The following is a 124176-nucleotide window of genomic DNA, read 5'->3' as shown; positions in this document are numbered from 1 at the left end:
TGGTCCCTGTTTAGGGGGTGAAACTATGCGGTTCCCAGAGGCGTCAGTCCTGCTCCCTGCCAGCTGGGTCATGTTATTGCCAGTTGGGTGGTAGAAATTCCTGATGGATAAAGTGACAGACCATTTTCTGAGCTGCTGGATAGTCTTGAAATGGGCTGCAGAATCTTTGTCTCATGATTTATTTTAACAATTGCCTATTGTGTCTGAAAACAATTGCTCTGTTCTTCATCTTATCCATGGCAAATTACACTACTTCTTTTCTTCCTTGTGTGTATTTTTTTGGTTTGGGTTTGTTTTTCTGCATTGTTGAGTCTTAAATTTGGTGGAAGTTGGTAGTCCTGCCTCCCCTTCTGGTGTTGTGATCCTGCACTTGCAGATGCAATTGGGTTTGGGAAAAGTAGTGGCATGGGTTACCATCGATCCGTCTGGGAGGTTGGGTGATGAGGCAGTGAAGGTGCAATGGGATGCAATGAGCATGCTTGCCCACTCACTCAAGATCCAGCAAACTCTACTGGCAGGGGATGACACCGAGCCTTTGTGCACCTTAACTTGTGCTTGCTGGAGTTTGCACGTACTTGTAGATAGCTTTTGAAATTGGAGGGTGATGCTGCTGTGGGATACAACACACAAATACAGCATCCTGAGCTCAGTCAGTTCGGGTAGTAGCAGTTCTATGCTGCTGCAGAGTTTCTTTCGTGGAGGTCTAAGCATTTCTTCTATTGTTTCAGCCTAAATTTGCAGGGAAATGGGGGTTTTAAATATGCTGCAAGTACCACCAGTGTCCCGTGAAGCTGTTTAATAATTGATATTTATGAGCACAATTGTGACGGTAAGTGCAGTTGATCTTCAGTTAATCAGTGTGCCTTTGGCAAGCCCTGGAAGCCCACATGTGGAGCGAGTGATGGTGGGAATTAAAATCCCGCTTCCAAAGGCAGGTGGGGATACAAAGGTGCAGCTGGGTGGTTAGGTAGAGCTCTGCCTGGTTTCTGAGCCACTGGAGCTGCCAGAGGATTGCCACCCCTGTTAAAAAATCCAAATGAAAATAAATGTTTGTTTTGGTTTGATTCTTAATTCCCTATATTTTTCATTACAGCTGGTGATTGTGGGTTTTTGCCCAACAAGAGTTAGGAAAACAAGTGTCTCACTGGCTCTCTCTTTTCCCATTCTGCCTCATTGTGCTTCACTGTTTGCGTTACAAACATCCTAGGATGATGTTTAAATCCAAATAAACAGAGTTGTCATGGCAATTAAAAGAAAATTGGGGAAGTGCTTTTGTAGTTCTTGTATAATGCCTTGTGCAATGCCATGTTCATAGAAACTTCAATTATGGGTGGGATAATATGATTTTATTTTTTTTTTAGAAGGAATAATGAAATACGAATTTGGTTGATAACCGCCCAGTGGTGATGGGGTAGAATCTGTGCACCTCATACTTGAAGCCTTTTGGTACCTTGCAGCAACCAAGAGCTCTGGCTGCACCGTGTAAGGCAAGGAGGCTCTGAGGTTTCCTTGTACATTTGTTTGTTTTTCCCTTTCATTCAGATTGTCACTCGATGTGTGATCTGTGGTGGGTTGCTTCTAATCCTTCTGATTGCCTCTCAGTAAATGAGCAGTCACTTGTTTTCTTCTCCTGACAGCACCATGGCTGTCACCAGCTGACAGATGCTTGTGAAGTTAGGTCATTGGTGCTCCATTGGCAGATGATTTTAGTTAGAAATATATTTATAACGCATTCTTTTTTTTTTTTTTTTGCATTATTATTCTTTGGGTATTGATTGATTGACTTTTAGCTGAAGCCAGTACAATTTTTTTTTTGGACAGATGAAGAACAGATTTTTTTGTGAGAATTCTTGTGTCTGTTTGCTTTAAGAATGTTTTTAATACTTGGCTCAAAGGAATCCAACCTTTTTTTTTGTTTTTCAGATGATGATCATCTTAGAGCATGTTGTACATTAAAGCTAACACAGGTATTCAAAATGTATGAAAGATTTATTTGAATATATGTTTTTAAGACAAAAATACCTTGCATGCCAACAATGCCAATGGATCATTCTCTCCCTTTACTTTGTTCTCAGATCGTTTCAGTTCTTTAATCTTTTGCAGATGTACTTCCTTAAAAGTGGGATTGTAAGTCTGTGTTTTGTATTATAGTTCTATTTCTTGAACAAATCTTATCTCAGCACAAGCACATTAAATATAAACTGGGCAAGTGTAAAGTGTAAGAAGTAATTAACAACTGGTTGAGTGCAGGCATCATAGAAATAAGGTATGTATTTTAGAACATCTGTAATTTGAACATGGGTTAATTGATGAAAATATTTGGCACAATTTGAATATGAAGGAGAGAAATACTAAATATGCAGCTAAATTGGAGAAAATGCAAAATAGAAGAAGGTGTGTTTATCTTAATCTGTTTGCAACAATACTCCATGAAGATTGTCAAGGGCTCAATGCAGAAGTCAGTTGATGAAGTTTGTCTTGTGGTAGGCAAAAGGTCAGACTATATAATTGCAGTGGTCTCTTCTGGCCTTAAAAACTATGAATTGGGTAGCATCAGACATGTTTCCAGCAGTATAGGACATGAAATGTGGAAAGTCCTTACTCTGAAGAGTTTGCAATCCAAACAAGATAGATACAGAATAAACAGGATGCGTTGGAGAACTCCAGAGAGGAAATGACTGGGATGTGGTTGTTTGTGAAAATGTAGTCTTTGAGAGACTGTAGATTTATAACCTCTGGTCATTGTGTAAGAAATGAGCAGAGAGAAGGACTTTAAATGAGTGGACTAATGCATAGAAGTAAAAATTATGAAGGGCATTTTATACACTGGGAGATGACAGGAATGGAAAAAGACCAGAAGGATGGGCCAGTCAGTGTCCTCACTAGTGAAGGGGACAAAAATGAACAAAGGCTGCTTGGTCCTTAAATAGGGCTGCCTTGATGTGGGCTTTCAAGGCAAGGCTGTTGAGTGAGTTATTTGCACCTGAAGGTGTCTATGTTCCCATGGTGTCTGGTACCCAGCCTGGGTTCTTCATTCAACCCATCTCCTGCAGTCAGGTTCAGACCCTTCAGGGTCTCCTGTTAGCAAGGAGAAAAGATGGAAGGGGTAACAATGTGCCCTGAGAATGGAAGTGAGTTAAGGACTGGGTTTTTAGTTGTTGTGAGCCTGAGCATCTGTGGCCCCAAGCCTTAGCTGTGGCAACCAATTCTGGGAATCCTCATTCAAAACAGCTATGTCTCAGTCCATTTTATGTTAAGGATGTAAGGTAAGGGGGAAAATACATGGCCTCATCTAAGTAATTATCTATTACGAAAGCTGCTAGGTGTGAGCATTGCATTTAATGCTGGCATGCTTTTTGTCTCTGGCCATCAAGTGCTGTTGCAGGTATGTGTGAGTAGATACCTGCTTTGTAGATGTAGGCATGGGTTTGTGTGCAAAGACCAGATCCATATGCATGACCAGTTGTGAGCTTGACAGGGATCACTTCCCTCACTGGGAATTCTGGACAGAATTACTGTCTGAATAATAAAGACCATTACAGTCTATATTGTTCTGTTTAAAATATCTTTTAAATGGCACAGATTCCACATGATAGATTATTTTTTCCATGTGCATTGAAAGCATTTTAAAACCTGTTTAAAATAACATCCATATTAATTTAACTGTATGGATGCATTTAAAAAATGTACTGAGAGCAGAGAAAGGAGACTTTGGGAGCATGCCATTTGCTGCCTCCCATCAAGTGCCAAAATTTGTTAGCAGATGAGGCATTTGGATATCTTCTCAGTGGTCAGGGAGTTCAGAGCTGTTTCTGCCTTACGACGCAGGATGTGAGATTCCTTTGGGTGCTGTAAATCTTTTATATTTGCAGAGGGATGGATTTCTTTAACTGGAAGAGATGAATGGTAACACAGGCATGCCTTCCCCCTCCCTCTCTTCTCCCGGTCCTGCTTCCCCCCCCCCCCCCCCCATTTCTTCTCAGAGCATTGAAGACCTGCATGCTGTCAGTGACTTACAACAATGGAAGAAAGTGCAGGGGTGGATGTCCAGGAGTGGGTAGGCATGATTGTGATGGGAGGCTGATGGCCAGAAGATAATTTTCAGACACCATAATAGTGAGGATGTTCAGCCACTTGTGAGAAACCACACAAAAAACGTACATGTGTGTATGCAGGAAGAGGAGGCTTAGGTAAATGGTAAATGCCTACTAAGGGTGGTCTATGAGGTCTGCCTTGCGTCTCCAGTAACAGTTTGAATCACTGGGATCAAAAATCTGTGCTGTGATTTTTTTCACTGTCCTCTTTTGCTGCGTCTTGTCCAAAGAAGAGCAACAGAAGTGGTGAAGGGTCTGGAGAACAAATCTTAGGAGAAGCAGCTGAGGAAACTGGGGGTGTTTAGCCTGGTGAAAAGGAGGCTCAGGAGTGACCTTATTGCTTTCTACAACTACCTGGAATGAAGTTGCAGTAAGGGGGGGATCAGTCTCTTTTCCTGAGTAACAAGTGATAGGACAAGAGGGAACAGCCTCAAGCTGCACCAGGGGAGATTTAGACTGGATATTAGGACAATTTCTTAATGGAAAGATCTGTCAAGCATTGAACAGGCTGCCCAGGGCACAGAGAAGTCACCGTTGCTAGAGGTATTTAAAAGATATGTAGGTGAACACATCTTATGCATTTAGAGACAAGGTTTAGTGGCGGGTTAATTGTTGGACTCTGATCTTAAAGGTCTTTCTTAACTTACACAGTTCTATGTTTCTGAGTGGCACCATGAGAGAGACCCTATCCACATGGTGGTTGTCCTGTACCAAATTGGATTAAATTCCAGCCTTTATTGGCCATAAGTACTAAATTATTTTCTGATACCTTTTTTTTTTTTTTTTTCACCCATTCAAAGAAATTAAATACTCTTACTATTCATGTCGGTTTTTTTTTTCCTCTGACTGCAATGGACGATATGGTTACCTAGTATCTGCTGATCTTCTAAAAGTCCTGCACTCTGGAAGACCTCACCACTGAAGTGCTAGCTTGGTCTTAATCTAGAATCTTAGATCAATGTCCCATTGTGTTGCTTCCTTATGCACAGGAGGAAGCTGTGTTTATGTGGGGCCTGGTCTGAATAGATGGCATGGATATCACTGACAGCAGGAACAACGGGGATTATTTGGCTGCCAACTGCTTGGCAGAAGAAGCAGAAGTCAAGAAGTTACCTAAAGCAGGACCTAAATTGTCTTCAAGGTACCAGGGAAGGCCATCATCATGGTGATGGTTCTAACTAAAGGGAGAGCGTTTGTTTTTCACAAGGCAAAAGTACCATGAAACTGGTCAGATCCATCCATCTGCTTTTTGCTAGAAAGGCAAAATTCAAATGAGACTCGTTATCTGCATGGTTTGTATATTTAGGAGTTGCTTTAATTATCCTCATTAGCTTCGTTTCTTGAAAGAAATGCTCTTGATCTTACCCCTTGTGCCAGAAATATAGTCTGGAAGGAGTCTGTGAAAATAAATAACACATTCATGAGGTTCATGCAACAGCTTCTGAGTAATCTAGTTCAGCAGCATCTGTTACCATGGCCATTCCTGTGTCGCCTTGTTGGGACCCATCAGATTGCCTGATGTGGACTTCAGCTGGTTGAAGCTACCATTTAACACAGCAGTCCACATGGTTAGGAGATACTGCTCTCTCTGACAATATTCAGTGCAGCTTACACTTGTCAGACACTGGAATCTATTTACTGAATTCTTTTCAGACAAGTCGTTTTTGGCACTTTGCAAAGTTTCCTTCCATGTGTCCTCACTGCCGGAATGCTAATTTATTCAGAAAGGCTCAGCTCCAAATACACGAGACAGTATTTTCAGTGTTTCCTACTGTCTGGACAGCACTGTGTTTGGAGAATTCATGCCTACTCTCTCCTCTATGCCCTTAATTTCCTTCGGTAAATATGTGATGATGTTACACAAACTATCTATACTAACATTGTACAAATGACATTGTATTGTAATGGGAAAATTGATCTCCATTGATAGCCTCTCCATTGGAGAAACACCCAATAAGCTTATTGTATGAATACAATAAATACAAAGTGCCTTTCACAAATGACATCTCTGAATTCTCTAGTCCTTAGTGAATCCTCTAGCCCAGAAGCTACAATGAATTAGCTGATCTAAGCTGAACTGTCCGAAATATCCTGGTTATTTCTGGTCTCTGAACCGGCAGCAGAAACAGAGGAAAATTGTAAAGAGAAAGGGATAGAAATTATAGGGTAGGCAGAAAGAGAGATTATCAGGTCTTGAAGGGCAGTTGTTTCTATTTACTCTGACCTTGCGTATAAAAAGGCACTGTAGACCTTCTTGAATAACATTTGAAACATGTAATCACTTAGCCCAAGCTTTTAGGTGAGATCTTGTTCTCCCTCCGTTCAAACGCCATAGGGAGCTCAGATACACATCTGTGTGGTTCTCAGCATCACAGTACCTGATTGTTCACATTGGATTAATGAGGTGTAGAAATTAAACTTGGGAAGTGCTTTTGATTTTCTTTGCAATCTAGGAAATAAAGCACAGTGTCCCGTGCTCTTCTACCCATGGAAACTGTTTAGTTTGAGCAAGAGTCACATTAAAGCATGTGTAAGCGCCAAAAACTGTTCATGTGCTCTGCCAGCACAGAGCTCTTACGTGTCCTAGCACCAGGAATGCCTTCAGTGTAAGTCACCCATGTAGCCTGGATTTGGTCTGTGTTTTCTAGGACATCTCAGCAGCTTTGCAGCACGTGCTCAATGCCAGTGTGCCTGTGGTTGGGTCGGGAAGCTCAGTGCTGATCTCGTGCCTGGACCTGCTGTTGTAAGTCATGAACTGCATGTTCTTAGACCTAATTCCCTGCAGGTCTGATCAGTGAGGTGATAGCTGGGTGTGCCATCAGTCATGCACGTATGCACAAGAGGGACTGTGTGCAGGTGAGCTCTTGTGGCCAGTCTTTAATTAAAAATAAAAGGGGAAAAAGATGGTTAGAAGAGGTCACACCTGGCTTTCTGTGGCTGGGGCACTTGCTCATGGACAACTGCATTATTAAAGCCTGAATCTAAATGTTTTCTTTTTTGTAATATAAACTTGGCTTTTTTTTTTATGAGAGGAAAGCTAGGTGCATCCTATTAATTAGCTGATGTTCCTTTGTTGCATCTAATCTGACTCATGCCTCTTCAGCCCACATTGAGACCTCTGGCAATAAAGGTTTCCTTGTCAAAGATGTTACTTCTTGTGAATGGGGTCATTTCAGTTAGTTAGGAACACGAGCAGACTAATGCTTTTGAATATAAGGAACTTCTCCAGAGTTGTCTTGTTTTTCAATGGGTAATGTTTCAGCTAGGTAACAAGTGTTACTAAATCTGTCTTTCGGGTTTGGTAATCCTCGTGAGATCCTACTAGTCAACCAGGTTTGAGTTTGAAGAAAAACAGGCTATTAAGTGGGGAGGCATTGGTTTCATCTGTGTACCGTGAAGAGGCAGGTGATGTCCTCCCAGTAAATTACAGCTTGTAGGAGACAGTGATTCATCTTTGCAAGCACAAGTGGAAGAACACTCACTTGGCGAAAGCAGTACTGGGGCCTGTGTGCACACTTAACTATTTTCCTGTAGAAACTCAGGAATGGATTAGCACACAGTGTTTCTGTTGAAGCCTTTCAGAGGGAAACAGGAATGTCTTGTTCCTCCTCCCTTTCCCATGGTTGTGGCCATGCTTTCTCATGCTGCCCTTGTGCTGCTGACACTGCTTGTGTGGGAACATGGTCAAACAGGTCAAGGATAGCACACTGCTGAAAACATCCTCTGTGCTGCATCCCCAGCTTGTGTTTTTTTTTTATGGAATAGCTCAGCCTGGAAGAGACCTTGAAAGATCCCCTGGTCCAGCATTTCATAGGGAGGGGAGCCGAAATGAGATTATTTAAGCACCCTGCCCAACCATGTTTTGAGAACCTCCAGGGATGGGGTCTCTCCAACATCCCTGGGGAGGCTGTAATTTTTAATTGCATGACTTCCCTGGTTTGCTGATGAAGAGGCTGCATGCACTCTTATCCTGGAACATGGTTGGAAATGTAAAAGCATATAGGCACAGCACCATGGTGGCATTGACTGAGGCTGTCCTAATCCTTCTTCTGCTCTCAGCTCTGCCATGGTTTTGCTGCATGGGCTTTGGTAGTCACTGTAATCCCACCTTGGGTTTCTCCATGGCACAACAGGGGTAATGCTGGTGAACTGTATGAAGCACAGGGACGCATCAAGTTTTAGGTAATCCAGTTTAATATATGGATTAAGAAGGGATGAAAGCCAAGCCCAGTTTGTTGGCAAATTACTTGTTTGCTTCTCATCAACTCATAGCTCCGGGGCCACTGGGGTGCCCACTTCTGTGTGGGGCATGCACTTCCCATCACTTCCCTGAGGTGTGTGCACCGGTGAGAATGACATCATGGAAACCCTAATGACTGTGAAAGTAAGTGTGGCTGTTGTGAAAATAGCCACAAGAAACTGAATTAAACTTAAGAGGAAAGTACTCTTATTCACTGCTGAGTGATGAGCAAAGGGAATTTCAGCCTGTGAATATCAGGATGTGATTTATTACTAATCGCTTCCATAGTGTTTCTCATCTATAGATCTCAAGTGGCAATTAGTATAAAGGCAAGAAGGTATTATTCTTATTTTATTGAGGCACAAAAACATCAAATGACCTGCTGCAGGGCGTTTTGTGAGTCAGTGGTAGGGTTGGGCATAATTCTGGCTTTAAGGAGGGTAGGTTCTATATGATTAGTTGATTTGCTGGTGCCAGTTCTATATGTGATTTGGTTAATAATTGTGAACGTGACTTGAAGTTTTATGGAGCTGTTCACTGATGGTGGGTCGGAGTGTTGCCAGGACTTGCTGACAGTAGAGGCTAATTCATGCTAATCTGTAGACCTTGTATAATTTAATCCAATTCATCTCAAGCAACATGTTTCTCCTTTTAAATTCCAGTGCCCACTGCTGTATTTAATGAATAGATACCTGCATGATTTAATGCGAAATACGAGAAACCCTTCAACCCTTAATGAATCTGTAGGTGTCCTAGCTGTTGCTAAAGTAGTCTGCTGCCTTCTTGAAGCTGAAGTTGGTTTTCCTCCTTGTCCAATTAAGACAGATAATTAAATCTCCCTTTTTAGTCACAGCCTAAGTTTTTAATCCTGTAACTGAGCTTGGCCTGCCAGAAGAAGTTCTCTGTATTTCTCAACACAGCAGTTCCCTAGTAAACATGGCATTAAATCCAATCCCATGCTGCTTCTCTGTGTTCATCTCTTTTTTCCTTGACCTGGTACTTTTATGCTGGGTGTTTCCTGTGCTAATGGTTATTTTATTTAAATGCCAGATGCACTGTGATTATACTTTTAGCTTAAAGTGTAGGGAGGGCTTTGTTAAGTGTTAGATTTAGTTATGTGTGCTTGATATTTAGAGTACAAGCACAAAGATGTTTTGACTGAAGCTGCCTAGACCCAATTTGACAATCAAATAAAAAGCTGGAGGTTTCAGGTGTGAAATGGCAACACCTCTTCAGCAATACTAATCGCTTCCTCGCTTCTGTATTCATTGCAGATCCTTTGTTTGATGGTGGAAGCTTTTAAATCAGTCATTGCTTCTTACCTCAAGGATGTTTTGCAGTTGCTGAGTGTCGGCATAGGGAATGAGGTGACAAGGAGCAAAGCTGAAGAACGTGCAGCCCTGTGGCACTTTGCATGGTGATGCTTGATAACTTTGGCATACCAAACAAAATCTGAAGTCGCTACAAATAATGCTTCACTTTATGGGTAAAGAAATTGCAGATGTCTCTTCCCATTTGAAAGTTCACCTTGAACTCTGATACAGAAACAGGGAGGAGTGAACTGTTTCCTTCCCCTTACCTGTAGCATCTCTTTATGGAGGCTGCTTTTGGAATTAGATTCAAATAGGTCTTTACTGGTTTAATTTTCAGCTGAATTTGCTGTGTGAGAGGGGTGAAGCTGTACCCAAGAGACTACTTAACCTGAGATGTGCAAAAACCCCCATGCAATATTTGGATTGCTTTCTAACACTTGAAAATAAAGACTCAGATTCCTCAGTTCTTACTTGAGCTCTTTGCTGAGGTCAAACTGAGGCCATGAATAAATGATGTTGGTGGGATTTTTCCATGTCTATGTGGAAGAGACAGTGCTGTTAGGAGAGCACGTTTTTGAGTAGCAGTGGTTTAGTGTCCTGGATTGGATTGTTAGGCGCCTTTTCTCGAGCATCTGGAGACCTCATCTAGAGTTACTGTTATTTGTCCTGTGAAAATGCTTTGGTAAATATGTGATTCCTCACATTAAGGCTGTGGGAGATCTGTCTGTGGCCAGGTATTGATGATCCAGTAATAATGGATCTAGGTTTTCCTGAATCACCTTGCACTTCCAATTTGATGCAGATCTGCCATGGACATTTGTTAGACTAGCCAGTGTACATAATTTACGTTGTACATAAATTGCGTTGTACATAAAGACATAAAGGTGTACATAATATCATATGCACAAGAACAGATGATACCTGATGTCGTGGCCTTATGTCTCTCTGTATATAGCTAACTCTTCAGCTTATTTGTTTATTTATGGGTGGGATATGTTTGCCTGGCAAGAGCTGCAGTAGCTTGGCCCTTTGCATCATGTGGTTGGGACAATTTTAACCCAGCTTCATGGCATTAAATTTCTTTTCTTGCTAAACCATGGCCTGAAGAGCAGAGTAAATTGTGCTGTGGGTAAGTCCATACACTTGTGGTTGGAGTGTACAAAGCCAGCTTGGACACTTCAGCCTGCAGCATAGGTGTATCTGAGGTCTCTCTATCATAACGTTCCCAGCTCCCATTTGTATGACCAGGAGCCCTTTTGCCACGTCATTGTGACAATGGCTGTGACATACAAGGTTTGTATATGTTCATTAGGTCTCATTGATTACTGTCTGTTCTGAAGACAGATTATTAATTAGCACAGTGAATTGCTGGGGGGTGTGTGTGTAGAGAGTGGTGCTGGTACTTGCTGCTGGAACATCTGGAAGAGATTCAGCAAGGGATGCAGCTGTCTGCTATGTAGTTAAGAATGAGATCAGGTAAGCAGTGCAAAATGAGACTTCTTGTCTACCAAAGGAAACAGAGTTTAGAGCGAGAAATAAGGAAGCCAAATAATCCTCCAGTTTTTAGTATGTTGTTCCAAATGGGCAGTACTGCTAAAGTGAGAGTTGGCTCCCGTGTTATGTGTTTTGGGAGAGAGCTTTCAAATGATTGTGTCAGTATCTCATGTGCTTCCTTTCCAGATTTTTTTTTTTTTTTTTTTTTTTAAGGAATGCTATCTTCTCCCTCCACTTATTAACTCTTCTCTGTGAGGAAAAACCTCAGTACAAATCAGTAGCTAAAAAAAAAAAAAAAAAATAAAATATATAAATCTTTGCAAAGCTGTAACTTTAAGGGATTGCATGCTGGGAATTAGTGTTTGCTTCTCACCTATGGTGATTTCAGGTGTTTTGCAGGTTGGGGGTTACAGTTTGGAGAAACTGTGGCCCTTCAGTCATGGGAAGCCCTGACGCCTGGCTGTTCAAGGATGCAGGGAGAAAGGCCCGTGAGAAAGCCTTTTCTTGTACATGTGCCACTGCAGTTGTGGAGCACAGCTGTGCCAGGTGCTGCCTAGAAATGACACTGCAGTGATGAAGGATTATTTGGGTTATGGAAATGAAAATATCTGGGACTGGACTGTACTGTGGAGGAGGTTGAAGACATGAAATTCCACAGGGGCTTTTTTCCACCTTGTGTTTTCTGCAAGAGAAAGGCAGGCTCGGAGCATAGCTGGGACTAATGGGATCCTGAGCTGAACTTTGCAGCTTTCCCCTACGTCTGGCAGCAGGCTGACCAAAGCCCTGCTCTTGGAGCTGCCTGATTTCAGGGTGTGTCATTGATTTGTTCTGGATGGTGGCAGTTCCTCTGACTTCATTGCAGTTTTTATAAGGGGGGGGGGGGGGGAGATAATTTTTCATCTGTTGCAGAATTGTATTGACTGCATCGTCACTGAATTATCCTTCCCTGATTCTTGTTGAGAAGGAAGCTAATCTGACTTTTCTACGATTCAGGCATTGGTAACTTGCTCTCTTTTTACTCCTCCCCAAGTAAATTCTTGAGGTCTGATTCTACAGAATTAGAGCTAAAATTCTAATTTGCAGAGCTGAAATTCCACCAGTTTAGTTGCACAGGCACTGTTCATGTCATGCTACAAAGAAAATGCAAGAATTTGAGTGCGTCCTTGTAGTTACTAAGCGTTTGCAGTCATGGATAAAATTGGAGGGAGGAGAAAATGCCAGTCTGAGCCAGAGGATGATCAAAAGTCCAAAATGTCTCAGGAGCCTGTGCCTGGGAGAGTTTGAAAATGGGACACTGATGTCAAAGTCACTTTTGTGCCTTCAGATGTGCTGTCCCCAGAGTTCAAAGGAACCCGGAGCAACAGACGAAGCAGGCTGAACCTGGGAATGGCATGGGTTGGGATCAGTTTATAACTGCAAATTGTCTCTTAATTTTCTTGTTGTTATTGTCATGCAATTAAAGTCATGGCCATTGAGCTAAAAGATGAGGGTGTTTAAATGGATTTCGGGGTCTGTAATCGCTTCTGTGATGTTGCTGCCTAGAGGCAGGGACTTGCAAACTGATCTTTCCAATTGAAGGATTATAGCTGAGAAGGGAGTACTGGATTTAAAGAAATAAAAGTTTAAAGCTGTCATATAGTGGTTTCCACTCAGATAAAAAAGCAGAGGATTATAAAGCTTTTGTAAAAAATAATATGGAAAAAAAAAAAGCATTGTTAAAAGACTGACAATAGAAAAGCCACTCTCGGGTAGGAGGGAAAAAGCTCTTGGGACTTGTGTTGTGAAAGGTTCCCCACAAGTATGGGGTGAAGTGAGCTCCCAAAAGGCATGGCAGGCAGCTCTCTGGGCTGTGCATCTCTGAATTTTGCTGCTGAGAGATGTTTTTTCAGCTAAACTAGTTGCTGAGTTGCTGTGTATGGGGCTGCTCTCGGCATCCTCTGCAGCAGCGTAGCCTCTCTAGGCTCAATCTGAGTCTGGAGACTTTATATGCACTCTGTCAGTTGATTTTACTTTTCTTGTTGTCATTAGCTGTGTTTTAGCCCCTCATACTTTAAACAGAAAAGATTCTCCTTATATTTGTGTTGAGGCTTGGAGGTGTTTTTTCCAGCTGGAGGGGAGGCCAGGCTGCCTTGAGGTGGGTGCTGTGGACAAGGGACTTATGACTGAGGTGTAGAAGCGAGAAAATGAGACGGAGAATATGAAAACTTGGAGGCATTTGAAGAAAGGGGAAGTAACATCCTGCTCTCCATGTTTGCCTGATGCTGCCTCAGTCCATGGGGTTGGGAAGAGACTTGGATGATCTTTTCAGACCCTTCCTGTGCTCCTGTGCATTGAACTTGGTGTGCTGTAAGGTGCGAGCCAAGTAGTAGGCCACTCAGGTGAGACAGGGAAACCCAGATTTGTTTCCCTGTCCTTTTGTATGATTCACCCAGGATCAGCTGGGGCCTGACTTTCTAAAAATCAATGGTATTGAGGCATCTGAAGGTTTTTCGCTGTTAGGTTTCTTTGAGTCTCCCTGGGTGAGTAGCCCGTGTTTGACTTGGATCAAAACACAAAGTAGTGTCACAGTCTCCATTACTCCCTGATAAGGGCTGGTGTATGTATTCATGGTAACTGCAAAACATCTGAATTTTGTGATTAAACTTGTTTTCCATTTATGGTAGGATTTTAACATACCACCTCTGTGAAAACAGCTTATTTCACGAATGCGTTGGGACATAAGGATTTAAGGGTGCCTGTAGAGCATTGTGAACTGGAAAGGTAATGGCTCTAAGTATTAATTGTTACAGAAGGAAATGTTTTTTCACTAATTAGCAGAAATGGGTTTAATGAGATAAAGCTGGGTCAGACTGCTGCACAGCATATTCAAGGCTGAGTGATAACCCTCAGTATAAAACACATGCACCTGCACATCTAATTTTGAGATGCAAAAATAGAAGTTGATGCTTTGCTGTGGTTTTCTCCCAATGCTAACTGAATTACTGGGCATTGTGAAAACCTGTGGAAAGGCTATGTGGAAAGAATGCAGCATGGCTCAAAGACCTAAGCCAGCTAGCATCACCAGGGGTTGGTATTTCTGAGGAAGTTGGAATCACTGGGAGTTTGTGGAGGCTGTGCTGAACTAGGGACCATGCATTGTAGGAGACCTGCATGGCCAACATCTGCAGCACCTGCAAGATGCTTCCTGCGTTCACATGAACAGTGTGGATTGCCAAAATCCTTGAGGATATAGCAGCAGTTCAGTCAATATCTGTCTTCATGCTGCTGGCACGGGAGCAGCAGCATTGACCCAAGCAAACCCAAATCCTGTGCTTTGCTTCAGGCCAGAGATCACGGCTGCACAGCCAGCTGTGGAACCTTTTTCTTTGTATTTGGCTTTTAAAATTCAAATGTTTTGGACAGAAACACTGTAGTGCAAGCCTATCTCCACGGACATTAGTCTGCGGAGACATTTGGCAGGAGTGCAGAATATCTGAATGTGGAGTAACTTTTTCAATTTATAAACCCTTATGTAAACACATTGTTTGGATCTTTGAGAATCGATTGTTTAACTTTTCTCTCTATGGTTTGAAAAACAAGAGGGGAAAAAAAAAGCCCTAAGGAAAAAGAAATAAAATACTGCTTATTTTCCTGATGTGTCCCTATAACGCTTTCCAAATGTAAAAGCCTCTTAAGATCTCAAAAAGCAGCCATAGTATTTATACTGCCTTTATGAAAAGACTGATCAAAGGAACACAACTGTGCTTGGCTTTATTTAGCATTGATGACTGCATTAATGTCAGGGCACTTACTATTTTATTGAACTCAAAAGTTTTGGGTTCTGAAAAGCGTAAAGCCATCCAAGGCTTTGGTGTGTGCTCGATTTATATCATATTATGTGCCGTGCTATCACAACATGGTTTGTGCTATGATGGCTGCATTTCTTTGTCAGTCATTTGGAAAGTCTTTGGGGTTTTTCAGTCTTTTTCTTCCTTTTTCTTTTCCCTCGTTTTTGTGTTTTGTTTTGTTTGGGTTTGTTTTGGCTTGTTTTTTTTGGTTTTTGGCTGTTTTTTTTTTTTTCCTTAACCCTGCCAGAAGGGTGTTGAGAATCGGGAAAGTTTGACCTTGCTGGGAATGCCTGAGTTTTCCCTCCATGGGGGAGAGCTGATCCCAGCTGCATTCAGCCAAGCAGCCAATACTCCCTGCACACAGGTGGAAAGAGGTTAAAAGACATTCATGTGCCCTGACTCATCTTGCCCAGCTGCTATGGTCAGGCAGCTTTCTTGGCCACTAAAAAGGCTGTGAAGAGGCCAAGTGAAAACAGACACATGGAAAATCCTCAACAGATGAGCTGAGGGCAGTTTCTGCTGATTCCCACACAGGTATGATACCTTATACCTAAGGGTTTTGATGTTGTGCATGCATATGGGGCAGGAAGGTCGGGTCAGCACCCCTTTGCCTGGGGGTCAGGGTAGAGGAGGGTGCCGCAAGCATGCTTGGGTGAAGAATTTAAAGGGTTATAATACTAAAATGATAGTATGCCAACAAACTGCACAGCTGGTTAAAGCCTGACTTTAAGGGGCGGATCGGATCAGATCAGAAATCTCACTAAAAGGCTTTACATGGGTTTTTATGAGTGCTATTGTCTCATGGATGTGCCTGTGTATGGGAATGGGCAGCATGGTCCAGCTCTGAATATCACTGGCGTGGGATAGCAGCCCTTTGGCATGGCATAGTTCAGCATTTTGTTGTTGAGATTTCTCCTTTTGTAACTGCTGGTCACGTTGGTGGTGAAAGCAGTTCTGCTTTTAAAGCAGACAAAAGCAATTCTTATGTGCTAGGCAAGTTTGAAATAGTTGGGTTTTCCCACATTCTCTGGACTTTAGAGATTGGCTGTGATTTCCCTCCCCCCCAGATGGTCACATTTCTCACTTTATGAATCAGGTATTGTTTTTATTACTTTTTTTTTTCTTTCCTCTAACTGCCTTTTGCCTAGTCATAGTTTGACCTTACCATCTGCTTGGAAGTAAAGTTGATGTGTGAGCCTGAAAATAAAAGGTGACTGATTCTTTGCTAGTCCACTCTTGTACAGGCAGGTTTAGGTAGCAGTGGCTGTGGTGGGTCTCCTGGCTGCAGTTAATGTTGGCTGCTTTGCAGAGTTCTGCTGGTGCTGGTACTGGCTTTGGTAAAGGCAGGGGCAGGATGATCCCCAGCCTAACTACAGGAGCCCTGGTCAGGGGATACGGAGATCACAGAATCACTGGCTGGTTTTGGTTAGAAGGGACCTTAAAGCTCATCCAGTTCCAACCCCTGCCATGGGCATGGACACCTTCCACTAGAGCAGGTTGCTCCAAGCCCCTGTGTCCGACCTGGCCTTGAACACTGCCAGGGATGGGGCAGCCACAGCTTCTCTGGGCACCCTGTGCCAGGGCCTCAGCACCCTCACAGGGAAGAATTCTGAGCAGATAATTCCGGTAACACTCCATGTAGCATGCAGGATCTGGGGATTTTTCCCATTTCTCCCCTGGGAGCAGAGTTGGTGGTCAGGACTTCAGTGGAGCTGCAGCTGTCCCTGCATTTTTTGTGTCTCACCTCTGCAGTGGGTTATTGAGACCAGAGCTCTTTGCAGTGCCATACTTGCAATTTGCAAGGCACTGTGAGGGGACCAAAGGGCAGCCCTGTGTGCTGGGTGCTGTGTGTCCTGCTCCTGGTGCTCCACAGGTGGTGTGAAAGCTGCAAAGGGGAGCTGAATTTCAGGAATGCAGATTGTGCACAGTCCTGGCTGCTGCAGAGTGGAGCATATCCAAAAGCTGGGATTGCCCTCAGTGTCTGCAATGGAGGACTCAGGAGCAAGTGCCCAGAGAGGCTCTGGTTTTCCAACTGTATCCTCCTTGTGCTGCTTTGGCAAGAGATTAATTCACTGCCAATACTGTGAGGTTGTGATTTGGATTAATTTATTCACATTGAACTCATTAAGTGCTATTTGTCATGCATATTTTTGACCAGCAATGAGAAACCTCTGTGATGTAGGTGCCAAAAATGTGCTAACTGACACTGAACAGTGTGCAACAGGGTACAGTGGGATGAGAGGGGAGATCTTTGCTGGCTTCTGACTTACACGGAGTTTCCATTGCAGGCTTCAGCACTCATCTGGGCATGAATTGCAAGGTCTAGCATATGAGTCTGCAGTAGTAGACCCCTTCTGGAGGTGTCATCAGTGATAGGAGAGCAAGTGTTGAACTTCAGTCTTCATTTCTAAAGGTTAAGGACCTCCTTTTGAAATCCTTTGTGACAGGGTCAGTAAATATACTAAAGAAATTAGTAAAATGAGTAATTTTAAGTCAGTAAGTTTATCAATGTGGCATCCCTTCACTGAGTTTGAGTATTGATGATTATATATGAGTTTCAACTGCTGCGTTTGGACTTCAAGCCAGACTGCTACTTCAGGCCTCATGTCCTGGCTTTTAGCTTCTGGTCCAGATCCAGTACATTAGGATTAATATATATATATAGTGGCTAGGGTAAATAGACTTTAAAATATGGTAGATATTAGTGAGATACTGGCATGTTCTGTTAACAGCTCTGTTTCACATATATGCTTAGAGGTCTTGATTTTTAGATAAAATTTAATAAACCATGGGAGGTGACAAGCTTTTATGTGCAGCAGATGGCTTTGTGGCCCATTTCAGAGCTAGCTGGAAGTTTATGCTGGTGGCTACTGGGCAGTAGAGCTGAGGCCCCCATCTCTGCCTTCCTATCCAAAGAGCTGGCTTTAGTTTACAGAGGGAAAGTAAGAATAATGTCCTAAGTAAGTTGAAACTGTGACAACTGCAAATGAAAGTGCAAGTGAAACATGAAATGGTGCAAAATACATCAGTAGGTTTGGTGTGATGGATATGTTCTTTATAGATATTCACCTACTAGGTAAGTCAGCCTACTGTTGCTTTGCTGAAGACAAGTTTCTCTAGGTGGTAAATTCATCCTCAGTCCTTCCAGGGTCTGTGTCTTTTTTATTTCTCAGATGGTGAAAGTAATCCCTGTTCCAAACTTTATTTTGCCTGTGGCAACTGTTCTAAGGCATCGGCTTTGAGCATGGTCCAAAGCTAATTAAATCAAAGGGTATTGATCAAATAGTTGGCTTCATGCTTTGGCTTTGTGCTCTCCCCACTTGAACAAGGAGCTGTATAGCTTCCCTGTTGTCTGCTTACATATTTAGGAGAGATAGAGAAGGAAAGAATAACTTGTATCTCTTTTCCCTTGCAAAAAAAAAAAGGGAAAATGCTAGGGGAGGGTTGCGAACGAAACATTTGGAGAGGAAGCATAACCTCTAAACTGGAAGATACATTAAGATTTTCAAGGGGCAGGAACATGTGGAGTGCTGACAACATCTTTCTCTATTTGCCAATTCATTTCTATAGGGTCCTTGCCAAAAACTTCTCCAAAGTAAGGGGCTTTAGTCAGAGTCACTACAAGGAGGACTTTGTGAGGAAAATGCTGCCCCTTGTCCCCTCTTGCATTCTGGTAACAGAGGCAGCTTAGGCCAGCTCTGTTTTCAGGAACATGTAGTGTCTTGCATGAAAAATGCAGTAACTGCATTATTGGGGTGATTCTACTTGGTCAAATGAAGCATGAGTTTGCAAACAACATGATGAAATGACAAGTCTGGCACTGGCTTGGTGCCATCGAAGTGATAAAAGGCTTCACATTTTACTGCATTGAATATACGTGTTTTATGTATGTAAAGGATAGGTGCAAAATCCAGTAAGGTACAATTTAATCAAACTGTGGGTGTTTGATAACCATTTTGTTAGATTTTTAACTATCCTATAACTTTTATTAATATCTATATTGTTGTCCTGAATTAAATGCCAAGTCTTACATCCTCTTCTGTCTTAGATTTAACAGCTATTCTGTTAAGCATCTCCAGACCCCAGACTTTAACATGGCATCCAAACTGATAGGTAACCAAAACCAGTCCCCCAGCACGCTGCAGAATTTTGTCCATTAATATTATATAGCGTTTGCTTCTAATATATGTTGCATATGTTTGGGCACTGTAGTATCTCAGTCATGTTTATGACTTCATCCCTGTCTGATGCATAAAACATATGGTACTTGTATGGCATCCATATGAGGAGAGTTTATGCACTGTATCTGTATGTGTGTATGTTTCTATATTTGACTGGTGTGAGATCAAATAACCCAGCCAAAGAAAAATTGTCCATGGGAGAGTAAGTGCTACCATATTTCAGAGCGAAAGGCTGTATAACAGGCTAATTTTAAGGTTTTGCATATAACAGACAAAGCTGTTAATAGTCCCTTGGCATCAAGATAGCACCAAATAAAAAGGAGAGGATCAACAGGTGCTTGTCCTGTGGTTTTTGGTATTTTTCTGGTTCTGTTTTTAATACTTTGGTCCTAATGCATAATGGGGGGAGGGGGATCATTGTCATGGAAACAGGGCACAATGGTGATTAAGATGAATGTGGGTCTTTTGTTTCTGGGGTGCATGCAGCTGCTGAAGTGTCTGTTATTATTGTATCTGCTGTGATTTGTTGAGATTATCTTCTGCATGTGACTTCCATGAGCACAGCAAATGGAGACCATGTGTTTTGATACTTCTCATCTGAATAAATGCCAGCAAATAGGAGTCACAGATTTGCTTTAGGGTTGGGGATAGGGGGTTATTTCCATCTTCAAGAAAGTTGTTATGCCAAATTGCTTTAATTCTTTTTTTTGGGGGGGGGTTGAAATTTACTGAGAATTAAGTGGAAGCTGGAAGTCCCTGGGGCAGTTGTTGCTGTGATGGGTGTTGAGGGTGAGGGCTCTGTTATGGCTGGCAGCGAGGACAGTCTTGTGTCTCTTGGTGAATGGCAGCACGTGTCTGAAAAAGATCTGTGCTCTTCTTGGCAAAGCCTTCTGAAGGGCTGTGATGGAGCAGCCGTGGCTCTGAGCCATCACTGCACTCTGGGAAGGAAATCCCATTCTTGTGGGGCAGATGGCAAAGTGCCCGTTGATATTCTGGGGAGGGTGAGGGGTTGTTAAGGTTCTGCTGCTGGAGATTTTGGTATACTGGGACAGCCTTAGGGCTGCTGTAGGGTTGTAATGGCTGTTTGGGAAGATTCACAATAGCACTGAATTAAAGTGCCCATGGCAGAGTTGCTTGGCATACACATATACAGCTTGTATTTCTCTGGCATTGCATGTGGGCCGTCTAATGCCCTTCTGTGTTGCTAGAGGAGCAGAAATGTCCTGCCACAGGGATGCGATCCAGCCCCCTGCTTGTCCAACAAAGAAATTCTTGTCACTAAACAAAAGGCCTTCTTAAGGAATATATAGATGGCCAGAGATCGAATTTGTGCTTCTGTCCATGGAATGAGTCACTGCACTGTTTTTTAATAGAGCCCCTCTGGATTTATGTGGATGCCGCTCAGATTAAACTGATCCAGCGCATGAAATAAGATTCAGTAGTAGTTGTGCCCTGCTGCTGTTCTGCTGCTTGCAGGCAGTTGCTAGTGACAGTCTATTGCTGGCTTTTTCCATGCAGATAGCAGTTGCAAAATATGCTGTGGAGCATCCTCCTTTCAGGTTATGCTGCCTGCCTGTGCGTGTTGCTACTTGTTGTTTTTAAGCAGGCATTCAATACCTGCTATCTTGTTGGTTGTGTTTCATTTAACTGAATTCAGTCTTACGTGAGAACATACTGACAAGTCCAATCAATACTTTCAGTTAAAGTTTAGCAAGGGGAGGGGAAGGAAATTAGCTATGTGACATGTTATAAGCTAATAATGAAGTAGCTGTAATGATTTGTAATGGGAAAGTTTAGTTTCTCCCCTATGTCAGGACTTGCATCTCTTTTCCTGCAGCCACTGCCAGGTTCTGCTCTGAAGTTCAGAAATGTGATTTCCAACACCTTTGGAGCAGGAGATGGCAATTCCCTTGGGGAGGAAAATGAGCTGAAGAGCTGGGGTGCTGTGGGTGGGGCAGGCGATGGAGGAGGAGAAGAGGAAGAGGGAGCTGGTTTGGAGGGAGTGGGAGGGGCGCTGAGTGCTCGGATGCATGCCTGCTGGTCTCCACTGTAAGTAAACCTGCGCGTAAAGCAGATGAATGAAAGTCAAAAGGGGAAAGGAAATTTCTTTTCCTGTGATGCTGTTGCCTTTGATTTCTTTTCTTCTTTTTGTAAGTAGCAAAGGCTTATCTGCCAAATAAACCCATGCTGTAAGAAGCAGAGATGGGCAGAAACTCTTGGAATTAAGGTGCTTTGAGCCTTGCTGTCTGCTTCTCCAGGCTTTGCATGTCTTGTGGGAGTTTGTTAACTTTGTTTTGCTTGACAGCCTATCTGCGTCTAAAAGGGAGGGTTTGCCTCTGGCTGGTGTGCCCTTTGCATTAAATTAAGCAAACCCTCCCCACCCTGTCCTGTAAAAGTTGATCTGGAACAGCTGTATGGTTCATCAGTAGTACAGCAAGTATTTGTTTTACCTCCTTTATTATCTTAACTTCAGAATCATAGAATCAACTAGGCTGGAAAAGACCTTTAAGGCCATCAAGTCCAACCATTACCTTCTTTTTTAAGAAAAAAAAAATCAATTAATTTTCTTTCTTATAAAGATACTTACATTGTTCAGGCACCAACACTCTAATGCCTGTACATAATAATCTGCCAGGGCTGGGAACAGGAAGAGGTATGTCTCACCTGATTTGCATAGTAATAGTCTTGATCTGGTCTGTACTAATTATTTTTTGTTGTCTTTCTTTCTGTATATACCTTTCTACTGGCTTTGGCAGATCTTTGATAGCTCTCTAAAGGCAAGTCAGGTGTACCTTTTCAGTTCTCTCTTCTTCTCAGATACAGACATGTATTTGGAAGAATATAAAGTTCTGCTTCGATAGCATGCATTTATCAATATTTCATGTAGTGTTTTGGGGCCTGAATTTTTTTCCATTTCCTTAAGGAGCGGTAACTAAGGAGTGTTAGAAATCACAGAATCAATTTATATAAATATAAATAATCTTCTTCTACTGCAGCACTTTCAGTGTCTTCTCTTGTTTGTCTGTCTTCCATCCCCTTGCCCTATCTCTCAGTGTTGAATATTCAAACTCTTGATCTGCACATGGACTAAAAATTATTATTGCTTTGAACTTACAAACGAATTAAGTGAATCCCCACATCCACTGAAGGAAAGGAAAATACTCAGTCTGAAATATAATTTGGAGCCTATAGGAAAATGCATCTGATGAAATTTGTGCTAATTCTATAGCTCTGGTACCAAAGCACCAGCTCTGTTATTGTCAGGAGTATTGCATGTAAGCTCTGTATTTTAATAGTAACTCAGTGTGGCTAATTAGTTTGAAGGCTCTTTGAAGAGCTGATGTACTGACTAAATAAGCTCTTATTTTTCAAAGCAACAAAAAGCACACTTAATTCACAGAGCTGATAGTTGTAAAACTGCCTTTGGTTTGCATGCTAGGAGCCAGTGTGAAGCCCAAGCGTGCTTGCAGTCAAGTTTGCTCCAACACTGTCTGCTAGGATTGGTGTTAGTGTGCTTGAGGGAGGTTTCTGTATCTTTGGCCCAGTAGCACAGCATAAATTTGTGCCACTGGGGTTGATGTGTCCGGGAGGAGGATGTCGTGTAATGAATGCTCCCACACCATTGAAATCAGTGGCAGTATTATCCATCTCTCCTCTGTTTGCAGGCAGGTTCAATCCAATAATGAAGAGCAGCTTTGGGTTTCTAACTAGATGACATGGCTAATCCTGAAGCATGTATAAAGCGGCCATAGTTATTAGGAGATTTGTGGCTTTGAAAGTTCGGATTCCCTTAGTGCAGTTTGTTAATGGCAAGGATTTGCGGTAAGTGAATAATAGATGAAAGTCATCAAAAGGCTTACAGGGGATTTCTTGTGACGTGGTGCTGCTCTGTCTGATGCCAGAGCTGGAATGGGGGTGGGGGGGAAATAGGACAGTGATTTAATATTTTGTGTTGCTCTGTGAAACTGAGATTGTGTGACGTATTGGGAACTACAGCCACAGTGCAGAGCCATGTAGAGTTAATTCTGTTCGATGTGGCATATCTCTGTATGCTCCCAGGGTTATTTTAACCTTCAGAACCTTTCCTGTGAGCTAGGCTGCAACCCCAATGTGGTCTATAATAATGTGTTATGGGGTGGGATCCTTTCCCAGCGTGCATCTTGGGCAGGACCTTGGTAGGAGGGTGCCCCTGTTTGTGCTTCTGTGTTAATAGATTCAGTCCTATCACTGGGCTTGGGTACCCACGGTCACCTTGTGAATGGCAGCATCAATCTTGTCTTGGAGGCTGGGACAGGGCTGTGGGAAGCTTCTTCCTGAGCCTACAAGGAAAAGAAAGCAATGAATAACCCCTCTTGTCACAGTGCAAGGGAGGTGTGAGGGGTCTCAGGGACACCTTTAGGAAGAAAAATCGTGGGGTGGTATCCTGACATGGCTGATGGACAGTGACAGCTTACAGTCTCTTTTATTTTTTTAATAAAAAAAAGGTATATATTTTTAACTCTGCTGCCATGTCCTAGGTAGGATTACACCTATGTTACCTTTGGCAGCGTCTAATGAAGCTGCAACTTGGGCCAAATCCTGATGAATTTGGCTTGAGGGGGGTGATTTGTGCTGGGAAAAGCCGGTTATGTGCATAGATGCAGAAGGCAGAGTCCCATTCACTCTCCCCACTGTGAAAATAATGTTTGCTTTTGGGGATGCTGCTGGGGCCTGACCTCCCCAATGAAGACAGTGTCTGGGGTTGCAGCCCCTGTTGTGGCTTGCCAGAGGGGTGCTCATATCTTTTGTAGCTAGCAGAGTGGTTGCTGCAGGCTGCAAAACCTGTGTTAAGTCCAGCAATTCTGTGTGTGCAGTGCATTTGTTGGGAAGTTGAAATCATCTTCAAACACTAATCCACTGGCCCTCTGAGGAGGGCATCTCTGTCTTGTGTTGCAAAACCAAGTGAAAGTTAGGAAATGATTATTGTTGCTGCCATGTGAGTTTGTTAATTCTTCTCCCTTTTGGCCTCTCTGTGTTAAAAACAGAAAGGGGGGATGTAATTAGAAGCTGGTTTTATACTGTGAGCATCAGAGGAAAGAGGTGAACGTACTACAGACAGGCACATGTAAACCCGGCGTTGCCCAGCTCCTGCCTTTGCACACTCTTTTGTTGCACTCTTCTGGCTGTAGTTCCTAAATTTACTTGAGTGATGGAGTCTGGGGGCATGTGATGTTGATGGGGGTATCACCCTGTGAATGGTTGTCACCCAGGTGGGGAGGATTTTCTCTGCCTGGGTTGGTGCCAGCTTCTGCGTGTTGATAGTTGCCCTTGTTTTGCTGGTGATCTGCATCTACCTGGGCATCCTGAGTGTCCGTGAGTGAAGCGCTTGGATGCAAAGCAATGCACTTGCCTGGGCAAAAATAACCCCAGCCCCATAATGCCAGCCCAGGAGCTCGAATGGGAAATGTTTGTGCTCATGGAGAACTGTAAAACTGAATGAGTATGGGCATGGTTTGCTTTTTTTAGAGAGGGCGAGTCCTTTATTCTGCCAAATGTCAGGAATATCAAAGATGTATTTAGGCAGTGGGAGAGGAAGGATTCAGTGTGACTGACAGAAAGTGTTGAGCAAGAGAGGCTGTGCTTTGTGCCGGGTTATTATGGTTTGAAACCTGTCGCAGCATGCAGAGGAAGCACGGTTCAGCAAGCCCATAGTTAGAGCCGAAAGCAGTTCATCCCTGGGATTTACTGTATGCACAGCCTGTCGTCATGGCCAAGAGCAAAGTAGGGATGTTAAATAAACCTCCTGTCCCCACAGGCAGTGGTCCTCAAAAGACAAAAATATCCTTTGCGAGGGTGGCTGTGAGTGAAACGAAGGCCTGGCTGGGAGGAACAGGGGGCTGGAGGGAGATTGGCTTGGTCTTGAGCCCTCAGTGAACATGGCAATGGGTAATAGCATTGTTCGGGGAGCACTGAGGGCCTTGCTGCTGTGAGCACACTTGTGGAAAATTCACTCCTTTTCCCTTCTTCCCCAGGCCTCCTGCAGCCTGAAATCTGTCCTAATGTCACAAAAAATAGCATGTATCTGTGTGTGTTTGTGTGTCTGAGTTACGGCTCTTTTTTTCCCATTATTAGGGTTTTTTTTTTAATAGTGTTGTCAAATTGAACTTTCAGACTTTTCCACTGCTCCAGTGGAGGATTAAGGGTTCTGGTTTTTTACTGTTAGTAGAATTTCTGGCTTTGTAAGCTTCATGGTCATATCACAAGCTCTGAGGGTGCTGTATGGCTGGCATTGCCCCCCCTTGGTAAGGAGGGAGCAGCTGATGAATTAGCTAAAGAATTAGTTTTCAGTATTAGAAAGAATCCTGGAAAATAGTGAAAATCAAGCAATCTTTTGAAGGCAGATAGCCCTTGCTTCTAAAATTGGACCTCTCAAATAAATTGAAGCAGTGAATTTGTTCGTTCCCTCTCTGCCCCCCAGCAGCTGTGGGGTTATTAGAAGCCTGGCCTCTTCCTGTTAATAGGGCTCCTCTCAGGAGCTCAAGCAAGCTTGCAAAAGCATTGGAAATAAGTCTCTTCTAACCCAGCACACCGCTTCCTGCTGTAAAATAGACTTGATTAAATTTTCTGGCTCTCATTTTCATTGCTTGCAGACATCCAAAACCTTCACTTTGCGGTGGAAAGCGGTACTTTGGGAATTAGAACTAATGTTAAAACCTAAAGAATGTGATTTGCCAGAACAATGTTGCAGAGATGTGTGTATGTATAATATATATGCTGGTTGGTTGTTTTTTTTTTTTTTTCCATTTAAAATACCATTGTAAAACTTTGCTTCTTAAATAAAATCAATGGGATGTGTTTTTTCTCCTCTCTTTTGGGCATTTGTGATAATTTATGAATAGGGAAAAATAGGAAGTTTTATCCCAAAGGGGTGATTTCGCCCATTACATTGCAGCTGCAAGAAGCATGAAGGAACTGAGTTTGTCTAGCCTTTCTCTGATCTGGCACTGCCCAACGCTGCTGTACCAGCTCTGGCTGGGGGCACAGGCCGTCCCTTGTGTGCTCACAGACCTCCCACCAGCGAGCTTTGTGCCACGGGGTTGTCACATTCACCCATGGAATTTTTTTGTGGGTGGATGTGACAACACATTGTGATGATAGCACACCTATCTGGGTGCTGCGTCTGTGCAAAAGTCCTGAGTTATGATGGAGGATAGCTCCCATGCTTAGCTTCCCATTCAGTTCTGAGTACAAACTGTTTCTCTCAGGTGAATACTTCTGTCTGTCACTGCTACCTGATATCATTGGAAACTGAAGGCAGAATTAAGTAATAGATTTGCAGGGAGGAAGAGGTCAGGATGTGAGCTGGATGCTTAGAAAGAACTTGTTTAGAGTGGTGGTCCTACGATGGCCTGGATAGAAGGTGGAGAGCCCTGGAAATAAGGTAGTGAGGTGTTAAACACAGTGACAAGATTTAGGCACTCAGAGTGAGGCGTGAGAGGCATTACATGCTGTATATTCTTTTTACGTCGGTCAGACGTGGGTGACTTTTGACCCTTTCCTTTTCAATTCACGTGAAGCCAATGTGCTTTCCAGTTGGGTGATTTATTTCATGTTTTGCAAATGTGATCTTGCTTGGGCTTTTGGGTATGAAGAGAGTCTTACAGCTTGGTAGGAACAGCACGGTTGCTACTTCGTCAAGGCTGAAAATTTACAAACAAATAGTACTTATTGCAAATCAATCTGAAATAAAGTAATATCTTTATTTTGACGTAGTCTCTCAGTTTGAATGTCAAAGCTCCAGTGCCTCTTAATTCACATTTCTGTGATTTGTTGTCTAATTCAGAAGCATTGTTTATAAAAATGCCCAACATCTGAACTAATGGTAACAAGCTGTACCTCTGCAATTGACATCATCGGTGAAGACACTTTGAGGGCTAACTTACAGCAACTTCTTCAAAAAGTAAACAGGAATTCTGTTTGTATTCCAGTGTGTGTGCTGGGCGTTCCTGTGAGCAAGTCTTGTCTTTCTGAGTCCTTGCACTTCTTGTGAAGCAGAATGTCATGCATGGACCTAATAGGTGACAGCCCTGGCCTTTTCAAACTTCCTTCAGAGGAATACATTGGAGAATACTTTTGTTAGGGGCATGGAGCAATTACCCCATGTCTACATCAGGCAGTAGTGTAGCCCAAAAGGGAGGGGTCTGCATTATGAAGCTGTTGAGCTGAGACCTGACCTCCACACTATGGTTATTTTGGGGCTTACTTTGGATTAGTTCTGGTGTGTGGTCCTGTGGACCAAATGCTGATGGACATTCAGCTGCAACGCATAGCACAGCAATCAGAGTGAGCTGACAGTGCTCCTGGCACACATCTTTCTCTTGAATTTCGTTTGAGAAGAACCTGGTGGAAGCTTGCACTGGCATAGGAAGCAAAGCACAGTCGTAGGGAAGATGAAATCTGCTTCAGAACCACTCTTGATTTGTACTGAACTGGTACAATAGACCCTGCTGATGGCAGCCATTATCCTGGGGGTATTGGGAGGGACAGTGGCTAGCAGGCATTCTGAAGAGTGAATATCCCCTTCCATGTGCAGGTTTTTTTTCCCTTCTCTCCATGCTGCAGTAACAAGGCTTTAGATTAACTGCCCCATGCTATGTTAAGAGTCCAGTAAAACCTTGCCTGAAGAGGGCAGGTACGTTTTGGAAAACAGTATTTGGTAAAAATGGACTACGGAGAGTTTCTCCATTGTTGACAGTGGTGATGGTTGGATGTGGATTTAGTGACACGAATGTACTCATTCACACCTATGTAGCAGCTGCATTACCAAGAGGCATGAGGCAACTGAGTTTGTCTAGCCATTCCATGTCCCCCAGGGGAGGGCACGTCCAGCCCTGGGGCCAAGAGGAGGAAGGATTGATGCCTTCTTTGGCAATAGCATAGGAGAGGTGTAAAATTTGACCTGTCTCCAAGTCCTCAAGAAGAGAGGAAGTGCATAAAGGGTGATTGGGAATTAAGAATTGATTGCACAGGGTGCCAAACCAAAAGATTGTGCTTGTAATGTCTGGAGCTTCAGGAGCATGTCTTCAGAACGGCAGGAAATTTTCATGGTGGGAAAGACTGCATCTGAACAGCAGTAACACAGCATGGATCGAGTTGTAATTGCAGGTGCTAATGCCCAGTTGTAACTTCATCGTTTTGGCCTGTTGCAGAGAAGGTAGAAAGCTAGTAGTTATAATTTTTAAACTGGCAATTATTCATCTTAAATTGCTCACTTTTGTAACTGGAAATGACACTTGTGAGCATGGCCACATAGCCAGCTAAATGTCTGTTTGCAGCAGAGCTATGTACTAACAAATTGGAGCATTCAGTGCCGTGCTGGTTTGACTGGATTAGGCCAGTTCTGTTTGTACACTCTGCCGCTAACCAAGGAAAAAATAGAATTTGTCTCTTTAGTACCCATTAGTGTGTTTCTAGGACCCAGATCCCAAAAGGACTATGTCTGTGTCTCAGGACTTTTAGGTGCTGTTGTGAGAGATATGTGTTTAGAAGGATCGGGTCCTTTGTAAAGCTTGAGTACAAAATCTCTGCAGTCTAAATGCAATGTCACTGCTCTATTCACAGCTGATAAATCAACAAATCCCAAAGGATTTTAAGATAACTGCAGTTGTGTAATCTGTTAGATTTAGGATGTCAGAGTTTGGAGGGTTCCTTAGTTGTGGAGAGTCTGTGCAGCTCCTCAGATCATCCTCTTCAAGTATTTGTTCTGGGAGGGTGTCACAAAATGAAAGGGTTAGGGTCACTCAAAGAAGAGAGGAGAGTGCTCAGTGTGGCTGTTGACATCCTTCACCCATTTTCTGAGTGTTTTGGAGGTCCCTGCTCTGCTTGTCACTCTCCGCAAGCCCTGGGCATACTTCTGAGGTATCTCTATAACATGCATGGCAGGAATGTGGGGTTTATGCTGTGCCAGCATAATTACAAGGATCTAGCATGTTTCCTTTCCACACCTGCAATGGGGATGTGATTCAGCTGGGCTCTGTTATCTGCATCAAGGGTGTCTGCCCTTTTGGTTTCTGAAGCAGGAGGTATGCATGCCATCCCACTAAAGCCAGCCAGTGCTTCTGTCTGCACCAAGTAGGCAACTCCCTTCCCTGGGGCTGCAGCCCCAGGACTTGGGGCTGTTGGTGACACGCTGTAGGTAGGTGGGAGCTGCTGGTGGGAACGGAAGTGTTGTCCCTTGCCACTGCTGCCCTCCTCTTCTGTCCCTGCCTCTGCACTCCTGTGGCCAGATCAGAGCACTGGGCTGGGCTTAGACTCCCCATCTTGAGGTCTGAGTGTTTGAATTCAGTTTGCTTTGGCTGGCTTAATTTGAAGCTGGATCAGTTCCCTCACTGTTGCTCAAATGACTGTGCCAGCACCTGAGCAGGGTATGGGGTGGGAGGAAAGCCATGGTGATGTTTGGTCTTGGCTGATCCCACAAGTTAAGGGGGTTGTGAAACTGTAATACTTAAAGGCTTCACCAATGGCTTCACCACCTTAGACCTTGCAGCAACTCTGTGAGACAAAACATGTTGTTGGCACTGGAAGGAGTTGCCTGAGGTGCTGCAAGGAAACTGTAGCACAGCAAAGGAAAAGGAATTAATTTCTCCCAAACTCAAAGCCATATCATTGCATCAATACCAGGTAGAATGAGGTGTCTCACCAGGCTTTAGTCATGGTCCTGTGTCATAAGGCTCTATCTTATCTTCCAGCAAAAGACGCAAGCAGGCAGTGAGCCCACAAAAACACAGCAGCAATCCTCCCTCCGCTCCCTTTCCTGAGAGTTTGGGATTTCATGGTGGGCAAAGAGGTCTTGTCTGAGACCTCTTGCTTAGCCTTAACAAAGGTGTGTTTGCCCAGAGGCTGTTCAGCACTTGACTCTTTGTTCCTGTTGGTCTTAAATTCTTGGTGTTTTGGTTTCTCTGATGAACAGTGTTCCTTCCCATCTGTTTGCCTTTCCATGATGTTGCTGTGGTGTTGTATTGTACACATACCAGCAGCCAGCCTGCAAGCAGCTTGAGCATCGCCACGGTGAGCACAAACAGTGTGATGCTCAAAACTACAGGCAGTTTTAATCTAGCGGTGGGCGACTGGGTCTAATCAGTACCAAACATGCATGTATGGACTTACAAAACACCACAGAAATATACATTGAAATTTAACTTCTGAATTCATTTTTCCTCCAAGATTTCAGTAGGTCTAGTTGCATTCCTTGCTGCAAATTTAGCAGTGAAAAATATACCACAGACAAAAAAAAAAAAAAATGGATTCAGAGATTTGTTCTCTAGAGAGACACCAATTTGGGTATTGTGGTGTAGAAACCCACAGCCTCAGTGAGACTTGGGGAGGTGCTGCTTAACCTTGGCCAGAAGATGAGGGTTGCTCCTCATCCTCAAAAGGGAGCTGGGAGCCCTTTGCATACCCTGGGCTGTTTGAATATGCTCCCTGAGTGTTATTAGCCTCTCTGCTCCATGACTGACTTTTCCTTTGCTCTTTTCTGCCTTTGCTGGTGTTTATTAAGGGAGGCAGAGAACACTGTGTCCCTTGCATGTGCCATCGCCCACAGAGCCGGGGGCAGGAAAGGGCTTGTCAATGATGAGATGCTGGGTAGAGCTTGTTGCTGATGTGCTGTAGCTCTGTGCCTGTAAGAGTATGTTGAAGTAGCAGCAGGTTTACCAACACCTTTGGATTCTGCTGAGGTAAGTTGTGATTGGAGAGCTTGGTTCCTGTGGTAGATGGAGTGCCATGGGGTGTCCCTGTAGCCCCAAGGAGGGGAAACCTCTTGCAAGCTTGGCACTAGGAAGGTTTGCCCAAGACTTTGTAGCTTGGTGTTTGCCTTTGCCTGAATGCAACTAAGGGAGTCTTGGTTCCTGCCCTAAGACATGGCAATGTGTGAAAACTACCCCGTGGTGCTTGCCAGAATCTGTCCTCAGTGGTCTGGGTGTTCTTGCACAGTGAGGGCAGCAAGGTTTGTTTCTTGAGGAGCCATGTGCCCTTCCATCAGTCACTATCTGTTAGTCATTAATTGACCCTGCCTTACCTGAGAAGCAAGTTAGCTCGTTTGCTGGTGTCATGGAGAGATAGTTTGTTAAGTTTAGCTTTTAAAATCCCCTTTGGGGCTCAGTTCTGCAAGGATTTGTGCTGCCCTTCATCTTTCCAGCCTGAAGAAGATTGAGTTTCAAGACATTTTACTATGCCAGAATCTTTCAGAGGAAAGCCTAAGAATTAGTGGTCTGTCTGTCCTGCTAAGGACATTACAGGTCCCAGAGGAGGAGTGGGGGGGACTCTGCAAGCAGTCCTCTTGGCTGAGGTTTCTTCTTTGTGCCCTGGTGAGCTGCACAATGGGCTGGCTGGTGAGATGTCAGTGATGCTCTGTGTGTATCGTTCCCAAAGCACTTTCTGATCTATCAGGATGAAAGGTTCTGGAGAAATGCTAAATAGTACTATTAGTGTAACATAAACATACTTCTTCAATATTTCGGATCCTAAAGTGGATCCAGATGCTTTTCTAATGGCTGCTGAATCTGCTTTGGTTTTTCTGTAGTGTAGTGTGGTTGTCTGCATTAGTTCAAGTGAGATTGGATGTGACAGAGGGCTTGTTGCAGCATGCTCTTGTCAAGTCTGCAAGCCTTTATACATGCACACACACAGATATATATATATATATAGATAGATAGATAGATAGATATAGATATATAAATGATAAAACAAATGGCTTACTCCAAGATAGGATTTCCAAGTCTGACACTTCACACGCATGCCGATGAACTTGGAATAAACTCAGTGAGTTTATCAGTTTTTATGATCACAGCAATCATTTCAGCTGTGTAGGGGAGAAGTGTATTTGGCTGTGTAAGTTGAAGTCATCTCCAAAAGAAGTGGAAGAGTCCACCTCTTGGTAGCTCTGATAACAAAAAGAGTATTAAATGCCCCCTTGATACAAGCCACCAGTTGCATTTTCCATCCTGTCGTTGAGTTCTGTAAGAGGTAACTTTCCAGCTCTTTTTCAAGTGTAGTTTTCCTTTGGTTTTAAGGTTTATTAACATTTTCATGGTTTCGCTCCTACAGAGAACAAGTCTGCCCCACTGCTTAAGGTGGTGTTTTATACGGGCTGGGGTTTTACCACTGCTGGTGCCAGGGTGAGATCAAAACAGCAGGAGCAGCTGGGTGGTCCTTCCTTCTGAGCATCCCAGTGGGAGGTGGTTCCAAGCTGATGTTTCAGTGATGTTTAGGCCCTGCCTGGGGAGATGCTGCTGCAGCATTAGGGGACTCCAAGCTGTGCTGAGGAGACATGACACTACCTTGCAAAGAATGGCAAATGCAGAAAGTGTGGATGGGTGTTTTGCTGGTAAAATGTTATGATTTAGTGATTAATACTAACAGATGTATGATCAGCTAGTGAAATCTCTTGCATTCGTAAAATCAGTGATGGTAGAATTTCTTATGTGTTGTCATCTGCTGGCTCTAGGAGTAACTGCCCAAGGCTTCTTAGCTGGTGTATAAGATCCAGGGCTTTCACTAAATCCTACTCTATCCCCTTCAAACCAAAATGGAGAAAAGTAAGTTTTAGAGTTTCAGTTTTCATTAAATTTGGATCAATCAAAGCTGCATTAGGGACATTTTTGCTCCATGCACCTTCTCAATCCAAGCTGGAGACCGTGTTCAAACTAAGAGACAGCGTGGAGGTTGCAGCTGATTCCCCACATCTGTGCTAAGAGCCGTGTGTACTCATCAGCTCTAATCATGCCTGAGACACGTTTGGTGTATTGATTGCTAAAATCTCTGTGAGCGCTCTACAGGGACCAAATCTAAAAAAAGAGTTGTCTGCATCGTGCATATGAAACCTTCTGAGACATGGGATTTGGGGTGCTGTATAGCTTTTGCAGTTTTATTCAGTCTAGAGGCTGTATAATTACATTTTATTGAATCCATCCCGTTACTCCCTTCTGGCGTGGGATGCTCCTGGACTGATAGAAAGTAATTAAAAATCTGAAGGTTCTCGCTCCTTTAATACAACTTTTCCCATCTTTCATCCAGTGTTGAGAGGGTGCTATGCTTTCCTGAGGTTTTTTTTTTGGCTTCCTACTTCAACAGGGGAAGAAATGTCAAAGGAAAAGAAAGTAGGCAGCACGTACTTAGCAGAACTTAAAGGTGGCTCAGGCTCCTTGGTTAACCTCCTTTTCTTAGAATGACCACAAGTTCTTGGAATATTAAGTTTCCTATCTTGTTGTATGAGTTTGGTATTATAGCAGCGCTGATTTTCCAGTATAAGATGTCTGGTCTTCGGTTCAAAACAGACTCTGAGATACTGATGCCCCTTACTGCATCACTGGTACTAGCTGGATTTACCCTGTCTAGAAATACCTGACTTCATCTGATGCATGCAGTCACTTGCTGCCATGCAAGGGTAATGGCTCGCTGACCCATGGAAGGCTTCTCTTTTTTTCTTTTTTTTTTTTTTCATGGAAACTTATTGTGTGCTTTGAACTGCTAAGAAGTACTCAAGAAGACATAAACCATGAGTTACTACAGGCTGCACGCCTGGAACATGCAGGCCACCTCAACATATGGAGTAAATCAGTACGCCTCCGCTGACTTCAGTGCAGCTGCATCTATTACAGCTCACACTAACCCTGCTCCAGACTGTAGGGATGTTCATGATCTGTGAACAGTGAATATTAAAAAACCTCCCTTCTTTCTCTCCTTTTCATAGCTTTACACTTGATGAACTGTATAAATGTGCTACGAGTGGAGGTGAAATAATAAATTATTTTTGCCTGTATTCAGATTACTTTATTTGGACATGCTCTAAGTTCTTTCTCATTCCCCGTAGTTCCTAAATCAAGTAGTTGATTAATGCAAGCACTTGGTTACTGGCACTCAAAAATACATCAGTGATTAGTTCAGAGGTAGAGATTGGTGTTTAAAAAAACTCCAAACACCATATATGCACCTGCACGAAAACAAGTCAGGCAGAACTGACTCTGCATAAAAACAGGGTGGGCAGCACCCTTGTAAGCCACAGGACTGTGGAAGAGGAGCTGCTTTTCTGTTTACGTGTGCCAGGAGAAGCAGTGCTATCAGGCTTATGGGTGATGGATCAGAGTGCAGTGGTATTGCTGCAAGCAAAAGTCATGAATTTTAATCAACTTTACTGGCTGCCTTGAAATTTGAGTTGAAAGATAAATGTGAAAAACAGGCAGCCCATATTGTTTCTGGAACAAAACTGCCCCTTTCCTGTTGATTAAAAGATTTTTTTTTTTCTTTTAACTTGATAATCAGAAATACTTCTATGTTAGTTCTGGGTGGGTTTTGTTTTGTTTTTTTTTTTTAGGCTAACCCTTTAGGTCTTCCTAGCTCTGGGTGCATCCCTGAGCCACCCAAATGGCTGACCGTGGCTCCAGAGACTTTCCAACCAGTGGGGCTTGATGGCTGTCTGCGTTCAGATGTTTGAAAGAAGATTGTCTTAGGGTGTTATTTAAATATTCTTAATGTTTAAGGAAAAAGAAAAAAAAAAAGTGTGAGGGGAGAAGACTTGCCTGGTGAAAACTGCTGGGTGGACCATCCAGGGAGTAGGAGTCTGGTTTATATTCACTGGGGAAATTTGGCACAGCCAACATACTCATCCTCCTCCTCTGTTGCTCCAGGGCTGCTTCTGAAGCTATGTAGTTGCCATATTCATCTGGGCATTGGTCTTCCTAATTAAATACAAGTGATTTGAATGCTGGTGGTGTCTGCAGGGAGCATCTAAGCTTTGGGAAGCGGACTGAAACTTGTAGCTCATGTCCTTAGAGAGGAATACACACACACGATGTCATTTCCAGCCACTGCCAGGCTGGTCCAGATTACTTTGACTAATTGAGAGGGCTTTCCTTACTCCTCTGTCCAGAAGTTTGCTTCAGGGGTTATCATAGCCGCTTTTCCTGTTTTGCCATTAAGTCACCTCTTTGTGGAAATAAGTTTGAAGGGTTCTGTTAAAGGCCAAACAACTTTTAAGAAAGGAAAGGGGAAAACCAGCCTACAAGCCACCAGGGAAAAAGAAAAAGTTGTTGGAGTATGCCTGAGTCACACTGCTCTTCTGTCTGCCTCAAGTGCTGTGTTGTTTTCTCTTATGATCTTCTGTGGTCTAACTCCACACCTAGTTTCTCATCTCCCTGATAACTGCAGGTTCAGCAACTGCTCTGTATTAATGAAGAGCTCATTTCAGCTGCAGCAGAGGCTTATTCAATCCTCTAGGAAATCCTTGCTGCTTTCACTAGTGAGAAAAACAGTATGTTTTGGGGCCTAAATGAGTGTGAAAGGGCACATACAAACCTGCAAAGTACAAATTCCAGCTTGTTTGTACTCTTGAGTTGGTTACACCCTTGGCTCAGAACCCAAATATTTCAAGAATTTGGGTTGAGGTGTATCCTTTCCCAAAAGAGGCATGAAGTTAGAGTCCCCTTTTGCATCAATGGGTGCAGTTTCTGTAAGGTCACTGAGTATTTGCTTGAAGCAGGATGTTAATTCTTGTAAGGCATGTCCAGAGCCTTGGGGAGGGGAGGTGATACTTTGCTCCACTATAAGAACTTGGTGGCCGCTTCTCGCACAGTTGAGGTGACTCGGCTCTTGCTTTGATATGTGTGCTGTAAAGGAAACCCACCTTATTTCCAGGTCCCTTTACGGGAGCTGGGATGCCTTATAGTGCCATGCTTTGCTGTAAGTGCTATGCCTGCTTACCCCAGTGACTGATTTATTAATGTTTTTCTCCCTGAGGCCTTCAAAGCATGTACGTACACTGAAGCAGAAGATGAGTTTCACCAAGGAGGCTCATTTCAGATGCAAATGCTCTATGGGCTGCTGCACAAATGAAGCCTGCCTGATTTTATAATATTGTTTTAAATTGTTTATTTATTTTAATGTCCCATTGTAACTACTCTCTGCTTTGCTTTTTTTACTCCACCTTTCTATGTTGCCGTGCTGCTGGTCTGGGGGTTGAGTGGTGGGAACAGGTTTGGTGGCATTTACCAGTTGTCCTATTATGCTGTGGTGGGATCAGCATGGATGACTGGTAGGGCTGTTATTATTCCCGATATTATTACTGGTACTATTTCCCTATGATACTGAAGGGAAGAGAGAATTTGCTGGTGCCTCAAGGTGTCCTAATGTGTCCACACACTGGGTAGTCAGCTGCCTGGGAAGGTGCATGAACAAGGTGCGTGGTGTGTTGGGGTGCTGGGGCAGGATGCGGACACTATGGGGTGGTGAGTAGTCAGTAATCCTGCACATCCCTTTCCTTGCAGTTACCTGGCCGAGCAGTGCTGGAATGGCGGCTTCGTCTACCTGATCATGTTGCGCCGCATCAAGCGCAAAGCCCCTCTTCCTCCCTCCAACGGCAACAACAGCAACAGCTGTGACCCCAAAGCCAAGGCCAGCCCAGAACCCAGCGACAGGGCTGCTCAGAATGGGAAAAGGACCAGAAAGTTTGGGGTCATCACCAGAACACCGGGCAGCAAGGACAGCAAAGAAAAGCCAGCCCCGGAGCACGGGAACGGGCACTGCACCCCAATGGAGGTGGAGGTTACTCAACCAGAGACCTTGGAAGCAGAAAGCAACGGGGAAGAGCAGATTCAGGGCACTGGGGGACAGTACCGTTGCCGGCTGTCAGATGGTGGTGTGCCAGACATAGGTGACCAGTCTGCCCAGGTACGTTTGCATTGGGGTTTTCTAGAGAAGGAAGCAGCAGGTGTGCAGGTGAATTAAGGAAATGTCTCAAGCGTTTTCCCTGGTTTCAGTACTCCATCCTCAGGCTGAGCCTCTCTGAGTGACAAACCATGCTGTCAAGGCACCGAACGGTGGGATGGGGTCCAAAAAAGGGAGGCAGGATGATTAGAATGTTAAATAATAATGGTGAGAAACCTCTGTCATACTCCATCTGTGATGCAGGGCAAGGTACTTATATGTCTGACCTGTCAGTGCCAGCCTCAGGATTTCTTTTGTTGAGACAGCTGATGACCTTACACCATCAGGGCAGGATGTGTCAGTGGAACATTGTCACTTTGTCCTTTGGGGCTTCATTTTGTCAAAGCTTAATGGCACCTTAAAGCTCATGTTAACGTTGGAATTGAAGCCTCCCTTTTTGATGCACCAGACCACAGTGTTACAAAACTTGCTTGGCCAGTGTTTGGGAACCACATGGAAGTTACTGTGAGTTTTTCTCTTGAGTTGATGAGATGGATGATTTGTTAATGTTTGGGATGACAGTGGGATTGGGGCTTTCATTGCTTCTCTCTTCTTCCTAATGGAGATCTTGGGGGTTTGTTGCCTGGCTAGAATTGCAGTATTGCTGAATGGAGAAAAACATCCCAAGCCTTGATCAGGTTTCAGTATGCATCTATCACCAGAAGAGCTGTCTGCCAATCTTTCCAGAGACACTGATAGTATAAACAGATGAACACTGCTTTGCTGGGCTTGGAGCTTGCTGCAGCAGCTGGTTTTGGTTTTAAGACTTCAAAGCTGATAATAGAGCAGTACGAGAGGACGTCTCATCACTACATTCTGTAGAGAAAAGCAGGAGTTTAAACGTGTCCTCTGAATTAGTGCCCCCCAATACTACTGCAGGGTGGTGGTGATGGTGGTTGTGAACTTACACAAATTTAATGTAAAGTACATCAGAGGGGCTAAAACCAATTTTAAAAAATGCTAGTCCTAAAGAAAGGTAATTGAGAACAAACTGCTGTTCCCAGCGGGGAGACATGTTGGATTTTGTGGAACAGAAAGGGGCGTTTGTGTACTGTTCTGCAAGCCTTGTAACTGCAGTCTCTCTGAAAGAAAACATCACAAGTTTAAATAAAGAAATCCTGCAGTATTTTGAAAGCTCTGGTCCATATAAAATTTTTTGAATCTCTTCTGAAGGCACCTAATTAAACAAGTGTTATAAATGAAGATGATCAGAGTTTGTTTTGAGCAAGTGAAAAGCCAACATACATATATATATATATATACACGTGCATATGAAAAAGAAACTCTTGATCCAGAGCCATCTCATGCTAGAGGTACCTTGATGTTTTTTTTGGTCTGAAGTAAATTGTTAAATTCAGGACATGTATGTATCAATGTGAGCAATAAATACATTTTTAATGCAAAGCACATACAAGGTGGCTTCTTGAAATGTAAAAGCATAGTTGAGTTGCTGGAAATTTAAGAGCTATAATCTGTTCAGTTGTGGTGTATCTGTCATGGGGTCTGTTGGGAGGCACAGCCATTTAGTAAAATTGCTTCTCTCTCTTTCTTTTCATTCTCCCTGCCCCCTCTTAATATTTTATTTGGAAATATGACCTCTGTTTGTCAGTACATTTTCCTGACATCTGAATGAGGAGAAATACGAATAGCTGGAGTCTGAACAGCATGCCTTTATCATCCTTTGCTTTTAAAGATGAGGGGACCTTTACAAACCCGTCACTTCAAGATCCATGGGATGGCTGCTATCAGAGTAATGAGTGGGTTAATTCAGTTTCTTAGTATTGAATAGCGACACTGAAGAAAGTTTTCAAAATTGAGTCTTGGGTTTTTGTTGTTTTGGTCTTTTTTTTTTTTTTTTTAATAAGGCAGCAATAAATACACTTGGGAGCCTCAAATCTCACTTCCAGCTCCATTTTCAAAGCGTGACCTGGCACTCAGGCATGTGAGATCCAGTCGTGTCAGGAGTCTTTTGAAAACAGCATCCAGGATGTCGTGTCAGAAGTTGCAGCCTCCTTCCAGACTTCAAAGCCTGAGCCAAACATCTCATAGCCACAGGATGAGTTATCTCCTCCTGAGCAGGGATGAGGTACATTGGCAGGGCACCATCTCCATGGGGAAAGCAGCTCCATCCCCACTGCCCGCCCCATGCTCACCATCTCCTCCACATATTGGCTAATTGAATATCCAGGGCTGTCAGCCCAGTGCCTTTGGGGAGCACTATATTTGCTTTGAGAGGATGAGAGCCAGCCCCCAGTGGAGCTGGAAATGGCCAGTTTCAGGTGGGAGGAGAGGCTTGGAGAAGCTGCTCAGTGACCGGCACAGGACTTTGCTGTCCTCCCCACTGCTCCTTCCTCCTCCTCTGCCCCAGGACACAGAGTGGAGAATTACTGAAATTGGAACATGGAGTCCAAGAAAATACCTTTTTTCTTTTATTTTTTTTTCCTCCCTGTAGAAGTTTAGTTTGAAGTTGTAACCAAAACAGGTGAGAGGAGTTTGGACTGGGTATGTGTATTTTCAGACAGTGCTGTACTGAACCCAGCAGCCAGCTCGCAGCTAATGCTTTGGGGATGTTGGGAGTGCTTTTGAGGCATCCCTGTGTCTTCAGTGTAATTTGCTTTCAGGGTTCCTCCTCTCCCGTGAATTGGAGAAACAGTTGTTCCCCTGTTTTCTCTCTGTGTGCTGCTAATAACAGCAACGCTGAGTTGTGAAACGAGAGGCGGTTGTGAACCTGGCAGGTTCACTGTTTGTCAAGTGAACCTGCCAGGAGATTCCTGTGTTACTGGTTTGTGTGCATGTATCAGTACCCTTATTCAGGCTTGCTTTCATCTCCCATATCTTGGTCTGTGCGCTTGGCATTGCTATCGCTATGTATAAACAAATCTGCCAGGCTGTTTGCTGGTATGTAACCCTCAGTAAATATTGTACCTGTCAATTAGCAGGCAGCATTTAATGTTTACAGGTGGTTAAGTTATGCTGCAATATTTTTAGGATGAACCTAAACGCCCTCTAAAATGTGGGGATTCAAAGCACAAGGTTGTATCTGCCTGGCAGGAATATCTCAAAGTTCTGGAAGACTGCCCTTGCAGAGGACCCAGGCTGGCTGCAGTGGGAGTTATGGGCAGTGATTTAAGACCGGGCAACCCTGAGCTGGAGTAATGGTCCATCACATCCTGGGAAGATAAGCTCAAATACAGAAATCAAAATTTACTTCTATTCAGTCGTCTGAGACAGCATATTTTTGAAGGCTGGTAATTATAAAAGCACAGATGAAAGAGCAATATGGGGAGGGGCTGCTGGAGTCAGCCAAAAACTGATGCAGAAAAACTGAGGTTTCTTTGCAGTGTGTCAGTTTTGTGATTTCTCTGTGTTTATCAGTAGGACAGAATCCCTTGGTTTAGTTCTCAGTGTCTCTACTGTGGTGGTTTTGGAAGAGCTGTGGACTGCTTCCTTAGCTCTTCAGCCCCTAAGAAGTGCCCAGAGGTAGCCAGACACCTCTGGCAACAGGCAGGGATCATAAATAGGACTGTGAGGGTTGCGAGGACTAGGGTTACAAGTGTGAGGGATGGGAGTGTAGTATTCAAAGGGGACTTGAATTGATCCAGATCTGGCTGGTGTGACAAGAGGCTTTCATTGATGAAGCTAGAAGAAGTTTGTCTGGAGATGAAGTGTACCTGAGCAGACCAGCCACCTTTGCTTTCTCCAGTCCCAGCAGGATGCTCTGAAGAGTCCTCAAAACACCAACCATTAAAAGCAAAACCAAGGCACCTCTTGCTTCTGTATAAGCATCTGGATTACTAAGAGGTTGAAATCCAGATCCAAATTCAAGCAGTCACCAGTGGGAAACTGTAAAGGAGATTGGGCAGAGCGAAGGTTTTAGTACTGAAGGGAAGTAGGTGAGAGAGGCTGGGGCTCTGTATTTGGGCATTCTCCATTGGGTGAAATACATGGCATGGGAGAAGTGCAGGGTATGCAGCAGGTCTCCTGGGGTGGTAGAAGCACTGCAATGTGGGGATGTGGTGGGATGCCTTTCCAGGATGGAAACCAGTCTGCATCTGGTGGCACCATGAGGTGTGTCTGCTGTTTCTCTGCAGTTGGTGTACCATCTATTAAAAGAAGAGAGCAGGCAAGGCAAGGGGATATTAATGCCTAGCTAGCATTCCTAGCCAGCTTTGCTATCATACAGACCAGCTAAACCCAGCTTACATAGACCACAACCCTCTCCAGGCTCATGAGTGTATACACAAGTGCATATACACATGCATGTATGTAAAAGATTGGCCAGCACTTGCTTTTGTATTGCTGAAACTGCATGGCATTTGGTTTCATTTTTATCAGGGACTTCCTTCCTTTTTTGGGTCCATTATTGCTTTCTTATTAAGATGGCACATCTTGGGAAAGGATGAGCACTTTTGAATTGCATTTTCTTTGTAGTTAGGAAAACCATTGGTAAATGCCAGCCTTAACTAGTTTTTTGGTTAATGGAAAATACTCCTTATCTTGCCAAGTGGCATCTTAGAGTCACAAACTGGTTTAGGTTGGAAGGGACCTTAAAGCTCATCCAGCTCCTAACCCCTGCCATGGGACACCTTCCACTAGAGCAGGTTGCTCCAAGCCCCGTCCAACCTGGTCTTGAACATTGTCAGGGATAGGTAACCTGTACCTAACCAGGGCCTCACCACCATCATGGTGAAGAACTTCTTCCTAATATCTAACCTAAATCTCTCCTCTTTCAGTTTAAAGCCATTCCCCCTTATTCTGTCACTACTTGCTTTTATAAAAAGCTCCTCCAGCTTTCCTGTAGGCCCCTTTAGGTACTAGAAGGCTCCTCTAAGGTGAGGAAGGCTAATGGCAGGTTACAGGAATCAAAACATGAGACTTGAAATAATGTACTGGCTTTAAGCATTTTACTGTTTTTTTTAAACATGAAAAAAAAAAAAAGATTTCATCCACTTCCAGTACCAAAATGAAAACCTTGCTCTGAGCAAGGTACTCCACTGAAGGTACTGAAGCTAAGTTGCTTTGCATCAACTTTTTTTGGCAACCTAAGCGGTAATTACTGTTTCATCAAGGCTTTTATGGGACTTTTTTATGATACATGTTCTAGGCATAAATATCTCTATTTTAGTTTTTAATGTAGACACCTCTAGTCATGTAAAGGTCTTCCTCAGAATCTCTTTCTGTTCTTAATGTCTTTTTATCTGTTGTGTTTGCTTCCAGATTTCATTAGCGTGAATCCTGAGGCTATCTACTGTCTTGAAGTTTTAATGTGCATGGTGATAAGCACGTCTTCCCCTTTGCTTGCCTGTTTCGGGTTGTAAACTCTCTTAGGGACAAGGGCTGTCTTTTAATTGTAGCTGTACGACGCTGACAAAACTTGGCCTTGCTGGCTTGCTTAGGAAATGCTTTGATGTAACTGGTAGTGAAATTACAGTTAATTTTTTTTTTTTGCTGCGAGTTATGTTCCACCTTGCCATAAAACAGCCATCATCACAACTGACTTTCTGGGGTTAAGTATCATTCACTGCCAGATTTTTTTCACTGAGTGAAGGTTTTGCCTTTCTTTGCTGTGATTTAAGCGATAGCTACAGCTGTGGCAGCTGTAGATTTTAATTTTGAATAGCAATCTGTCCTTTTATTCTGTCTTTAGATTAAATATTTCAAGGGTGCAGCAAAGGGTTGGGCATAGAGTTGCAAATTGTAATTAGTTGGTTTTAATGTGTCATCTTGAAATGGTGTCCTCACTCTTGGAAATGAGCTATCCCCAAAGGCAGCTCAGATACACACATGGTTGTGTTACAGGAGGTCTCAGCCATGCTCACAAAGCATAGGTGAGGGCACCAGTATAAACTTATTTCCCACTTACACAAAGTGTTTTCTTCATTTTTGCATTTGGTATTAAAGGTACAGCAAGCCTGTACCTTTAATACCATAAAACTGGAATGCAGAGGACTGACTGTAGCTGAAATGTAAGTTCACACAGTTTTGTGTTTAATCATTAAGTGCAAATGTTTGAAACCAAGTGGACATGCCTAAAAATAGAGTATGCTGTTTGCTTAGTGCTGTAATATTTCAGGTATAGTTGTGACTGTCAAGCTACATATACTCAACTTTTGAGGCAAGGTGCTGAAACCTCTGAGAAAACCCAAAGGATTCGTGTCACCAACAGATGTAATAACAGTCCTCACAAGAGACCCTTCTTTAGCGTGGACTTACTCTAGGATGGGCTTTAACCTACTATAGGCAGCAAGGCTGTCTTCTGAGAAACTTCAAACTAACCAATCAGCCATTCCCAATACCCCATCAAGAGAATAAGACTGGGCATGATACTCGAGGGAATGCAGGCATCTTGTAACCCTTGAAAGACTAATTTCCCCAGGGGCAGTTGCTGGCTGAAGCCCTCCAGGGTCAGGGATAACTGAGAAATCCTTTGGCTAATCTTGCTATAAAGCTTCAGTTGACAGCAAGAGTGGAGCAGCCCGGAGAGGTGCAATCCAGATGGTGATGGCTCAGGATGACAAATGACTCCAGCAGATTTTTGTAAGGGGTGATGATGTAGTTCAGGTGCTTGCAGTGGCTGATAAAATGTTTAAAGCCCTTGCCAAGGAAGTGATGTCAACAAGCAGTCTGTCTCGGGAGATGGATCCCTGGGGGACAGTCTGCTGTAAGTCACCAAATTTTCATCCACTCTGCTGTGATGCCTGTTTTGTGTATTTTAATTATGTGTTTGTGTTTGGGGGAGGGTGTGATTTTGCTTCTGACTGCTCCCCTGGCTTTATTCCCCTAGGATGCTTCTCTTTCCATGGGGAAAGTACTCACATTTCAGTGAAAGCATGCCAAGTGTCTGGCGGCTGTTTGTCCAAACAAGGGGGCTTGTTAGATCAGCAGTGGACACTTGAATGCAATTGCAGTTGTGTCTGTGCTACTGGCTCCTATTTATTTTAAGGACATGGAAAGTTCATATGGTCAACACTGTGTAATTCATATTAAGGGCTACTTGGGTTTTGGGGGCTTCCCCCCTCCACTTCTTTTCAAGTGGTGTAGGAGACACCCACTGCATGACTTGCATCATGCAGAGGTGGAATCCAAAGGCTTCAGTGGCTCAGAGCCAAGAAACTTTCATAAGCAGTAGGGATGGATGAAGAACTCCCGCCATGGAATAATTTATTGATAAAGGAATTCAGATTCTTCCCTCCTCTCCCCCCTCTGGTTTGTCTTGGAGCTGTTTATCTTGCTTGTACTACAATGAAAACAAAACCTGAGGTAGCAGATGAAAGCAGGAGTCCTGCTGTCAGATCAGCCTTAAAAATAACCTACTTAAGATCAGATGAAAAATATCCACTAATGAAATAATTGCTTCGTTAAGAATCTGCAAAAATCAGATGTTGGCATGATTTCCTGGTACTGAGTCATTCATGCTAATAACTTGTGATGTGAAGAGTGATGATGACTTTTGACTGTATCCTGAGATTGACGCATTGGGCTACTCACGTGGTATGTGCAGGTTAATTCACCAGCTACCGACCTGTCTCTCCCACTGTCCTGCTGGGGAATGGGAATACTGGGAGGAGGCATGATTTGCCTCAAAGTGGGGCTGGCATCTAGGGGCAGTGCTTTTAATTTATCCCACATTAGTGAAGGGTGCTCAGGAGCAGTGTGCTGGTGTGGCCACCCCAGTGTACTCCCTGGTGCCATGGAGGAGGACACTGCACTATTTGCTGCTTGAAGGCAATTGCTTATATAGTGCAATCTGCATTCTGTTTGGGGTAGTTTGTGCTGGTTTTCAGTCGTGTGTGATCAGCACATTGGCAGCCAGCTCCTGCGAAGCCTATTGAAATTATTTCAATACATGCAGTTTATAACATTTCCGAAGCAGCTTTGTGGTCAGTGAGGAAGAGTTTGCTCTTTGCTTCTTCTGCTGCTACAGGGAAGATGTGAAGTTTGTAAGTGGGAACCAATCCCTGCAGTAAAAATCCAAGTTTAAATGCAGAGGGAAGGAAACAACCTATGGGCTGTGTTAGGGCAGCCAGTGTGTGTGCATACAGACCTAGTGTGGCCATTGGTATTCTCATCAGGACTTGCCTCTGTTGTTATTTAAAAATTATTACGTATTTACACCCGGTTCAGCTGAATTGCTGCTGTGACAGAAAGTGCTTTTTTTTTTTTTCTTGTAGACAACTATTTTACATTTTCCATTTTACTGTCTGGCTTTGTAACTACTTACTACATTTCTGTTTTCCATTTGTTTACACCTTGTTCCTGCCAAGCTTTCCTTTAATATGAGATTTCAAAGCAATTTTTCCTTTGTATATATAGATTTGCAGCTTCTTGAACACAGCACAGCCAAAATCAGTCAAACCCCTTTTTACTCCCCTGCAATTAGCTTGGTGAAAGAAAAGGGGAAAAGAACGGCTCCAATCTATCTATCAATTTATTTATTTATTTATTCATTTATTTTATTTATTTATTTTTCTCTGCACTCCGAGCAAAAAAACCGTTCCTTTTTGTTTTATTAATGATGTGCTTATGAAATGGAGCGTTTGATGGTATGCACTTGGAGCAGGCAGAAGGCGAGCTTCCCCACGTCGCGCTGGCAGTGTGTTTCCTTTCTGATCTGCACCACGCTAGTTTATTCCAGATGTGGGCTCGCTCTGAACAGAGGCTGCCTGATGCACAATGGCTTCACGGTGGAGAAGGATGGCCTGTGGGGACCCACTTGAAGCTGCCAACTGTATTCTCTGTTCTCAGTTGCGGTCTGTTACATAAGATGGCCCATTTTTTTTCCCCCGCTTGCGATTAATCCAAGTAGAATATTCATACTGTCTTTAAAAAAAATAAAATAAAAAAAAAATTAATTATTTGTAGCTCAGGCACTTTGAAGTTGATCAGCTTCAAGTGGAAAAATTTGGTCCAAAGGGCTGCCTGTGCAAAACAGCCAAGTTAAGAGGAAAGTTGAATCGCCTAAAGGTGATGCAACTGCAGCGAACAAAAATCAGCCATTAGCTTAGCTGTAGCCTGACCTAGCCATTTGTGTTTCTGCTTGATATGTGAGGGAAGTTAAAAAATGGAGGTCTGGAAGGGACTTCAAGAGATGACATGGTCTCATTTTCACCTCTGAGACCATCTTTGACAAATGTTGGTCCATTGTGTCCATAAAACCCTTCTATTGAGAGGAATCCACAGCCCTTCTGCATTGGCAGGTTTGCTGCTGCTGCTCTGGGTTAACAAGCAAAGTCCTTGTGGTGATCTGAGCAGGGTTAACATTTGCTCCCAGGAAATGGGAAACATATCTAGAGGGAAATTTGGCTTCTTACTCATTTGTCACTCTGAAAACAAGCAGGGGTGTCTTTCTGTTTGTCCATCTTGGCTGAATCCCAAATGAATTCAATGGAATTTTCTGGATTATCATATACAGGTATTCAGCCTATGTTATCTAGTGAGCCCTTTCCGCTTGGGCTCTCAAGTGTTGATGCTTGTTATTATGACCTGCCTTTAGTTAAGGGGTATAGGTTGATCTCCTTCTTCCTGTGAGTGACCTGGGTATGGCCTAGTCCCTGGCTGCAACTGATGCTAGTAGTGCCTCTCTCTCTCTGTCCTTGCTGAGGATGTCTGGAGTTGAAGATACCTGACTGGACTGGTATTAGCATATCTCTGTGCTTGAAATGTTTTTGCACTTAGAGATGTAGGTGCACATGTGAAGATTTATTGTGTTGCTTATGAACAAAACCGGGGGGATTATTCTAAGTCATATATAAATGAAGCTGTGAGAATTAATTCTGAGAGTGTGGAAAAGTTCAGATGTTAATAGGAATATGCAACTGGCAACAGTCAAGCAGCAACCAGAATTGTGAAACTCATCAGAGGAGACTGGTCAGCAGTTAAACTCATCCTCCTCTGTGCAGGGATTATGCAGGCTCTGAGGACAGTGACATCAGACCTGCAAACTGCCAAATCTAACTGCACTTGGAGTTTCCCTTGGGTATGTTAAGTTGTGAGCTTCTAGCCTCTTTGTTTACGAAGAAAAGCTTGAAAATATGAGCCTTTAAAAATTTCAGAATTAAAGACATGCATCACTCTGCCTTTTTTTTTTTTTTAAATCATTTTTTTTCCTTCCTTTTTTTTAACATTTAGGCTTTGTATTGTTGAACCTGGGAATCTCCAATAACTCAAGAAAATTGTTTTTAAATAAAATTTAAATGCACTTACAAATCCTTGGAATTGGCACAGAGCTTTACTATTAAGGCTTTCCTGCAATGGAGTGACATAAGATGCACGTTCAAAATAGCAGCATTTTGTAGCTGGCTATGAAGTATCCTCTGCTACTCTCTGCAAAGGAGATAGCAGCTTTATAGGGAAAAGAAGGGGTTTCTGATTTCTCCCAGAGGTCTCAAGCAAAGGCTAGCATTCTACTTTTTAATACTTAAGCTTTCAAAATCTTGCAGTGACGTAGCTCAAAGGTACTTGTGTATTTATGGGGGGCCTTTGCTTTGTAGAATGTCGTTAAATATAAAGCTATGAATGTTTTATGAAGTAGAGGGAAAGAACAGTGAAGGGATCTGATTTCTAGTCAGCACCGAATTGTTTATCCCGGTGAAATGCATGCAGCTGACTGGTGGGGACTCAAGGGACAGCCTTTTCATATACGGGAGATGGTGACCATGTCATTTGAAAACAAGTAAAAAAGAGATACGTGTTTGGGTGTGTGCCAGATGGTTTCCTTGTCTTCATTGTGGCTGCACTCTGTCATCCACATTCGGACCAACTAATCCTTTACTTTGCAAGTGCTTTTGATTCCAGTGGGAGTTCAAGGGGAATAAGATGGTGTTTGTGTCAAGAGCAGCAGAGTCTTGCCATGTGCTGCTGTTGAGTGCTTTGCTATGTAAACGAATATTTGAGAGTGGGTCAGTTAAGAATAAAGTTTGGGTTTTTTAATAATAAGATGTAGGATAGTGAGGAGTGCTGAGGAATGCAAACTAGGCACTGCTCATCATGGGCTTTTGCATAACTTGCATTCCAGAAAGCTTTTGCAAATCATTAAACACAATTTTATGACCACATTGTTAAACTTTGTTGGAGGGTCTGCTTCCAAACTGGATTCAACAACGGGACACTCGAAGTGGCATCTTGCTGGGGGAGTAGATGGTCATCATTACAGCCTCGACTAGACTGGGGAGGCAGAGAGATTGTGTTTCGCTGTTACACTCTTTTCATTATGAGTGCAAGGTACTTTATAGCAAGAAAGCCTCTCTGGAGTATTTTTGTGCTGTAGCTCAGTTCTGGTTTTTAAGTACATAAATATAGTTGACTCTTGCCCCTGCATTTAACACGATGTCTCATGTATCATTCTAGTTTATCTCTAAGTATTCTCTGTCCTGGCATGTCCTGTTATTCAGCAGGAGACAGGGCTCTTTTATTGATGCACTGAGGATCCCAGTTAAACATGTTGGAATATTGCCCACATGCATGACTTTCAAATTAACAAATTACCCACAGGTTTATATGTTTTCAGCCTCAATCTTTTGGGTTACCTCTTAAGACACCTGGTTTGTTTTTCCCTGTTTCTCCTACCTGTGTTCTAGGGGACATAATATAGGGGACAAATAATAATGTTATTATTTTTCACTTTGTTCTTAAGATATCAGTGTAGATACTGACCCCTTTGTTCTTGTATCTGCAAAACTGCATTTTTTGTTGCAGTTAAAAAGTTTCAGCATAGGGTCCCAGTGATCAGGTAAAAACAAAAACGTATTTTCTTCATTTAATAAAGGCTCTGATAAACCTAAAATCTGCAGGTTGCTGCCACAGCCCTTGGGTTTGCTGATATATTTAGCAGTTTCACTTCTCAGAAACAGGCAGCAATTGTACATGCTCTTCACAGTTTGGCATGAAATTTTAATCATCTTTGCTACTTAGCTGTTTGCGTACTGTGAGAACGTTACTTGTGTGCATAACAGACCCAGTTGGAAATAGCCGACCTGGTACCCGGTGGCTACAACACATGGCCTAAAAATTGCCTCCAAATTGCGCATTTTGCTGTCTTGCAAGCTTGAAAACTTCCTAGGGTTTCTCGTAATTCTGTTATTCTGGTCATTCCCTTCTCTGAGAGAGTCCTGGCAATTGTCTTACATGTCTTGCTTGCTTGCTTGGTTTTCTCTTTCCTTTCTTCCTCTGCTGATACCTGCCGCACTTGTGTTTCCTTGTGCCCTATCCTGCTGGTAGCACTCATGGGAACTAGCCTTTGCATTTGTATTACTCTGGAGTTTGTAAAGCTCTTTTGGATAAATACTTAGGATCATTTAAAAAAAACTAATAAAGATGTCATAAACATGGCTTATTAACTTGTTTAAACGGAAAAGTTATTCTCTGTGGTGGGTAAATCTATTACTTACAGTCTGTAACACAGCTGTCCAATAAGAAATATTTGATTGGCAGCTGATAATTTGAAGCTGGTATTTTCTTTCCTATATGTCAAATTCTGCAAACTCCCCTGGAGGGGAAAATGCTGCAGTGTGATGCCGGTCTGGTCCCTGCTGTAATAGCAGCAGCACTACTGGGTCTTCAGGGTCCCACTTGAACAAAGTCTTGCTTCTCTGCAACCCTGGACCGCTCATCCTTAAGTTTTGGTGATGGGTTTTGGGACTGCTAGTTGCTTCAGGAAGGATCAGGGCACGGAGAGCAGGACCTCTGCGTGGCTCAGAAAAGCTGCAAACAGACCTGCAAGGAAATCTCTACATACTGATCCTTCTCTGTGCTGCCTTCTCCTTTCTGCCTCCTTCGCTTGGACCTCAGCTAACACAGCAAAGCTCAGCAAAACCACCCATATAGCTTGAGCTATACAGATACGTGGTGATGGGCAGCAAGATGCTAAATAGCTCCCTACTGTACCCTCCCAGACCTCTCTCAGTGTCCAAATCCAAATTCAAGGACTCTCTGCACATTTTCTCTCAGCGAGAAGGTTGCCGCATATGGAAGATGCACATCCTGAAGGGTACGGACGGGCTGGGAATCCAGATAACGGGAGGCAGAGGGTCAAAGCGATCCCCTCACAGCATCATTGTCACCCATGTGGAGGACGGAGGCTCTGCACACAGGTGAGGCAATGGTGGTGGATGTGGGGGTGGGTGTCATGTGGCATCTGTGGCCATCAGTGTTAGCCAGGCTCATGAGACACATGGGGTTTTGACCTCCCTTTGTGTGAGGGTGAGAATATGGCAGTTTAAGCGTAAAAACTTGTTTTTGTAATTGGTCACTGAAACTTCTTCCAGCATGTTTAGTCCAAATTATAGACTGCTCAAACACTTGCTCAGTGATGTAGCATAAATCAAGGAGCCTGATGGCTGATGGGGCTTTTTCACCAAGTCTCTTTTTGGAAGATGGGCCTTCCCATCGGATTGGCAATGGATGAGTGTGGGTTGTGCAACCCCGACTGCTCACTGCCAGCCCTGGCCCTTTTCCTGACAGGGTGGAGACAGGGTTCACTTCTCCTCCCTGACTCTCTCCAGGGGGCACAGAGAAGGTTTGATGGGTCTCAGCCCTGCAGAGAGGGTGGAATGGCTCTTCTTATAACAATAATTTCCTTGGGCAGCTTTTTAAGCCACTTTTTTGGAGCAAAACCCATAGTACCAATTGATGCAAGCTTAGCATCAGCCAGATCATTTTGTCCATGCCTTCATGTCCCACTGCATGTAGCCTGGCCTCAGGGAAGGACCACGCTGCAGCTCCATGTTCATGCTTTGTTTCACAGGGATGGCAGGCTGACGGCGGGTGATGAGCTCCTCATGATCAACGGGCAGTCGCTGGTTGGGCTCTCCCACCAGGATGCTGTGGCTCTTCTTCGGTCAGCTGCTGGCCTGGTGCAGCTGGTGGTCGCTAGCAAGGTAAAGTCCTCTCCTTGATGATCTCCAGAGTATATATCCATAAGGGTTTGTGAAGTGCTGAGTGGAAAGAGCTTAGTTTTGATGGGGAATTGCACGTACATGCTTGTTCCCCTAAATTTAACACACAGCTATGGGAAATAGATCAGTAGCTGCATAAATCTGTGGCAAATCAGCAGGGTATAGATCAATTTAATGATTTGCTTGTATTCTCACTGTCATTCAGTGTGCAAATGAGTCTGTATTTATTCATGGAGACATTACTTAAGTTTTGGCTAAAGCCATTTTGTTAAAAATATATGCTAAATAAAGCAGGCTGTTCTCAGCCTCTCCTGCTTCCTGCCTGTGTAGCATTCATAGCTCTCAACTCTTGTCCTGTCTGTGTGCCTGAGGTCTCTCAATGATGATCTCTTGGCTCGAGTTCTTTATTTTGTCCTTGGTAATAGCTTGGAGTGGAGCTCTTGAAGATAAAGGAGTGTGAAATTTCAGGGAAATGAGAGTGGAACTCATTTATCAGTTGGGCTCTTCGTTCTGCTTTCATCGCAGGAGAGGTTGAGAGGATATTACACAATATTTTTCCTTTGTTTAAGAAAATCCTGCCCACCCCTGTTTGCTCCCTTCTGTGGACTACAGCCAGCTATAGCCTTGCTTGGGTTGATGTAGGTGTTTAATGGGTGGCCAGCCAGGTCCCAAAAGTGCCTGGGGTCACAAAGAAGGACCTGCCTGCAGGTGGGCCTTTGGGATGGTAGCAGAAACATCTTGGGACAAAGGGACCACTGATAAACCTGCATTTCCAGGTGGAGGATGAAGTTTCAGCAAGCCACTGTATCAGTGTCTTTTAACTTTTTATTGGATTCATCTTTACATTGCCCCAGCCAACCTGATGTAGATTTCTGCAGGTTTAATGCCTGGGTTTGGGCTAACCAGCATGCTTTATGCACATGTTTTTGGAGAAGAGGTTCTATCTCACCATATTCAAAGAGAAGAGCCTATAAATTCTCTTAACGTTTCAGTTAGACAGTGAAGTTCATTGAAGACCTTCTGTAGGCTCACAGCCTGGTATTAACCCCACTGGTGTTTATTCTGGAAACAGCATGCTTTGACCTGAAGTAGGTACATTTTGTATTTCCTTTAGACAGTTGGACTCTCTGCCAAAATGCAAGGCAGTAGACTGCATAAATTTCTCCTTAAAGTTATTTGCTTGTTCGTGTGATGATTGCATCAAAATGATAATCGTGAGTAAGTGAACAGCATAAAACTTCACATTCGTGATCAGGCTGTGAATCTGTCTGGCCTGTGCTCTGTGCACTTGGGCAGTGTTCTGTCCCTGGGAGGAAGACTTGGAAAGGCAAGCAGTGGGAAATCCAACCTCTGCCATGTTGCAGGCAGTCTCAGAAAGGGTGTAAGTAGGTGAAGTATTCCACAGCAGCTCCCTCTCGGCATTATTTGTTGGTATGGGAAAGCAGCCTTGCAGTTTGGTTTGGTGAGCATTCTTTAACGCAGTATTTGTTCTGAAAGCAATAAAATGAGAATCTTGTCTGGCCACTGCTTTCAGTTGATACACGTGTTTGCCTCCTGGAAAAGGTGCCAAAGACTGGAAACAGATCCTGAAGCATCAGGACTTGAGTTGGTAGAGGATCGGTTGGGTTCAGTTTTCATTTTGTTCTCCTAAGTAGGGTTGTCTGTCTATTATTGTGCATGTAGATAGATAAACATGTGGAGGGAACATCCACAGGGAGAGAGCAGGAGTGCAGAGTGTGATTTGGGATGCAATGAAATGAGTAATGAGGTTTGTAAACTCCTAATCTGCTTGCAGTGACATTTAATAAAACCAAAACAGGGAGGAGCAGGCTGCTGGAGAAGCACATATTTTAAATTCTCCTGTATGAAATCTACATGTTTTAGGTGTGCATTGGCCTATGTTTACTGTATGTGCACTTTGAAATGGGGCCTGCTTTTTATAACTGAACCAATGAAGTTTGAGCACATGTAATGAGGGGAGGATTACGAGAGAGGTCTCCTGGGCAGTTTCACCATGGTTTTGATGGCTTTCTGCACTTGAAGTAACATATTTTGTTGTCTCTCGGGTAGGAATCTGCTGAAGGGGATTTTCTGAAGTACCCATCTACCAGTTTGCCAGACTTGCTTAGCACTTGCTCAGTCCAAGACTCTGTCTCTTGCACTGACAATAAGGAAAACGAGGAGCCAGAAGAAGATGTGAAAGAAGTGAATGCATCTCCTGAAAAACCAGTCATTGTAAGTGTGGCTTTGGTGTGATGTTCACTCTCTCCCTTGGTGCCCTTTTGCATCTGTCACATTCTTCTACAGCCTGACATAAAGCAGGTCTTCGAGACAGGGCAATCCCACCCAGCCCTTCTTTTCATGGGACGTGGGTGACAAGCTGCAATGGGGGTGGCATCTACCACAGCATCTGCCATCTCTGCTACTGCGCTGCAGCAAAGCACCAGCACAGAGAGCTGGAGCTCTCGTGTCCTCCAAGCTTTGTGGCAATCATGGTTTTGTTTTTCTCTCTGCTGCTGGATTGTTTTCCACTACTTCCACTGCTTTTGTTGGATCTGATGCAAAGTCTCTCTCAGTGCTTACGTAGTAACATGCTCTGCTTTCCCCTCCTTTTGTAACTGAACTTCTTTAACAGTTTCTGATCCAAGTCTTCAAGTTTTTATTTGCTCTGTGGAAGCCAACAGACACTTTTAGGGGAGAGATTTGAATTTCTGGCTGTGAACTGCAACTGAAGTTCTGCTGAATAAATGCTGCCAGTTAATAATCTCACTTGCATTCCCTTCAGGGCTGCATTAAGTAGAGATTAAGTGGATCATTGTTATTTGTTTGTAATGTAGCAACTCTCTGAAACTTCACTGCTGTTCTGAGTTTCTGATGTATTGTATAGACAAAGAATAAAATTATGTTTGCTACTCTAAAGAGTTTGCAGGCTGGTTTCTAGCAAGGGGAAGCAGGTGGATTCACTTGAAGCTCTTAACCTTATTTTCTGTCCTTGTCTTTTTTATCCCTCTTTCCTGCAGCAATTGTAATAAATCTCTCAAACCTTTGGATGGCTCTGATGTGATACTGATTTGGTGACTTGTTTTGATTTTATACTCTTATACTTTCCCATTTCTGGGCAAAAATACTGCTTCCCAGGACAAGTCTAACTGATGCTGATGCTCAATTCTTTAGCTTTCTTTGACTCTATGCTTACAACAGTCCTCATGATTGCACAATTCTTTACTGTGACAAGTTTTGGTATTTCTGCACTGTCTTCTCTTCCATGTCCCAGACTGTCTTCTGTTCCATGTGCTTCTTTTGGGGTGAAGGAAAGGAAAAATAAATAAATCAAGGATGCTTTGCATGCTGATTATGGTGTAGTGTTTGTGTGCTAACTTGAGTGGGCATTCTTTTGGCCATCAAAATACTTTAAATTCCTTTATATATCATGTTTCAAATTCTGATAATTTTTCATAAGGCTGTGGCTCAGCAACGCTTAAACATAAAAATCAATTCTGTCAAAACTTAAATTATGTGTGGCTTCAGGATGCAGGTCCTGGCATCCCAGTAACTCTTTTGGTATATTCTGGATGCTATTTGTCACTTGTTTTGTTCCTGATTCTAGAGCAATGCTCTGCCTGGTTTTCAGCAGTGGCTTTGTTATTGGGTGTTTCTTTTCCAGTGAACATAATGCTAGGGCAAGCTTGAGGTAGCTAAGGCGCTTGTGACCATGAAGACCCAGCTGCAGGAGCCTGCCCAGAGCCCTTCAGCATGGACATGAGTTTGGAGCCTGCCCTCATGTTTGTCTCAGTTCTGCTGCAGCTGGCAATGGTGGTAGCCCAGTTCTGAGCCAGTTTGCTTGCCTGCCATTCTGGCACTCTAACCCCTAATAGCAGTAGCTCTGTACTTTCATAATGCAGCACTGGGGAATGGAGGGGAAATTGCAGAAATCTGGGTGCAATAAACACATTAGAAGAATAGCAGCAAGATTTATTTTTCTTCTTTGTTTCCATTAGTTCTTTTTTGTTGGTGGGGATGTAATTCAAAGGGATGTAATTAGTTATTAGTGACTCTCAGAACATCATCTCTTTTTTTTTTTTGGCTTGAGCTGCACATGAAGTCCTTTTTCTTCTAATCCAAAGCACAGGATGCCTTTGCATTCCCCTTGTAATTGCTGTCTCAGAGTTGGGAGTGCAGACAGGGCTCTCTGCAGCCCATGGTGGATAGTCTGTACAGTGTAGACCCCTTCACTCTACGCACAGCCTGGTCTATCCTTATCACATCACAGCAGCCTGAGCTGAGCAAATCCTGTGTGCCACCAGGCAGGATGCAGGAAGGTAAATGTATGGAAAAGATAAAATTCAAACGTCTTCTTTTTCCACCTGACAAGATAGGAAGAGTTTTTCATAGCAAAGCTTAGAAGCAGATTTCAAGGTCAGGATGAACATGGTGTATCACCTGATTTTATTTTACACACGTGTATATATATATATATATATAGTCATACAGATTATTTCAAAATTGCTTTGGAAATTACTGTTCTTTGCTGTTCCCATTCTCTTGATGATACATCTTCTCTTTCATATATATTCCATTATATTTGCACTGTAGGTAAGGATGACGGTGTGAGTGATGATTAAAGCAGGAACTAAGACACACCATTTTTAATCAGTTAATTGGGTCAGTGTAGGTGAGTGGGTGGTACTCAAGGTCTATACCAGGTGGCTGGAGCTGTGGTCTTAGTTTAAGTGTTAGACCTCTCAGATTTGAAACCAGTTCTCAACCCAGCTCTGACGAGGAGTTACCTTCCTTACCATCATTTTCTCACCTCTGATGAGAGGTTAATTAGTTTTCTTGTTTACTGTGCAGGGCTTTGTAGAGGCTCAAAAGGATGCTGTTGGGTTCTGGGTGCGTAGGTAACAAGAAGTAACTCAGAGTGATTTATTATTAGAGGAGGTTTCATTGTCCCTTTTCTGACCAACACGGTGCTTATCTAATTCCATACTGATACTGTCTTCTGATAGTACAAAATTTGCAGGAACTCTTAGGGTTGCTGTTAACTTCACTATGAATGTAATTCAGTGCTGAGAATTCAGAACCATAATTTGACTTGCTGTTAATGCCTTAGCACCTGATTGCTTAAAAAGCTGAGCAAAGCAGAAAAAAATAATCACTTGAACTGAGGATTCTGTGATTCTATGATACGTGCAGATTTTCATCCTTGTAGTTATGTAGAACTCCACTGGATCAGGCCCTGAGGAACCTAACCTAAGTTGTCTCTGCTTTGAGGTAGAGAATGGACCAGGAACCCCGAAAGGTTCCTTCCAACCTGTCTTACTCTCCAATCTCATTTCTAGGGGCTAAAGTTTTCTCTGTGAGCAGGTTCTTTAAAACTCTTTAAGTTCTGCTCCAGTGTTTCCAGGGAGGGAAATATAATCTCAGCTGGTCAGCTTCCCCAGGATGCCACAAAAGAGTTTAGTGGCACCTGAAAACTAATTTAAGAGAAACAATCACTTTTAAGTCTTACTTGAAAGTCCACTTGTTGTGCTCCGTTAATTAAAGTTTCATAGTACAAATGTAATTGGAGCTCTGTTGTTACACAGTCTCCTTATGTAAAGCCCTGTTTAACAGGAAACATCCCTTAAAGTTCTAACTTCAATAAAACTTGTGCTGCCAGGCAGAAAAAGGGTTCTGTTAATATCCTTGAAGTGCATTTCTTTTAGAGCTAGTTTAGCCAAAATGTGTCTTAACTTCAGATACGAAATACTAGGCCACAGAGTTGTGTTATGCTAAATTCTCCCGAGGCACTTTGGGGATTTAAACCCTTCCTCCCCACATCCCACAGTCCATATTTTGCCTTGAGCTGTTGACGTTGGTATTTTAAAATGTCATTATTTATGTCTGAGTGAAATAGGATGATATGATAGTATTTGCCTTTGATTTATTTTCAATTCTAATTCAGTTTTCCGAGTATTTCTGTTGCCTGAAATTGAGTCTGTCATTGTATTGCTGGCTTGCAGAGCATCCTGGGAAAGGAACTCTAAAGAGAAAGCAGGTCTGCCAAGAATTTGCCAAGTGTCTGATGAATTTAGGGCATTTTGGGTCTCCAGACAGAGGCATGTGCCATCCTTAATTGCTTCAAAAGTGTTTTGCTTTTGTTTCTGGTAGTGCTCTGTTGTTCAGTATATGATGATCCAAGTACTTTATTTTTCAGGTGTTCACCTTCAGTAACCAGCTTCATATTAATGGCTTGAAGTTGCAGAAAGTTACTAAATACAAGAGGGTGTCTGCCTCAGTACTTAATATTGTTCTCTCCCGTTGGTATCTGCCACTTGTAACACTGGAGGCAGCACCCTGAGATGAGTCTATTCTGAAAAGATTGGAATTTACAAGAGAGAAATTTCTTCTTTGGGAAAGGAGGTCATAGTTACCCCTACGTGTCTGGGAGGGAAGCTGGGAAGAGAGGCAGTTTGCCTCCCTATGCCCAAGCTCACCATGCAGACACAGCCTCTGGCAGCATCCTCAGCTGCATGACCCCTCTGCTGTGGAGTGGCAAGCCCCTTTAGCTCATGTTTAATCATGTTGCATTGACCTGAAGTGTTTGATGTGTACCTTCACACAAGCGGTGGGCTGTGTTGCATGCAGAGACAGCCATGACCCAGCAAGGTCTTGGTTCTAATACAAGTAATAGAAACAGGATGTCTCCAGTTAAAGGTTTCTTGCATGAGTGGGATTTCCTTATCCCTGCCAAAACGCACTTGTGTTTTTTTTTTTGCAAGACATGTAGCTGAAAATGGATAAATAAACCTGTTCTGTGAATATAAAGCAATGCTTTTGTATAACTCCCCTTGCTCCCCGTTTTTATTTTTCATCTGAGCTGTAGGACTGGTTAGGTATTTTCTGTCATGAGCATTTCTGTCTTACCAGGGGATCCATGTGTAATTACCTGTAGCTGTGCAAGCATAATAAGGAAGAGGATAACAATGCTGTAAGTTTAAAAACAGTCTTGGGGTCAAAAGTTCTTCTGGAAACACTAGGAGAGAATTTCAGAAAAAGCATTAGCATTGAGAAGGAACAGGAAGCATAACTCAACAATTAAATGTGTGCAAAGCGCGGGGAGGGGCCCTCATTACTTGGAGGAGTTGAGCATTCCCATTAGGGCACTACAGTCTCAAAAGAGGTTGCTCACTCCTCAAACTGCACCAAAAGGCTGGAAAAAAAGGCAAGAAAGACCTTTTGCTGGCAGAAATCTGCCTTGCAATGAAATATTTTGCTTGATGGTGGTGGGGAGAAGATGAAGAGCTGGTATGAGATTTGGCTGTGGCCAGCCCTGGTCCTGGAGGAGGGTTTAGTAACTCCTTTCCTTTTCATGGTGAGGGCTAGCAGTGTTTGCAGATCCTGCCTTGTGTCACATCGCCCTTGTAGGGGCAGGCATGGGCAGGTCCAGCTATACCTTAGCAATGCTTGGAGCTGCTGCTCAGCTGTAAATGCTGTATTTGGCAGCACTGTACCTTTCTGAGGTAGTCTTGTCCAGCATACCTGTGAGCCTGTGCCCATGCAGTGCCCTTCACTCATGCTGTAGCTGAGCAGACATAGTGGGTCCTACGGTGACTCCAAGTATAAGCTTTTAGTGTACAAGTAGTTAGGAATTTGGGGAAGAAAAATTACAAAATATTTGGGACAATATTATATCTTATCTTGTTTCCAGAAGGCGTATCACATGAAAATAAGCAATTGCAGTTTGCCTTATTGCCAGTGGGTTGTTCAGTGATGGGCTGATGGTGGTGGAGCAGGGATGGCAAGAGCTTGGGGAAGGTGTGGGCACACATCACATGAGTTCAGGGAGGAGGAAGAGTGGTGAAAGGCCCCCAGGGAGGCAGTGCAATTGAATTACTGGTTTTCACACGTTCTAAAATTGACCTGTCAAGGAGACATTAATGTGAATGTGTTCCTCAGGTCAGGAGGGAGTAATTCAGCAGCAATCGCATCCTTCCGTGTGCTTGGCTCCCAGCCCTTCTGGGCCACTTGCTACTGCCTCTGTGTTAAAGGCAAGCCCAGAGAGAACTGTTTCACCCAGAGGCCAGTATTCTGAAGGGTTCCCTGTAGATATGATGCAGCCTGCAAGCTGTGGAGTATCTCCTGTTGCTTGGGCTAGTGGAAGATAACCTTTTTGAGATGACCGTAAGTATCAGTGCACACAATGCCCAGAGTTACAATTTTTGTTCTTCCTGTGTGATATGTTTGAAAGCCAAATCAGCAGAGTAATAGAAACACGTTTATCTACAGTACAGGTTCTGCATGGTCTTTGTTTTTGTGAATGAGGGCTTTTCCCATAAAGCAACAGATACAGTACAGACTGTCTCTCCTTTGGCTGTTTGGATAGCTTCCCAGTTTTGAAGGAGATGAACAAGCTAAAAATAACCCCCTCATGGCACTGGAACAAGAGAGATGCTGTCACAGCCATGCGGTTCACATAAGGATGATTAACAGAAGGATGATAAAGACTGTAGGATTTCAGAGTTAGCGTGAATGTCATTATCATCACATCTGCAGTGTGTGTATCTGCATATTCTTGAGCACGTATACAGTCCAGCCTTGGTTGGGCTTTGTTAAAACTCATTTGAGATGTGCTGTTTTTAAATAAATGTGGCCTGTATAATATATGAGGCTTCAAATCCTCGATTCAGGTATGAAAGACACTTAATGCATACATACTCTGTATTCTTGTGTATTTAGGATGATACAAAACATGATTTTGGAGCTGAAATCCAACGCTCTCCAACAGCTGTGTCATGGGGATGCTTTCTGGAGCTGTGGGTTGACATGGGTATTAGGAAGGTCTTGCTTTGTTCTCAGGAGAGGTTTTTATTCTGAGGTCTGTTTATTGCTTGCTTTGTCCCTGACCATGAGTGAAAAGGTTGTCATTTTAAAAAGAAAGAAAACAAAAAAACAGCAGAAGCAATCTATTGTTTGTCTTGCTTCGCATGATACATAAGCTCTGGATTTGTGCTAAGCCATGAATTGAGTGTTTATTAAAGAAAATAATGGAGGAGCTGAACCAGCTTTCACACAACTTGAGTTCCATGTTTGTCGCCCCTGTTTACCAGGACCCATTTTCTGGTACCTGTCTGCAGCACATGGAGACATCTCGTGGACACCGACTAAACTGCATGCAAATGTGTTGATTTTGGGGGAATAAAGGATAAACCGCGCAAAAACCCCCCAACCAAACAAAAAGAAAACCCCACAAACAACCAACCAAAAAAAACAAACCCAACCAAAACCCAGCAGTGATATGCTTGCTCACCATCTCAGAAATGTGTGCATTTGATTTCCTTTAGCTAATCTGTTTCTAATGAAAACTCTTCTTCTCCAATCTATTATGATTATCTGGTCCAAAAAAGATTGGTAACTGTTTAGCTGGGAACATCTTGCTATTTCCAAGGAATGTTTTGTCTGTGATATCTGTTTCTTGGAGAGCTTAGCTGCATTAGCCATTTCCTGCATTTCTTCATATTTAAAAAGGATATTTTTAAAGTTTTGTCTCTTAGAAATATTATCATTAATTTTAGCGACTGTTTGGAAACCTGAAAAGGAAGTGTGCTTTGCTTAACTGCAGCCCTGACCAAAAATACATTGCACCAGTGAATCTTAGGAGCCAGCCCAGCTGGGATCCTGCTACGTCAAGAACCAACTGGCGTCCTCTGGACCATGATCAGCACACTGGGGCTCCTGGTATCAAACACATTGGAGAAGGTTTTGGAGCGTCTGATACAAAATATATAAATAACTCTTTATTTTTTATATATAAGTATATATACAAAATGAGAGCATTTTTGAAGATGAGAGAAACTCAGCTCTGCCATAGTGCTTTGCCAAAGGTGCATGAACAGATACTGCTGCTAGCTTTGTGGTGGTGAGTGCCAGGTTATGTTTCATATGCAGGTTTGTGTGTGACTGCTCTATAGACTGGGTAAAAAGCAATAAACATAACCATTAGGGTTTTATATCTCCTGGAGCTGACAGTAATGCCCTTTCCAGCAACTGCTACATTACACTGAACACTTAGGGTGGCTTTTGAATGCAGGCGTTTGGTGGAGTGACAGACCATACATTCTTAGAGACCACTTTTAAGGCTTTTGTTTTGTTTATTTGGCATTTCCACCTATTCAAAATGTTGGGCAGCTCCAATTCTTGACTGTTTATCAGATTTCCTGATCTCCTGCTGCACATGAACAGGGAGTTTTCCAACACTTTCTTTATAATTAGGTAGTGGAGGCCTCAGGTTCCCATCCCTGTTGCTTGGGCAGGAGGAAGCACAGTCTGCACCCACTGGTACCAGCATGGGTAATTCCCAGGCAAGCTGCTGGGGAAGGTGGCTGATGCTTTGTTTCAGCAGTCATGCTAAGTTAGCCCAACTCGAGCCCTCCTGGAGCACTGCTGAAAGAGCATGCCTTGGCCAACGTGCAGAGCTGCTTCACCAGGGTTTTCTAAGATGCCAGTTAAGGCACTGACTTAGTGCTAACCATGGAGATGATATTCCTCATCTTCTCCATTTTGATCTCTGTGTTTGTACTGTGACAGAGGAGAGCAGCAATGCAGTATCCTTTGGAAAAGGGGTGTCCTCTACCTCGCACCAAAACCAGTTAAATCTGGGTTTAATTTGGACTTGTCATTAGCCCCATGACAAGTGGGTTTCCTTGGCACTGGGAGGTGCTGTGTTTCAGAAGGGTGCCCCTGGGCACTGTAGCCACTGATGCTGTGCATCCTGGCCTGTCTGAGTCTCCAGCTTTTTGGCATCTTTGTGCATGCCCTAAAACAGAGCAGTAAGCCACAGAAAACTCAATGCTGGCCAAGATTATAAAGTCCGTGGGCTCTGCATCATTGGCAGTGCTAATGCTGTTAAGTTATAGTGCTGCATCTTGTAATTCATTTGAGAGATGGATTCAATTAAATTCAAAAGGAGCTAATTTAAAGAGAAGGTGTTTTACTTTCTGTGCAAGGTAAAAGGGCCTGTGTCCAGATGCATTTAAGGCTTGAAGCATGCTGTGCTCCATCAAGCAATAAATAATTGCACAAACTGTAACAACTAGAATTATAATAGACCTTGGAAGAAAATCTTCAAAATTTTTGGAAAGGTTAAAGCCTTTAAGGCATCAGCCGGTCTCAAGGCATGAAGAGGGAAGACTTTGTGCAGGGACCAGGTGAAGCCAGATTTGCGTCAGGTATTTTGTATCTTTCTCTGAAGGGTCTGGTGCTGGCTGCCCTTGGGCGCTCATTGAGTTCATCCCTCTGACTGCTCTAAGACAGTGACATTGGGGTGTTTCATGATTAAGTATGTTTGGGGTGGTGCTGCTTAAGGAAAAACTCTCCTGGCTGTGTCACGACCAAAGGAGATGCGCAATTATCCCATGGAGCTTGTGGAGGGTTGCTATGCGTAGGGGCACGGCCATTCTGCTTTCACACTGCTGTTTTAAAGGACAATGGACTTGCTAGTGAACTTGCTTTGTCAGTGCAGGAAGGGCCGAACTTGGCATGTGACAGACAGCTCAGTCTAATTCTCGGTGTTTAACTCCCTATCAGGTTAATCTTGTCTGTATGCTGCTAGCGCTCCTCTGCCAAGGAAGCCGGAAGGTTGCACCATGGGGAGTCAAATGGGCTTGCTGATGGCAAAGGCGGCAGCTTAGGAGCTCCACAACAGCAGCAGTGAAGCAGTTTGCTTATTAAATTGTATCATCCCCTGTGTGCTGCCTTGATTTTGTAGATCGGCAACGATTGCCAAGCTGTTTGCGGTTAAACAATGCAGACTCTCATAATCCTGCTCCTCCTCTTGCCTAATTAGGGGCCTGGTCACGCTGGAGCGTTGCCCAAGTGAGGACTCCAAGGGCAGTAGTTCGTTCTGGTGTGGTGCCAGGACCGCGTATTCATGATAGCGCTGTTTCCTTTGAAATCAATTGAGATGTCACCATCACTTGATCCTGGAGCTACTTAATGAACTGGCAAAATGAGCTCTATTTTTAGACCTCCCTCCAAACTACTGTGCATGTTAAAGCTTCCCTTGTCCTTAACGCCAGGGTGGTGTTGGGCAGGATTTATTGCTTTAGTTTAATAAGAGGCGTACAGAACTGAAATAATAAGCTCCATTTCCTTGAAAGTGAGGAAAATTAAAATGGCATGGTTAAATCTGGGCAGCCGTCTTGAGACAGTAAAGCGATATGTTCATGTGTGGCCAGAAGGATAAGGTGGAGCTGGGATTTTCTTCTTGTCTAAGTTATGAGAGAGCCAAAGATTACAGACGCACAACTTTTGGGAGTTCTCGCAAGCTTTATGGATTGGATTTCTTAAGTGTTTTCTGAATAGGATGAAACTTTTGGTGGTTTATTAGACAAGCTCAACAACTTAGACAGCTGAAGTGTCTTCCTCTATGTGTTTATAAATGATGTCAGAAAAGTATTTTCGCTAAAATGAGAGAGAAACACAGACATAGGTGATTTAGATGTTTTTACTTATTATTGTAGTCTGAAACCAAGTTCGATAAAATGTAATTTCAGGAAGCTACCGCGAACGCCTTGAGGCTTTCCTTGGCACTGGTATTTGCGCACATATATATACCCTTCTGTGTATCACACATGGGGTTTGGAGGTTTGCTTTCTGTAGGCTCACAGCCTCCAGGATTGCACAGAGTTGAAGGGGAGGAACAGGGTGCACAGTCTTAATGCAGGTGGCAATCATCTCCTGCTTTTCTCACACCCCAATAGACAGAAATGTATGTAATGCCAGAACGCATCCATACTTTGCCTCTGTTGCACAGTCAAAATAAATAAAAACAATAAAAGCTCCAAACCTTGTGTAGCAGAAACACAAGATGTGTCAAATGGGTCACTCCTGAGCCCAAGCTCTGGGTGCAAATTGTCTGTGGTAGTGGTGATTGCAGCTTCTCTCTGTACACTGCTGCAAACTAATTCAATTTCCCCCCCATGCTCTGAGCTGGAGGAAACAGTCCAGCTGGCAATTATGTGGTCTCATCAGGTGTAACTGCACGTATCCGTATGTGCCACAAAACCAAAACTGCTCTACAGATCTGGACCCAAGCTGGGTTGTGCTCTGCTCCAGAAAAGGTTAGGTTGGACCCACCGCTGTCTGTTAGGGTAGATAAACAGCAAAAGTGGCTTCTTTGGTGAGGCACCCCTCTTGTTTTTCTTCAGCCTGATGCTTCACATATTTCTCCACCACAGAGTTAGTACTGCCCTGAGTACTGATTGTTTTGCACACCTTTAAAACCATCAGCTATATGATTTTTGTGTGTTTGCACAAATACTTTCTACCTTTGTAAGAAGTAGGCATTTTCACTGTACACTCTTGATACTCTCATTAAAGAGTATTTTCACTTGTATGGTAAATTACATCATACCTTTTGTGTGATCCATGAAGTCCTGGCTCACTTCCAAACACTTCCTCTGTCTTTTGGGTATATCCCTATCTCTCATAGAGAGAGTTTGTGGTGCTTTGGCTGTGGGCTAATCCCTGATGGTTTGGGTCTCTTGGGTGGGTTGTGGGATCTCATTTCTTGATTTATTTTTTTTTCTGGAATCTTGTGCCTCATTAGGATTGCCAAATCATAAGCTCTTGTTTTTTCAGACTGGTGTGGTTATTTTATTCTACATATGAATGTGATTACATGGAGCTGTGATCTGCAAAGCTTTGATACTAGAATTGGACTCTGAAGTAGTCACTGCCATGCCTTGAAAAATCAACAAGAACTAGCTAGGTTGTGCAAGCTATGTGTCAATTACATGTAGCTATTCATGTTAAAGGGAAAGGAATAAAAAGCAAGTTTCCATTCCAGCCTCCTGTTATCTGCCAGTTTTAAGTTTTCCTAAAGTTTTTACTCTTTGAAATGAAACTACGAAGTCTAGACTCTCTGCAAAAGATAAATTTATATCTTCCTTGGTTTGGGGATAAGAGGAACTTGGAGATAGGAGATAGGTTCTGGGGAAGATTCTGCTAGTTTTAAACTTGAATAGGGGAAGTAGAAAGAGTGTTCAGTCATCTGGGTGCGATATCTTTTAAGCTGACTTCTAGCAGTTTATATAGTACATTAAAATTATAGTGCAACCAAATCGTTGTACAGGGAATTCTGTGATCCTTGCCGTGAGCTGTCTGAATAATCACACAGAGGATGCATGGTGGGTGATGGGGTGAAAATGTATCACAGTATCACAGTATGTTAGAGATTGGAAGGGACCTCAAAAGATCATCTAGTCCAATCCCCCTGCCGGAGCAGGAACACCTAGATAAGGTTACACAGGAACGTGTCCAGGCGGGTCTTGAATGTCTCCAAAGAAGGAGATTCCACAACCTCCCTGGGCAGCCTGTTCCAGTGAATGTAGAAGAATGAGTATCTCCAAGGGGAGTGTGTTCATGATCACTGTGGAGGGGCACATCTAGGATAGGGCAGCTGCTGTCGCTCAGTAAAGGAAGCAGCACATGGAGAAGGAGGTCACCAGGCTCTGCCACAGGGCACGGCTTGAGGAGAGTCTTTGTGGGCTTTGTACAGGGGCAGCTCTGGTCATCCCTGGCCATGTGGCCATGCTGCTGCTGCTCATTGTCACCTTGTATTGTCACCTCCGGCTAGGCAAACATGGAGGTAAACAGGCTCAGTGTATTTACTCAGGGTGGCAGGGGTTGCTATTCCATGTGCAAATTTAAGTTGAGCATTTCTGCTGCTTCTCTTGTAAGTGCTTAGCTATATAATTTTCGTAACTTTCTGTTAAATTAGCTTTTCATCCATCATACATTGGTATTCAGCTCCAAACACTATCAATAAAATAACTTCTTTCTAAAGTGTTCTTTTTCACTGTGATGTCTCTGGAAGCTTGCTGAGCTGAACTAACTGCAATAAAAGCAGCATTAAAATTTTGTTAAAATGCATGTGGAAGCACCTGAATGAGGTGCTGTTGGTGCTGGAGGCATTAGTGTGGTACCCTGCAGAGGATCTCTGTCCATAGTGAGCTGTAGCTCTACCCACTGGTAAAATTTACAATAACAACCATAGGCATTGTGGAAAATTACTTGCAGAAATGTGTGGTGGCTTAATATAATGACATGTTTTGGAGAAAAAGATTATGTGCAGTGGAATTTTCTGACCCTTAGTAAAAATGAGAGGAATTCCATCAACCTTTCAGGTTTACAACTAAATAATTATAAGTTTTTTAATATTTTTTTTTTTGTTAGGTAATGGAAACTGAGAAATCTCAAGATCCAGCTTGTGCAGAAGCATCCAAAGGAAGCAACCCAAGTCCAAACCTGGGAAGTGGTATACTGAAATACAGAAGTCGATCCCAAGGTAAAGCTGGGTTGCTAAAAGATACCAATTGTAGAATTTTTATGTTGTGTATTTATTTTAACTGTCTAAAAGGGAGATAGGATTTCTTTCCTTTGGAGATCGTATTAGTTTTATTTGGAAGGGAAGTCCCAGCCAGGTCCCAGCTAGGGAAGTTTGTGTTCAGCCTCCTGAGCTGAATGGACAGAAAGATGAAGCTTTTTTTCTTTTTTTCTTCTTTTCTCTGCCTTCCTCCCTATATATTTCACTGTGTTCTGATATTGAGGTGGGGAATATATTTCAGTATACCATCATCAAAATACCCAATATGGCAAATACTCCCTAGATTTTCTATTGCTTTGCCCCCAGGTTTTAAGAGTAACCCGTATGCAGCGTTCCATCATGTTCTTATTCCTGTTTCTTTCTGAAGCTCCATCCCTGCTGTCTCAGCTTAATTTAGATTTACTCTGATATTTTTAGCATCCTCCAGGGAGCTCCTCTGCCTGTAGCCCCTGCGGCTGTGTGTTGGAGGCTCACTGGGGATCTAGCCCTGGTTCCTGTGAGTGCTGATGGCCCTGGGCTGTGGGTGAGCTTGGGCTGCAGTGTGGGAAAGGAAGCTGCATTCAGAGATGGTCAGAAAACACAGAAATATAACTGTTCTTCTAGAAGAAGAGAGGGAGGTGTGACAGGAAAGGGTTAACTGTAAGTGCCAGGAGGATTTTCAAATGAACAAGTGACAGGATACTGGGTCCTGCCAAGGTATCTGTCCTGGCTGTGTGCACCAGCAGCAGTGCCCTGTGTGCCCAGAGAAGGAGAGCTTTAAAACCAGAGGTAATTTTGCACTCCAGAGCAGGGAGTGGGCTTAAACTGCACTCTTGGACAGTGGGTCCAAATTCTGCCTATGGATGTGGCAGCAGAATTGCTTTAATGCTGAGTGAAAACAAGTGAGCGCCCAGCTCTGTGCTCCTTCACTCCTTGGCACTGGCAGTGATGCTTGCAGTCCCTGGGCAAGGAGAAGGTGGAAGGAAATGGGTTTGGGGATCTCCTGGGCAAATTTACAGTGGGTTCACCTCAGCCCATGACTTGTGAGCCCTGTCCCCAGAGTAAAGACAGGGAGGGCAGTGAGGATGAGGGGAAAGCATATCTGTTCCTTTCTGTGACAGCACAAACTTAGAGTTGGTTTAAGGTAATCTTAACACCACATAATGAAATCCAGCTTGTGTGAATTTAGCCTGTCTGTTCCTTGGGTTTTCAGCTGTAAAATATGGGTTAGTATCCCTTCCCTGCATGGCAGGGAAATCGCAAGGATAAATGTTCGGGAGCTGCTGTGACTGGGGTTCCTGTGGGGACCTCAGAGAAAATGAGGATTGGAGGAGCCCTGGTGTGAGGAGCAGGGTACTCTGCGGGTAATTACAGGATGTCCTTCAAGACAAATAATTCTGTTTCTTACATGAACTCTGCACTCTCCTCCTCTTTAAGACGACTAGGATCATTGCCAGAAGGAAAGAAAATAGCATTTCATTGGCACATTTTTCCTTTTTCCATTCCAGAAAAATTTCCCTTGAAGTGACGTGACACCTCCAGAAATGAATACTGCTACAGTGTCAGGTCTTTTAATTTTAAATAAATGAAGCTGAGAGCTTAGTGCACTGGCAAGTGCCATTGGGTGAGAACAGCTGAATTTCTTTCCTGTCCCTAAGATACCAGCTCAGTTATCTTCCGCTTTTGCTTACTACCATGAGCACCAGTGCTGTGGAGTTCAGCATCACTGAAGGATCGTAGAAAGCTTGTGACAGCAGGAGGAGATTTTTAGTTGGGGATAATCAAAATCATAGCATGCTGGCAAGAGGATAAAGTGGCTCTGAGATGTTTGAGAGATGTGTTTCTGTGGTTTTCCCAAGGTGCTGGATCCCGTTTGGAGTCCGTGGGAGAAGACGATGAGCTGATGGTGGAAAATGGAGAATCGACTTACGAAATAGCAGTGAAATATTCCCGGGGTGGAAGAAAACACTCTCTGCCCCAGCAGCTGGAGTCAGCAGGAGCCAGGCAGGTGGGTGGAAAGACAGGGTTGGCTCTGAGCATCTTGCTGTGCTTGGTCCTCCAAGATCTGTCTGGAGCTCATAGACATGAGAGTAGTGAAACAAGGCCATGTAGGTGCACGGTAGGGACAGAAACCAGGCCTGGACCCCAAAATGGGATGCGTTGGCCACCTACGGAGAACTTTACTCCGAGGATATTGAAGGGGGCACTTCATGCTGTGGCTAGAAGATCCCAAGACTGATCTTACAAGAAGGGCCTATGAGAAAGATGGAGAGAGACATTTTAGAAGGGCCTGTTGTGGTAGGACAGGGGCTGATGATTGTAACCTAAAGAGGGAAGATTCAGGCTGGATGTGAAGAAAAAAACTATTTACAATGAGGGTAGTAAAATCCTGGCACAGGTTGCCCAGAGGGGTGGTGGATGCACAATCCCTGGAGACATTCAAGGCCAAGCTGGATGTGGTTCCGGACAACCTGATCTACATGGAGATATTCCTGCTCATTCCAGGGGGGTTGAACTAGGTGACCTTTGAAGGTCCCTTCCAACGCAAATTGCTCTATGATTTTGTGTGTTCCAGTTCCAGAGATGTGAGGACTTGAGCCAAAAAATCCTGCTTCTCTTTATTTTAGTGATTTAATGATGAAGGCTTTTTTCTTTTTTCCTTTATTTCTTTTTTCTCTTGTAAAACAGCTAAGGACTTCAGTATATCATGAGGCTACCCTTAATCTTAATCTTTTTAATCTAAATTGTGACTGGTACATTACAAAATGATCCTACTGTGCAAAATGCGAGAAAATTACTGTGGCAAGATTCACTTTGAGTGTAATGAGCTAGGATTTCATACCTTGAACATTTTTCTGAATATATCTGTAAGATCCTCCCCTCCCTCTCTCCCCGACACATGCAGTTTTCCTGGTGTTATATCCTACTGCCTGTGCCAAGCAATGAGAGTGACTTCCCCTGTTTGCTATGTTTGTTAGGACTACCATATAGTGAAGAAATCCACCCGTTCCTTCAGTGCTGCCCAGGTGGAATCTCCATGGAGACTGACCCAGCCGTCCATCATTTCCAACATTGTCCTGATGAAAGGGCAAGGCAAGGTGAGGATTTCTGCATGTGGCTGGTTTCTCACATGTAGCAAGAGCTGAGGTTTTAAGAGTTGTCTCCCATTGCCTAGGACTTCCAGCATTCTCAAGGTAGCCCATGATAATAATAATAACAACGATAATGATAAACAAATCCCATTTTCAACTGTAAATGCCAAAGTTACACCTGCAAGATGCAGGAGAAGTGATGTTTGTGTCGCACACTTGACGTGGGGTGTCATTCATTCTGATTTGGGGCTCCTGGTCATTACTGCAATGCCAAATATTGGTAATGGATCTCTAAATGTACATGTTCATGCAAAGCTGGTGCACCTACAGAAAAGTACCTCTTTGCATGTGTATTTATGGATGGCATATGTTATCTGTGTGGAATCTGGATACAGTAAAAAAAACATCACTGCAAATTAAGCATTAAACCCAAAGACAGTTTCCTGGTTGGCTGATTGCTTGTCTGAATTCTCTGGGTCAAAGAGCCCTCTTTTCTTCCCCCAGTAATATGTTTGCACGTTTGCTAGGTACCAGCTGGCTGAATGCTGACAGAAAATAGACAAGCATTAACCTAGGTGTATATTGTTTTCCCTAATCTAATCCACAGTAGTATTTGGGCTGTCATTTAAATATGCTATAAATATGCATGTCCTTTTCTGTAATAACTCTTTGTATTCATCAGATGGATATGTTTTGGACTAAAAAGACTTGTTTTGACTTTTAAGCTCAAATGCAAAATAAATTCCTTGTTGTGCTTTGAGTTCAGCAAAAAAGTTAGAAATAGTGGTTTCTCTGGGTAGGTTGAAGTATGGTTGCTGTATCTCGTGTTGTTTTGGGAGCTTCACGTCTTTAATGACATTTCCAAATGAATATTTCCTCATTTTCCACATACACCATTTTTTTAAATCCTGTTTTTCTCATAAGAATTAGATTATTCCTCCCTGTGAGATAAGCCACCTTCTCCCATCTTTCTGCAGTTAGCAGACTCTAGTGAACATCAACCACCTCAAGCAGCTGCCATTTTAGGTGCCTTTCCCCCACCTTTTGAGTGATCACCTCTGTTAGGGATTCCACTACAATTTTTGCAGTAGCATTTGCTTTATGATCTTTATGGAGTCCCTGGACTTGAAAAGGATTTCCACAGAGACACCATATTGCTGACTAGGAGCTAATGTTTACCCTTGGGTTGTCATCTGTAGGTGGACATGCAGGGGGTGTTTTTTACGTTGTGGAGTGACCACACTTCTGCATGAAGGTGGGCTAACGTGGGAACTGTTGTGCTTTGCAGTTGTATTTCTCCCACCATATCGCACATTGCTGGGGAAGAATTGCTGTGTCTGTGCAGAGGCATGCCAGGAGCCTCCTGTTTTCTATAGGATGCTTTGCAGTTGATAATTGCACAGTGAGCAGTTATTTTGTGTTGCACAGTGGAGATGCTTCCTTTGTAGAAATTGGTGATGTCATATCAGATTACTAGAAGCTCAAACTGTGGTAGTCTACTTTACATTCAGAGTAAAACAAAAGAGCTGGGTGTTGTATTGGATTGTAAACACAGTGCCTACCCTGGAAGCATCCCTCAGCTGGAGAGCAGTGCCTGAGGCACTAATAATAACAGTGGCTTCAGATCATTGAAGCACAGCAGTTTTCCACTTCCCTTGTCCACCTGGTCGGTGACTTTTCTCTTTATTCTGTAAAACACATGTACAGCAGTGACAACAGAAGGAATATGGGGCAGGGAGAGGTGAACTGAGGAAGTAATTTGGCTGGGAAATAACTCAGTAGAGAGGGGAAAGGTTCATTCTGCTGTGCTCATCCCTTCCCTGATCAGCTTCACAAGATGGTCCCGCAGCCAGCCGGGGCAGTGCAGGGGTGAGAGCTAATAGATGGAGCCCTGGGGAATGTATTGATCTGGATTTATTTAAATACAACATGGAACATGTACATTTTTAATTATTCTGGAGACATGAGTGTGGCAGCCCCCCCATGGCAGCCCCATTCCAGCTGCATTCCTGACATTACAGCACTGACCTTATGTCATGTTCTTCAGCTTCTATTTTTTTTTTTCTTTCCTGAGGAAATGTAGGATCTGTGGCAGCAGAGAAAACTACAGTTAATCCTGGATATAGATCTCAGGGGTGGAAATCTACTGTCTGTCAATTTAGAAGCAATGTGTTACGGTTTTTAAAATGCAAGTAGGATAACATAAAGCCATTGGCCCAGTGGATTTTTTTTTAAAGTAATCTCAAAATAGTATTTTTGCTATTTCAGCTTAAGGTGCCTGCTGCTACTTTTTTGGGCTGATAAGTGTGTTGGTATTAGAGTGAAAGCAAATGAGGAAATGCAAGCAGAGGGTAAGATGGCAGTGCAATTCATCAGAAGCTTTTAGGTTTTCATCTTTCTTTTGACTTATTGGCAGTCTTTCCCACACAGGTATTAATAAAGTAAGGTGCCAGCTGCCTCTTCTCCCTTTTTTTGTAGGGTCTTGGATTCAGCATTGTGGGAGGTCAGGATTCTGCTCGTGGACGCATGGGGATTTTTGTGAAGACTATATTCCCAAATGGAGCAGCAGCTGCTGATGGAAGGCTTAAAGAAGGTACAGTAGAGACAATTCAACTACATGTAAAGGACCACAGTGGGATATTATTTCAGTCCAGCAGTAAAACTCCAGTACGACTTTATTTAGGTACCTGGCCATCAGCAAGAGGCTGTGGAGAATGTAACATACCCTGTTTGTCCATCCTGGGAAGGTCATTCATAGCAGTTAACTTGATTATATTGCAGATTGAGAAGGGCAAACTACAACATGATCATTTGTTTTGTTTTGTTTTTCTTCCTCTTCAGTGAACTTTATTTGCCCAATACATAAGCTGCAATTCTTCAACTGGAGGGGGTTACTGATAGCTGTGAAATGCATCTATCGAACCAAGATCTGGCTTTAAAAGGCTGGTCCAAGAAGGGGTTATATAGAAAGACATGCTTGGGAGAGACTATTCTGGGCCATTGTGCTCTCTAAACATCTTGGTATGATTTTGACATTTATCAACGAGTAAGCGTCATAACCAAAAAAATAGAAGAGGAAAGATGGTATTGGCAGTAAGATCATGTGGCTGGTTGGGGAAGCAGTTATATCCTGATTTTATTACAGCTTTTGCAGGCTTGATCTCTGAGCTGTATGTGTAACCTGCTCTGTGTTCGTTTTCACCCTGGTCTGAGTGCTATGCCAGAAAGACAGACAATTACTCACTGCTGAAAATACAAAGTGACCATGAGTTTAGAGTGGTGGTTAACAACTCTTCTGCAGCGGTTGCATTGCTTGTCTTTTACAGAAAGCTGCTCCTGTGTTACTCCTCTCCTTCTTGTATCATCATTGCCCTCTTTAGATCTCATCACACTTGTATTTGAGGCTGTCTTTGGTGCCAACTCCCACACTTGCTGCTAGAGGGAAGCTTGTGTCCCTGTCGTATGGGTTGTGCACTCACTGTGGGAAGCCAAGAAGTAGCACCTGTCCCATAGCCCCTTTGAAGGCTATTCAAAGCTTGCATTCTCTTTATTAATTTATTTAATTATTTGTTTTTACTGGGCCAGGAAAGGAGAGGAGAGGTAACTTTGTCTGGTGACATTGGCTGTCTAATTTTACACATGTGGAAATAAATTTGCAGAACATGAATTTGGATAATGATGAACCTCTTTTAATAAAATGAAGGTAGATCACCATAGCTGTGTGTAAGAAGTAAGACCCAGAGCCTGGAAGCAGGTAGAAGTATGTTGGGATGTGTTCACTGGGGTAAGAAGATTATGTGATGGGATGTGTTCCGGGGCTTAAGAAGGGGATTTGCTATTGTAATGTATGGGCTACATGCTTCTCCATCCACAGGCATTTAGTAAGATGACATATTTGCTTTCTGCACATGGATGGAAGGTTAATTTTCTCCTAACAGGCTTTGGAGTGACATGCCACTGTGTTTAACTTACATTTCTCCTATTGATGTTCATAAAAGAAAGAGAGTTTTATAGTCTCTTTGTGTTCATAAAAGAAAGGGAGTTTTATAGTCTCTTCGGACTTCCATGTTATGAGCATCTATTTTCAGACTTCAGTTAAAATACATGGTGTTTCAAGCATGTTTGTTAGTATGAAAATGCCAAGTTAAGGTTCTTTGCTGAATAACAGTCTTTACTCTGCTAATTCATCACTATTAACTTGTAAAGGCATTAGGACAAGTGAAAATAAACTGAGAACAGTAAAAGGCTTTTTCTGAACAGTTAATTGGAATCTTTGTAATAGCAGGTCGCCTTACATACAGGAAAAGTGTTTTTTTTTTTACATCTCTGTATAGTCTGTATATTGCTGACTTACTTTTCTGTATCTAATTACCAGGGGATGAAATCCTAGAAGTTAATGGAGAGTCTCTACAAGGACTGACCCATCAGGAGGCCATTCAGAGATTTAAGGTAACGTGGATGTAGTATGGAGGAGATTCATAATCCTCTTCAGTGCCATTTCATACCTTCAGCTTTACATCCTTTAGCTGCCACAGATTACTGTATTCAGGTTTACTGGCAAATGCTGGTGTATCGTGATGCCTTATTGGGGTTCTCTGATGTCTCTCCAGCAACTCAAGAAAGGTGTGGTGACCCTGACAGTGCGCACGCGGCTGCGCAGCCCGAGCCTCACACCCTGTGTGACTCCCACCTTGCTGAGCCGCTCCAGCTCCCCCAGCTCCAGTGCTAGCGGTGGCATGCCAGCCCCTGGTGCTGATGAGGCAGACAGTTCCTCCTCCAGCCGCAAAGGACCTGGCCCAAAGGACAGGATTGTCATGGATGTGACGCTCAATAAAGGTGAGGGTCTGTTGAGATGGGGTTGGAGAACAAATTCCTGTGTCTTAGGGGAGGTTTTGGGAACTTATTAGAGGCTCTAGTACCCAGGGAACCTACCTGTGTCCATCTGATCTTGAACCACAGGATGGGGGAGAAAAGCAGAAACTTCTGAAGAGTTCCCCCTTCCACATTTTGCTGCTTCAGAGTCAGCAGACTATTAACAGGTAGCACTCAGTGTCCATGCTGCTGAGAGAGGGATGCTGTGAGATACTGGGCAAAATGTGAATCAGCCTCTCAGCAGCTCAAATGGTTGTGTCCTTCTGGTAAACAGCAGCTCTGGGTAAGGCAAAGCTCTGTAGAGTGCTTGAAATTGGCCAAATGAGCTGTTCTCCTGCATAAGGGTTGCTCTCATTATTAATAATTACACAAGATAAATTTAGAGGATATGCTGTATGTGGTACAACAAATATGTCCATTCCAGAGGCTTAAATCATGCTTATTTTAAAGGTTGGATTAAAAATTTGGAGAGAGAAGATGAGATGTTCAGCAATTCATATGTTAGGAATGATCTTACTTGAAGGAAAGCGAAGGTGAAGTGTACAGAGGTAATTACTGAACCAGACAGAGATAATGCCTTACCTTTCTTCCTGCCAATTTGCTGAGGAATGCCATACCTATATATAACAAAAGGGAGCAGTACGGTTGGCAGCATCTTCTGTACTCATGTTTTTTGCAGTGATCTTAAGTGACATCTTTATTGCGTTGCTGCCCCCACTTTTTTGTGCCTTGGACCAGATCAGACCTTGTGTGACATTTCCAGGCGGTTCCCACGCCACACAGAGAACTTTCTGGAAGTGATGGATCTCAGAAAACAGTCATAATCAGATATTTTCAATCCTGATTTCCACTTGTTGGTCTTGGCTTCCTGACTGACTGCACTGAAGGCCAGCCCTGAAACAATGCATGAGTCTTGGTCTTAGATGGGATGTGGAAACACAAACATTTGTGTGTCCTGTGTGATTGCAATCTGCTACTTTTCTTTGTACTTCTTGTTTTTCACAGAGCCAGGGGTTGGGCTTGGCATTGGTGCTTGTTGTCTCACGCTGGAAAACAGTTCTCCAGGAATATACATTCACAGTCTGGCCCCAGGATCGGTGGCTAAAATGGATGGCAGATTAAGGTTAGTTAAAGCAGAAACATGCTGGAGTGGTTTTACAATAAAATTGTTTGAGATTTTGTTTTCACCAATGGGTTGATGTAGCATGGAGGGGATTTATACTTAAAGAGTCGACCAAAAAGAAAACATTTAAATAAAGACATTCCAAAGGGGTATTAAATACCCAGGAAACATTATTCTGTGTGCTGGAAGCAGCACGATCATTAAGGTTGTGGTTGATTTTTCTTTTTTAATTCTTTATACAGAAAGCTGAGCCTAATAGTACCCTTTGAGAAAGGAGAGCAGCAAGAAGTGCAGCCTCATGTCTTTTTATCAGAGCTGCAGCCAGAGACCCCAGACTGGGAGGAAATTTGCAGAGCTCTGCTAAAAGCTCAGTCACCTGAAACTCTCTTGAAAAGAGCTGGGGGAGATGTTCTTGCAGCTGATTGTGCCCATGGCTGCAGCAGTGCTTTTCTGCCCTTACTGTCAGTCTGGCAGGGTTGCTGCAGACTGAACTGCCCGTCTCATTTACTCTGTCATGGAGTTCAGATGTCTTTAACGAACTGTTAGAAAGAGAAGCAATTGGTCCCTTGTGCTTTAGGTTGGATTAAGTGGCAGAAAGTTATTTGCTGTTCCTCTCCTGGAGGCTTCATTTCTAAAAACCATTGGAGGGAATCTGCCACCTTTCTGCATCCTTGAGTAAATGCTGGTGGGTGCTGGGAGCATCACTTGGGAGGGGAGGCTCTGCTGAAGAGCCAGTGGGGCTGCGTGATCCGCCCTGAACATGTGGTGTGAGCACTGGTGCAGAGAGGCTCAGCAAATGCCTTGCTTTCGCATTAGAACAGAGTGCCTTTCTGTTTCCTTGCTTACCAGGAAAACTGTGATAGAGCAATTGGATTTTTTGGAATAAGGGAAGAAGATAATTTTGTGGTGGTGTCCCTGCCAAAGCCCTTTAAAGTTCCGACCGTATAGAAATGTCTGTAGCAGACAGTATTTAATGCCAACTTGCTTTCTTGTAAGCCTCTTTGGAAAAGATTGCAATGCTGGTTGCATCTGTATGTAAGAGCTGTATCATTTATTAAGTTTAATGATTGATTATATCCAGGCATGCTTCCCAGATTTCTAGCTTGCTCCTTTGAGACATTTGCTTCTGTTGTCCCATCAGTGGTTTATGGCTCCATAGCCAAAACTTAGAGGATGGTTTTGGTTTTTTGAAAACTTTGTTAATAAAATACTGGCTTTAGAATACCAGAGAGGTTTGAATCCAGCTCCTCCATATCTGAGCTTCCCTTCTCAATGATGTGCCTGTGTAAATAATACTGTATATGTACATGACTGTGCATTTCTAATAGCTCTGTAAATCTAGATGACTGGCAGAGCACCAGCATGATTACACAACCAATAGGTCACCCTTTGCTTTCCTGAGCTTGTACCAGATGTACAGGTTACTGAAGGCTGCCACTTGCTATTGCCATTTTGCCTTTGGCATGTAGACTCAGTGTAAATTTATTTCCATTGTCAAAAGTAGCCCAATATAAATCAGCAGTAGTAGATTATTTGAGAATGTCTGTTTAAAGCAAATGCCTTAGTAATTATGAGAATGCTTTAATGATATCCCTAGCTGATGATCTTTTCTTTTAAATAGTTGCAGATGTCTAAGCATCATGAGCAAGAGTTAGCAAATCGGGAAAAAAAAAGTAAACAATATGTGCTTTCCTTTCAGATGAGTTTTTGGTGCTTGTTGATTTGGGTTTTGTTGTTGGTTTGTTTGGTTTTTTTCTTTCTAATGGGCACTGTATCTTAATTTGAAGCATTCAAGCTTATCTCACTCAATTTTCTCCTGGAGTAATTTCATAAACTCGTATTTAAATCGTTTATTTCTTATCAGTGTGTTTAGTGTTATGTAATTCAATATGAGGGAGAGGAACAGCCCATCTGAATCTAATTTTTTCTCTTTGCTCAACAAGTTTCAAAATGCAGAACTGGAATCAGAAGTTTGCTTCCACCCTAGTCCAAGTGCAGCCAAATATTCTCTGTTGATTTAATAGGATTTTTAGCACTGATGTTAAGTGCAGAAGGGATCTCTGCACCTCCCTCATGAAGTCAACAGGACTTGAAGCATTCACGTCACTGGAAACAAGACGAAGACTGGGTTCTTTGCACGTCAGATCTTTTCCAGACACTTGTATATTTGAAAAAGCTTAGCCATCAGTTGAAAGCACAAATGCTTTCGTAAAAAGCAGTTGTGATTAACTGGCTCTATCTCTCTGCAGCCGTGGTGACCAGATCCTGGAGGCAGATTCAGTGAGCCTGCGTCACGCAGCATTAAGCGAAGCCTACGCCATCCTGAGCGAATGTGGTCCGGGTCCAGTTAGCCTAATCATTAGTCGGCATCCTAACCCAAAGGTGAGGAGTAAATGAGTTAGTGTGTCTGGTTTGTATCTGGTGCTGTAATTTAAGTCTTGGTGTCAGGAAAGCAGCAAATGAAGAATATTGGAGTTTCTTCTCTATGGCATGTGTTGTGTAGTAAGTCAGGATTGTAATGATGCCTTCCAGTGTTGTAAGTTGTACCAATGCTGGACTGTCCCTGCTGTTTTTCACTTAAATCACCCACTGATCAAATGCAATTTTCCTGAAACTACTTGAGTGAATGTTCCCATCTTCCTCAGTACTTGGACCAAGTAAATATGGCACAGGTCCTCCTGTTCCTAAAAGTCATTTTGCAATTAGCTTGTCTCTGGGTAGAATATGAATTAAGGCCAGGAATATAAATATCAGCTTATTGAACTGATCACCTATCATAAAGTAGTAGGAATACTGTTTCTAAAAAAGTAAAATCTGCCCAAAGATCAAAGTTTTCCTTCAGGAATTAAAACGTGAATCAGGAATGTACTGCTACTGTGAAATCTGTGCAAGGGCAATTTGGAAAGAAGGCTGTGTTTACAAAGTTGAGTATTTTCAGCAGTTTTAAAAAATTGATGATAGAAGATAAAAGCCTTTTCAATCAAGCTATTGGGAATAACAACTTCTTTTATTTCAGTATTTCAAAGAATTTTATGAGCATGCAAAACCTTCCTGTTTAAACAGGAATAAAGCTGTAAAAATATTTGCATTAGTAGGTCCAGAGAGCGCTGACTTTTAAACTCCTAACTACAAATGGAGACCTTAATAAATCCGTATCTAGGAGAACTCAGGTTTCTTATTTTATAATTAATTGCATATTTTCTGCTAAATCAAATATACAAACAATAGACAAATAGGGGTCTGCTGCCCAGAGTTTTTTATCATTGCTGCAAGGCCTTGTGCTGCTAAAAAGAAAGAGTCTGTGGTTCTGTTAGTTAAAGGTAAGCATGAAGGGCGTAAGAATTGGGCTTATAGCCTAAGATAACAGTATTTCAAGGAAGTCTGTATGCTGTGCTGAACTAGCACAATGGTTCCATTTGATTGCATTATTAAGGTATATAGACTTTTGGAGAGGCTCCATGGAACCTGCCCTCTATTCTCCATACTTCACCTTGCTGTGATGGTGACTAGAAACTGAGTAAGTGACTTAACCAGGTATCTGCTGAGGAGATGAACTGCGTTAAGCTAATTGCTTGTTATTACTCAGTAACAGAGGGAAACTATTAAGTGGCTCCTATTGCAGTTTTTCATAAGTGATATTTAAAATTACAACAAATTCTTTGCCAAGAAATGCAAAGCTAATTCTAAGAAAAGCTTAAAGTTAAGCTGAGTGACCCTAAAACATTTTTTCCTCCTAGGCAGTATTGAATCCACAGTCCCTCATAGCTGAACCTCTGAAGGAGTGTCCATATGGGCACGTATGTTTATCATCATGCCACTGTCATAGAATCATAGAATGTTTTGGGTTGGAAAGGACCTTAAGATGATGTAGTTCCAACCCCCTACCATGGGGAGGGATGCCTCAGCCTAGACCATGTTGCCCAAGGCTCTGTCCAGCCTCTTCTTGAACACTGCCAAGAGTGGAGCATTTTTTTTCTGACAGCATGAGGGATCTGTACACATGTGTGGCCATTTTATCTTGGTTTTGTTTTATTTTGTTTTGCTAGGTCTTAATAATACTTCAGCCTGTGGAGTGTAGGTAGGAATTAATTAGCTTGTCCGTCTCCAGTTTGATCTGCCTTAGGCATAGAGGATCCTAAAAATCAAAACTAGAAGAGCTTGCACTAGTGTGGATTTATGTTTAGCTTTAAACCGATACTGCACCCTTTCCAACACCTGGTTTCACTCCTGGGACATCTTGTACCCCAAAGTTTGTGTAAAGCTCTTAGATCACACTCTCGAGGCTTGGTCTGTGTCCTGTAGGAACTCCCTGTGCCCCAGGAGCCGGTAGGCTTTTGGTTTGCTGTAAGGTCATGCCACAGGCTGAAAACAGAGATGTATTTCTACAAAGGCTCATGTTGCTTTGGATGTTTTTATACTTAATGTCTTATTCTATGACACAAAAGGTCCACAGTACATTTTGTTGCTGAATACATTCACTTTAGTGTTTTCATGTACTTCCAAGAGCAATACCACAAAATTTTCTTTCTTCTTATTATTCTGAGTGAATGTGGCATTTAAACTATGTCTAAACTGCTGAGTTTGCTTAGAAATCTTTCAAATCTTCATGGTTCAGAAAGATTCAAGTTTCTAGTCCCTATTTATGCTGAATTTTAATTCATGTAAAGCAATGTGCATAGGAATTATTTTTGACAGAGTTAACTTGCTTTCTGTTTTTAAATATATGTATTCCTGTAGACTAGTTGTTCCTGTTATAAAGTTACATGGAGTTTTCCAGTAATAAGAATTAAGTGTATGGCACTCATTCAGAACAAAATTAGCAAATATGGTAAACCAGTATTTATTCTTAAACCAGAGAAACATGAATTACCGATTACTGATTTAGGTTTTCTTTTTAAAAGCAAGGACAAATGAAAATTAAAAAGACAGCTAATATCACGGGAAGTCTGGTATTCTTCCGGTAGGTTGAGTGTAGAATATCTTCGGTTGCTGATGTGTTCTTGTACAAAGCAGTCTTTGTCTATTTTAAAGTAATATTTTCTTGATAAATCAATGTACAGCATTTAATTGAGTTAGAATTGTGCTGTAATGGCTTCATTTGATTTCTTTAAGTCTGGCTGTTTTATTTGTTTGCATAATGTGGTGCTTGGACGTGGTCTTCATGAAGTCGGCAGGCTTCTGCCTCCTGGTTTATGCAGGAGAGTAGCATGGAGGGAGTCTGAATCAGGGGACTAGGACTTAGGAGCTCTCAAATAGGTGGTCCTTACTGCATCTTTATAAATAGTAGCATACCTGGAATTAGTCACCTATTTCTAGTGATAAGTGGTCAGACTTGCATCTTCATTTTGCCTACTCAGTTTGATCTCTGTCTTCCACTTGACTTCAGGTTTCTGAGCAGGAGATGGATGAAGCAATAGCACGTACTACCCACCGAGAGAGCAAGGATTCCAACTCCTCTCACGTGTCAGGTAGCAGCGTGTTTTCTCCTAATACGTGTCCTTGTCCAACTACAAGAAGGTTTAAGGACATCTTCTTGGGCTCCCCAACATCAATATTTTGAGGACCCTCAAAACAGCAGAACAGTTTAGTAGGTGTAGTCACTCTGTCCACTTGCAGAAATTTTATCAAGACCATCAGGTTTGACCTTAACTTATACTACTCTGTTTTGCTAGGTTGTCATGATCCAAAAGTAGGGTTGCCAAGAGATGGTTGCTTTATCCTCTCTCCAAGATTAATGGGAAGCATGTTGTCCTTGTAAAGAAAGGACAGGATGAATCAACTCCATCTGTGTACATTTATCCACATAGGTGGCAAAAAACACACACAAAAAAGAGAAAGTATTGTTATGTCCATTTGAAGAAGTCTGGATATTGCGTACTGGACTGTGTTTTAACTGGCTTTTAATCTTTGGGGTCATCTCAAAAACTGAGTGCTTTGGCATTTGCCTGATGTTTCTGAACTCTAGACTTAACACTTCCTAAAATCTTACGGATGAAAGCAAACTCTTGGCAATGGCTGAGTGACTAGCAAGGTGATTTTTGGAAAGAAATGTTGGATTTATGATTATCCCCTTTATATATGTGTCAGCAAGACCTTGCCAGTGGCTACTAATTTGTCTTCTGAGGTTGCACCTAGTCAGCAGCATGCTCCAGCATGTGAGGAAGATCCTCTCCTGCTTGTCTCTTGTTCATAGCCCTGTCCTAGCCCTCTCTGGTGTAGCGTCTCTGTGACTTTATTTCACCTGATCTGACGGAAAGCTTGTGAAATGTTAATAAATCTCACTTCAGGAAAGCAGTTTGGATAATAGGTGGGATTAAGTGCAGTCCCCATCTCAGAAAGTGAATGAGGAGCTGGTTTGTATATATAGTCCACAGCTTTAATTTTTGGCACCTAACTAAGCTGTGTTTAACAGGAGCTGTACAAAAAAGTCCATCTCCTAGTGTGAAGGTCAAACAAGGAGAGACCTCATCTCCCCTCAGCTGGACTATGAAACGTTTCCTGGAGCCAGCAAGCCGGGTAAAAGAATTAGATGCAATAAAAACAGCGTCGGCTTCACATTCAGCTTTTACTTCAGCTCTTATTTGAAGATCTGTGCTCCTTCCCTGTCACATGGGAAGTGTTTGTTTCTTACAGCATGTGTTTAAATCATGGCAGCAGCAAGCTCCTGTTGGTATGCCTGTAGCTTTTGGGAGTGATGTTCAGAACATGGGAGAAAGAGCTGTGGGCTCCCACCTCCTACCACCTAGAGGCACCCCTGATCTCTGGGACACACAGAAGAGGTTAGCAGGAGAGACCTGAGCCTGTGGGCAGCAGGCTGAGTGCTTGGTCTATTTATATAGCTGTTGCAGTGGGAAAGTCTCTGTTTTATCCAGGAAAGACAAAAAAGTCATACAGACTGTGTCCAGAGGTAGAAGCCCTTCCCTTCTCTCAGTGCAGAAGGTGCGTAGAGGGAATCACACAAGGGAATGGTTTTATTTCCTGTCTGCATTGAACCACACCTGTAATGCAGTGGAATTTGGAGTCCATTGTTATTTACTGTAGTGGCTAAAAATGTATTAATATGCAGCATCTCAGCCATCCAAGTTTGACAGTTTGGCTCTCAATGTACTGACAAGCGCTCTATTTTAAAAACCTGCTTTAGACTTCCTTTATTGACATGGAGATGTGAGTGGAGTTTGTGGTGGTTGCACGCAGGCAGAGGCTTTAAGCATCGATGATGGCCGGTCACCAGGTTCAATTCTTTTCAGCAGGGATCTGTCAGCTCTGAGGCAGAGCTTTCCCAGTACTTCTCACATGACAGTACAAGCCAGCTCCCATATTCTGATGCTGTAACAGGCTCCTGTGATGAAGAGCAGCTCCGTCAGAAGAACAGAAGCAGTTTGTTGGATGATGGTTCTCTTCTTCCTGGCAACCTGAGTAAGAGACGGAAATGTGTGAGGTCATTTGGCTGATGGGGTGAAAGTCACTGAGCTGGTTTGCTTTACAGGAGAGCTGTACAGCGATTCCTGTGCTGGTAAGAAGTGCTGGGCAGCGTGGTACAAGCTGGTGCTCATCATATTAAATTCATACTGGAAAATGGAGGGGGTTTGCAACAATGCACGTAAATGCCTGTTTCCATGGTATTTTGTCCAAACTGCTGTTCTGATTATGTGAAAATGACTTTATTTGATTGGTTTGGCTGAAACTGGATTGACAGCACTGCACTTTGGGGTTTTTTTAAAATGACTGATGATCACCTGATTGATGATATTTAAATGAAAGTGTTCGTAGCTGTATCAAATACACCGTTTCAAAATGTCATGTATAGCAGTGTAAAAACAATCAAATGTTCAATTTGACATGAGATATTTTGCACGTGTCTTTGTCCCCATAGTTTTTAACTGAAAGTATCTTACATTTCCTTAAAGACCTACCCCTGATCTTCACAAAGGTTATTGCATTTGTTCTGCCTTTCCTATGCTTCTTAAGTAATGTCTTTGTCTACAGCTTATTTTTCTCTAGAAATTCATTCTTTAATGCTTTAAAAACATTTTTTATCTTAAAATTCCCACTAAACAAAGCAAAAAAAAAAAAACAACAAACCACTTTCTACAAAATAAGATGTAGTTCTTTATCAGAAGAATGTGAAAAGAGTTCTTCGGCTAATTAGTTTTTACTTTGAAACTGATTGTGTCTTTGTTCAGGAAGTCATTTTTCGCTCTCTCCTAAGTTGACACAGGCAGTCCTGAACATAGATTTAAGCAAAATATGAAAGAAACTGTCTTGTTTAAATTAAAACACACATGTGAATTTGCATCCCTTTGTGTCATAGTCATAATTTATAAATAAACTGAAAATAGAACCAGATGTGCCATGAACTGATTCTGAGAACTACCCATAAATTGTAGTGCTGTCTACCATCTATCTTGTATTGTAGCTAAAGGGAGAACATGAAAAACCTGTTTTTCACTTTGTGAGATGTTTAGCTTCCCCCGCGAACAGAGCCACATGTAATCTGCTGCAATCAGATGCATGGTATTAAAAGTCATCTATAAATGCAATTTTTTTTTCCCCTAGCTGCCAGAGAAGCAGGAGTGGCAAAAGCAAATGGTCCGACTTCTCCTAGTAGTGGGAGATTGTCCAGTCTTCACAACAAGCATGTGGAGTCTGTCCGACCGGGCATCCTCAGTGACAGCCCCAAATCTGCCCGCAGCCCCTTTCATCGACAGAGAAGGGTTGTGTTCTATGATGGTGATGTCAGTGATGATGATGAAAGTTCCCACTTGCAAAGAAACCAGAGGGCCAAGACCCAGGAGGATCCTGGCGTTGTCATTACAACCTCATCTGTAGAAATCGATGATGAGAGCCAGGACAGTGGGTCACCTAGATATAGTAGCACAGAGACATCTTCCCCTGTCTTCAGCAATTCTGTGGAGTCTGCAGACAGCACGCTGGAGCAAATTGACTCTCCCTTCTTCCCCATCATAGCATTCGATTACTCAAGTGTGCCTGAAGTTCGTCTTGGCAGCCTGAGTCTGAAGGAGCTCCGGGAAGCACAACTTGAATCTAAGAGATCCCCAAAACTTGAGCACAGAGCAGTCACGAGAGTGAAAAGCATGATGAGCACTGAGTGCCGAAGCCTTCAGAGGCAGAGGATGGAGGAGCATGGCTCTTATAACAAGCCTGTTGCAAGGATGCTTCCTCACAGCAAGAAGTGTGAAGCACCAGACGGAGCTGGGCAGGGCCAAGGTGAAATAGTCACCTTGGTTCGCAATGAGCACGAGTCATTCGGCCTGGATTTGGAAATCCAGGCCATGCCTTTAAAGGTTGTTGTCACAGGCCTGCGGCCAGGTGGAGCAGCAGAAATGGTAATTTTTTAATTTGGGTTGCCTTGTTGTGATTTGCTTCTATTTTTCTTGGATTATTATGGTTATTATTGTTATTAAACAAGTCATCTATTGATCACTTGTTTAACAACACGTGCAAGGGACATGTTTGCTGGGCAAAATGTCTCATCCCACATTGTTTGGAAACTGCAGTTAAATTAAATGCTTCTGATTTAGAAGCATACCCTGGCTGATCCAGAACTAAGAAAGTCAAGAAGCAGATCTACTGAGATGGACTTGCACGTGCTCGCACTCACAGTTTTGAGAAAATACTATTCTTTTGTTTCTTTTCTTTTCATCAGGAGCAAAGACGAAGTAAATCCTGGTGGTGAAAATGTTTATTAATATATATTATCTTATGTGCATGTATTCCTGTGTTACATGAAACTGGTACCAGGAGACCTTAGGTGCTGGTGAGGTTTGCCAAGCACCATGGCAGTGGTGGTAATACACAGCTCTTCTGCATCTCATACATGCACATACTAATTTGGATATTTGCTTCATGCTGGATGTGGAATTGCTGACCTAAATGCCAACGTGCAGAAAAAGAAAGGAGAATACTCTGATGTACAAAGCTGGGTTTAGCATTTTTTGTCTAGTTAGTGGCTATTAGGGCAAGAGGGAATATGTGGTAGTGGATTGAGTTGGGCTATCGGAGCTGGAGATTTGGGCTCTGTTCCTGCCTTTTTCCTGTGACTTTTTTGCAGTGTTTAGAAATAAATTTAGGCTTTTACCATAAAAGCTCGGTCCATGTCCAGTTATTTAGGAGAGTTCCACTGGTCCAGTGGGAGGTTGTGACCAGGAATATAATTCATACATGAAATGCAAAAATGATAGCGTTCCAGACCTAAAGAAGCTAGGGTTAACTCAACCCAATTCATTTAAATTAAAAGGGCTGTGTCCTCCTTCCTGATACTGATCTCTCAGAGAAACCACCAGCTCTTTTGACCTTCCTGTTTGAGATTGATCATTAATTTGTCTTCTGGCAAAAGTACAGTCTACTCTTTATTTATGTGTTGGCAAACTGACAGCAGTGGTACCTGTGCTCTGCAGTGATGTGAAATAGGGAACATTGCTCGTAAGCCGTGAGTTGCTTCTCTCCAGTCCTTGCCCCTGTGGCAGTGCTTTTGTTGTGTATTTATAATTTCCTTGAATCTGTCGTTGCATCAGGGATCAATGGGCAAGATGGCTGTAGGAGATGAGATTACCACCATCAACAGTATCCCAGTCAGTAAGATGACGTACGAAGAAATCTGCATGCTTATGCAGTGTCTTCCCACGTCTGTAACCCTGGAGATCCAGAAAGTAACACCAGGTGAGAGAGTAGTGTTGGTTTTGTACTATATATTCTGCCTACCAGTGGAGAAAATTCCCTTGGATCAGCTGGATCTAATCTTCTGCTGCCCCAGCTCCCCTGACTGACTCAGAACAAAAACAGGGGGTACATTCTGTCTGCATTGGTGATCTGTCTGCCGTGGGCAGGGGCACCTCACACTAGACCAGGTTGCTCAAAGCCCTATCCAACCTGGCCTTGAACAGTGCCAGGGATCGGCCGTATTTCTTATAAAAAGTTTTCTAGGTTGAATTGAAATATTTGATACCTTCTTAGTTTCTGCTCAGGGCTTATTTATGCTGCTGCAGCAATATATGTATCCCCACAGACTGTACAACTTACATGGTGTGGAAATGAGTGTTTGAAAAAGAAAAGCATACTTTTAAAATTCAGGAAGATCATAGTATTTCAGTTCATTCCAGCTTATGATCTTCTTTGTGTACCTATTAATACCTGGGAGCCTAAAGTGTTTCCAGATGCTTCAGTTCCAGTTGTAATGAATTTCTGGCTTGGCAGAGTCCTGTTCCTGTTCCTTAGGCTGCTGTGGCTTTCGCAAACTAACAACATTGGAGTAGGGGCACATTTGCACTCCTTTATCATGCAACTTTTCTGTCCCACTGTCAGGGAAGAGGGTCTCTTCAGTGTGTGATCCAACATCCTGAAGCAAGGCAGTACTTCAAATCCTAGCCTAGCTGCTTCAAATTGCTCTTCTGAGATGATTTCCCCTTTGTGAGTTCCAGGAGGAATCTCTGCTTCTTAACACTGGTACCTAAGTTAAGATGTGTGGATAATACTGCAGGTTTGTGCAAGGATGAAAGATATCTGACACATTTCAATGAGCAGGAAAGAGTGCCTCCTCCATGCACTTTCTAGGCCTTATCTGAAAGGCAGCTTGAATTGGGATGCATGTCCCAGAAGCAGAAGGGTGTAAGCAAATGCTTAAGAGTGAAGTGCTGAAAATTGAAGAGCTTGGAGAAATGGGTGAATGTGTCAGAGTACCTCAGTGACTGGGAGCTCAGTGTGTTACCCAAGAGTGGGTTAATCATCCATTGGAAGGAAAGAGAAGTCTGTGCCAGAAATCCATGTGCTTGATGTGTGTATAACATCACCCATGCATGTCACATTAAACATCTGCAGAAGTGCCAAGAGAATCAGTCGAGTTATTTATGCACAGCTCATCACTGTGTTACTGTTCACCTTTGTTTGCTATGCCAGGGCTTTGTGTACTGTCTGCAATCTGTTGGAGACATCTTTGATCAAACAAGTAATGAGCAGTAGTACTGCTCAGCCTGGCTTACTGCAGACTGACACTTTGGTAGTTGGCTGCTTAACTGCTGAAATTTCGAAGATGAGAATTAAACAGATCGTGACTGCTCACCTTGGATGAGTGGGTTGTTTCCTTCTGTGTGCTGCTCAAATACACAAGGTTGTGATTAGTTTGAGTTGTTGTAAACATCACTACCGAAGAGGAAGAGTGCAGAGCAAAAGGCAAATATGTAGTCTGATTACGTGGGTGTCTATTTTTGTAATAAAACCTGGTGTTTTGTGTATCACTTCCTGTATCTGACAGGATTTTGCTTCTTTTTCTTTATTTGTTTTTTTTAATGATGCAGCTGTCAGCAGATTTACAAACCTCATCCTGTCTCCGGGGATAGACAGTCAAAATCAAGCCGACGTCAACAGCATCCTCGCAACTGAGGAAGAGCTGAGTGCTGGGAAGCGGGGAGCAGCAGGTTTGCAAAGCGCTGGCTGTGCGGTGGAGAGGACAACAGTGCCACCTGATGCCACGAGCAGAGACGTGCAGAGATGTACCACGGAAAGCAGCCGCCCCGAGGACTGCGTTTCCATCCCTGTCACCGATATCGATGACCTGGTCAGCCGGATGGGTGCTCCCGAGAGCAGGGCTTCACGCACCCCATCGCGAGCGGAAAGCCCCCTCCGAGGGGAGTACACGACGATGTGCTGCTGTGGGACCGACGAAGGTTGTCCGGGTTCTGAGCCACGAGCAGCCAAGGAGGAGCTGCTGGAAAAAACTGTGAATTGTGGAGCTAACGCACAAGGGGGTTTGGGGCTGGCTGTGTTGGACACCATTAACACAGGCAAACTTTTTACTGTGAATAAAAACTCATTAAATAACTATTCTAGAAATTACAGCAGCCTAAATGAGGATGAGCTACCTGCAGCAAACACTCTGGAAGGAAAGAGAAGCGAATCATTTCCAAAGTCCATGTATGGGGCTGCAGAGGATTCTCACTCAGACACAGAGTCTGTCACAGAAGCCTTTGATAGTGCTAATGAGGTGTTGCTTGGGTCCTGCACTACTGCTGCTGCTAACACCTCTGCAGTCTGTACTGTAATTGAGTCAGATGAGGAGCAGGTTGAGATTTGTTGCATGAACAGTGAGCCTCAAAATCTCACACAGAAGCAGCATCTGTCATCTGCAAGACAATCATCCTCTGTGTCCCCACTGGACCCTTACAGCAGCAAGGGTTTACAAACTGAGAGCTGCACAATGTGTGGGTCACTGGAGACAAGCATCAACAAACTAAGCTTAGAAGATCATGGTGATTCCACTCCATGTCTTTCCCAGTGTTCAGATGTATCTTCTGCATCCTTGTGTTCTCCTGCCTCAGTTTTCCTGCCAGAAAAAAACACCCTAAAGAATTCAGTCAGTATTCCTGAAGTTTACTCTTTCTGTAACAACGGTGCCTTAAGTACAGAAGAACAGATGGGTTTGGGAAACAGTAACAGACGTATGAAATGCTGTGAAACTATTGAAGAGGAAGGGTCTCTGCACTGCAAAAAGATAAGCTTCTGCTCTGCTAGGAATGTCAGTGGCTTGGAGAACAACTTGCTTGAGAAAGAAGGGTATCATGATAAGCAGAGATCCAAATCTGAAAGTGAAAGAGTGGTTGATGACTGTAATCATGCTGTTAGCTATTGCTTAGTGAAGAAAGAAGCCAGCAGTTTGTCCAACTTGTGTAAAACAGACAGCAATCATGTGAATGCATCGTCATCAAGAACGTTATCTCTCAGGTCTCCTTTTCCCACTAAATCTAAAGATCCAAAGGCTAATACAACTCATGACTTGCCAGGGAAAAATGAGAAAACTAACTCTGTGACTTCAGGAAGGACTTCAAATGGAAAAGTCCAAAGCTCAGGCACAAATCACTGCAAAGGAGCTGCAGTACCGCACAGCCCATCCTCACAGAAGAAATCCTGTCAGGAATCTAAAGGAATGGCACAAAAAAGTATAATGGACACTCTTTTAAATAATCAGAAAGCCAAAGCAGGACCAAAGCTAAAAGGGTTCACCATCAAAGGCAAAGCAAAAGCAAATTCAGATTCTTTTGGCATTAGTCCTACCAAAGTCAGTGGGGTCAGTGGGGCTGATCAGAAAAGGGCTTCTGTTTCTCCACAGCTGTCCCCCAAACTCACGGGGAAGAAAACACCATTGTCCCGTAGTTCACCTACAAACCCAGATCCTGGCAAGAGCATTTCAGCAGCCTCAAGGGCTCTGAAGTCAGAGCTAGAAAATAAACCATCTTTGGTCATTTCTGAGGACTCACTTCTGCCTCTCCTGAATGGCACTGGCAGCCCGAAAGCAAGCGGTGAAATGAAATGTGTCTCTGGGGAGCTACCAGACCTGCAGCAGGCATGGGGAAATCTAAAAGAAAAACAAGTTTCCATGCAGCCTGCCGTGTGTCAGGGTAAGGGTGCTAAGGTGGATGATTTCAGAGCCAGAGACAGTCAGTCCAAAGTCACTTCATCTCGTCAGGGGATACCAAAAGTTGAGTATATGAAAGGGAGGACTGAGAACCTTGGAACAGGCCTGAATGCAATCAAGAGCATCTATAGTGCAGATGACCTTAGGCAATTAGATCTGCAAAATGTAGGACCATCTGCTTCGTTCAGGTCTCCCTCAGTTCAGCAGGAACAGCTGGAAGGACAGGAGATCCAGCGGACTTTCATTGAGGTGAAGCTTTCCTCCTCAACATCATCCTCTTCCTCCTCTTCCTCTGCCTCTTCCTCACCAGCATCATTTTTACAGCTGCCGTTGCTGGAGAAAACAGAAGAGGTGAACACAGAAGTGCCTCGTCTGGCTGAGGAAATGGGGACCATGCAGTATTTCTCAAAAGCAGACACTGCCAGAGACAGAAGTCTCTATGGCTTGTCAAAGCCTGTGACAAGGACTTACTCGATGCCAGCCCAGTTGTCAGGTCACTTGAGGGAGGAATGCCATGTTGCAGAGGTTAACCCTGTACAAGGCCCCCAGAGCCATGCTGCAAATGAGAAATACCCCCAGGCAACAACAGGGATGTTAAAGACAGCCCATCTGAACCTTCCAAATGGCCAGAAGGAGCAGGTATATATCCCCAAGAGCACCCAGAGGGTCCATGACACATCACCCTCAGCCAGTGACATTAGCTGCCCCACTATCGATAAGCTGAGGAGCTTCAGGAGGAATTACTACTACTATGAGCTGAACTGGCCGCATGAACCTATCTCATCCTTCTCCGTCAAACAGAGGATCAAATCCTTTGAAAACCTGGCAAATGTCGACAGGCCCATCGTGAAGGCCATCGATGTACACTCAGCTGTGAGGTCTCCTCTCGCCAGGAGGTCTTGTGGTGGGATGGTACCCACAGCCAGCCCTGCCGAGACACCACGGGCTTTGCGGCGCAGCTTGAGCTCCTACGGCGGCAGCCCAAGCCCTGCCAACGCCATGGCCAAGGCCCCCTCCAGCTCAGAGCCCATGCGTGTGGCAGAGAGCAGTGGGGTGGAAGGAAGGCCCCAGAGGAGCGAGGATGGTGGCACTGGGGCAGACACAGCCTCCACCTCACAGGCACGCCGCAGCCGGGGCCTGGGGCGCCCACCGCTGTCCCGCTCCAGGCTGCGGGAGCTGAGGGCCCTCAGCATGCCCGACCTGGACAAGCTGTGTGAAGACTTCTCCGGGCCGTCACAGCCTGCTTGCTTCAAGACGGAGCTGGAGATCACCCCCCGCAGAGCCCTTGGCGTGCCTGCCCTGGGTGACACAGCCCCGCCAGCCCGTGGTGGTCCCAGGATGGGAACGGGTGCCAGCAGCCCTCAGGACAGTGGCTCGGGGACCCCGGGTTCTGCATCGGATGATGACATGCCCCAGTGCAGCTCTCCGGATGGGGAGTGCTCTGAAAACAGCTGGTCCATCAGGTTGGTGTTGGCTTTGCTCAGGCTGTTTCGCTTTCAATTCAGCCTCTCCTGAAGTGAAACTTCCCCACTCCCTGTCCCAAAGCACATTTCAGCTCTGGCCACAGCCTCTATTCCCCTCTCAATCTGGGGTGAGTTCTTCATGTTCCTGATCACCAGGAGCTGCCATGCTGCTCTCTGGTGGTGGCTGTGCTCCTGCACTTCATCCTCGTATGGCTGGGCACCTTGACTGTGTCCCTTTAGCTGGGTTTGGTCAGGTTTTGGCCACATCAAGGCACAGCAGCAGCTGTGGAGGGGAGGCCACGCAGTGCTGGTTGCCAGCACACAGTGACAGAAAAGGTTGTTGTCCTGCCAAAACCAATCTTCAGATAGAGCTCTCTCCTTGTTTTTCTTAGTATATGTTGCTAAAACTATTGGGGAAGAAGAGGAACTGAAGAGGGACCAGTTTTCAGAGTTATTAAATTGTGTTCTCTGTCCCTTCCTATCCTACCAGCATACACTAGTTCTTGTCTGTTTTCAAGATTTCTGCTTATTAATGAGCTGACCTTTTACCCTAATGTGACCTACACTGTATACCTGAAACATACCTTCACATGGTCTAGAAATATAAAGCTGTCTTTTATATTTTCCTGTTCATTTTAGCTTGGATCAGCTGCTTGTCTCAACCCTGGACCAGCAAAAACTGCAGTCTGTTTTGTCAGTTGTAGTACCGAAATGTGATGTTGCTGCTATGCTCCAAGTCGTCAAAGCACAAGTAAAGGTAAAAAAACTCCAGAAGATAAAACTAGATTGTTGACAGCATTTTAAAGGGTTTTCTTAATGGCAAATAAAATCTCTTCCAACCAGTTTCAGACCTCCTTTAGTAGTCCTGTGGGTGGTTACAGTTGATGCTAGTTTTACTAATGCTAGTTTTTGAATACCTGCTATAAACTGATAATAGATGTGAATAGTTTGTGTAAGAAAGGGTATTGTTATCCAGTGCAAAAGCACTTTTGAGCCACAGTAAATAGACCTGTTTTAAATGGAGAAGTATGCCTCCATTCGAAGTCATCATTACAGCTGAGGACTACTGGGTTTGCCAATAATTGCACATCAGAATTTAGCTTTCTACTAAACATTTGGGTCAGTCTCGCTTTCGCTGCATTGCAAGGGAAGCAGTGTTCCTCTCTATGCCTAGAAGCACTCATCTTTGCTAGAAGCCGCAATGATGGAAATTGAGTGTATTTTGTGTAATGCTGAACTGGTAGCTTGCAACACCAGAAAGTGATTGCTGGAGTGTTTGTAAGAAACTCCTACGACCTTTTTGTTCTGTGGCAAATGGTCATTGCATTAAAATAACCTGCTTAACTATCTAGGTGTCTAAAGAAGGTCTCCAAAGTGAAATGGTTGCCAGGACATTACTTCCCCGTTTGCAGTGTTTGTGGAATACATCCACATCCCTTTAAAATCAGAAGAGAAGTTGATAAAATAACAACAGCACAGGAGGGGAAACTGCCATCTGGTCAGCATAACTGCTGGCTGAGCTACATTTAAAGCGTTCCTGAGTCTTATTCACAAAGGTTGCTGTTTCAAATGTGGAACAGGTTGGGGGTGAACAGGACCTCCCCATAATACACAGTTTTACCTCCTTCCATGGAGAGTGTAGCCAAAGCTTGCAGGTCCCAACATCTTGGTGAGCCCACAGGGTTTGGTAGGTTTACTGATAAAATTAGGATGGTATTGTATTTCTGGCCAAAGGTAATTAAGCATTCTATAAATTATTTTGCTTGGGGTGTTGGAGAGATTATTTGTTTATGCCACTTTTCAAAGCTAGAGAGCACAAATGTTTATAAAGCTGAACACTTTTTGGAATGCACTCCTTGTCTGCATAGTTTCTCATCCATGTTTAATCCCGGTATGGCATGTAAACTGGAAAAGTTCATGTTAGTCAAATGCTGTACAATGGGACAGTTCTTCATAGTTATGCAGTTGCTGAAGAATGAGATAGACTGCCTGATTGAGACTGAGAGCTTCCCTAGAAAGAATGTGTCATCATCTTTTGCTCTGAACAAGGCTGAATTTGCTGCTAGCATTTAGTAAGTGCTGCTACTAAAAATAAATAATAAAATGGGAATATACAGGCATTTTATTGTTTAAATCTCTATGACCAATGATCTTTGGCTAACAGGCTAAATAAAGATAGTCACTGGAGGCCTTGTATGTTTACTGTGTGGCCAAGTAGAGCAATAGGCATCAGTAGCCAGGTCTTTGTGCCCCACATTACACATTAGCTGGGGACAGCAGTGACAACTGGGGAGGGAGGAAATGCATGATCTCAACAATGGGAAGACAGGATTCAGGCTGTATTGCTGACTGGCCCAGGACATGTAGACCTCACACAGCTCTCTGGTGTCTGAGCCTCTGTTATTTGTTTTCTTTACCAGTGTAAGCAGAGTAAGTTGTGGTAGCACGGGTTAGAAAGAACTTGACCTTTTGAACAAAAAGGGTTACTAAAATACTTAATGATCAAAGATACATGTGTGTTTTCCTTACCCTCACTGCATTTTGAAAGTGGCTAGCCTAGTATTTTAACTGATTTTGTTATTTCTAGCCTAACATAAAGTTATTCTCACTTGAGTGCCATTGAGAAGGGGCTTAATAGCTACAAAAGTCTGTGGGCTAAGAAGTTCAGCCCTGAGTGCTCTTCTCTCCTCAAGCACTCATGGATCAGTGATGTGGAGCTGGTGTCATCAGTTTCTGAAACTGGCTCTATGAATTGTAAGGATGCCTCTAATGCAGAAAACCTTCCAGGGCCGCTGTTCGACAGTGCACAGCGAGACCAAGTATTTTACTGTTTTTCCACAATCTGTGGTTCCCTATGCTATTTGAAACAAATAAAAGGCAAACACCGAGTTAAAATATTGAGTTTAGTGAACTAAATGTGTCATTTCATGCTAAAAAGATTATAGGTTAGTTTCTAGTGACGTCCCATTAATTTTACCGTTAGCAGTTTCTGGAAATGACTGATGTTGGATGGGAAAAGCTGAGACCCCTGCTTTCTACTCTCCACTTCTCATGCTCTGCCCCACTGACATTTAATAGCCCCTTGCTACACCAAATGCCTGCTTATAGTCCCCCTTACACAATAAATTTGTGGTTTCTGTAATAGTGTCTGGTTTTGTCCTAATAACTGTTCGAAAGACAGCACCAGGCTTGCTGGATGGGACTACTTCTTTCTTGTAGCAAATTCTGTATTTTGGCAGCAGGCCATCCCTTCGAAGAAATCGGCTTAACACCTATGTTCTGGTCTGGAGCCAAGTTCAGCCCTGCACCAGTCCCTTTCCTGTGCTAGGTGCTCCTGTTACATCAGCACTGCTTAGTCCTCTTTGGATCATTAACAGGCTCATAACTTTCATCTTCCAAGTGAAACAGTTTTTCCTGCTGTCCCATCTAACCTTCTCCAGCTTCAATTTGTAGTCACTGACCCTGTCCAACACTGCTGAGAAGAAGGTAATGCAATTGCCCTGCATTACATCTTTGTAGCTGCCTTTCAAGGGGAAGGAGAAATCAATAGCGAAAGTGTTAGTAATTCACTGGAAAGTACAGTGCTTGGTCCAGAAAATGGATGGGGACTATTCAGTTTTGACTGCAAAATGTCAAGTTGGTTACAGCCTGTGAAAATTAGGCTGCTCAAAGTTTAATGCCCTTCCACCATCTTAATTTTGACTTTGCTTTCCAGCCTTGAACTGACTGAAGAAACCTTTGCTGTCACCTGAGGAGTTCTGTATGGCTGCTACTCATCTGTAGAGAGCAGAAATGCATTCAGTATCTCAGTTTCAGTTCCTTGAATTGGGTACTGAGAATTTGTCATTTGTGCAGGACCTTAGTCTTGACCTTTGATTTTTGTTTTCTTCTCCTTTCCCATCCTCTCCACTTCCATTTTTCTGCTAGAGCAAAGAAGACACATACTTCGTAGTCTTGCACAAAGAAGAAGGAGCTGGCCTGGGATTTAGTGTTGCTGGAGGAACAGATCTGGAGCAGAAATCGGTCACGGTAAGTGATGGCTACAAGTCATTTTTTTTAGAAAGCTCACTTTAAAGCAGGCTGGTGATTAGATCAAGTGCCCGTTTATCAAGACTCGTTGCAAGTCATTCACAGTCATAAAACAGTGTCAGAGGTGGCAGTATACCATCTGCTACTGTGTCTGGGAAGTGTAATTTTTATTGTTGGAGATAGATGCCAATTGTGTCTTCAGTCTTTAAAAGCCTGCTACTGAATGGGATTAGCTAGATCTGAATCTTCATTCCCAGCCCTTGAAGGTAAACTCCACAGCAAAGTTTTTGGAGGATTTTGCAAATCCTGTTTCAGACTTCAGTAAACGTTCTGGATTTCACATCACAAATATGTTCTGGTGTTATTAAGACCTGTGGGTGGTCAGTAAATGATGGAGTTGGGTCTTTTTTTTAAGCATATACTTATGTATATTATCTATAAATACAAAATATTATGTATTTTATGTATAAGCATATAATGTACAGCATTCTGAAGCAAAGGTATTCTGTGGTGCCATTAAGTGATGTTGGTGTGTAAAAAGTACTTTTTGTACTGTTCAAAACCAGATCAGTGAGATGGAAAAATAGAAGAAAACCAGTGTCACGTATGACAATTTCTTTACAATGTCTTTACAGACAATTTAGATTCTATGCTGGAAGAGAGAGATTCATTACGTTCTGAGATTAGAAGGAGGGTATGTCCTCAGGTCTTTGGGGCCTGCAGCAACCCTTGAAAGAATCTTTTGGGTTTTGGTCTTAGAGAAGACCAATGGTGAGACACTGGAACAGGTTGTCCAGAGAATTTGTGGATGCTTCATCCCTGGAAGTATTCAAGGCCAGGTTGGATGGGGCTTTCAGCAACCTGGTCTAGTGGAAGGTATCCCTTCCACTAGGGAAACAAGGTTGAAACTAGATGAGCTTTAAGGTCCCTTCTAACCTAAACCACTCATATGATTCTATGGTATGATTCTATGAAGCGTATTTTACATTAAGCAGTGGTTGAGTTAGAATGTGGTCACAGTCTAGTCTCTTGTAGCAGAGGTTGTTTTCCCTGTCTCTGGGCCAGCAACTTGCAGTGGCAGCTGCCACCAGGAGGAAGGCTCAACAGTGTCCCACCTCAGAGACTGGAAAACTAACTAAAATTAGGATCTTGATCTCTCTCAGGCTGAGTAGCTAATGAAATCTTTCTCCTGAATGCCATTAGCCATGAGACCAAAACGATGTCAGCTCCTCCTCTTTCTAGATCCTCTTTTTTCACAGTGTGTGAAGCATGCTTCTTGGGTAGGGAACCATTTTGATGTCCTTGACCTACTGGGATTCTGGCTCCCCCCCTGGATTTAGGGTTGCCACTGGCTGCTGAGCTGCTTAGGTGGGCTGTTCTGCCCACACTTGGGTGCAGAAATAGAAATGCCTAGTGAGCTTCAAGGTACTGAGGAGTTGAGCATCTGAGGGAAAGCAGCAGGACACAACCCCTGTTGTATTCATTTACCTCCTCCATTTGGGTGTCAGTATATGTTATTGAAGCTGTTATTACAGCGCTGAATCTCTGCTTAGGCTGTCTGGAGATTTACATCCTTGGATCCGTAGGGTTGTGGCAGGTGCCCATCTCAGCATGGCCCTGCAACAAGAGGGAACAGGAGCCAAAAGGCATCTGATTCCTCACTGTTAATCTGGGTATTAGGATAAATTGCTAGAGAAAATGCCATGCAGAATTGTGTCCACAGATTTGCTGCCTCAAACCACATTCTGGCTGCTAAAATTACAGTGCCTTACAGGCAAGTTCTTTAAATACAGGGGTTTGAGTCTTTCAGGCAGTTCCTTTCCGTAAGTGGCACACATTTAAGTCTCAGCTGCACTTGCTGGATTTTACTTGAAGTTGAATCTGCTCTCTTTTGTGAAGTTTTTTTTTTTTTCTCTAGAAAAAATGCATTTCAATCCACTGAATCATCCCTTTGCATCTATTTGCATGGCATTTATCAGCCGAATTGAGATGTTCAGCTATATACTTGTACAGCTGCAGTCAGAGCCTTTCAGTGCACAGATGCTATGCACCACTTAGAAGTGTGCATTTGAAAACAGCACAGGATACATGTCCTAGTCAGTGTGAATTTGGGGCGTGGGTGTTGCACACTGCAACTCTTGTTCTTTGTGTTGCTGTAGCACAGCTATGGGTTTGACCTGTTACTTGAAGTATGGTAACTGAAGACTCTAAAGAGTTCAGTGATGGTGTAAGTGATTTGTGATGTTACAGGTTTGTGACGTATCCTGGTTTTGTCTGGAGATAGAGTCAATTTTCTTCCTAGAATCACAGAATCAACCAGGTTTGAAAAGACCTTTAAGATCACCAAGTCCAACCATTATCCCAGTAGTGCCAAGTCCACCACTGAACCATGTCACTAAGGGCCTCATCTACATAGTCTGTGAACACTTCCACGGATGGTGACTCCACCACATCCCTGGGCAGCCTGTTACAATGCCTGAGCACCCTCTCTGTGAAGAAATTCTTCCTAATATCCAATCTTGGTGCAACTTGAGACTAATACTTCTTGTCCTATTACTTGTTACTTGGGAAAAGAGACCATCCACCTCCCCTGTCCATTCTCCTTTCAGGTAGTTGTAGAGGGTGACAAGGTGCCCCCTCAGCTTTCTCTTCTTCAGACTAAACACCACCAGTTCCCTTGGCCATTCCCCACAAGACTTGTGCTCCAAGTAAAAGTAAAGTAGCTGGGTAGAGGGTAAAGTTGCTGGTACAGTGCTGTGTTTTGTATTCAGGGTGACAATAATCTTGGTAACACACCAATGTTTAGTCGTTGCCAAGTAGTGTTTATGCTAAGTCAGAAACTTTCCAGCTTCTCCTGCCCTATCGGTGAGAAGGTTGGAGCAACACAAGAAGTTGAGAGGGAACATAGCCAGGACAGCTGACCAAAACTGTCCAAGGGATATTCCATACAATATAAAGTCGTGCTCAGTATATAAACCGGGGGCAGTTTGCTGGGAAGGGGCCGATTGTTGCTCATGGATGGGGAGGGAGCCCATCAGTGCTTGGTGAGCAATTTTACTATGCATCACTTGCGGTTTTATTGATGAATTTTATTTCTCTTTTTGTTATCTCCCTTTTCATTGCAATTATTATTACTAATATTAGTATTATATTGTACTTGTAGTTCTTAAGCTGTTCTTACCTCAATCCATGCATTTTACTTCTGATTCTCCTTCCTATCCCACCATGGTTGGGAGGAGTGAGCAAGCAGCTGTGTGATGCTTTGTTGCCAGCTGGGGTTAAACCATGACAATTCTCTAAGTGGTTTTGGTTGTCTTTGGGTTAGAAATAACCATGCAATAATAGCATCTTTTCCTTTGCTTCCTCCCCCATCCTGAAATGCAGTTTTTGTCCAGTCACTTAGGCTTTAGTATTTGAGGGTGTTTGTTGGAACAAATGTGTGCTTGATATCTGGGCAGTGGGCACTGGTTGCAAACTTGGGTATGGTTTCCGTGTTGCCCTTGGCCACTAGAGCAGTCTGTGTGGTCATGACGTTAAAGCATCCTAAAGTTAAAATCTTTCTTGTAGGTCCACAGAGTGTTTTCAAAGGGAGTGGCATCTCAAGAAGGGACTATTCATCGAGGAGATCTTGTTGTGTCAATCAATGGCAAGTCTCTTGAGAACTCAGTCCATGGGGATGTCCTGACTACTCTTCATCAGGCGAGACTGTACAGATATGCGGTCATTGTCATCCAGAAGGAAAAAGACAAAGCAAACAATCCCTCCAGACTTGAGATATCAGCTACTGGCAGAAAATGTGTGGGGTCTGGAAAGGATGTTTCCATGGAAATGGGAACAGGTATGATCTTTGTCCAAGAACAGTTGGAAGGATTCCCTTGCAGAGCAGACTGAAGGGAAAAAAGTCCATGTGTTTTAGATTAAAAGCATCTGTGCCTTATGTGATTGAAGGAAGCAAATGAAATTACCTTTAAATTTTAGGCTGCAAAGTCTCTTTGGAGCCTTAAATGCAGTTTGGGTTGGGTTTTTTAAATATCATAACTAGGGAGAAACTTAGAAGGGCATTTAGGGCCTAATCCAATTTCTACTAAAATTAGTGATTCCACATGTTATTCCAGTCAAGGATAAACTCCTTTTAAGTAATAACAGTAGTCAGTGCAAGAAAGCAAACAACCAAAAAAAAAACCACAACAAAACCAAACAAAAATAAGCAAACAAAAAACCCCAACAACTTCAAGGAATATCTCGAACCCTGCAGTTTGTTATACATAGAGACTAAACTTGCTCTTTGTAATAGCAGATTTCATACTGTTTCTACTAAAAACATAGAAAAAATTATTTGCTATTACAGTAAGTGGAGCTAAACCAAATTGACGTCAGCCATCACGTAGGAAACTGGGGGTAAATGCTTTAAGTGAAAATGTATCAGTGGAATAGTAAGTTCCTATTTGGGAATAAGACAGCATTCCAGTGTGAAGGCTGCACATAGGGTGTTACAAACAGATCTCTCAAATTGTTTGTGGAATTAAGACACAACTTGGTACCTGTATCCTTCAGCCCTGCTCTGCTGCAGTATCCCAGGGAGGGAGTGGGTAGTTGCTACAGCTTATGCTGAGAGGCTTGTTGATGTGGCTTCCCCTGCCTTCCAGGGCAATACTAGGCACTCTGCTCAGACCACGCCAAAACCCAGGATATAGAGCTGCCACTCACCCAGCTTTAACTTGTTGTACATAATCACTACTATTTGTTTCTTTAGCAGTTTTTCTTGACTTAGGCTTTCACTGCATTTTATAACACAGCTTTATAATACAGCTTAAAAGAAATACGAAGCAGTCTGTAAACGAATGGATCAGACTTTCTGGAATTGCTCCCATGGATATAATATATGTAATTAATTCAGAATTACATTCTACCCGAAACTCCCTGCTTCTTCACGTTGACAGATGCAGACTATCTGCTGGAAGCAGGCACTAGGGGGCAACGTTATCGCATAAACTACATGTTACCGGGTTATTAACAGCTTGTTTCCATCCTGTGAGGCAAAGGACATCTTCAGATGTTTTAGGTAACATTTAAAGTTGTATGCGATAATGGTAGCAGTTATTTGTGATAATGCAGACTGCATAATTTTTGCATGCACACAGGGCAAAGAGGGTCTTGTTTTCCAAAATTATAGATCTGTTTCCCCATAAGCAAAATAATATTTTGTCAGCTACAGCAATATTGTATTCTAAAAGTATCTGCTGTGTAAGGATGCACCCTGCAGGTATTTATGGTTATTTTCATAGATATGAGACCAGAAGCAATTCTTCACACTGGTGAGCGATTACAGATGTTTCTTAGAGAGGATTGAACGTGTTTGTTTAATGTAATATTTCATGTATTACTGTTATTTAAAAAGATGTGGTTCATTGAATAAATAATAGGAACAAAATAAGGGAAAAGAAATGCTCTCCACTCACTGTTTTTGTACTTCTTTCAGTTATTTTTTGATATTTAGAGTCCTTGCTAAATTTGCTAAACTTTAATTTGGGGGGGAGGGAAGGGAAAGCTGTGGCAGGTTTTTGTTGAACATACGAAATAAAAATATATCTGTGCATTTTGTACTGTCTCCCCTTCACAGCTGCAGTAATACACATTCACTTCTGAGAAACTGGGTGGCAGCATGTTCTAATCTGAATATGAGCTGAACTCTGACTTGCTTTGTGACTGCAGCAAAAACAAGCCCAACCAAACACAACTTGCAATTTACTGTTAACTGCGTAACATTATGTTATGTGTATATTCTGTCACAGATCCAAACCTGGATATGAATGATGTCATCTGCGTTGAATTACTGAAAACCTCTGCTGGCTTGGGATTCAGTCTTGATGGTGGAAAAGCTTCCATTGCTGGAGATAGGCCCTTGCTTGTGAAAAGAATATTTAAAGGTACTACAAGCATGCAGTGAATATTATCCCAGTTTTCCTTTAGTGCATTGTACAGACATTTTAATTCTTGGGATCATTATTTTTCTTGAAACAAGAATCGTTTTTGTGGCCCTCATTTCTTACCACTTACTAGCCAAAGTGGTCATTTAAAGAAATACTCCTGGGATTGCATCTGCTAGTAAATGTTTGTGGAGCAATCTGATATACTAAATATGATGTGGTTCCTTCCTGGGCTTGCCCACTATTCTTAGACATTAAATTACAGCAGTAATATCATATATAACAGTTTGAGAAGTTCATGCTTTGCCAGTTCTGTTTTCTAAGAAAACCACAGTGCAGATAGTGTGGTTCTGGAGCACCATCCTTCATTATACCCAATTATCATACCTTTTTTCTTTTTTTTTTTTTTTTTTTTTTTTTTTTCTTTCTGTTAGATATCAGTGTTAGCTTTCACTAAGAATATGTGATGTTGGTATTCAAAAACTGCCACTCTTGGATGCTTTGTCTGTCGGCGGGTAAATAAACTTACATGAACTGCACATAGAAAGGGAACTGACTGATCCCAGGACTATGCTGTCATTTTAATACTTCTTAGTCTGTGATTCACTTCAGTGAAAAATACAGCACTTTCTAAAGGAAGCTGAAACTCTCAAAGAGCTGCAGGTGCACAGCATTTTTGCAGGATTACTTTTCTGTGGTTTATTCTCTCATCAAGGAAGAGAAAAATCACACTGTTATTTTCTGAATTGCTCTGAATCATTTTTTGCATGTGTGTTTGGTTTCCCCTCTTTAGAAAATTATTCTAAGGGTAAAGGGTATGTTTAATTTTTGAGCTTATGAATTTATATCCTTAGATACAGTCCTTTTTCCCTCCCTGTGGTGGCTGGCGTTAAATTACCTTTATAGAAAACATAATTTCATCACCAGTCAAGGGTGTGCCCCTCTGTAGGACCTGTTTCTGTGTCTGGTGTGTTTGGCCTAAGTTTGGTGTATTTAATTTGTTCATTGCTGTTACCTGGGTTTTACAATCTACTGCATTATTTGCTTATTAAAATTCAATTAGAGAAAAAACCTCCAAGCCATATACAACCTCTGTGTTTGTTTAATCAACCGTGTTTTCATGCAACTACACAGATAATGTACAGCATATTTCATGCACTCATGCTGCTTCCTTCAAAAATGGATGTTTTTCTGAGAACAACAATTTATCTTGGTTAAAATAATGTTTTCTGTGAGGTGCAGCATGGGATAGGTTGTTGGAGCTGAGCATAAGTGATTTGTACTGAAATTGCCACTGATGGGAAAAACGGTTTATTTGCTGTTCATCGCAGTGCAAAACAACATTTTTGTGGGTTTACCTGTGTGTGTGTGTTGGGTGTGTTTTCTTACACTGACTTTTTTCCTCTTTTGCTCCTAGGTGGTGCTGCGGAGCAGTCTGGAAACATAGAAAGTGGAGACGAAATTCTTGCTGTTAGTGGAAAATCATTGCTTGGTCTCATGCATTACGATGCCTGGAACATTATTAAATCTGTGCCAGAGGGCCCTGTTCAGTTACTAATCAGAAAACACAGAACTTCAGTATGATAGAATCACTACATCTGATCACACTTGCTAAGACAAAACATTTAAACCTGGCTAGAAGCTGTCATTTTTTCTAAAGCCACACAGAAGTGTCTTAATGCTCTACAGAGAGGTGCTAAGAGCCTTGGAGAACCACTGAGCAAGCATGTGATGAGCATCATAAAATCTCACCTAATTATCGAGGATGAAGGAAGCCAAATAGTAGAGACATTTTTGTATTATGTGGCAGTTTTAATGGAACTTCAAGACCTCTCCTGGGTTTGTTTTAAAGTATTTTAATCACAATAAATAACACTGTGCCTGTCCCTGATATTTTAGTATCTGCAGAGCGTTGGGAGTATAACTTGTTGGTTGCCATCCTGTTGACAAGGATGAGTATTTAGCCTGTACTATATTGCATAGCTGTAATAAGATTTCAGGATACTTACCTAGGGTTTGGTCCTTTTTTTGTTGCAATAAGAGAATGTCTGGAACAATCTCACTTTATTCTTCTAAGTGCAGTTTTGCTAAGAGTGCATGACAAAAGAATAATTTTGCACAACTTTTATGCCTAAAACATGAGCATTTTATTGCAAAGCTGAAAAATCCTTTTAAAACTGATCAACTAACTCAGCATCCACCACAACTGAATCTGCTCTTAGATGCAACTTGTATCTGAAAGCACTTGGCATTAATGCAGGAGCAAGAAAATCATGTCCAAATAATAGGTGATTGTCCACAAAGGGGTAGACTGAGATGTTAGTTGTGATTAAAATGAGAGCGACAAAAATTGGGGCCTGAATTGTCAAATTTAGGCTTTTAATGTTAGGCACTTTTAAAATACATATATTTTTCAGAGAGAGAATTTCAAATGCAGAGCACTTGTACATCCCACAGACTTCAGCTACAGCTAAATACATCACAAAGCCAGGCTGCTTTTCTTTTGGCAGCAAGAGAATTAAGGCTGTCTGACTTGAAAGACTCAGACTGGAGAATGGCAGTCTAGTAACAGGGATTATAACAGATTAAATCTGAACTGGCTGTATTTGTGGCTTTTAATCACTCTTTTTTGTTTTTTCCTGTCCAATACCTATTTTTGCTTGTGTGAAACTGAGTAAGGAAGTTTGTGGAGCATACAAGTGCACCCACCTGCATCAGGAACAGGCTGATGCCTGAGGCTTCTGGGTGATGAAACTGAAAACTGTTTGTGTAGATGGGAGAAACCGTGATGGTTAGATACAGCAAAACTGAAAGGGTTGCAGTGCTGTGGATGCTTACTTTGGATTTTCTCACCTCTACTAGACAGCAGAGGTATCAGTAGCAAGCCATGCTACTGTTACTTACAGTCTTGCTGTGTTGGGAGGAAAGTGTATGGTGCAAGAGATTAGACGCTGTTATTTCTCTTTCTACATCTGGGATAGCTAAACAACATAAAAGAAATGCAGGAGGAAATGGGCCAGTGTCCTTATCAGCTGAGAGCAAGTTGTTTGTTCCAGAGTGCTCAGGTTGGTTGTCGTGGTAGGCTGGAGACTGCCTGCAGCCAACATGCCCAGCATGAAGAGCTTTCAGCCTGAAACCAGTCCAAATCTGACATGCTGCCTACATCTATAGTAAGCCAAGACACTATGTAGCTGTTGCAAAAAGGTCTGGGCTTGTTGCTTGGCCCTACCCCAAGACCATACTATAGATCAATTTATTTACATTCATTCCACAGTGAGTACTTGGAGCATATGCTCCCAGGTTACTGGAGCTCTCACTTTGGTTCATTTCTGTGACAGCTTCATTAGCCTGCAAGTCATGATGTGCAAAGGAAAAAATTCAGTTCTGTGAGGCAACCAGATGAGCAAAAAAGCTGTGCAGTGTTTGCCTAAAAATGAGCAGATTAAATTCTTTTTCAGTGACATATTAGCGTGAATCCAGGAAGAGATGCCACTTTTGGTTACAGGAAAGGGAATACTGTACATAGTAGTACTGCTTTGCCTGCAGGATTTCTGTTAAAACTAATTCAGGTTAAGTGCTGTGAAATGACTCTGAAGTTGGGTCCCCGGTGACCCCAAAACTCAGACACTCTGTCAGGACTGGTCCTTGCCTCTGGTCACCTTTGTGGTGGGAGAAGCTTCAGGAGGATGCAGCACTTGGGGTCAGAAGATCACACTGAGGTTGCAGGCCTGCGCTGAGATAAAAAGGTTACCCCTGAATATTTGCTGAAAACAGGGAGAAGACATTTGGCAATGACAGTTAAATGTTGAGGCCTTGTTCAGGAGTGACCAAAATCTGACAGTAATAGCGTGTATAATAGATACATAAAATGCATGTGGACTTTAATGCAGCGTAGTGAGTACATACCTGTATACGTATAATACGTACAAGTGCAGTACTGACTTTTTGCTATTTTAATGTGGTAAATCACAATTGTGTTTTAGGAAATGGCTTTTTTTTTTTTCCTTTTTTTTTTTTTTCAGTCCACTGTTTAAAATTTTGGAGGTTCCAACATAGGGAGGTGTATGTCTCCCTCACTCATAAACTGGTGTAGCTCAAAGGTAAAGTCTTCATTTTGTAAATTACGCTCAATTTGAGGTGTCCTAGGATGATACGTGGTGAGTATTTTCAGACGCTTATTTGCAGGTACTGTTCATTGTGAGTGATTTAGAAGGCTTTCATTTTCCAGTAATCAAGTACTGTTCAGTATTTTATTTTACATGCACGTAGATATGTGTTGGCTGAGTAACAGCAAGGAAAAGCGGGGATTTTTTGTGTGTGACTCAGTAGTGGCTATAATTTAAAAGATAGGTTTAATATTTTAAGTCTGATAGTTACTATGGGGTAGAATGATACACTACTAACATTAGAACAAGAAAAAGAATAGTATTTAACCCTGTTTCTGTTCCTGAAAATACTTTGTGTGTGTGTGTAAAAGAACCAAAAACATCTCTACAGATGCTAGCAGTGTTGATACAATTACAGTAGCATTTCCTGATGTCTTTGTGGGGGTAACCTTCCCCATCAGGCCCCAGGAATTGTGCAATATGGGTGTCTGGTTAGACCAAACAGATGTAGTGAACCTTCAGTTATGCACCTGGCAAAGTCAATGTTATTTTTCCGAGAGCCTGGTTGTGCTAAGATGACAGAGGGCGTTGCATTAGTTCATCAGTATTCAGTAGGTTCATGAGCATTTTTGGCCCTGGTGTTTGTATATCAGTCCCCACGGTGATGCTTTTCCATGCCAAAAAAGTTGGCCAAGCTCTAGGAGAGTGTAGACTCTACAGAGATTGCAGCTGCATCTTGGAAGACCAAAAGAATCAGGATGAAGTTATGTACTTGGTTCAACTCTACCAGGGACCTGAAGGCATTCAGATAAGGTGAATTTGCTCTTAGACGGAGGAGGTCTGGTGGATGCCTTTGTCATTCCCAGGCCTGGAGCAGCTCAGAGTGCGCATCCTGGGTATGAGAGTGGGCTCCGGTGTGATACTGCCATTGCATATTCTGCAGCCTTTCGTACCTGGAAGTTCTATCTGGGTTCTGTGGGAACCACATCTGAATTAAAAACTGTGAGATTAGGCCTGAATTAGGGAGAGAACAACATCTGAGTACTTTCTTGCTAAAAAAAATGAGTTCAGATAAGTATTAAGAAGCCTGTTGAGTGATTTGTATTTTCCAATGACCTTCGCTTAAAATTAACTCTAGTTAATTTTGATAGTTCTGCAGTGGTTCTTGTAAAAATCTGACTGAACTGCGTGCAGATGGGGATATTTACCTGCTTCTATGTTTAGGGTATGTAAATGTACAAGTGGAAATATTGATGAGCAGTAGATTAGATCATGTGAGAAATGGGGATCCCACTGTACTTGGTTTTTGTGTGTTAGGCTGATACACTTATTGTATGATACTGTATATTTACACTTTTATTTATATAAATAAAACTTCTTAATGAAAACTGTTTAATATGCCTTGTATATTATAAAAAAGTGAGTGCAATAACATGAAATAGATTGTACATTTTTCAATTTGCTGTCTCTGTTATGTAAATCTGTATCTCCATAAACTGTTTTGTTTGGGTTTTTTAGTGATTTTGAAAATAAATGGTATCCTTAGTACTCCTCTAGATATTTATTTCTCTTATGCCAAAGTCTGTCTGCTGCACAGCTGGAACTGGCATGGCAGGAACAAGGTTGTCGGGGAGAGTGCAGTGAAAGGGTGTTAATGCTATCCAGATGTGCATCTAAGCTAGAATCTAAGAACTGTCATTCAGTGTTAAGAGGATAAAAGCATTTAAGAAGTGTTAGAATATGTGTTACAACACCTGCTTTGCTATCTTGGAAGCTGTGCTTTGTTTTTTCCTGCCCCTGTGCTAGGAAAATGCAGAGGGCAAAGGTGAAATGCAGAGTTTTCATCAAGAGCAGCAGTCTCTGGAGCACATTGTATATCATTTTATCTATATACCTCCTGCCCAGCCCCTGGGCTACAAGGTATCTGGTTGTATGTGTAGGGAATAAGTACATACAACTAGTCCTAGCCTGGTATTTGTTCTTGTCTTCCACCTGCCCCAGTGATAACACCAAGCCAGTGGAATGGGCTGGACTGGAGACAGCCTCTCTGTGAATGGTTGGAGCTGCAGAGGAGCTCATAGTGGGAGGTGGATGCTATAACCTTCGAAATGGGAAAGTCTGCATTGAGTGTTGCACCTTTCTGCAGACACATCTGGCTTCACTGTCACTGCACAGCATCTTGATGCAAGCCTGTCTCCCAGAATGATGAAGCAGCCCAGAAAGCCCTCCTCACACTGCTCTAACACAAGGAATGCTAGAGGCACCCAAAATGCCACGCTGCCTAGCACTGCATGGACACATCAGCTGCTCAATGAGGGGTGAGCTGAGCTGGAGGAAGGAGCTTGTGAGTTAAGTGTTCATATCTATGTCACAAGCCCATGTGCTGGGTTGGGCACTCATGGCTGGAAACTCCCACCGAGCTCATAGCACAACGCAGTCCTGTCCTCTCCTCGGTGCACTCATGGCGTTTGCCTGCATCTCTCCTGCCATGCCTTGCAAACCCCACCATTTCCTGTGGTGCATCATGCCACCTGAAAAGGATGGGTGGGTTTCTCTCTGAGGGGAGGAAGGAGTCTGCTTTCATGTGCTGGTAGCATGGAGGGTATTTCCCACATCTCCGGGCTTGTGCCACAAAAGCTGCTGTGTTTGCTTTCGGTTTCCTTCTCCAGGCACCATGATTCAAAGGTGCAAGTGAACAAGAGTCACATGAGGAGGTGTAAGCTCCAGTGGTCCTGCTGACTCACGCTACCGGAAAGGCTGCCATGTCGGGCTCCCAGCCTGCCTCATGGGCACCTTTCCTGAGCTGGAGGGGAAAAGCTATGTGTATTCCTGTCTCCATCTGCAATGGGACCCCTTTTCCCCACGTCCTTCACCCTTACAGATAGCCATGATGAGGAATGCTATGGATCCTGTGTTGTTGCAGAGATGAGATTGTGCAAGGTGTAAAACCAGTAGTATGGGAAGGGGATGGATGGGAGGTGTGGGTTGGTGCATGCATACCCCTTGAGCTCTCTCTGGTGCATCTGTCCCTGCCTGGAGCCTGTCTTCCCCTCAGAAGCTGTATGGGGGAAAGAAAAAAGATGTTTTTAGCCATGAAGATCTCTGTTTTCCCCTCTGCCCTACTGTCCTCAGTGCTGGGCCAGCCCAGGCCCTGCCGCCTCTTCCAGTGGCTCCCCTGTACCCATCCTCCTCTCTACCCTTCTATTCCTTTCTCCTAGTGCATGTCTCAAGATTGAGGGCAGCCTGACTCTTGTAAGATCAGTCTTGAACATCTTTAATTAAAATCTTAATTGCCCCAGACAGTGGCTAAGTGAAGAGGAATACAAAAGCAAGAAGACACAATGGACTTAATCCATAAGTGGGTTAATACATAAGAGTTCATTTATCCATTAAGACATGTGAAGTGGTAAAAGAATTATATTTTTTACCTAACCCAGTTGTGCTTGAGGTATTAAGCTTTTTCTGAAGGCCTTGGGGCATAGGCAAATGGAGAACTTGGAACAAAAGGCAAGAACAGTTTGTAGTTTTGGGCACGGCTGTTTTTTATTCCTGTATTGCTAACATACAGAGCCCTAAATGAAGTACATACAGACACTTAGTTGTTTGCAACCAGGTTTATAATCCTACCTGCAAAGGTCTTGTTTATTCAGTTTACATCTTTGCCACTCTCCTAGAATCATAGACTCATAGAATAGTTAGGGTTGGAAAGGACCTTAAGATCATGAAGTTCCAACCCCCCTGCCATGGGCAGGGACACCTTGCTCTAAACACCTCTCCTGTTCCCTGTTGGCATCCCATGTGTCTCTGGTGTGGCTATTCATGGTTCCTGTGCTGGTTTAGGCAGGGTATTTGCCTTCCCAATTTGCCATTATGTGTGATAAAGCCCTGCTCTCCTGAAGATGTCTGATCACCTACCTGCTGATGGGAAGTGGTGAATGAATTCCTTGTTTTGCCTTGTGAGCACAGCTTTTCCCTCACCTATTAAACTGTCTTTATCTCAACCAATGAGTTTTCCCACTTTTACCCTTATAAATCTCTCTGCCATCCCCCCAGGGGAGGGTCAACAGCTGGGTGAGGGGTGCTTAGTTGTTCACTGGTGTTACACCATGACAGCCCCAAAATCTCATCTATTTCCAGGACTGTGTCCAAACTGCCACTTTATCACCTTTTGACGGAAGCTCACGGTCTCTGCCTCTGTTCCTATGCAGGGGTGGTGTGAAGGAGAGCCCCCTAAGGGTAGGTTCCCTGTGGCCCTCCACAGAGCTGGTGGCCAGGAAGGAGCAGGGCACACGGTGGCTGGGCAGGATGCCCACGTATACAGCAAAGTGATGCTGCAGGGCAGCATGTGCCTGTGATGGCAAAGGGAAGCAAAACGTCCTCCTGCCACAGCCCTGAGCCACACTTCCTAGTGCCCAAAGCCACAGAGGCTCAGCCCCAGAGCCAGCTATAGGGCATGTCCACCTTACTGCCTCCATGCTGCCAGTCCTTTGCCTTCGCCTTGCCCTTGGCTTCAAAGCTTTGGTCCAGCAGTTTGGTGCTTCTTTTTTTTTCCCCCCTTCCTATGCAATATTGGGTTGTATAAATGTTCTTGCAGCACCTCCATCCTGTGTCCAGCAGCTCTGTATCAATAGATGCCTGAGGAGCTGCATTATCTAGGGCTGATCCCCACTGCTTCTGGTAGAGGGTCATTTCTCCTTGTCAAAGTATACATCTGAAAACAGACTGTCATCACCAGCCCATAGCAAAAGCCCTTTTGGGATTATGCTTTTATGGGGAAAGCCAGCCATGACTTGCTCTTTCCACACAGTCATGTTCCTCAAAGCACTTGACTCAGCTAAAAGACTTGACAAGTTAATGGTGATTGAAATAATTTATTAAACATTTTTCCTTTTGAAAAATAAAAAACCCTCTCATAATAAAAAAGAACAAGATGCAAAAAAACCATCCTTCCCCAAAATAAGGAGTTGCCCTTCCATCCCACAGTTGTAAAGCTTTGACCAGAGGGATGTTTTCTGGCAGTCAGGTTATTTCTGAAATTAGCCAGTACTAAAACCACTGATGATTCTGTTTGAGCTGGTCTCACCTCACTGTGCAGTTGAATCAGTCTGATACCATTGTGCTGAACAAGTAAGTTACTGAAGCTGTAGCTCCTGGGGTTTTTCCCCAGCTAGCAAAGCCATTTCCTTGACATGCCACAGCAGTGCTCAGTAAAGCCCAGCTCCTGTAGGCAGAAATCATCTCCCTAATTCCTTATCTTGGACAGGAGGGATGTGGATGCAGCCTCATGCCTTTGTCACAGCTTCACCACGTTCCATTCATGAGCACAAAGAGAAATGTAAATGTGCAAGCAGGAGTCTGCCCTTTATTACTGCTATGCAGTGGGTGGCAAAGGTGGCTGCAGTTCTAGCTTGGATCCCAGAGCTGAGGGAGGAGGTGCAAATACAGTATCTTGACCTGGTCAGAGCATGGTAACGCAGAGGAACCCCAAAGGCACAAGAACCGGGTGATGGGCACCATCCTCTGCTCTGAGTTCCCAGCTGGGTGCTGTAGCATTGTCACAGCAGTAACCTGGGGTGCCAGCATCCTCACAGCAGCTCCAGCGCTCTTCACTGCCCTTATTCAGTGCTGCTGAAAGTAACTGTTTTTGGGGGGGGGGGGGGTTGCCAGCTGCCCTGTCCCCTGCAGAAAGGTTCCCTTGAGGTGGCAGTGGCATGGACAAGCCAGAGCAGCGGAGCCAAATGGTGCTCCCACTGTCCTTTCATAGGGAGGAGGGAGTGACACTAAAGCCCCTGTAAGATGAAATGGCTGAAAGAGTTTTATTTGAGGTCACTGTCATTTCATGGGATATCTCCTGTTGAAAGGTGTGACACCTGCCTTCATGCTTGCAGACTGGTGAGATTTGAGTTATTAAGAGAACGTGCATGAGAAGGCAGGGCAGCCTTGGAATGGCTGGTTTCTAACACCATTGTCAAGATAATCGAGTGACACAGTTGGGATAAGGCCCTTGTTTACAGCTATAACAGCTTGTGGGAGTATTGTTCACTGACAGTCCCACCAGCAGGCAGTCACTTACTTCCTGGAAAACCCTGCCAGACCAAAAGACAACACATCATATCCCCAGCCCTTCCTGTCCAGCCTCCTTGCACCTCTATAGGTGCACGTCATGCCCTCACCCAATCTCATGTTGGAAGGAGGAAAAAATGATAAAATTAATCCCTTCCAGCAGCGTGTGCTAAAAATAACCAGCAGCATATGAGACATTGTTTTTCAGATGACTTAAAAAAACACCCCATGAAAGGAGAGGGAAGGAGGGAGGTGCTCTCTCTTGTCTAGCAATTTGTTCAGGAAATACCACTTGTGCATCCAGCCTCAGGTGTGAGCCGGCCATGGGCACAGGGCTGGTATTCTCAGCAAACACAGTGTAAATGTGACCTGGGGCTGCACTTGTTGCTCTGGCAGGTGCCCACAGGCCGTGGTTAATGGCAAGTGCTGTGGGGCAGCAACTCTGACAGTTTGCTTTGGCAGGAGGGTTTGATTTGTTTTTCTAATATCAGGTGCCTACAGGTGAGTCAGGCACCTTCAGACAGTGATGCCGTGCCCCAGTGATGCGGCTTTTGTTTGTTCCCCCTGCTCCTTAGGGAGGAGCAGGTCACAAGCATCACACTCTGGCGGTGACCTGGCTGGAGAGGAGCTGGGCTCCCGTGAGCACTGGGAAGGGTGTCTGGATGTTTTCACAGGCTGATGGATCTTATGAGTCTAATTTGGTGCCAAAGCCATGCGAAATGCATTGTGCAGCACTCGGCACCATGCTGATGAACCTTCGCTGGGCGGCTTCACTGCTGCCTCTATTGGTGGCTAATTAGGAAAGGACAGGGAATTGCTTCCCTTTATTTTCTTTTTTCATTTACTATAAGCCAGAGCCTTCGGACAGAAAGCTCGTAGTCCTTGCACTGTGAACATGTGTGCAAGGAGTCGTGCCCCCTGCTACCCTGTGAAGCTGGGGAAAGCAACACGATGAGTCAAAGGAAAGCCTGCTGATGTGTATGGCACAGCAGGTGAGGATCTCTGGCTCTCCACAGACACATCTTTGGGCCCCAGCTTTAGGAAGGAAGAATAAGCTCTGCCCTATTCCCTTGTGCTAAGCAGTATCTTTTCCGGAAGCCCAGTTTCAAGCTTCATCGAAAGTAAAGATCTGACTTTGGTGGAACACTGTATTCCCCTTTTGCCTGCATCTGAAACAAAACCCTTAACTTGGCTTTCTATCCTGCCTTGGACCCCAGGGACTGTCTTCCTCAAAGCTGCAACACCTCTGGCAGAGGTAATGGAGCACCCCTGACCCCACCCAACTATTCTGCAGGCAGGAGTTACTACAAAATATTAGAATAGGTGTCTCTTTCCGATGCTGAAGTTCAAGGATATGGTTTTATCTTGTTCCTCTTAAAGGCAGAAGTAAAAGCCTTATCTCCCAATGCATCCCTACTAGCACTGTGCTGTTGCCCTAGTATGTATCTGCTGACTTGGAAGTATGGAATTAATTTGTATAACATAATCACGCATTCAGAATCTGCAAAAAAAATAAAAAAAAAAATCCCTGAGTTATAACAATGACTCATTTTTCTTGCAAATGCTTTGTATTTATTGTCTCAGCAAGAATTCAAGACATATATACATGGGGCATTCAGCAAAACATCTGGCTTGTATCCAAAATAGGCCTTAAGAAAAACAAACAGATTATAAAACAGATTATATTTATATAGCAGATCCTTCAGAGAAGTAACAAAAGGAATCCTAAGGATTCAGTGCTCATATACTAGCGCTGATAGCTTGGATCTGGGTCTTTTTCCTGAGTTCCCAGTGAAGGCCAGCACTCTTAACAATGCTCAGAGAAACATAAAAACACAAAGAAGCAAATAGCCTTTGCAAATCTAGACAGAAAAATATACTTCACTAACACTTAACTCAGATATCCCCATGATGATGCATTTATGGCAATACTTTTTTCGTAATATTTATGTGTGCAGCAGCCTGAAGAACTGGGCAGGCTCTATGCAGCCTGCACCTCATTTCCTATTGAATTTAAAGCAAAGTACATTGAGCACAACACCTTTATTAAATATAACTCAGCTGCTAATGCGAATGCTAATGTCAGATTTTCCAGAGAGTCCCAGGCAGGCACAATCATTGTTCAGTGTCCTTAATGAAGGCTGTGGGATTCCACCAAGCCCAGGACATGGAGCAGGAGCCCTCCTGCTGAGCTCCCTGCATCACCTTTGATGAACAGCTTTGCCAAGCTGCACATGGTGCTAGCCTGGGAGCTGGTGTTTAGCCAAACAGAAACTTAATGCATTTACTTTTTAATACCTGAAAAAACAACCTCTGTACATGTCAGCAAAACATGTTATGTTGCAGTGCTAAGGTGAAAAACAACTATTCTCGAAACATTATGCTCTCACTGAAGAGGTACAAGGTGGCTTAGAGGAGGGAACCACGCATGTGGCTCAAGACAATCATAAAGATCCCAGTTATGCCACTGGGATAGAGTGAAGTCCTCCAAGTGGTAAGTAGGCTAAGTCAGTCAGCTTCTTAGTGAAATCAGTGACAAGTAACAGCCATATGTAGTGGGTTGTGACAGAATGACCAGAGCTATGTAACGACAGTTTTGCAAAAGCAGATCCAGAAGAGCTAACAAAAAAAAAATATTTATAAATAAATACAAAAGAATTCTTTACAAGGCAGGAAAAAATCTAACTTGAACAGACCCAGAATTTAGAAAGTGCAACTATACAGCCTTATACAGTGCAAAGGTACTTACATACAAAGCTACTTAAGAGAAGGAACTGACCATTGATGTCAGAAGTAGCTACAAAACATGACCAACTTCAGCCATTTTCTTGCTAGCTTACACGCATGAAAAAAATAATGTTTAGGATTGTGTCTTGTGAAATAACTAGTAGAGCTACTGTTTGCTTTGATGGTGATTAGCATGCTTAGTTCAGCTCCTTCAAAGCCACCCAAGGGTAGTAAGCCCTCAGTGAGCTGGGCATAATGCATCACCATCCACTGGATGTGCTGCAATGGCTGCATCAGTCCAAAACTGAAATGAGGTTACCATGAAATTAAATGGAAATAAAGGATAAGGGAAGAACCTTCACTTGACAATGTAGTTAAACATACAGAAATCCAAGGCTACATTTTCTGTATTGACTGTAACATTCAATTCTGTTGATATTATTTCTTCAAAGAGAGGTAGTTGCTTTCTTTGAATAAATAACATTCTCAAGAAAACCTGAGCTTCAACATGGATTCAACTTTCAGATCTACTTCTATTGAAGAGTTATGAAATTACTTATAAAGACAAAGCAGTATTGTACTGTTCTCAAGAAATTATTTGTAATATTGAAACAATTCTACCACACATACCTCAATATCTGTATTTGTGTAATATATATTCATATATGTCTTATATAGTGCTATACTAAAGTATACTCCCTCTCTGATGCATAATGTATTCCTTTATTATCAGACAACATTGTGCTTTCTTCTGGTTTATATAATATACTTTTATGTTGGTTTATGTCATGTTTTGAACTTTTTTTTGTCATTGCTTTTTAAGCCTAAACAAGTAACATTCAATTAATAGTTCTGTAAAATACTCATGTCAGACAGAGAGGGAACACGTATTTATACTTGTATGTAATTGATATGCAAATATATATATAATATAGACTAGAGCTATGCAACATCATGTTAATTCATAGAATTCTAATTTATAGTCCACAAAGCAATATCCTGTAACAAATAACTTTTCAATTAAGATAGATAGTGGTTTACTTAAATGGAATAATTCCACTACCAGATCCATGTTCAGCAGAATTCATGCTTTAGAAAACAAGAGCAGTCAGAAACAGAGCAACTGGCTTTTGCCTTGCAATATATAATCCCAAGTTCCAAGACACAGGAACTTTTTCTGGCTTCTTCCTGAAGGTGGTCCGATCTCCTTGGTGAAACATAGCTGTGGGACCCAAAGACCAGAGTGCCAGTGGGTATACCAACCTGAAGGGCAAGTTCCAGCTTGCCCCAAGTACCCCATTGCATGGTGAGAGGCTTTGCCCATTGCTATCTTTTTTTTCTACCTGACATTCATATGTCAGTATTACAATAACAATTATTCGAAGAAATCATGATGCAACAGCCATTCTTCAGTGGCTACAGGCGGCAAAACACAACACAAAGAGCTTTCTCCATCTCCCAGCGTCAGTGAAGTCTTTTGTTCCAAATCCACAAAGCCAAGGTCCTTCCCTGCTTCTCAGCACGCCGTTATCCGAGGGGAGCTCACGTCTCCGGGCAGAAGAGCTTCGTGAGGAGGTTCAGGATCTTCTGCCGTAGGTTCCACTTGTCACCTATCCTGCGCAGCTGCAGGGCGCACTCAGACACCACCTCCGACACTGCGATGCACAAGCACAGCCGTCAGACCCAGCACCGCCGCCTGCCCACCCACACCTTTCCTTCACTTTCATGACATATTCACAGCACTGTGATTTTTTTTCCCCATTTCCTCTCTTTTTAATAAGTATTACACCCCACTACAATCAGCGCTGTACATCCCCACTGACGGCCGCAGCCGCATCCCTCCTCTCGCTTCCGGCCTCCCGCGGTGCTGCCCTCGCTCCCAGTGCTGGAGCCGCGCTGGAAAACGCCCGTGCATGTCCCGCAAGACTCCGCTACACACCTGTCCCTTCACTCCCGGTACCCGCGGGAGCGGCGGGCGGCGCAGCTTTCCGCGGAGTCCTGCCGGGCATCATCGCGGTGGCGCGGATCGGCACGACTGGGCTCTGCGCGGCGGCGACAGCGGAGACCGTGCTGCGGGGCGGAGCGCGGCGGGGCTTTCCCCCCGCCGTGACGTATGGAAACCGTAAGGGCACGGGGGGAATCCCGCCCCCCCGCCGCGGTGCGGGCAGGCGGCGGCGTGTCTGAGCGCGCCCGAGCCGCGGGGAACGGGAACAGCGCCGGGGTGAGGGCGGGAACGGGTGTGCGCGGGCAGGAGGAGGTGGGATGGGGTTTGAGCATCTGTGCCAGGAGAGATGGGGTTTGATCTTCTGGGACCCCAGAGGTGGAGGGTTCAAGTCTTCTGGTCAAGGAGAGGCAAAGGGATGGGGTTTGATCTTCTGGGCCAGGAGAGGTGGAGGCATGGGGTTTGATCTGGGTAAGGAGAGGTGTAAGGATGGAGTTTGATCTTGGGCATGAGAGGTGGAGGGATGAGGTTTGATCACCTGGGTCAGGAGAGGTGGAGGGATGGAGTTTGCATCTTCCAAGCAAGAACAGGCACAGGGTTACGGTGGGTTTGTGATTGGGAAGGAGAGCTAGAGGGTGGGATGTGCTTGTGATGGATAGGGTTGTTCCTACACTGAGGAAGAAGGGGTGGAGGGATGAGGTGTGCTTGGATGAGGAGAAGCAAGGGATGGGGTGTGCTCATGATGGGCAAGAAGACATAGAGGGATGGGACAGCTTGCTCTTAACCAGCAGTTGCTCCTGACTCAGTCCTGCTTTATTATACAAGGTGATGGTGACCTTGGCCTTGAATAAATGATAGTGAAACAAGCTGGCCCATATCATGTGCCATTTTATGACTTAGGGCCTCTCTCCCACTGCTGGATTCTCACTGCACATTGCTGGCTGGCACGTGCCATGGCAATCACCTATGCTTGCTGTAGTTCTAGATATGCTTTTTTACAAGAAATAAGAGGTGGAATTATAAAGTGGCCCTTGTCACTTCGATCACTGCAGCATTAACCGAGCTGTGAGTCATTCCTCTGACTCCTGCCTCTTGGGGAGCTTGCTATTTGGTGCAGTAGCACATAGGATGGACTTCTATTCCTAAGGAAAAACAGCTTGATAGAAAGAAAGCACAGATGGGCCAGACATAACAAAGAACTAATTTGTATCTGAAATCAAAAAAACCCATCTAAACACAGCCTCAAAAAGGAAAAGATATGGCAGTGTAATACAGACCCACAGGGGGCTGTCCAGCAGCTACTTTCTGTGGGATAGGAGACTCTGAAATCAAGTATCTGAAAACATTCATGACTTTAAAGTCTATTAGAAGAGGGAATGTTCACCGGCACAGCTTAGCTCAGAAACCCTTTCCCCATTATATTTCCTGGAAACAATGACACACCTGAAACAGGGTTGGGATTTCTCTCCCTGCATAGGAAACATCAGCCCTGTGGGCACCTGGCAGAAGGCAGCAGGCACAGTGCTACTGTGGGGCTGGCATGTGGGAGAGCCTCATGGACAGGGCATTTCTCTGGGTGAGATGTCCTAACAAACGGTATGGCTGGATGAGACTTTTGCACAGCCATCGCCAAGACAATGGCTGGATTCTGGCTTCAGTGCACTCTAGCGGCACCCTGCAGTGCACACTGCTGGTTTGGGACCTTGTGCCAGCACAGCTTAGTTTGGCCACAGAAGAATTTCTGATGTTTTTGAGAAGATACCACCTTCATCTCTCATCACTTGGTATATAACCTATATGGCAGATAGGCTTATTTGCTTGACCTGATATTCTGGGTCTTTTTTCAGGTGCATGAACCCTCCTGTTTGTAACCCAGCCCCATTCAGGGAGGTCTGCCCTTTGCCCATATCATTCCTGTTACATAAAAAACTCTTGAAAACAGGTTTGTTGGGTTTTAGATGGCGGGAAGGCAAGTAAACAGCTCAAGAGTACATCAGGCTGTGTGACGTGTCCTCCCCCATTGTGGAGGTGAGCATGTGATGCTCAGGGCTGCATCTCACAGCCACAGCCTAATGGCTGCTCCATAAATCATTGCAGCTCCTCCAGGATGCCAGCACAGGGGGAGGCAGATGATTACCCACCACATGCCCCCAGTGCTCTGAGTGCTCAGCAGTCCCAAATGGAGGTCAAGTGCTCATGAACTCTGTCCATAGGAAAGAGGGACACACCAGTCCCTTGTGCTGCTGGGCATACACATGTTATTTTGCTCAGTTAGGCAGAGACAGGGATGACCTGAGGCTTGTTCTTCTTTGTGAATCTGGAGACAGATCTAATACTTGGGCAAATTAAATAGATTACTTGGGCAAATTTAAATAACTGACTGTTCCTCTAGTGAGGCCAAAACCAAAGGAACCTTGATCTTGTCCTGCTTGGAAACACTTCCTCATCCAAAAAGGAAGATGATCTTTAAAGACAACTTCTCCCTCTATCTCTGCAGCAATACAAAGGGATGGGTTCTTCTTTTGGGCATAGGTGGAGAGGAGATGCTTTCCTACCACGACAGCTGGGCAAAAACCAGAGAGCTGGAAGAGTCACAGGCATTATTTTTTTTTTAACTTCATATTAAAATAGGGCTAGGGCAATAAGAACAATGGGAGACTTTGGTGTACAAAATGGGTTGATAGACCCACTTGTGACCAGGTGCATCTGGAGTGCTCATCTGCCCCATCACTGTGGTCAGAGCTGTGTATCTGAGAGCAGAGGTGTAAAGGCAGGAAGCCCCACTGTTTAGAGGGAAACTGCCTTGCACCAGCTCTGGATCTGGCTCACATCCCACAGGGTTTTACTGGTGTGTGAGAGCCTTACTGGTCTGTGACAAATCACAGTCTGTTAGGGCAGGAGCAGCACATGGTGGGGCCACTGCCAATTATAGGATTGCGCAACAGGGCCAGAGTGAAAAATAGTCCACTGTGTTTGCGAGCCTGGCGGGCTCTGACTTCTTTTGTTTCAGTTCCCTAAAAGCTGTGGGAAGCACAGGTCTCTGGGAAGCTGCTCTACCAGAGCAACCACAAAAGCAGTTTTGTGCTATGGCTTCACAGATCTCCAGGTGGGCACAGCCATAGTAGGAAGCAGAGCAGCAGCCCAAGGAGCACATCCCCTTGGAGCAGACTTCCAGTTTGTCTCTGCTTAACACCATTTAAAGTTAGTGCAATGACACTGCTGAGAAGAGAGAATCATATTGAGATAACATGCCCCGAACTTTGCTGGTGTCTGGGCTATGCGGTATAATCAGGAACGTGTCAATGAAAGCCAACATGTGGTAGACTCTTCATATGAATAACACCAGTGAGCAGGCTTGCTTAAAGGAAATTGAATGCTACAGGAACAAAATCAAGAGTAGGAAAGAAAGAAAATCATCTGGGTTTTTTTTCTGTGAACTCAGTTATTTGTGCTGCATCAGCTTCAAGCTGTTTCCGTGCCTCCCCGTAAGATCTTAAATAAATCTCTGTCAGTGCTTCATTATTGGAGTTCATCTTCCCATCAAGTCTGTCTGGTGTTGACAGCCCTTGTGTTAACTGAGAAGCTGTTTGTTTATCTCTCTCCTTTTTCCCGTTTCTGCAGACCGCAGTCCGTGGTTCCTGTTGATCCTTGCGGGTCCCAGTGCCCAAGCAGGAAACTTGGCTCTATTGTCAGGAGCACAAACCAAAGGTCATTTCGGGAAAGCTCAGCGGGGTGCGGCCGCGCTGAGCGAGGGTGATGGTAGCCTTAGCAGCCTTCTTCTCAACCCCCATCCCCTGCCCCATTTCTTAAATCACTCTAAGTCTGGTTTGCTCTTCTAAGGCACTTTTCCTCCAGGGATCTCTCCCACCGTCACAAGTAAAGCTTCATAAATCCCCAAGCCCTAAGCATCAATCTAATTCCATTTTTCAAGGAAATGGCTTTGTTCTGTGCTAGCGATTTTCCGGTGGCAACTGCAGCAAAGCTTCAGCCTCCAGCAGCTGCTGCTGTGCTGCTGGCACCTCCACTGTGGGGAAGGAAGAGGTTAATGCAGCTTTTAATAGCTAATCCAACTTTGATTTTCTGATCTAATCTGAAGACAAGAAAAGAAACTAAGGAGAGCTGCCTGTTCCCTGCTGGGATATAACCCCACTTGTACAGGTCTTATCTGCTGTTTAAATATTACCTAATGGCCCTTGCACTAATTCTTACACTCTATGCTGTTGTCTCTTACCTGCTTCCCTTGAAAGCTTAAGCAACATTTTCTTACCAAAAGGTGAGCTTGTTCATATACTGCAGTGCTCTACCACTGGCAGAGGGATGAACACCTATCTCCTCCTCTGAGACCACCTGTTTGCCAAGCAGGCAACGCTAATTAATTACTTGCAAAATGCTTCTGAAAGATAATTCATGTGTCTCTGATCTGCTGCCCACCAAAGCCAGTGTGGGTGAAGTATTTTTAATGCTGAGAGCAACAACATTTAGTTGAGGATGGGGTTGGATAGCAGAGACCTTTCCTGATAAAGCTGGACTCTAAGAGTGTTTATATCCACTGTGCACTCTTTAATCAAGGGGTAACTCTGAGAAAGCTTAGTTGACTGAATTTTCCTGGTTTTAGGTTCTTACACTGCCAATTCTAAATTATCCAGGGTAGATTATCCAGGGAGCTGAATTTTCTGTGAAAGCAGAAAACAAAGACACTGCAGGTGCCTCCTTGTAAAGTCATCCCCAATCCAGCCTATTGGTCGTCATCAAAGAGCTTTCTAAAGAGTTAAAAAGGTTGTAAGAGATGGCAAAATTCAGCAGGTATCTTGTTAAGTGCCATTTAGCACTCATGAATATGACAATATCCTCACAAAGGCGAGCCTTTGCAGCTGCTATCCAGAAGAAGTAGGTATCATTAAAGTAAATATTGGCATTCACCACTGTTTATGAGGCTGATAGAGTGTTTGCTAAAGAGCCCTCTGTGTGCGTAGGTGTCTTTGCAAGCGCCAAGCATAGTGTTAGCACAGCTGCACCATCACGGCTGGGTTTGTGCAGAAGTCCTCCCTTGGATGGTGACTACAGTTATTTTCTGTCTTCCTATCTTTGTTGAGAATTTGGATGTGCTCCATTTCTGGAATTCCTCATTGCTTGCTGGCCTGACAGATCTTTTTTTGGGATCTGGCTGCTTCCTCTTTCTGTTGTTCCGTATGTCTCCTCTGCACTTTGTCATGATTTTTGTGTATAGTCAATGCAGCATGTCTAGGATTGAAAAAGATATAAAGGGAAATCCCACGCAAGAGATGCCACTTCTCTGGCATGCTGGTGCCTTGCAGCAGAACCAACAACCCATGCAGGGTTCATTATCAGTGACTTGCTGTGAACCACTGAAGTCTAACAGTACAATTAGGGAATCCAGAGGGGTTTTGTTGAACGCCAGCATGGTGACCTGGGATTCCTTTTCTGGCACCAAGCCAGTCATTAGTGCTGCAGTGTCTCCTCTGCACCTCTGCAATGCTGTTCAGTTGAGACAGGACACATTTTGCATGGTTCAGACTGTTCTGAACAATATTATCTCTGAGCTGGGTTTTGGAAGTGCCTTGTTTGACTAGTCCCTAATTGGATAAGGAAACAGTGCCTCTAAATCCCACAAAGCAGATTTAAATTGGGAAAGGTTTTAACTGGAGAACTTAGGGCAAAAGGCAAACAGAATTAATAACAGAAAGCACACACCAGTCCAAGGTAGTATGCAGTACCTTTTGTGAAGCCTTCTCCTTTAAAACTTTAAGGCCTTAACTCTTTTATTCACTGTAAAAATTAGAACTATACATTTGGAAAAGGCAGATGATATTTCAATGTTATATGAAAATACAAGAACTCCTCTACATTTTGAATTGCTAGTGATTTGTATGAATAAACAATTAGGTATGTTTGCTTGGGGACCTTGGGGCCATGTCTTTATCTATAACATGCCTTATGTCTATAACATGATAAAAAAAATGAGAATATGGTTTGGATTTCATTTAAAAATGTCTGTTTAGGAAGAAAAGACACAAAAGTATGAGACTATATTGTGAGGAGATCATGACAGCCCAGACCTCAGGAGCTGCAAGTGTATGGGATCCGGCTGTGCCCCTACCCCACATCTGGACGTACACACACATAGTGCCAAAATACACAATTCTGGGGTGCTCCAGTGAGTACTAGCAGTCTCCAGCTGTCAGAGCATCACTGGGGGAGGCTGGACCACTTCTGTTTCAGGGTGAGCATGCTGCACTCTGGCATTACAAATCCTGCTGTATACCCTCCCTCTCTATATAGAGGGTCCCTACACAGGCTGTGCTGGCTGACAAGAAGGGCAGACTGAAAGTGAGTCTTAGTGATAAGGTGGCAGGTGGACACAGCCTGTGAAACAGAGGGACCACTTGACTCATCACTAGACTGACAAGACAGTTGGTATAAGACGTCTGACGGCATCCCATGTCATGAAGTAGTTTCAGTTTCCAGCTTTGCCTCTGATTGCACTGAAATGAGTTCATTTCCTTTTCAGTTTTATTTTTCATATGCAGAAACATACAGGGAGGGAGGAGACTGTGATTTTTGCTGCTTGTTCTAAATAGAGAGAAAACGAAAGCCTCCCTGGAGATGGAAATTCCTCTCCAGCTGCTCTGCAGATATGTCACAGGAGCTTTATGCACAAAGGGCTGCCTGAAGACACGGCACAGTAACAATGACTTTACATGGAAACAGAAAGATCCTTGCCCCTTCCTGCCAAAAAGTGCTCCCTTTGGGCTCTTAGTGCTTTCTCTATGTATGAGCAGCTTGTAGAGAAGAGGAGGACATGCTGGAAGTGATGGTATGGGGTGGTTATGTGCAGACACAGGAGTGCTGTCCTCCCTGAGCACCCATCTATTACCATGCTGACCTAAGGGCTGGATGCATTCATTTCTTGATGTCAGAAGAACCCTGCTATGGTGAGCCGCTCCACACAGCACCACCAACTGTAGGTCATGATCCCACTTTGCTAAATGGACACCACATTCAAGATACTGCTTTTTTACCAGGTGACATCAGAGAAACCACAACCAGCACAGAGCTGCACGTTTGATGTCCACGCTGGCTCTGAACATGGGAACAAGCTTCTCCCACCCATCCACAGGCACGTGTTGGGTGTTGTCATGCCCCACCACCACCTCAGTACATACACGTGGGCCTCTGGTTGTGCCGCTCTGAGGTCTTGGTTACTGGTGGGAAAGGAAAGGCTGCTCGGGTGACCTTTAGCATTAAGAGTGCAAGCAAACAAGTCAGAAATAAGTCTCCTGTGGAGGGTTAGGACACCGTGTTCTTCCTCACCAGAGATCTCTCTGCAGATGCACCGGCTGACTCCAAACGGTATAAAGGAGAAGTAAATAGGGGAAACAGGAAAAAGGGTTTTGCACTTGACAACAACAAAGTATTTTTTGCGCTTTACAACCTGTTGCTCTTCTCTGGGCCCTCTGTGCTTTGGGACGGTCCCGGTGTCAGCTGCTCCCTGCTTCCCTCATGGGTCTGGGTGCTGTGTGCATGCTCCGTGTCCCTTCACATGGCTATCACCATCCTTACCTGCTTCACATGTGCAGGAGAGGAGCTCAGGTGCCCGTGGGGAGGAAGCTGAGGGGTGTCATGGTGGGGATGTGTGTGGGCTTCATCCCACAGGCAGGTGTAGGACTCGACTTTGGGCGGCAGCATCTTGGGCTGAGGTCATGCTCTGTGGCCATGTTGCCATTCTCCCTCCCTATTTCATCATCCTGTGGTTGGCAGTGAGGTGGAGCTGGTAGGGGGTCACATGTGCTGCAAATGTGGAAAGAGCTCTCAGTCTGCAAAGACTAAAGAAGTGAGGGGGGTTGGTGCTTTTTTGCTGTGCTGTTTTTAACACAAAGCAGTTTAATTGTTTGCTGGTGGCAGAAGTCCAACAGGGGAAGGCTGGTGTGACCAAGCTGTGCCTGCAGTTATGACAGAGCATAGTGGCAGGCAGGAAGAGGTGAGGGAAGTGCTGTCACATGGAGGTGTCAGAGAACCTCCAAAAGGGCTGGGGAAGGGGTAAGAGGTGGAGGAGCCCCTCTGGGCAGGTGGAAGTCACTGCCTATTTCACTGCAGCTCTGTGAGATGCTGGAGACTGTTTTGCAGCATGAACTCAACAGGGAACTGATATATTAGTCAAGAACCTTTGCAGTGGTTTTCTGTTGTTATGAGCACTTTCCCTCTCTGGACCCCAGTGCTGATGGCACTGGTATCAGAGAGAGATGCTCTGAAGGTGCCTCCAGTA

At 43.5% G+C, this 124176-nt stretch overlaps 2 protein-coding genes across 5 annotated transcripts; one reads left to right on the top strand and one right to left on the bottom strand.

Annotated features, from left to right (window-relative positions):
- The first annotated feature begins 15361 nt into the window (after positions 1-15361).
- Positions 15362-106716, top strand: PDZD2 (PDZ domain containing 2). Of its 4 annotated transcripts, none has more exons than XM_061363236.1 (24): positions 15362-15502; positions 36447-36849; positions 49831-49973; positions 50627-50759; positions 52848-53012; positions 65994-66105; positions 67983-68131; positions 69102-69221; positions 71694-71808; positions 73591-73664; positions 73826-74051; positions 75093-75210; positions 77460-77592; positions 80597-80678; positions 81623-81726; positions 82461-82626; positions 83767-84557; positions 85746-85890; positions 87522-91098; positions 91738-91855; positions 95026-95127; positions 98695-98965; positions 100920-101054; positions 102472-106716. In XM_061363236.1, exons 2-24 carry the CDS (start codon positions 36493-36495, stop codon positions 102636-102638), a joined length of 7503 nt encoding a protein of 2500 aa, XP_061219220.1. In that variant the 5' UTR covers positions 15362-15502; positions 36447-36492; the 3' UTR covers positions 102639-106716. The 4 variants fall into 4 exon arrangements, with proteins under 4 accessions (XP_061219220.1, XP_061219219.1, XP_061219222.1 ...); XM_061363235.1 differs by having other exon boundaries at positions 82458-82626; XM_061363238.1 differs by lacking the exons at positions 49831-49973; positions 50627-50759; positions 52848-53012 and having other exon boundaries at positions 82458-82626.
- A 6201-nt stretch (positions 106717-112917) lies between these two features.
- PMAIP1 (phorbol-12-myristate-13-acetate-induced protein 1) lies at positions 112918-116162 on the bottom strand. Its single transcript, XM_061363234.1, has 2 exons — positions 115890-116162; positions 112918-115605 (listed from the first exon to the last, which is right to left on the bottom strand). Exons 1-2 carry the CDS (start codon positions 115960-115962, stop codon positions 115493-115495), a joined length of 186 nt encoding a protein of 61 aa, XP_061219218.1. The 5' UTR covers positions 115963-116162; the 3' UTR covers positions 112918-115492.
- Between the last annotated feature and the right edge of the window lie 8014 nt (positions 116163-124176).

Source organism: Neopsephotus bourkii, unplaced genomic scaffold (assembly GCF_033783945.1).
Source record: "Neopsephotus bourkii isolate Nb327-2 ecotype Australia unplaced genomic scaffold, CSIRO-AGI_Nbou_v1 NB_1148, whole genome shotgun sequence".
In the NCBI taxonomy this organism is placed as follows: domain Eukaryota; kingdom Metazoa; phylum Chordata; class Aves; order Psittaciformes; family Psittacidae; genus Neopsephotus; species Neopsephotus bourkii.
Note: the sequence above shows the minus strand (reverse complement) of the source record. Positions and strands in the feature narration are given on the sequence as shown.

Coding starts and splice junctions, on each gene's coding strand:
- PMAIP1 (XM_061363234.1), bottom strand. CDS start 115,962: ATGATGCCCGGCAGGACTCCGCGGAAAGCTGCGCCGCCCGCCGCTCCC. Junction 115,606..115,889: donor TACCGGGAGTGAAGGGACAG/GTGTGTAGCGGA, acceptor TGTGCATCGCAG/TGTCGGAGGTGGTGTCTGAG.
- PDZD2 (XM_061363235.1), top strand. CDS start 36,493: ATGTTGCGCCGCATCAAGCGCAAAGCCCCTCTTCCTCCCTCCAACGGC. Junction 36,850..49,830: donor TAGGTGACCAGTCTGCCCAG/GTACGTTTGCAT, acceptor ATTTTCTCTCAG/CGAGAAGGTTGCCGCATATG. Junction 84,558..85,745: donor CAGGTGGAGCAGCAGAAATG/GTAATTTTTTAA, acceptor TCGTTGCATCAG/GGATCAATGGGCAAGATGGC.